Source organism: Necator americanus, chromosome I, assembly GCF_031761385.1.
Source record: "Necator americanus strain Aroian chromosome I, whole genome shotgun sequence".
In the NCBI taxonomy this organism is placed as follows: Eukaryota; Metazoa; Nematoda; class Chromadorea; order Rhabditida; family Ancylostomatidae; genus Necator; species Necator americanus.
In genome coordinates, this window is record NC_087371.1 from 22,858,376 (window position 1) to 22,963,209 (window position 104,834).

General features: G+C 40.1%; 8 protein-coding genes across 11 annotated transcripts; 4 read left to right on the forward strand and 4 right to left on the reverse strand.

The window, feature by feature from the left end:
- Window positions 1-9,179: 9,179 nt before the first annotated feature.
- On the forward strand, window positions 9,180-31,869 carry RB195_006559 (uncharacterized protein; the record flags this gene model as incomplete). 2 transcript variants are annotated; one of them, XM_064179716.1, is made up of 20 exons in its annotated part: window positions 9,180-9,302; window positions 17,490-17,553; window positions 17,620-17,725; window positions 17,804-17,882; window positions 18,209-18,263; window positions 19,464-19,525; window positions 19,593-19,661; window positions 19,750-19,944; window positions 21,567-21,780; window positions 22,304-22,411; window positions 22,629-22,708; window positions 22,836-22,913; window positions 23,511-23,586; window positions 24,227-25,113; window positions 25,173-25,312; window positions 25,501-25,577; window positions 25,658-25,794; window positions 28,492-28,601; window positions 29,460-29,511; window positions 31,825-31,869. In XM_064179716.1, the coding sequence occupies 20 exons, from the start codon at window positions 9,180-9,182 to the stop codon at window positions 31,867-31,869; spliced, it is 2,757 nt and encodes a 918-aa protein (XP_064036651.1). The 2 variants fall into 2 exon arrangements, with proteins under 2 accessions (XP_064036651.1, XP_064036652.1); XM_064179717.1 differs by lacking the exon at window positions 9,180-9,302 and having other exon boundaries at window positions 17,511-17,553.
- Window positions 31,870-34,779: 2,910 nt separating this feature from the next.
- RB195_006560 (uncharacterized protein) lies at window positions 34,780-36,520 on the reverse strand (the record flags this gene model as incomplete). The annotated part of the gene is made up of 2 exons (XM_064179718.1): window positions 34,780-34,934; window positions 36,448-36,520. The coding sequence occupies 2 exons, from the start codon at window positions 36,518-36,520 to the stop codon at window positions 34,780-34,782; spliced, it is 228 nt and encodes a 75-aa protein (XP_064036653.1).
- Window positions 36,521-43,601: 7,081 nt separating this feature from the next.
- On the forward strand, window positions 43,602-48,549 carry RB195_006561 (uncharacterized protein; the record flags this gene model as incomplete). Its single annotated transcript, XM_064179719.1, has 5 exons — window positions 43,602-43,694; window positions 46,836-46,974; window positions 47,059-47,181; window positions 47,472-47,558; window positions 48,392-48,549. The coding sequence occupies 5 exons, from the start codon at window positions 43,602-43,604 to the stop codon at window positions 48,547-48,549; spliced, it is 600 nt and encodes a 199-aa protein (XP_064036654.1).
- Window positions 48,550-52,721: 4,172 nt separating this feature from the next.
- RB195_006562 (uncharacterized protein) lies at window positions 52,722-64,286 on the reverse strand (the record flags this gene model as incomplete). Its single annotated transcript, XM_064179720.1, has 15 exons — window positions 52,722-52,764; window positions 53,086-53,190; window positions 53,366-53,480; window positions 53,663-53,826; window positions 54,703-54,869; window positions 55,417-55,513; window positions 56,311-56,414; window positions 60,008-60,131; window positions 60,714-60,858; window positions 61,697-61,828; window positions 61,904-61,967; window positions 62,071-62,182; window positions 63,767-63,845; window positions 63,926-63,990; window positions 64,186-64,286. The coding sequence occupies 15 exons, from the start codon at window positions 64,284-64,286 to the stop codon at window positions 52,722-52,724; spliced, it is 1,617 nt and encodes a 538-aa protein (XP_064036655.1).
- Window positions 64,287-71,734: 7,448 nt separating this feature from the next.
- RB195_006563 (uncharacterized protein) lies at window positions 71,735-72,206 on the forward strand (the record flags this gene model as incomplete). The annotated part of the gene is made up of 3 exons (XM_064179721.1): window positions 71,735-71,778; window positions 71,842-71,993; window positions 72,055-72,206. The coding sequence occupies 3 exons, from the start codon at window positions 71,735-71,737 to the stop codon at window positions 72,204-72,206; spliced, it is 348 nt and encodes a 115-aa protein (XP_064036656.1).
- A 6,078-nt stretch (window positions 72,207-78,284) lies between these two features.
- On the reverse strand, window positions 78,285-79,377 carry RB195_006564 (uncharacterized protein; the record flags this gene model as incomplete). Its single annotated transcript, XM_064179722.1, has 2 exons — window positions 78,285-78,473; window positions 79,300-79,377. The coding sequence occupies 2 exons, from the start codon at window positions 79,375-79,377 to the stop codon at window positions 78,285-78,287; spliced, it is 267 nt and encodes an 88-aa protein (XP_064036657.1).
- A 2,485-nt stretch (window positions 79,378-81,862) lies between these two features.
- RB195_006565 (uncharacterized protein) lies at window positions 81,863-87,082 on the reverse strand (the record flags this gene model as incomplete). 3 transcript variants are annotated; one of them, XM_064179723.1, is made up of 9 exons in its annotated part: window positions 81,863-82,029; window positions 82,079-82,421; window positions 82,476-82,553; window positions 82,606-82,743; window positions 82,799-82,933; window positions 83,052-83,175; window positions 85,308-85,475; window positions 86,778-86,842; window positions 87,017-87,082. In XM_064179723.1, the coding sequence occupies 9 exons, from the start codon at window positions 87,080-87,082 to the stop codon at window positions 81,863-81,865; spliced, it is 1,284 nt and encodes a 427-aa protein (XP_064036658.1). The 3 variants fall into 3 exon arrangements, with proteins under 3 accessions (XP_064036658.1, XP_064036659.1, XP_064036660.1); XM_064179725.1 differs by lacking the exons at window positions 85,308-85,475; window positions 86,778-86,842; window positions 87,017-87,082 and adding an exon at window positions 84,217-84,312 and having other exon boundaries at window positions 82,799-82,923; window positions 83,052-83,106; XM_064179724.1 differs by lacking the exons at window positions 85,308-85,475; window positions 86,778-86,842; window positions 87,017-87,082 and having other exon boundaries at window positions 83,052-83,165.
- On the forward strand, window positions 83,851-89,707 carry RB195_006566 (uncharacterized protein; the record flags this gene model as incomplete). The annotated part of the gene is made up of 4 exons (XM_064179726.1): window positions 83,851-83,895; window positions 86,766-86,839; window positions 89,507-89,622; window positions 89,676-89,707. The coding sequence occupies 4 exons, from the start codon at window positions 83,851-83,853 to the stop codon at window positions 89,705-89,707; spliced, it is 267 nt and encodes an 88-aa protein (XP_064036661.1).
- Window positions 89,708-104,834: the final 15,127 nt, after the last annotated feature.

Below are 104,834 nucleotides of genomic sequence, written 5' to 3' on the forward strand. Positions count from 1 at the left end.
GCAATGGACATAATCTCACAGGTTCGGAAAAAAGAAAAATTATCTTATGGTACTGTAGCTTTGCTGATATATTTTTTTAAAGTTCAATTCCGCAAAAAAGCTTCGGTAAAAGAACTTTGTTATGAGTTCAAGAAATTCGGAGCCGTCTCTCCAAAAACAAAGTTTACTGTATAATTCCGTTGTATCTGCTCATACTTCTACATTAACAGAGGCTTACTTACAAAAAGTCTTAGCCTAAGTTTTACAGAGAACTGTTTGCGTGCTCTGTTTCTATAAATACATGTAGTTGTTACCGTATACCCACATATCCCCTCTGAACTCCATCGAGAACTGTTCAGTTCACGAATAAGGTCATATATGTTCCGAGAACACTTTTCTCTCACTGATATTTCCGAATTCCCATTTGAAAACGATGACTAATGTTCAGTAGGGTTCAAGGAATTACTTTCCACTTAAGTGCAGTTGAGTACCACTTCAAATAAGAAAAAAGAGAAACGACTAAAGAAACGTTAAGATTTCAGCAGCAGTTAATAGAAAATGAGCTGAGAAATTTTTCGTGTTTTCTTCACACAGAACGGTTTTTGAACGGACTGGATATTCCGAATGCTGTAGGCGATGGGTTCTCGAAATGTCATTGTACTGCGAATTGCCTTCGGGGAAAAAAATTGAATTTAACAGTATAAAGGTAGTGAAGTCCTTTCCAAATTCACTCGGGATATGCAGCCAGGTAGGATTATCTGTCTCTATATTACACAGCATTGTGTCTCCAACGAATCTGCTGTGGGTGTCCACGCAATGGGACCTCGTTCGATGATGGGACCCAGGAGAAGAGTCTGCCTGCTGAGTTCGAGGCGCTAGTAGTAAGGATTCGAGACGTCGTTTCCAAAAAGCGGGAACACCCCCAGAATTCTAGGTCGGCTAACAAGGCTCAGAGGTGTAAGAGACACCAGTTTGCCCAACGAGGCAACTCTTTGCACCAACGTAATTAGCGAAGTGAAGCCGTGTGAAGTGACGTGATCATTTATACGGGTACGAATAACGAGACACACCTCATGAGGTTTTATTTCGCCGATCCGTATGGTGTAAAGATTGTAAAGATTGCCTCGTCGGGGGGAAATGATGCTTCTAATACTCGAAGTAATAGTGTACAGACGTTAATTATTAATGGAAATCATCCGATATCGGAAATTTTTTCAAACGTTGAGTTTCACTCAATTTCAAGGGTAGAAAACCAGTAACTAATGGTTTTACTACGGTACGCTCGCAGTCACCGACGCGGTCATGCTTTGTACGGTAAGGTGACTTCCGAGATGTTGCATTAAAAATTAAATCACCTTCATCCGACTTTTTGAACTCTTCTATGTATAGGATGTAAGTAGTCTCAAATGAAATTCTCTCACTGCGAGTCACTCCTCACTCCTCCATCTCATTCACAAACATTTCCTTAGCATGCCAAAATTTCTGGAACAAAAAAAAAAAAACTCAACCACTCACGCACACATCCCATGTAATCGCTGCTAATTCATTTGTTTTCGTTCAGTCATGAATCCCTGCCTGGTCTCCTTCACTATTTCCCTGACAAACAAAAATACCATTTCTTATTATTTTACATTTTCTATTGTTGTAAATCGGTGGCAGCACTTAGTTCCACTAAAAGATTTCTTTCATTGCTTGTACTTAAACACTGTTTGTTTTTAAGTTTAACAGATGAATCATCCAGAAATGTTTCTCCAAACAGTCCAATGTTTTTAGAAAAGAACATTTTGTCGAGAGAATCAAAAACAAGGAACACAAACATTTGTCCCCCGAGAAAAAACGAAAGAAAAAGAGTGCAATTATGCGTAGATCTCGTTCTGTTCGCATATGGTGTTTTTAAGAGGAAGGTTGAAGTAATTTCTCTCCTAACAATTTACTATTCACTGAATTTCTTTTGGAAGGTGGAATACGAGGAGAACACTGGAATGTGCTCTAAAGTTTGTTTTTATTCGTACAAAAGAGAAATCAAATTAAACTCACAAGTACAGTACACTCGTGTGACATACACGCGCTGTAACATCGGTGGGAGTGTGTCGACCATCATTTCAATTCCAACGCTTCGCTGCATTCCATAGAATCATTCGAAATTGCGGTCACATTTACGCGTTTTCAATTTTCCTAAATGCATTTTCATCAATAATTTGAAATTTGACATTTTTTATTCTGTTTGCTGTCAATATCTTGACGAAGATGGGAGATTTCGTTGATTGAGTGGTCGATGTCCCTTTGGGTGGGCTTTTCTTTTTCTTTCTTCTTGTTTTTCACTACTTTCCATTGCTTCATTCGTATTCGTACTCTTTAGATGATTCCAAGTTAAATCCTCAAAATCCAGAAACGAATCCAACGACTATTTAATGCTGAGACCTTGAAATACGCGAAGGTCACATACCTCTTTTTTATAAATGTTCGGTAGAGTCGTAAGAAAAAGGGCGGGCTCCCACAATACGGGTGAGTAAGCAGGGATAAGGGTGAAAAACTTAAAAATAACGAAAAGTTTACTGAAGTACTGAGGAAAACAAGTAACACTCCGATCATCAATTGTAAGCCTTTGACTCGAAAAGAAAATGTGAAAAACTTCGAATTATCGTTGAATTTTCAGAGTTAGACCTGTTCGTAATGATAGGTCTGCGTCTTTTCGTCTCATCCTTGACCATTTTTTCTTAGCGAATTTCATTTGCAACCCGTCAAATATGAATTCCGAGCTGCCTCATCCTTCTTCTGATGGTTTTATTATATTTCCAGTACAAGTCGTTATTTTTTTATTATTTAGTGTGTTCCATTTCCGCTTTATCTCTGACCCTCTCCTTTGTTTTTCGTCGAAAACTACGCTCAAACATCTTTTATAAATTAACGGTGATTAGATTTTTAGATTTTCAACAAAGTTTATATAAATATGCTGTAAAATTGAGAAGATTATAAGGGTCTTTAATTGTGTGCCCAATTTCTAATGAAATACTTTTTTGAGATATGAGTTAAGAATCAGAATGTTAGGGTCGAAAGTTCAAATTTCACGTAAAATTACACTGGAGGTTCACTCATTAACAATTTTCTACCAAGCTTCATCGACTTCACTCGAGCTGAAGTAAACATCCTTAAAGGTGCTCCACATGCGGTTACCTTTTACGAGGTTACCACTTATGCGATGACGGAAAGAGTGTGAAAAATATTTTTTTTTCTTACTGACATTAATTTTAAGGTTTCAACAGTGATTTCATCTAACGAACCATGGGCTATGACGACGAAGAACTACACCTAACTATTAATTCTCTTTCTTGAACCTTCTCTTTTTTTGGTTATTCATTTATTTGATTAGTTGCTTGAAACAATAACAACAACAAAACGCCCGCCGATTACTGGGGGCATCAAGGAGCAATGCCGATTAACGTACCCCGAAAAGTAACGCATGTAAATTTCATTTTAAGTCAGAGGTCATTTTTCATTGTGATAAGTCTTCACTATTCGAAACAGATCTTTCAGGAAATGAAAATTACCCCATCAGCAGGTGTTCCATTAGTAATAATGGGAACAGCAAGGTGAAAATAACGAAATCAACTTAACATAAATGTTAGGTTATTCTGTTAATTCGGCGCATTCCTTCAACTAATCAAACTTTTTCGTCGAGCATTTTCAAAATTATTGCTTTCTAATCTCTTTCCAGCAATTACCACAACTTTAACTTAACTAACTATTTACTTAACAGCTTTTTTGCTTCTTTCTTCTTTAGTTTTTCGTCCATCGCAGTAGGGTCCCAGGCGCACTCGTATGTCTTAAATTTGTTCATCTTACTATCTTTATCTCAGTTCGATGACAAGTCTAAATTCTATGGAACGAAAGCGCATTCGAAACCTGTTTCGGGGGGAATTCATGGAACTTGCACAAGTAATTTACCTATACTACAATACTAATAACCATCTAGGAGGTCTCGTTCGCCAGAAGAAATCAGATGAAAACCAGTATGTTTCCGGCCAGCTGCTTGTGTCAGTTATTTGAGAATGGCAATTCTTTTTTCGGAATGTATTTCACCAACCTCCCTACTAGAATTTAAATGCGACTCGCTAGAAATGGTGTGAAACAACAACAAATGATCAAAATCGCATTAGGAATGTCCTAATCCAAATTTGGAGCAGGTTTTCGAACTGAGAACTTCCCTAGCCGCTTTTGCGAAAGCTTTATTCACACTGCCAGAGCGTGACTGAAGTTATCGCGTCTTCAAATGATGGTTGTACTATAAACAGGGGAAAGGAGGCTAAAGAATTGCCAATCCTAAGGCCGGTCACGTCCTTCCGATAGAAAATGGAGCTTTCGTTGAATTCGTGATAAGTTCCTGAAAAGAATATTCTCGAATCGACCGCTTGGATGCGCGTAAAACCACAACGCGAAGGATTTCACCTCACATTGGCGTAGTATAAACGCGAATCGCCGACGAACGAGTCGCTAACCGCTTGAGTAGCCATGTAGCAGCAGATACGACGCTATCGCTAGATTACTAGTTAACAACTGGTTCGCCCCCAACGTCTCATTGGCGGCCGCCAATGTTGCCGGCTCCTCCGCCAAACCGTCGTCCCTTCGCTCAACTGAGGTCTGGTTACAGTGTCGCTGTAGTTGTGAACGGCTCAAGCTGACATACTCCTAAGAAAACAACGTGATCTACCTGATCTATCCGCTACTAGCATCATGTAAGTTCTATTGCGAAAAAAAATTGACTGCGAAAATTTTTATTTTGCCTCGGGCGCGGTATTGTTTCTTTTTTTTGGTGCTTTATTGATGTATTTGAGTAAATAAATGGAATAATAACAGCACTACAGTGGTGCTCACATTCTTCGCTCATTTTATTTGCTGAATATTCCTATTCGAATGTTCTTTAATGTTCTCCTCACCTATGCAGCCAGTCCATACATTATACCGTACTGTATTTCCTGCACTCATTGCAAATAATCTAATGTAGACCTACTATTATATTTCTAGGGATTATTTTTTATAACACACGGTTTGAAATGTCTCCTGAAATGACGTATTTTGAATTCACTGGAACTTATTCCTTCGTTTTGATCTACATACCTGCGCATCCGTTTTTATTTTGAATTGTAATCAATGTAATTTATCTAGGGTTTATTTGTAAACTGCATGTAAGATATGTTGATTTAATTATTAAAATCTAGAAAAAAGTGTCCTAAGGAGAGAAATTTCAAAATAAATTAATTTTTGATTATTCAGGGTTTTTATTTCATTATCCAAGCAGACCCAACGAGCCTCTTGCAGATTCCACAAAGCATTTGAGAGATTATTCATGGATGTTAGAGCTTCCAAACTGCCCTGAGTCATACATTTTCTAGATCTCTGGAACACTTTCATCTTACAGGAGGAGGGTAGGGAGCGTAGCGAATTTGCTACACCTTTCCACTCCGTTTTGCTACCAATATTGGAAGCTTCTGGCTACATACAAAAAAATCTGTGAGCAAACGATTCGCTAGAAACTTTCTCGATGAGCACGCCATAACTTTTTTATTCTGCTTTACTGTATTTTTAGTTTTTCTGAACATGACTTTTTTGAATTTTCAAAACAGATCATTTCAAGCTACATGATTTTTTTTCCCACATGGATTTCACTCCCTTTGCCGTTCTTCAATAATCCTCTAAAAATTTTTTCTCAGTTATAAAACTCTCTTTGTAAACGAGATCCAGTTATAGTAAACCACTTGCTTTTTTGTTTTGTTTTTCAGCGACTTGGAACGATTTTTCCTCCAAATTACTGGAACCATGTCCCATAATCGGAGTGATTTGTGGTCTTCTACATCGCTTCAACAGTTCTGGTTTTCTGCGTAGATTCAATTGGATGAAGTTCGCTTTTTCGTCCGAGCGTATTCTGGCAACAGTAGCCGCCGTTTAGATAGCTATCAGATCGTCTCCGATATTGGCGTGGCGCTCGTCCAACGAGATGGCCACGGTGTGTGGCGACGCAAACCTGCCCGCAGTGGATTTGCGGGCTACGAGGGCAGGAAGACTTTCATGGAGTGTCCGAGTTGAGTCCTTCGAGTTAGCCTGAGATATAATGAATCGCTATGCAGCACTCCTATCGAGGTACCGAGGTGAAACTCCACTGAAAATTGCTGCGCAGTCGTTTCTGCTTCCTCAGTGTAGTGAGGTGAGCAATTTACCCATCTACCCACCAGTACACAAAAGGACTGCGCTCGTTTTCGCTGCCACAAAAATTAGATGAGGAAATTTTTTGTTTCTCCGAGTTGACTCGGACAAAATACTGTTTCTTTTTTTTGGTGCACCATCAGTGTACGTAAATAAATAAATAAACAAGTGAATAAATTTCGAGGTAAGCTTTTCTAAAAAAGATTTTAAAAAATTCCTCATTTAATTTATTGGCTTGGTGAATATATAAATAATCGGATAAATAAATTTAAAATACTCTTTTCTTGCGTGGGACACAAATTTGTGCTAGATTGGTCATTTACTGCAGCAATGATTTGTCGGAGGGACGAACACTTAGTTAAAATTGCAAAGAATTCTTTCAAAAAGACACTTGGGATGCCATAATTCCTAGAGGAGGCCACCTCAGCCATTCGCTTGAAGTTCTTCTGAAAACCACACTGTTCGTAGACTCTAGTAGAGTAAATAGCGCGCATAAAGGCTAACAAAGCTCTACAGATAACTTTTGATTTTTAAACGTTCATTTTAAGAATTTAAATATAACTTGCAGAATCGAGAACAATTTGCCTCCTCAGAAGTGAAAAGACGCGGTTTAGTGGTGAACATGTATTTATTTCATAGAGAAATAGAGGTCAATCACTTTCTTTAAAAAAAAAAAACCCTTTGACGCCATGATGTTCAACATCATCAGCATCGGCATCACATTTCGATGTTTTGTAATTCTTCAGAAACTTCTTTTTTTCGGAGATCTCTTATCAAGTTAACGCTTTTTCGTTTATTTTCCTTAAACTTCATGTCATTTCCAATTTTACTGACTTCCTCTGGATGAACGCTGTGAATGTGATGAATTCATAAGTTGGAAGAGGAAAAACGATTTCTGTAGAGATAATTCTGATGTGCACAGCTCTTTAGCAGAGAGTTTTTTTGCTCACGCTGAGGAATAGATGAAGCGAGACATTTACAACCGCTAACGAAAAAAGCGCAGCGTGGGAGGTTGCTGTTTACAGTAATCGGCGTGAAACATTAAGTCGCACAATGCGGAATGGAATTCTGGAACCGGAGTAACCGCTAAGGTTTCACTTAGGGCAATTAATTTACAGATTGTTGTATCAGAATTGTGACCGACCATTCCATCACCGTTTGTGGCGAATTCCACTTCGAACATGCAGATATAATGTGCTTTACTGCACTTAAGGTTCCCCTTTCTCTCTTTTTTCTTTCTTTAAAAGTGGCAAATGGGAGATTTTAAGGTGTTGGACTTACCTTTAATTTCCAACTGCGAAAAAATGAAACGCCTTCTCCACATAAATCCAGAAATCAGTGCTATCATTTCACTCGACGAAACAACTGTTCACTCCAATAGGATCGACATAATGAACTACCATGGAGTGGGTTTTATGAGAAGTGTAAAGAACTGTTCTGTCAACGATTTACACCACCAGTCCACTTAATGTTAGGTTTAATTTGTACGCATCAATTTACCTGACGATGCAGCTCCTTACACCCGTACCTGACACGGAGCCAATCATACGGACGTAAGGAGCTGCATCGTCAGGTGAACTGGTGCGTACAGTGCTTTGGATGCTTCGGATTTCCTGATTTGTAGGAAACGATCCGCCATTTTACTCTGATATTTGCAATTTTCGTTTTGAACCCCGAAAACAACTGCAAAAATCTCTTTCGAGACTTTCCCTAAGTGCTGTTTTTGGGAAGTTTGTAGATCCACAGTGTCACGGTGGAAGAAGTGTCGGATGGGATGGACATCCGTTTTTCTCTTAGTTCGGGTCGATTCCTCCATGCTACCTCAAGATGGTTGAACGCCTTCGCAGTACATTACGTAGGAAATGTGAAAAGCACGTGAATGCCCTTACATGTTCCCAGAGAATGTGCCAGGACCTGTTTGTAGTTATTGTTGGTTTATTTCTGATTGTCGAGACGTACTCTTTTCCCGTTTATATATGGCAACGCTCATCTACATTTATTTTAGAACAAATTTGATTGCTACACATTTTTCAGGCTTCATAATAGCTGTTCTAGATGAGAATCCTTTGGTAACGGTGCCTCAATCATCATCCTCCCCCTGTGCGTGTGCTGTTGTGTTCATTTAGGATTTTGCCGACCTCTGTGGTGCTGGTTCGGGCTGAAATTGTTGAACAGTGCGATGTGTAGGCAAGCATAAGCGCCTGAGTCCATGCTTGTCTTTGTTTAACCTCGGCTTACGACGCCGGAACTCGGCGCACAACCCTCACTTCACACCTTCACGACCCGTCACGGCCTCCAGCTACAATGACGACGATGATCGTGTGCACTTCGTGTGTTCCAGTACTAAACCAGTTCTCGGTTCCTGGAAAGCTTAGACGGCGTAGCAATCTCAGCTTACGTTTTCCGCCTGTTAGTCGACCTCTCGGTCGTCTTTGATGTCTCTTAAGGACATGTTTTAGCTTGAAATTAACGAGGTTTCCTCGGTTTTTTTTAAACTTTAACCGCCTGTTCTCCTCTTTCTTTTTTCCTTTTCTTGGAGAAATTCACCATTTTGTTTGGCTTTACAGTGAGGCAGTTCTACCGTTTGCTATGGAAATCCAATCAAGTGTATCCCGCAAGAAATCAAAGCACGGAGTTTTTCGAAGCGTTCGTCAGGTTTTTGGAGTCCTCAGCTTGGAAATACGTAGAAGCGCTTCGCCATCGCTATAAGCTTCCGCATCCTTCGATTATTCCGGAAAAGGATGATATCGACATTGTGGGGTGCTCAACATTATATGTGACAGCCAAAGCTTATAGCGCCCGAGCGGAACGGGATATGAAGGACGTTGTGACGACGAGTGAGGTTGATGTCGTCCTGTTGCGTGTAATCGCACCCGCAGTTCGTCTCTGTAGCTGTTCGGCGGGATCGTTTCACTGTGGTGGGCCGTCATTACCGTGCAGGAGAAAAGAGGACTACGTGCTAATTACACTCATTTATTCCCTCAAAGATCCTGCATTTTTCGATGTCGGAACAACTTTTGCTGTTTGCCGCATTTTGTGGCTATTCTTCTTACTCCTCTAATTTTTCTCCGATTGCTGGTGATGGCAGAGAACTTATAGTACACGTACGGTACAACGAGGGTACTGTAAGTTAGGCACAAGCAGTACTTTGATAGCGTAACAATTGTAGCAGCCTAATTAAGTTATGGTGTTTTCCACAAATGTGCCAACCTGAGATTCATTTAACGGTTTAAAGGACTGGTTACTGGTTCCACAATGTGTGGTCCAGTATTGCTCCTAATTCTTCAATGATCTTTACTGTGATTCTATTTCGATACTAACCCATCCTCAACCATATTTTTTTCATGCAATGTACGCACAGTTAGCCAATTTAATCGATTTTTTAAATCTGAAATGAAAGAACTGCTTGGATTCTCCTCAGAATAGGCTTTTGCTCGAAACAGCCGAGAACCTGCTGTATTTCGACGCCCAAAAATGAGAAACTTTCTCGGAGACACGGTCACCTCTCCATCGTATTTTTCCACACCTAAAACGATGCTATTTTTTTATGTATATCGATGTAGAATTGAAATTTGCATCAATCTAAAAAATTTTCATCGTTTGTGAAAAAATCGTGGTCATTTTAACAACATTTTTTGAAAAAAAACCTTTAACTAGCGCGAATTTTACGTTATCATTTCCTTCAAAGAAAAAAAAGATCAATTGATTTAAAAATGAGTGCAAGATCAAAGTCATCAGGCTGTTGTTTCCTGAACGATATTCTACAGAAACTCTGGATTTTTATTATCTGATGTGGTGAAGCAACGTCATTTAAAAATGATCAGTCGTCGACATAAAAATGGGAGTTCGAAGGTATAAAAAATTAGAATTAGTAGATTTGATTTTGTTTATAATGCAGTTGTTTCAACGTTAAAAATGAAGAACAGCTTTCAACTAGAGAAAAGTACATTGTTTCCTTAAGAATTTTGGCTGTAGGCAGAATCAGTATTTCCATGAAATTTCGGGAAGATCACCATCAACCGGGATTGAGGGGACAGCGTATTCTAGCGTATTCTTATTGACGTCTTGTATTTAAGTTCCTATTTTTTTTATAGTCGTGAAAAAATCCGGTCTACATATCATCCAGAAAACTTAACTTACAGAAAATTTTTAAATGAAATTTTCAGGTTTTTTCTTCCCTTTTTCCAGATTTTTGTTTTGCGAGTGTGCATTGAATACTCGAATGTGTTTACCGATTATATTGCAATCCTTCCATCTACCGCCGGGAATAGAAATCCGTTTACGTCTTGAGACTTGTGGCCAGTTTCTAACTGCCATTTCCACAGCAGTTTCAAAGGAATGTGACCCCTACCCTTCCAGACACCGGTCTTCCACACAGTTAAACGTTTTTTCTGTCCCATTAGAGTTGCTGAAAGAGATGTTGAAGAGAGTTTATCGCACACAAGCGCACAACCATTGCCAGACTGCGCACAGTTCACACTTACTTGGTTACCTCACCACCGTGAAGTGCTTGACCTTATAAGTGTTCGAAAACGGTCGTAGTAGGTTCATATTCGGATCTTTCCGATGTGTTTTTGGTCTTGGCGATGGTCAATCGGGGAAGGTTAGGAGGCTTTGTAACCCTATCACATTTATACCTCAACTAGTCAAGAGTTGTGCGTTCGAGTCGATCCTATTTCCTCGTCTTCTCTCCTCGCTTCACTTGCTTTGCTTTCAACAATGCGTCGCGCCTTGTGAAGCCGGTATACCACTTAGTTTGACAGAGCGTCATGTAAAATACGCATCAGGTTTTCTCGCCATGTCTTTGCTTTATTTACTTAAACTTTTTCTACTCCTAAGCTCCTCAGATTTTTTAATGGTAAATCAGAGTTCCACCACGTAATATTGTTGTCCTTCCGGCCTTCGCTACGAATATTACATCTCATTTCGCTTCGACTTTTCACAAAACGTCTCCATCACGAGATGTTCGTCCAAATATTTTTCCTCTTGGCCTATGACAATTTTCCGAACTTCTCTGTTGTTCTTTTGTCCTCGTGAATACTCTCAGCATCTATTGTAACGATTTTTCTTCAAGTGTTACTAGTTTCATAGAAATCGCAGAATGAAAAAAGGGGTTTAAAAAGTTGTGGTGATGTAGTAAATGAGTTCGCGTCTTCTTTTTCTAATTATCACACTCCTTGATAAGAGACTCACACGAATCACTGCTCATGTTTAATTTTTCTCTTGAATTTATTTGTTTGCGCTAAATTTTTAAATTAAATTGAACTTTAAATTAATTTAAATTAAAATTTCTTTACTCGAAATCAAAACAACATTTTTTCCTTCCTTTTTTGTGGGAATGGGAAGAAGAGTTAAGTATAACATACTTGCAGTGAGTCAATCAGGTCCTTTTCCTCCTACTGAACCTCAAATGTTCTCTCCTAAGATTCGCTGCCCAGTCCAAGGCGTCCATGTTTGTGTGCTGTGCTTTGAGGTTCTTTTGTAGGAGTTGATCCTGTCCAATCTGAGTTCATCAATTGATTTCTCTGGTTCAAGGTCATCAGGAGGTCATCTCGTCCATACGAGGTTGAACCATAAAAATCTGCTTTTGAAAACTGATAGTTTTTTTCTGATGGATTCGAAATACTGTAGCTAAGGCTGTAAGAGACTAGAGAAAAGATAACAACTATGCAGCAACTTTAATAAGATGGTTATTTGAGATTTGCCGAAATCGCAGTTGTTATGGAAGAAAAGAAAAACCGGAAGTTTCCAGAGCGTTGTGTGTGTGTCGTCCTCACAAAGCATCCATCATCCGTAGACAAGCTCTTAGGCGCATCACTAGCCGTTTTCTGTTCGTTTCTTCGCAACTGGTTCGCATAGTTGACGACCAGCCAGATGCCGCCGGCGGCTGCAAACCACATGGAAAGCAACATTTCTATATCCCAAACGTCTAACTTAGGCAGTCATAGCTTTTCTGATTGGGATGGAGCTGATCGAACGCGGCGAACTCGCAGTTGCGGTTCCGAGGGAGCGAATGTGGAACGGCGCTGGGGCAGTCGGCGAACTTCTCTCTAAACATGACAAACTGGCTTTTTATAAATCATCCTCGATGTCAGCTGATGTCACATGTCAGCCGAACGAGCAACGAAATACGATACTTCCAATAATATAACAAATCAGATCTCGCATAGTTGCAGTGCATTCCTTGACTTCTGTCCGTCTGCATTTACGTGATCCTTTAGGTATACTGCTCTGATAGTGGTTTGGGCTCCATCAAGCCAGCACATTTTCCAGCAGATCCCAGAATCTCTTTCGTTCTCTTCCCTCTCTTGACTCTAACATATGCCACAAGATTTTATCACAAGTTCAAAGTCCAGCTTGGAAGCAAAACGAAGCCATTGCGGATTTTCCGTTTTTCCGGGCGCCATCTTTTCGTTGAAGTACTCCAACATGGTTGTCTCCTCATTTAAAATAAAAGATTTTTTCACAACGGCAGTACCTAGGCGGACCTGAAATAGATGCTCAGGACCAACGCCGGATCTGCTCAGGACCTGTGCTAGTTGCTTTTGTGAAGCATGATCGAGCACGATTTCATGATTGAGATGATTGAATACGAGTGTACCTGAAAATTTCTGCGCAAGGTCCCAAAACTAAACCCGGAAACTCAGCGACTATAGTCGGGTCAAGACGGCATGAAGCTCCGTGCAGTTGCGTAAGCGACTGCGCTCGGAGCGGTGCGGTGGAACTAGCGGTGGGAATCGAGTATGGGACTATTGCGAACTTCAGCGATGTGTGCTAGCAAGCATTTCCTCTCGATCTTAACCGCAAAGTCTCGTGCAGTTGTTATACGATAGTTTGGAATTGTCATTTACGCAAGATAGGATCATGCAGAGATGAGTTGGTTGCTGAATATTAATCGCTCCAGGTTGCAGCGACGTGCTTGACTTGAAATCAGAATTGTAGGGGTACTGAACGCGTGTGCGTCATCGGTATCGGACCGATGGACAACTTGCTCGGTATTGGGATCGGAACCTCCTGTCACTGCACTGCGTTCCTTTCAGCAAAGAGTAGGATCATCATTCGCGGGAACGCTACCTTGAACTTCTTACTCATACCAGCAACGCCCGATGGAACGTTCTGATTTATGGTGTAACATCGATATAAGCGGTTACGGAGAAAGCGACGCGGCTCTCAAGCGCACGCAGTTGGCTACGAATGTGTCATTGTAATTTGATTGGTGGTTGGCGTCAAAACCTTGGAAGGGGTTAGTCGAGGATCCCGTCGCGCAATCGTCGGCTGTAGATCCAACGGGGATGTGGCTGGATGTTACAGGGAGATTGTGTATTTTTGCGTACTCTGTTGCAGCGATACTATTCAGCGGACCTACTCGTTAAGAGAAGCGTCGGCTAATTCGTTTACTGGCACCATGGTGAGCCAGACAGCACCATGAATACAGCACGGCTGTTAACTTGTGCCCAGAATCCGTTCCCACTGGTTGATCCCTGAGGTTTTGAAAGTCCTGTCGTAAGCAGATAAACCGCTAGTTTAAAATATACTTTCATAATTATACGTATTTATGTATATATTATTATATGTATGTTCATTGCGGATTTCTACAGTCGCAGTGAACCTCCTTACGCAGTCAAAATTGACATTCACTTTTTTGAGATCGCACTTGATCTTCAGTTGAACCTTATGTCTGATTTTTTTTTAATATTTATTTATCCACTACCTTCAATCGCATACCAAAAAGTACGAGAAAAATAAAATAAAACAGCGTAGGCAATAGGAATACAGAAGAATACCAAAGGCTACTTTCGATTAAGATTCACAGCTACGATTCCTTCCTCCATTTCGAGAATGTTCTTCAGTTTCTTTTGGAGAATCAAGCAAAATTTTTCCATTTTCACCTATTTTGCCTCAATGTGCACGACTTTTTTAAATTATGTGCTGTCGCTTTGGTGAATTGACACATGCAAGAAGTGCATGAAAGATTACTGTAAATATGTTCTTTTCACTTAACACTGCGCACTTTTTCCCTCCAGGACAACAGTTCTTTGATCCTGTTATTAAAGACGTCGCCTGTCAACTTTTCCCCTCCATAGATGTCTTGGGATGTCTGGCAGATAAAATTTTCAGCGAGAATGGTAGTCTGAAGTCGCGTTGTTTGACTGGATGTTGCTTTTAGTCATCAGGTACAAAAAAAATGAAAAAAAAGAATAAAGGAGTAGACATCGCCTTCACTGAAAGTAAGAAAATGCAAGATTTGTAATAAAAAAAGTTCACCTGTGCCAGAATCTTCATTTATTTCATCTATCAATCTCATTTTTTTATTCACAGTATTTTTTTTGGCATTCGCGTCGAGTACAATATTTGTCCCAACCACTCCAGGTCCCATAGACTATTTATGATTACAATTCACTTATTTATGATGATTAATCATCAGGGAAATTGTTATCACTCACAGAAGGTGGGGATATTAAACTTTTATGCTATAGACTTTTAAAATTAATTTTATTATCTAGCCCATATTATTATATGCTTTTATATTTCATATTATTGCTTTTATAGCTATATAATATAGTTACTAATATATAACTATATTATAGTTATATTTATTATATTAGTAAATTTATTTAGTATATTATTAGTTATTAGTTAGTATTTTATTAATAGTTAATATTATATTTATTTAGTTTATATAATTATATTTATATGTATGTTTAGTATATGTAGGTATTAAAAACATAGAAAAGTTTTTCAGTCATATATTCAGATCTTAGCAGATTTTATAAACAACGGTGGAAATTAGTGCACAAGGCGGGAAAAAGTTTTTGAATGTTGCTCCAGTGGTGAGGTGGCGACCATAGTTTTCCTAGACATTGTGTGAATCTCCTGCTGAGGTTCTTAGCGACACTTCGCGCTACCGCCGACGTACTTCCTCAGTCCTGTACTGCTGGTGGCAGAATCTCGAGAAATCTTCAACTCGAGACGCCCCAAGAAAATAATCACAAGGTGAAGGTGGAATTCGCGTGGTACATGCATGGATTTTCGGCCTTTTTCTAAATCCACAGCGGAACGGTAGAACCTCTCTGTTCAGCAACGATCAACGTTATTGACTTCGAGACGTGGGAATCGTTTACGTCGCTGCCTAATTCCAGAGTACAGACGCCCCAACTATTCTAGTTTTGTTTAAACATTCGGTTTGACTTAACCACTCTATATTTACATAAAAAAACGAACGTGAAAGAGTAAATTATGTTTTTCCAGATTTGCACTGAAAATCATCGCCTTTTTGCGATTTTACTGCCCGAACATGTACATTGACTACAATTGAAATCTGTAATGAATAGGCGCTAGCCCTGACCATCGAGGGGCACCGAAGAGGTTCCGTGGAGTAGCTGTCTTCGTAATACGGGGTTCATGCTGCAGGCCACAGGCCTTGATATCTTTATTGTAAACGATAGCGCCACTGAACTAAAGTTCCCATAACTCTTTTCATTTTTCACGGAACTAAAACTCTATTACGTTTTTACCGACCTACATCTTCCCATGAACAAATCGACTTCACCTTGCTGTCTTCACTTTCTTCAACCTTTCAAACAAAATCGACCATCTATCTTCGACTACTGTAATGTTGTAGAAAATGTGGGTGAGAACTCGTTTTGTATGATAAGAAATAGTTTAGAGAAATGTTCCCTGTGTAATAATCGAGAATTACTGTCCGTTTCTTATAAAGTTCGTTTTCAGCGCCTTCAATATTAAATGATCTTTCCCTGAAGTTTTTCGTGGACTTCTGTAAATAGAGTTCTGTGTAATTAACCTACAAGATCGCCTCTATATTTCTTTAAAGAGGAAACGGAGGAAGAATTTCAATCAAAAGCTACGTGTAGTTAATGTGTAGGACGTTAGCTTCCTTCAGAGCATGTATTATATGTGAAAACACACGACACACATTGCCTTTTTCCTTACTAATGCGACCTCATCTAGACCTCATAGCTTTGTTCATTTTGCACTAGGAAAATTCTAAAGGCGCATAAGCTCTAAGAACCCTAAAAATAGCCGATTTTTCAAAACTATTCTCAAAAAACTCACAAAGATTTTCTGCTATATTGCAATTATTCTGCTAGCAATTACACAGTACATTGAATATGAGAATATTCTGGAGTATGAATTCCACTCGGAAATATAAGGAAAGGAAAAACAAAGGAAATGTATTTCCTGCTATTATTTTGTATGACAGAAATCTAATTATTTTCGTCTAACAACACGTCCGTTTTTGCACAACCTACCGTAATTCTCGACATTCCTTGACCAAAGCGATTATCTGAAGTTGAGTATAATGGTGCAGAGAACTCGCTCAAGATTTCTTTGAAGATAAAATGGAAAAAATGAAAAATTACAAAAGAAAAAATTTATTTTGACCCTTTGGGAAAAATCATTGTCTACAATTAAAGAACTAGAGAATTTCAGCCGATCCTGACTGGAATCTGAGTCAGAACGAGATCAAACTTTAGGGATAATACGAAAGATAAAAATATGAGAATTTGATACCAACACCACTATCATTACTCTAGTAGTCATTACTATAGTAGAAGTAATATTATAAGAAAAAAGTGCAATGTGTTAACTAAAAAAAAGTAAAACAAAAGGTGGCATAAAAGAATGGAATAAAAATATAATAAAATAGCTGACAACCTTGAAAATGCCTTACCGCTAGAAATATAACGTAATATGACTACAGTGGGGGGAGGTGGGGTAGGGGGTGGAGGGTCCCCCCCCCCCCAAAAAAGAGGGGGGGTTCAACCCCCCCCCCCCCCACCAACCCCCCCCCCCCCCCGGGGAAAAAAAAAAAATTTTTGGGAAAAAAAAAAAAAAAAAAAAAAAAAAAAAAAAAACCCAAAAAAAAAAAAAAAAAAAAAAAAAAAAAAAAAAAAAAAAAAAAAAAAAAGGGGGGAATAACAGTAAACACTTCGGAAACGGAGGAGAACACACATTTTTCTGTGGACTTTTTTCGCTTTCTATTTGTGTTTTTTTTTTTTGCAAAATTGCATCTGAGTTTTTCCTATTTGTTTTTGTTCATTTTTATATTCTCATTCGTCATTTTTAGTATTTTTTTCCGTGACAGTCTTCACTCGTTTCTAATTCCTGATTTTCTCCGACGTTCTGAGCTTTGACCTCCACAAAATCTCAGTCTAGGCTATACTTGGATTCAACTTGTTTCTGGACGCCCACATGATGTTCCCATTGATATTTGTTCCATCTACGGTCATTTCTCTGTTATTGATTTGTATTAGATCGTCGAGATGTGACGTTTCAACGGAAATTTTCAGAGGAACCCTGGTGTTCGCACAATGAGATTACTATGCGTTCTTCTCATAGCAGCACATTTTAGAAGTAAGTGCATTTCCGTAAAATATGTCTATTTCCTTCCCTCCCAATTTACCGGTTCTATTATTCCAGTATCACTGTGCCAAGATGAAAATACATCGGACATTTTTGATCGATCACCGGAAGATGTTGTCGGTGCAGGTGATTTCATTGGGCGAACAGATGAAATCAACGAAGGGTACAACTTAGTTACCGTATCCAGCCAATTTTCAGACAAAAGAAAAATAAATAAATTAAAACTATGAATAATTTCTAGATCAGATTCATTTGCGGTCAGTACGGCAATGATAGAACCGATTAATGAAGCCACTACTATGCCTATGCTCAAACAACAGGTGAATAGATGTGTTTCTCGGATCTATAGCTCTTTCTTCTTGCTCTAGGTTAATGACTTCCCTAGGAAACTTCGCATCTATGGGATAATCTGTTAATCTGGTACGGCAAATAAATATTTGTAGAGAAATGAGCTTTTTTCACTCGAAACAAAAATAACGAGTAATGTCACTAGTTCTCTAAGAAGTCCATTTTCATTTTTAGTCCTTTGTAGATGAGGTGCTTGCGAGTTCCAACGAATTAACGAAAATTGTTGTATTTTGTAAAGTTCCCCTTCCCACTTATTCCATATTTTATTTCATATTTTAGGGTCAAATTGTTATTTCAGGAGCACACAGTGGAACCGCTCGAACTCACCACTCGTTTTGACAAAAACCTAAACTGTGAGTTATGAGAAATGATTTCTGAGAAAAGTGCTTTTTTTATTAAGAGTTAAAAATCTAGAAAACTCGTTCCATCACTTTTCGTACGTAATGAGTAAGGCATATTTTGATGCTTGCATATTTGTTTTCAACCATATGTGCGAGAAGCTGCTTCGCTTTGACAAAGCACAGAAAAGATGGCGTGTCCGTCAAGCAGAGAAAAACGGAGTTGCAGCAGGCGCGTCGCGTTCATGTGGTTGAACATATTCAACGCTTACTATAGATCAAGATAGTGCGCAACTTTATTAGCATCCGCTGCGCTTTTGAATCTCCGTTATTGCTACGATCGTGAGTACGTAGATAGAGTAAAACTTGTCAGCAGTTTGTCTTTTCCCATAGCAGTTTTTTTTTGTAACTTGGTCGATCATTGATTAGAAATCGTATTCCGAGTGGCGAATGTTGGGTTCTTTCCACTAGTTGATTTCTTAACCAATAGTTTGCAAGAATCACAACAAAAACGCGAAACACCTTCAAATCCAGAAACCAACCCGTCAAAGGCATCACCCCACGAATCTGGGGTGGTGCGGTATCAGTTGGGTTGTACCTCTGCGGGGTCGTAGATTAAAGGAAGGAGGGTGATTCCTTCCATTTCCTCCTAATTGCCGTAAAAAACGACCGGGAATAACGCGTGCACGAAGCTGGCGCGTTCCAATCGAACTCGTTGTGAATAGCGCCCCGGAACGCTCGAAGCCGCATCTTCCGGGCCGTTTTTTTTACGGCAATTAGGAAGAAATGGATGGAATCACCCACCTTCCTGAAATCCACGACCCCGTATGGGCAAAACTCATCTGAAACCCGCACCACCCCAGATTCATGGTGTGATGCCTTTAAGTAGTACACGATGCATCAATTCATCCAACGAAAGAACTATTTGCACCCACTAAACAGACAGAACGTGGATTTCGTGACTCGTACGGGTATAAAGAGTTGTTTCATCAATGATCCTCCTTATTTCGTACTACATCGTCAGTTGACCGAGTGCAAAGTTGCCTCGTTGGTTATACTGATATTTCCGGGGCTCTGGATCTCTCTCTTATGAGTCTATTGACGTTTCACGTTTTTGTTGTGATATATGCATCTAAAAGAAAGACTAGAAGGGAAAAATCCAAAATGAGAAATTTTATGGCGCATAAATCCGTCAGTGACGATTATTTGATTCAGCTTCTATTCAAGTGCTCAACATTCCTTCCAGTGCTGATGGAACGCGACCGCTGCCGGAAGAGGTGAGAAGATCACTGTTGAACACGCGTCACTTGTTGCGACCTTAGCTCACTGAGCAAAGATTTTTAGGCTATGGCTGCCGATCCGTTCAGTTTGGATGAAGTGACGACTACGGTGAAAACTTCGGAGTCACCCATGGTCAGTGTGTGCAATTTTTTTCTTGTTAATATGAGAAAAACAGATTTTATTCGATTTTTTATCCATGCCTAACCGTTTTCATATTCAGGTAACTCCTGTTGTTCCAATAATTCATGAAGAGGCTTCAACCATGCATGAAGTTCCTCTAACACATAGCATTATGATGGATACCAGAATGATGACATCGATGGAGCCAGCGACGACGACAATGTCGGCTACGACTGAATCTGCGCCTGCTGTCCCAACTCTGGAAGGCAGGGTTCTGAAAGAGAAAGAAGAAGAGGTACGGTAGTCTTTAACAGGGTAAATGGCTATCATAGTCCGTATAAGTAGTTCATTTTTGACTTCACGAGTAGCAGAGAATACTGAGCGTTGAGATCCTGCAGATCCTGTACATATTTGTTATTATTTAACAATGAAGGACCTTTAGAGTCCACTTTCTCGTGGAACAGATTCTTTCTATAGTTCTGCGTTTTTTTTTTGGGTTTCATCGTTAAAATGGGAGGTTTTTCTACGTTACGCACGTTAAAGTTCAGTGCAGTTTTCTAAAATCAAACAGCTCGTAGTTCGAAGCTCTTGCTTAGGATTTTCTTAGGAACTTGCGAATTCGTGTGCGGAATTAGATGTTCGACATCCTCCGCTGCAAATCTCGCTCGCCACTCCCATAAATTGATTGTAATCAGTGTCTTAATGCTCTCTATGGTGGACGTATGTTGGTGATTAACGCGGTGATTAGGGTGACCTCACGATTGCAGCATTAATCTCAAATAAAGCAATCAATTGTCTCTTTAGCTAAGGCTACAAATCGCGTAACAGCGGTCATAATCTTGCGGCGCTTGCTAGCTGCTTCTTACAGCCTATGGGTATAGGAAGGGTACAATAAAAATATATTATAATGAAAACATGAATGAAAAAATAAAAAGATAATTAGTAGTTTAAAAACAAGGGTAAAAAGTCTCTAACTACTCATTTAGATGAAAAATACTTCAAGAATTTTCCTTTTTAGTAAAAAAAAAATCAAAAAGGATGGCATGTTGAGGAACTAAATTTGGAAATATTCTCGAGACATCAAATTTCGGAAGCTTAACGAGTGTCGCGAACCTTCTGCTTATGATCGTGCACTCGGAGTCCGCTTTATTAGAGGATATAATAATATAATAGAATATAATAATTTAATATTAGAATATGATATTATATTATTTATTAAAGTGTCGCCTCTTTGCCAACCTATATAGAGTTGAGATATAATACTAAAAATCAGAATAAAGATAAATTGAAAGCCAATTTTAAATGTTAGACCACATATTATCGATTTTTAGATGGAAAAGAAAGTAGGGAATTTTGAGATTAGGTTTTTTTTTTAAAGATTAGGCAGCTTACCACTAATCTGACGTGATGAGGGAATCCACGGGAGAAGTTAGAGATGGAGTTGTAGGTTGCGGGATCAGGAGTGGTTCCGCTCACCTCTCCCTAATCGTCCTAGAAACGGCGTGGGAACCGCTTGAGTTCTTACGAGGAACGTTAGAACGCTACTCTTTGTGCACGTTCTGGTCCTCTCAGCAACCTATTCATAGTCATATTCATATTTCATATTCATAGTTTCGAGGGGAACTCACTGGCTTTCCACCGCTGCGCAATTGGATGCGGCGCGTGTACAAGGGTGGCGCGTTGCAACTGAAATCGTCCCGAAAAAACGTCTTTCACAAGGGCTTTTTACTGGAGATTATAGAGAGATGAACGGAACCACTCCTGATCCCGCAATCCACGATCCCGTATAGAGTTTGTCCATCGGAAGTCCTTACCACGTCAGATTCGTGGTGTGATGCGTTTAATATAGTCACAGAGAATTGCAGACAACATGATAAGACTATGTATGTGTGGATCCTTCAAAATAATGGATTTCAGCTGACCACTTCAATTCGTGACCCTACAACTGACGTTCACATGGGGACTGAAACAACTGAGACTGCGAGCGTAGAAACTACCGAAAATCAAGAAATAATGGAAACTACCTCAGTGAGTTCGGCGACGGAAACAACACAAAATGGAGGCGAGCCCGAAGAAGCGCACACACACAGAGCGGCAGTTGCCATTGACGCGGAAGTTACCACTGACGCCTGTGAGTACTAAAGCATTTTTTTAAGGTCTTACTTTCTATTATCCTAATATCTCAGCTATGTTTTCTTAGCCTATCCGTCCAGCGCAAGTGTTAGTAATTTTTTTACGTAATCATTCTCCTATTCCTTTGAGGACATGCTTCATTTAAGTGCTAGTGAGAACAAAGTCACGTGCAACAACTACAAATTGTGGATGGAAGTCCAGGAAAAAAAGATTAGTGATGAAAGCAAGGTCCAGTCACTACTCACATCTCTTGCGCAAAGCTTTAGAACTATGTATGCAGAAAGAGAAAGTGGACAGTTAATTGCCAGAAAGAAAAAGAAGAAAAAGAAGCAAACAATGTTTTCCTTTCTTTCCCCTCAATTTCAAAACAAAAATCAGCATGTTGTAATATCGACAGATTTCTTGGTTAACAAATAGGTCTGCTACGATTCTTTTCAAGTTATCGTACCTTCTTTTCTTAACCGTAACGTCAACGGATTCCACGCTCCACAGAATAATTTCACTGCAGTAAATTCTTGCAGCGAACAGCGAGACCACAGCTTTCGACACTGTTGCTTCTTCAACGACGGAACCACCAACAACCACAACCACATTTACGACCACTACCACCACAGCTTTGGATGAAGATGGTGATAGTTCATAGTGATTTCCAAAATCATTTTCTTATTCAAAACTACTACTTTCATACAGTAACTACTGAAGCAACGAGAATGAGCTTACCTGAATGGTTTTTTTCTTAAGAGTAACAAGTCCAATTAGATTAATAATTAATTTAGTAAAGAAAAGCAGAGGTTCAGAATAACCGGGTAAGATTTTCAACACCTGCTAAAACCAATTTCTTTCCAGCGGCACCGTTCGACCAAGACAAACTCTCTGGCTTATTCGAACAGGACGGTTCTTTCATTCCTGAACATCTCGCAAATCCGGTTAGACCTTATCAGACACTATTTCTTCCTGTTGTTTCTTGTAAACTTAGCATTTTCTTGGTGTCTTCAATAACTGGATAGAGCGATTCTCTCTGTGTTTTCAAAGAGGTTTCAAGACTTTTTCCAGACATCGGAGCCAGTTTTCCCGAGAGTCGAGTTACCAGAAGAGAGCACCGAGATCATCAGTGATTTGCGACCAAAACAAGTAAGAAACAGAGCAGACTACTTTTTTGTCCTGGCCACATAACTCACGCTACTGCATCTTTCGTTTTGTCCAGAAAATAAGAAAGAAGAAGGAGAATTAGATGTGACAGTATCGTACGTAAAATTCAAACTACGGAGAAACTTAAGAAGAAATTTTTGATGTTGGATTCTTTGAGCTAGTAGGAAGGGTTCATGGTGTAGTTACGGAGTTCAAAATCCCGAGACGACACTAAATCCAGAAATTAGAAGGAAATTAGGAGCTGTTTACCCAACGAGGCAACTCTTTACAAGCATGGAATTGATAGAATGAAAGAAGGCGAGGTGAACTGCTATTGAATTCACCCGATGAAGCAACTCACAATCGCACCATTGATGGAATCCACTTTGCAAGGTTCGCCCATAACATCACTGATGTAAAGAGTTGCCTCGTTGGCTCAGTTTATCCCTGCCGTCCTCCTATGGTTGTGATTATTCCCGAATTTATAAGAGATATCTAGGATATGATACCTGCGGATTACGTCCGATCCCCATCAACAAATCAAAAGGATCTAGAATCGAACATTTCCCCGAACACTATTTCTAATGACGATCTTTCCAGAACAAATCAACGTCGGACCAATCATCCTTCAGTATCGACTCGCAACCAACGATGATTCAAGTCAATGACACAACTCGTGGGTAAAGTTGTAGATTGGTGAACACGTTCCAAACCGTTGATCTCAGATCCATGACATCAAATTCCTCGTAGAAGTTTCTGAATGATAACGCAATTCACGTAGTTTTTGTAGTTACTGTCGCTTTTACAACAAAAAAACCAAATCTGTTTAAGAAACTGCACTGACTACGCCAGAGGCAAGTTCATTGCCCTCAATTTACGCTCGCTGCTGTACATTCAATCTCAAAAATAGGATGAAACGTCCTTCCTCTTTTTTTGAATGTAAAAGTGCCCTTCTTTTTCTTGAAAGTGTGGAGAACTTCATTTCCCGGTACGTAGGCACGGAGTGCGTTCCTCACCGGACAGCAACTTGTTTTCAGTATTTATTACCTCCGATATCCTAGTATCGGTATTTAACACACTCATATTTAAAGATCGTTATGGTAGAAATCCGAAGAGAATCATTCGAATTTTTCTTTGTCTCTTAACAGTGTTCGCAACTTACGCGTTTTTTTTTTGCGTGAAATAGTAAAATCTTCTACTTCGGCAGACAAAAATCACATCCAAAGGGCTCTTTTTGCAGAAAAATCACTAAGTTTCAATGTCAAGATAGGAACATTGATAGGATGCTTAGGCAAATCAAAGTACCATTGCTTCAGCTGCTCCCACTATTCCTGGACTACACCTCACTGACCAACTTCGGCCGATCGTTATACAACCTATTGTCACAAAAACGACCATCAACGAAGTATTTCACATCGCCCGACGACTGGGTTTGGATTCTGACGACGAACACCGTTCAATCCCTACTCAACAGTCAGGTGCTGAGGGTGCACCCAAGCACGAGGATACTACGACATCCACTACACAGGGAACGACTACGGAACACATCGCAGTGACGACTGCTGAGCCACTGCCTGAAATGACTCCCATGGAAATGGTGACGACTACGGTATCACCAATGGTAGAACCAAAATTCGAAACCGAAGTTGCAATACCAGCTGTACCTGAACCATCTCCCGAACCTCAGCCGGAACCTCAACCTGAATCTCCCCATGAACCACACCCTGAAACTCAACCTCAACCTGAACCGGAGCAGCGAACCCCTGAACCAGAACCTGAACGACAACCTGAACCACAGCCTGTACCACAACCTGAACCACTCCCCGAACCGCGACCTGAACCACAGCCGGAACCTAAACCGGAGCCTCAACCAGATGTTACACCCGAACATGAACCAGTCCCATCAGTTCCGGCACACCGTCCCGAAACTACCTCTGAACCTCATCCAACGTCGGAACCTCAACCAACCCCCGAAGTTATGCTTGCGCCAGAACCATCGGAACCTCATCTCGAACCAACCCCCGAGGCTATGCCCGCACCGGAACCGAAACATCATCCCGAGCAAACTGAACCCGATAACATGCCACAGAATCTTAAGAAGGCCTTCTTCACTATGCGAATCGTTTCCTTGGAATACATGGAAGACTTTGCGGACAAATCAAGTGGAAAATACAAGAAGCTCTGTGACCAAGTTATTCCACAGGTATAATCTAAACATTCACTCTGTTCACTTAGAAGTGCATAATATTTCCATCCATCCAGATTTCGGTTATATTGAAAACGATAATGGGCGACAACTTCGTGAAATTCGACGTTGACTCGCTCATGAAGGGTTCGGTTATCGTCAACGGAGTCATTTTCACGATCGATGATATTGCCGATGCAGAAGACCTGGCTACCAAGTGAGTGCGATGGTGTTTTGATCGACCTGAGCTTTTCAAAAAAAGACATTTCCAAAAAATAAGAAGAGGTCTGTGGCACGACTTATCCCAGTTCGTAAAAAATGCATTGGTGAGATGTGATGAGAGATGGCAGATAAGAGGGGAAGTGTTTTCCTATGTGGCACTAACCCACCTTTTCTGGTTTTCAGAATCGAAACTGCTATCAGCGCCAACGGATCCAATTTAGGCCAAAACGAAATTGATTCGAGGAGTATTACTGTGAACGGTAGCTGATTTTACAAACTTCTATTTAGTTATAACAATACAGAACAAATGTAAATGTGGAAAAAACCCATGACATTGCAGGCATTCCCTCTCGAGCATACATTGAACGAGTTCACTCTTCTTATCCTCAAAGCTCATCTCCGTCACCTCTTCTCATCGGCTCAATTATAGCTGTTGGTGTACTCGTTATACTCATAGTTGCCTTCATAGTGATCGCGGTAAGTTTTATATTGCACAAAAAGATTACCTCGTAGAACATAAATTCGGTCACATTAATGTATAGTTGCTTATTTATTGAACAGTGATTGTTGAAAGCAGCGTATCACGAAAATGACGTGGTACAGAACCTCCAGGAAAAACACACGAGTTCGGGTTGTAGGTTACGGAAACGAGCGTCCTCTCTCCCTGCACCCCCACCACTCCCCACCATCTAAATCCTATTGATCGTGCTGAAAAACGACATAGGAGTTCCACGATCCACGTTAGAACGCTCTTCAATGCACACGCTCCAGTTCCCTCCGTAGCCTACTCTTAGGTCTGACTTGAATAAGCTGCTGAGGAGCCGTTATTGATTTTCGACCGCTCGCTCGTGGACACGGCCTGCGACTGACTTCGCAGGAATGAACGACGACTATGGGAAGATGGGCGGGGCCACACTCCTTTCCGCAACCTACAGCTCGAACACTACGTTTTCAGTGGCATTTTCTTAATACGCTACTTTTTAAACCTGTTCTGTGCATCATTAATTCCAAGAAAATTCATTTTTTCATGCAACACCCCCGCAGAAATCATTCTTCTTTCTTTCACGTTTCAGCAGTAACGGAAGTTTTCATAAGAACACGTTACACTGACTACGTACATACTTAACCGGACTTAAATGATGGGCTTAATTTACAATCTAAGGCGGTACTATAGCATTATATTATATTACTCTTCTTTGGTCACGTAACAAGAGCACAAGCTGTTCTGAGGATGGCACCGGACTCAAATTAAAACAAGCCTGGATGTAAAAGAAAGTTTCGGCGAAGGTGGTAAAAGAGTGAGGAGATTTTGCGCTGACAGGCAGTTCAATTGAGAAGTAACGTTCGGAGATTATGGAACAGTGGCAAGTGGATAGATCCTTCACAAGCTCTAGCTGAAGATAGAACAGGACGGAATCAGGGATCCCCAAAAAAAAACATGGCGGGAAGATGAGGATGGCCGCGTCAGGCATCCGTCCGCCATCAAGGTCAAGAAGTAATATTACTGCCGAACATTCTATTATTGTATTATACGTATTATATTGTTTGAATGAAAGTAACTTCACCGAGAAACTGAGGACACCAGAGGCATTGCGAAAAATGAACTCTGCCGTATCTCGGATCCTTTGCGAGAAGAAGCAGTGGACATCGGTGGCCAGGATGCAGCACCACAACACGACAGCCCTAGTTCCGAGAGACTCCTTCTAAACTTCATTGACTGCCGCTTCATTGACTTTTCAGGTACATACCAACGCATGTACGCAATCCTAGGCTCGACCTATCGCAGCCCTGCTTCGAGGATCTCAAGGCTTGCCCCCTTCCACCGGTTTAAGATATAGTTGGTATGTACAGGCTCCATCGTACTGTGTTGACACACGAATCACCTTCACTTTTCCCGAACGTGGTTAAGCGCTAACACATCACCACAGAGTCTACGACTATATCGGGCCAAAACGACATGAAGCACGGGCAACTGCGAAAACGGCTGCGCTCGAAGCGGTGCGGTGAAGACAGCGGTTGGAGTTGGGGTGGGAACGTGGCGAACTGCTGGGTGGCGGTCGCGGGGATCCTTGCACGATCATCGCTCTACCGCGCCGCTTCGAGCGCAGCAGCTTACGCAACTGTCCGTGCTCCATGTCGTTTTGACTCAACTATACATAGAACTGCTAACACATACTTGTACATACAGTACCGTGGCGAAAAAATGCGTCGAAGGAATAGAAAGGACAGTGCTCCCAGCTCAAACCGACAAAAGCTGCGATAGGATTTGGCTTGCTTCTCCTCCATCCTCTACGTCGTCCAATCAATCGATAAAGTTGGGCGACTGAGAAAACGAGACGGGAACTGAAGCTGCTGGTCATGGTTCCTTTACATACTACTCACTGGCAGGTAAAAAAGGTTGAGACTCGCGATAGGACCTCTCCCCTATGGCGACTGGTTGCGTCCACAAGGTATAACAAGATGCCGATGATGGTTTACTACTGTTTCTGGCTCCAGCAATGCAAGCATTCAAAATTTGATTTTAAAAATTAACAACATCTGTCGTAAAAGAAGCCACAACTCATAGAGAATGAACTCTCCCTTCAGGTAATTCCCTTTCAGATGACCAAAAGTGTTATTTAAGCTCTGCATCTTCCCAAATAAGACACCTCATCCTTCTTTACAGCGCCACAGTAGTAATCCTGAACGATGAAGACACTAAATGGAAACATGAGTGCTAAGTAAACAGGCGGGCCCCTACAGTTTGTACTCTTTTTGTCTGGTTAGCCAACGGGGCTGGAAAAAAAGCTAAAGCTGCTCCCCTATCACGGACCTTGCTGTGGACAAGTAACCGCCTAGATTTTGCCAGATAAGATGCTGTTGATGCGAATTTGCAGAGACCGAATCCAAGCGACGACGATAACCCATTCGTATCAATTTCTGTGGGTAAAAGCATGGCTACATCTTGTTTGTTGTGAAATTTTGTGTTTTTACTTCTGAACTATCGCAAGAAGACAAACTTTCCTACCGTAGTGACCACGCACCTTCGTTTGTAGGATAAAACTGCTCTTTAGTGAGTCTATCGAGTACCTTTCGCAGTCACTGGTGTGAGCACAATCTGCACATTCGTTTCTATCACATTTACCTTTTCATGTAGATGCATACAAGTAAGTTGTAATGTAACCTTGCGTTCAGATAAATAATCGACGAACAAACGGAACGATGAAATTGAAGGACGACGATTTGCCACGGATGGAAACCGGGAAAGGATCATATTCAAGCCCACAAACTGTTTCAGTGAACTTGTAGGTGGATGAGGACTGTAAGAGTCGGTGCCAAATATGCTCAACTAAGTGTGCGTGCAGTAACTTCGATTGGGCCAACACAGAGATAAAAGAGGAAATCTGTGTACAAGTAAAAGAAAACGGATGCGCTCACCCGGTTGAACACATTCGGCGCCGATGTCCCCGCTAAAGATATAGGAGAAAATGTAGTTGGGGTAGGGGGCACTCAGTGGCACCCTTATTTCTCGACACTTCAACTTACCTTCTTCTCTTTCTAACTTTAGCTTACATGTAATTGGTCCTCTAAGATCAAAGCTTTGGTCTTAGGGCCTTGAGTGATTTAAAGGCAGCATACCACGAATCTGGGGTGGTACGGATTTCAGGTGTAGTATCCGTATACGGAGTTGTAGATTATGGACACCGGGGGAAGTTCCGCTCATCTCTCCCTGAATCAGTGCAAACAGCCGGCCCCTGAATCCTGCTTTGTACGACGCCTTCTATTGTAGCGCGCCACCCTTGCACGCGTAGCGTCCCTTACTACCTATCGTGGCAGTCCGAATTGATTTTTGACGAATCGCAAGGCGGAGGCGGCGCAGGGGGTGAAGCGTTGCAATAGATGGCGTCGTACAAAACAACATTCTGAAGGCGGCTGTTTGCAGTGATGCAGGGAGGGATGAGCGGAACTACCCCCGTCTCCATAACCTACAACCTCGTATACGGATGCTCCACTTGAAATCCGCACCACCTCAGATTCGTGGTATGCTGCCTCTAGTTATTTACTTCGAGGAATAAGAGCGCCACTGAGTACCCCCAACTACATTTTACCCAAACTATCATCAATCAACATGAGACCATCGATATTTCCAATATTTTTTTCAGAATGTCATATGGAAATGGTACCACGACGACGCCGCCTAACCAAGGAGCAATGGTAACGATTTCACCATTATACGCTCAACGCGCTCCTCCTTCGTGTCATTTTTGAAAACGCTCCACACATACTTCTAAAGACTTCTCCTCTCCTCTTTCGGTGAGCTCAACTGAATCATCCTCTTCCTCCACCTGACAATTATTAAATTGTTGATGTTCGCTTCTTCCTTTCAAAGAGAATTTGATGTTTTCTGCAATTCAGCAAAATATTGACACAGTAGTCGCCGTACGCGTTGTGTAGGCCTGCCACGTTACGCTGGCGGCGGACGCGAACATCAGCACCTCCTTTCCATCGGACGATAATCGATAAGGCGATTTAGGCGATTAACTCTTTGGGATCCTTTTTTTGTTGCTTTGATTTCTAGCTTGTTCTTTTTCGGCTTAAACTCAACCTTTTCGGGTGGTCGAGGCCATAGTTGGAGCAAGGCGACCTGGATTTGATTAAGTGACTACTCTGAAAATATTTAGAAGCGTGATACTGTTGGGTCAAAACGGCGTGAAATCCGGTGCAGTTGCGTGGGCATCCGGGCTCGAATTGGCGCGGTAGAGCGTTGCGGTTGGGGATTGATGGGGATTCCTGCTAGCGTCACCGATCACTGAAGTCCGAGTGAAACTGGTGGTGGTCCCGCGCCACTTCCAACCGCTAGCTTCACCACGCCACCGCGAGCGCAGCCACTTACGCATCCGTGTCAACCTCCACCCGGGAATTATGGCCGTTTTGACCCGGCCATACTTCGGGGTTGATGTACCTGTAGCAAAGTCCCTTTTTCGTTAGTGTCGGCGCTAATGCCCCATCGATTACTGTCCGATCGATCAGAGGAGCCGGATGCTAGTTCCCGTCCTTACTGAGGCCATAACGCATCAGACCGGCGCAATGCGCTCTGCAGAGGCTAACTGTCCTAGTCGCAACTTCGTTGCCGAGCAGTACCAGCGATTTTCTATAGTGAGGTTAAGACAACATCGAGGACGTACGCAGTTGCGTACGCGGCTTCTCTCGAGACGCTTCGGTGGAGCGTAGCGGCTAGGAGAGTGGTGAAAGCCTTGCTGGCATCACCTATCGCTGCACTTTGCGACGGTCCCACCTCGGCTTACCCTCGGGAACGAATGCTAGTTCTTCTGATGCTATCTTACTCACAAATACTCACAACACTTTCATCATTTTTGCTCAACTCATACTACCCGAAAAATTCCATTCTGTCATACAAATTTGGGAGGAGGATCAGTTGAGCTTGCGGATCTCTGAATAGCCTTATGTTAATGGTTTCCTAAACTATCACTTGTTTTTTTATGACGAAAAAAGGAATAAGTTTGTCTCTTTCATGAAGATTAAAGACATCACCCCCACGAATCAGAGGTGGTGCAGATTTCAGGTGGAGTATTCTTATAAGGGACAGTAGATTATGGAGAGGAGGGTGATTCCGTCCATCTCTTCCTAATTGCCGTAAAAAACGGCCCGGAAGATGCGGCGCCGCACACGGCTGGCGCGCTCCAATCGAACTCCTTGTTGAAAATGGTGCGCCGGAACGCCCGAAGCCGTATCTTTCGGGCCGTTTTTTACGGCAATTAGGAAGAATTGGACGGAATCACTCTCCTCCCCATAATCTACTATCCCGTATACGAATACTCCACCGGAAATCCGTACCACTTCAGATTCGTGGAGTGATGCCTTTAAGTCTCCGAAGACCGCGAAAAGCCGAAAACGTCAGACTGGTATAGATTCTATGCGAAAATCTCTATCTTGTGGGCACACCAATAAAAAACGGAAACAGAAATATACCGTGGTCCCAAGAGGGGGGAGAGCATTTGAACTACATATTATGTGAAGTACCGCAGAATATTTTCTCTTACTCAAAGTTTATCACAGCGTCTTTCGTGCTGTGTAATGTATATAGCTTAGTTTAAAGTTGATTATCTGACTGATTGCAAAAAAAAAACCATCGAATCTGCTAATATCAAAGGATTCGATGTGTCTTTAACTGCAAAAGTACGAGCCCTTCCATTTTCAAAAATCCAATCAGGCATCAATCCATCTAAAAAAAACCTCCCAGGCACACTATTACAAAATATAGGCAGAATATGCCTAGTTTTCAAGACAAGAGAACTTTCGAACCAAAAACCCAATCAGTTATTTTCAATTTTCTAAATCCGTCCTTAATTTGTTAACAGATGTTTAGAAAGTTGGATGCATCTCGATCTCTTCTCTCTCACTCCGTGGGGAAATCCCTTCCACTATCGACTCTTTCTGTGGCAGATTCTTCTTCAAGAGAGATTCACTTTTGTTGCGGAACGCCGGTAATGCAGTGTCACATTTCAGATGACGTCATTGAGTGTGGGCCCGAACGAACGAGAAGTTTGCTAGTGGCGACCGACTGCGACTCCACTCCATGAAATCTCAACTAGACCTCATATCTGCACAGTTTCCTGGTTCCCTCTTCGGTCATGTTGAACAGCGTTGACGTGCGACTCCGTCCCCCCGCCCTCCTCCCCCCTCGTTACTCTGACCGAACGCGCGACCTGCGCTCGCCGCCGCTTTTTGCCATGTGTTTTGCTGTTCTTTCATGCTTTCGTAAGCCGGTTTTATCTATTCCATTCGTTGAATGATCTTCAATTGACGAAGGTATGAAAGCTAAAAGCGGATGTGGTTATAAACCGCTTCTGTACTGTAAATTGCTGATCGTTGAGCTCAATCATAGTTGTTTGTATTGGATAATTATAAAAAATAAAATAAATATAAATGCTATGTTGCGTTGTTGTTTGTCTCTTGTCATTAGATTGACTGTCTGAAAAATAACAAAACACTTCAAATTTCCAAAAAGTGCAGCGCCTCTGCTCATCGATGGGACGATAATCGATAGGACGACGGCGGTGGGGCTAGCAAAAAAGGGGTTTCGCTGCGACTACAGCTGTGCAAAATACGTACAAGACGTACAACCCACAAAAGAAACGAAAACAGAGAACTGGTAAAAGAAACCGAGAAAAAGGAGTTCAAGGGGTTAGTTGGCGATCGATTCTATCGATTATTGCTCTATCGAACAGTGGGTGGGGAGAGGCAGAAGCACATTCCCCTCTTCGCCAAGCAAGCAACGTTCGGTGGCGACTGTGAATGTTTGTGGAGAGCTATTCCCAAGGAATGGCTCTCTAAAATCTGGGATTGCTATGACTTTTGTAATCTCTAGGACGTTCTACCTGCAATAAGCACAGTAGGCCGCGATAGAACAGCAGTCACTCGCGAATGCGTGTGTTCGTGCCGAGACCCATACTAGAAGAAGGCTAAAGCACTCTAAGGGAAGCTTTCGAGCGATATTCCGATGCTCAGTTCTTCCTGTTGGTAGGTGGAATCATACATCATACAATTGTGCAGGTACCACAAAGAAAACGCAAAACGCTACTTAAAAATCCGAGAAGTGTTAGGAACAGCAGATGTCTCAGTTTATCCAACCATACAACTTTTTATACATACAGAAACAACGAAATGGTGTGACGCAAACTGGATTAATGGTGCAATTACACATCGAAACAACCATTCACACTCGTTACGAGTAAAGAAAAATGCGCCTTTTCGGACGCACGTTTTCGGACATAACGAACAGCTGTGAAGTAGTGGTCATACGCCTCACTCACTGTCATGCGATTAAAGGTTAGTAGCAACCATGTATCTCTGAAAAAAAGAACAATTCGATACCTGGTATATGGAGGAAGGAACTCAATCCGAAACTCCTGCATTCGAATTGGCACAAAAATAAAAAAAAAACAACAAGGAAATAAACAGAAAACCAAAAAACCTTTGTTTGAGCGGGGATGGAAATGTATCAGAATGGTTACAATCGACGGCCATCGTGTTAAAAGATCATCTAAAAGTTCCGCAATGATTTTATTAGTTGGGGTTGGCATCAACTAAATTAGTTTGTCCACAACTCTGACTACGTACAGCTGTGAAGTAGTGATCATACGCCACACTGACTGTCATACGATTAAAAGTTAGATTAAATTAATAAATTATAATTAATTAATTGAAGCCTTGGATACTTGAAGTCATGTAATGATTATCATTTTCTAAGCGATGAACTTGTAAGCATTAAAAGATTGGACGATATTGAGCTGCACAGCTCCCACTGGTTTGCACACAAATACGTTAACAACGTTCAGGGAAAATTCGGTTACTTGCCCGTTTTCAGGCTAGACATTTGAAAAAATCAAGTTTTGAAGGTGTATACTGTTCTGTACTATACTTGAATTCACATTCCGGATTAGAGGCTTATGTGTTTTCGATAGGTGTTTTCAAAATCACAGTTCCCGTGCTCTCAAGGATTCGGGCGATTTCTGACGATTTTTCTTATTTATTTATTTGAAAACACCCTTAATTGTGTCACATACAAGAACGAAAAAAGCAGGAGCTCCCAGAATTTCGATTAAACATTAGAGAAAATTTGTCCTCCATTATGCATTCGTGAAAAGGGTTGTCAGGTTATTTTCCTACTACAAAAGGTGAGAAATGTCACTCGACATCTTTTTTTCAATTCTCTCAGATCCAGAACGCCGTGGGAGAGTGCGGTTAATGTGGTTCAAGGGGCCAACTTAAAGCTTCGGGCGTTCCGGCGCGTTATTTTCTACTAGGAGTTCGATTGGAGCCCGCCAGCGTTGTGCACGCGCCGCATCTTCCGGACAGTTTTTAACGGCAATTAGGAAGAAATGGACGGTATCGCCCCCTCTCCATAATCTACGACCCCGTATAGGAACTCTCCACCTGAAATTCGCACCACATCAGATTCGTGTGGTGATGCCTTTAACACCGAACTAACGAAGCCGTCAGATGTCCTGGGGTCTCAGACGGGTTGGGATCTCAGGGCTGTGTTGTAAGCGTGTACTTTATATATATATATATATATATATTGTTTTATTTGTGGTGTCTATATACTTCACGAAGTTATGTGAAAAGAAAATTAAGTAAAAAAATACAGCAACAAGGCTGTTCCTTCCAAGATGAGGTGCTTGAATATCCTCGAATATTATTTCTGATTCATCGTTACGAATGAACACAGCTGTCACTGAAATATTTAGTTTACAACAATTCAAAATAGAAATTTTATGGTTGCTTTATTTTAGCAGCTTTGTGCAGATGTGAGCTACACCCGAAGAGGTTAAAATGAAAGCCATAAATTGGCTCCTTCCATTACAGTTACAGAAAATGCAACTATTTATACTGTTCAAATCATGCCATGTAATATGATGCAGTAGATCTTACAGCTACATGGCCGTATTCTATTTATATTCAGCTGTTTATATTATGGCTATTTATATTCGGAGTACTCCCCATATTCGACTGTCCTTGAATCTTCGCATGTTGAATACGTAGGTCATCCTTTATTTGCTTGAGCTTTAGCCACGATTCGTATTGATCTCTGTTAACAGAGCTAACGTTATCGCCTGAAAAAAAATCAGAGCCTGGAAAAAATCGAAGAAGTCAATGATTCATTCTCTCAGTGATTTATTCTCTTCTATATTCTCATTCCCTTTTTTATTACCTTGCGGAAAGCTTTCAAACGCTAACTTAACTCAAATAGCAACACATCGGCTAATACTTACCTCATTTGCAAGATTTGGTAACGCAAATACAGCAATCTAGCAACTACTGATAGCTTTGATGTTTTCCAGGCTCTAGCGAAGCCACGTGAGCTGTTAACAAAGATCAATATGTACCGATCTTGGCTACAGCTCAAATCAGGAAAAATCTCGGAGTGTCTGTACTTGAAGGTGAACTGATTCTTCAAGAAGATTCGGAATAACCCTCGTAGTTTCGGATCTGATTACGGCCATCCATACATCCATATATCGTGTGAGCTAAGCTGTTTACTCGTGCGATCATCATCACACAATTCGACCCACTGTATTAGTTGCATCACTAGTACGCGCGTGCTTTTGATTACTGCAAGTTCTGTGCGAGCTGTCATCGTCCCGTAAGCAAACAAACGGCCAGGCAACTGTTTTGGTGTTAGTTACTAGGATGCTTAGGATGTTAGACAAACATACAAGTATCTGCGCAAGAAACGATAATAGGCGACCTGAAAACAAACTTAAACCGGAGAATTTACCTAAGGAATGCAGTGGGTAGCATTTTACATTTCCGAACTCTGAGTGCATTCCGCGTGTCGGTTGCTTACACGCTCCCGACCGATCTCTTCAAAAACCAGTTCTACTCTCCCAGAGTCTCTAAGGGTTTAAGGCGGGTCAATATGTATATAATAAGCATGCCCCCCCCCCCTTTAACTTGTGTCCCAAGTTCGTACTGGTAATATAGAATTTGGTTGGTACAGAAGATAGGATCTGTGTGGACTAGTGGGAAACACTCGTTGATTCCGCCTCGAGTTTCTTCTACGTTTATAAACATTCGGTGTACTAAAAAAACAGATAAACAAATAAAATGCAAATAGAACAGAGATACTCAGAAGTTGCGCCGGATCAAAGGACGACGACCGGTCAACATTCCTTACAGGAATTCGATAAAGTCTTATTGTTCAAGAACCCAGAAAATATGTATAGCAATCTTTCACAGCAAGTTAGGGAGATTATTCATGTTTTCTAAGCAAGCTATGCTCAGAACTTCTACCATTTACAATTTTCTGGTGAAGTTAAAAATATGAGAAAACGCTTAGGATCGTCTTCCTACCATTCGTCCCTTCCCACTTCAGCACGAGAGCTTCAACTTTTCCAAACTGCCTCAGTGATCCGTGCCAATGTTCTAATGGCATTGCAACTGAGATGGAATTTGCAGCAAATCTTTAACAACGAAGAAGAAGGATGAATCTTTTCGTAATTCCGGCAACCTTTGACGATTCTCACCTTCTGCGGTCCCATGATCTTCAGATTCACTTCACTAAAAGTTCTTTTCTCTTGTAGTGTTATAACAGCTGTCTTTGTTAAGAATGCGTTAAGGACTTACTTCTTTTGAAATTAATTGTTATAACATAGTGACAAACGCAGCTCTTCTCAAGTTTAAAACTCCGATATTTCATCTATATCGAATGAACTGAAAAATCACTAATTAATTGAATTTAATTGAATACCACAGCTTTCTTAGCCAACAGCAGAATTGGGGACCAAGACGTGCATGTACGTGCTTATAAGCGCAAACAAGTTCCACTTGTTTCACCTCGAACCTCTCAGAGAATCCAGGAAGATTTTTGTATTTCGCCAGCATCGGTAGGTCCGAAAAGCTCTCAGCTCGCTCTCATTATTTGTTAGGTTCTAGTCTCGAGATAGTTGAGAGCAGACCACAGTCTGATCGCCTTCTTAGTGTGCTGGTATACTTTACTTTTTTACACCACAAATTCTCAAGGAAAGTTGAATGCAGTAGTGACTTAGATTATTTAGACTGAGAAATACATTATTTTTATGATTCAAGCACTACTTTTCATCCCATTAGTTAAGTAACCAGTGAGTAAAACATCATTTTTGACTTACCATGATACACCCATTTATTTACACGCTCAAACCTAAATGCTAAACATATGTATACGAATTATTCACACTAAGAACGTTGCGGTTGTGTAGTGTAGCGGTTAGAGTTTCCGCTTCCTGCACAATCGACCGGAGGTTCGAATCCGCCCTAGTGTTCACCAAGCCCTTAATCCCTCCGGGGTCGATAAGTTGGCACCAGACTTATCTGGGAGGATAAAAACACTGACTTGGCACATCGGCTAGCCACCGCTAGTCATTGTATGGGCCCCAACGATTCTGAATTGAAGTGAGTGTGGGGGCGCATCCTAAGCGGATCGATTAACGCCAGAAACTTTATCTTTTACTTTAAGATCTAAGCACACCAGCACAGGAGCACGACTTGGAAGTGCAAAGAGATCTATCTGACTCTATTTTCGTTTGGTTCTTGACAATATTGAAGGAAATTGCAGTTGGAATACTTCGTCCCAGACAATTTAAGGAGGATCTGTTAGTAGTTGCTCATGAGATTGATGTTAGCGGTCTAGAAATGGAAGTCGCGAACATTTCTATGCGTCTAAGCACTTTCTTAGCATCGCACGACTAGTTGCACTTTAAACGAATATCGTAACAACATTTTTTACCCCTCATATGAAACGATTAGTTTCCTAAAAATTGACAACAAAAAAATTCTAGCGAAAGTCGAAAGTGTTTCTTCTTCTCTTTTATCCACAGCAACTTCAGGTGTTTCTGCTTCTCTCGCAGAGCTCTTCGCGATTTTCTGCGCTAGCTATTTACTTCGCAAATTTCTCATTCCTCTGTAGCATAAGGCAGACATTCAGACTAGTTTCAATTGCGGCTTATCGCTTGAGCAGGTGACTTTACAAGCAGCAATCATTTCAGTCCAATTAAGGGAGCCACTGCGGTCTGTCACCAACCTTTTGCAATGGCAACAAAACATTTTCTTTCGTTGTTGTATGCCTTTTTTCTGCGGCGGAAGACTGGTATAAGCGTCTGATCTGCTCACAGTCTCAGACCAATTCATATTAATCAAATTCAAAAATTGCTGTTTTCTTTGCGCAACAGCAAAATTTGAAGTGGAGCTCTCATCGCCCATGTTCGACTGTCTGTGAATCTCGGCGTGTTGAAAAGTAGTTTTTAATTGATTTTCTTGAGCTGTAGCCAGGATCGGTATTGAACGTCGGCAATAATGTCGAAACGTTAGCTGTTGTTTAATAAAGACGATCAATACCATGGCTACATCTTGGCTACAGCTCAAAAAAATCAATTAAAAAGGAACTCTCGTCATTTCCTTCCTGAAGGATTAATGAGTTGAGTAACTTCTTGGAAAAGATTTCGGCGCCTATGTAGGTTCCTTAGAGTGATTGCTCCTCCGTGCACCTAAGTGTTTATAAGCATAAATGACATTTAGCGAGGCCTCTGCAAACCTCTTATAGAATCCAGGAAGATTTCGCCCCTTCTTTTATTTTGTTAACTATTTATCTCCAAGCCTATTGGTTGCTTTAAGATGTATTTACCGTAAGGTGAACACGTTTTCAGAGGCAACTTAGCAATTGTACAGTTTTCTCAAACTTGGAAATATAACTTCTAAGTGAGAGATTCACTTCCAAGATATATATACATACATATAATTTCTGCTCGAACAAAATCAAAGAGAAAGGATCTCATTACTGAGCTTTTTCTAAGAGACAAATATTCTGACAATGCTCTGACAATGACAAAGTGAGAAAAAAATGCATTCGGTGTCCCATTTTCGGGCAACAATGAATACGTACTACAAGAATTTATTGCACCGGGAACTATTTTTAATGTAGAATAATGTTGTCGCATAATCGGCGCACAATACAGCGCGCTATTTGTCTTCGCACTTCTTTGCCTTACGAAATATTTAAGGGCTTAAGGGAGAAGATTTCATTTGTAAGCTGGGAACTCATTTCAATGAGCTACCTCCAAAAATTCTAATTTTTACAGAAGTTGCGACTTTTCAATGAAAAGAGCTGACAGATTTCTAGTATTCGAAGAATTTGTAAGGGTTATAAGGGTGGCTTCCTAGGACTTGCAAGGCCCGACATGCTAGAGGTGACCATGTATATTATAAATTAATATTCAAGCAAATAAATTAACCAATGTTGCTCTACAGCGATGCTACACGCTTGATAATTGTTGTGCATCCACGAAAAGTATAATGGATTCCTTTCTGGGGAACAGAAATAGCTATTTTGTATTCTCGGCCAGTGGTTGTTCTCTGTAACCACCTGAGCGGTTTGTTGAAAGCCTCTTCCGTGGCGTCGACTCGAATACATTTGTGTTTCTTCCAATTTTTCTTTCTTTGTTTACAAATCTATTTATCTACTGCTAATATGCTGGCAACATTCCATATAAGAAATGCTCTCTCCCCTCGGTTATTAGAAGAAAATCCATCCCATCTCGAAGGGATTATGAATTATCCTCCAAAGAGACTCTGATAACGTTCAATGCAAGAAACGTTCCTGCCCCTCTCACTTCCCTCTTCCCCTCAAAAATATTGGGAGAATATCCTCGTCTTGCCTGCGGCATTGTGAACTATTCATCCAAGAATTAAGAAGAGCAGATGAGACCTGTTACTCATCTTATTGCTAGCAAGTTGTTGCTCACTTCCGGCACAGTGAGCCGTGTTCTCTCTCATTTACGATTAGATACTAAAGTACTGTTGGTGAGGTAATTTTCTCCGAGTCAAAGCGTGCCGAGCCAGTGGATACGGCCTCTGGCAAATGGCGGTCAACTGTAGTAAATCACTTCAGTTGTATCATCCAATAGGTTTACAAGACGCTTCATCGGACAGATACTTCTTTTTCTTCTTTCCTTCCCTTCTTATTTCCTCCATTTTTTAGTTCGGATCTTCTCGGATATGGTTTCTGTAGGAGACCAACGTTTTCAATGTGTTTATTGCCTTGGGCCCATCGAAGCCCGTGCTGCTCATCAGTGCTCGTCAGCACATTTCTCATGGATTTCCTTTCAAAATCAGAGGGATGGGAAAATTAGCTGAAAAAACTTTGTGTTCTTAATCTGTGGTGCTCTCTTCCTTCACGACAATTTATTAATTTCTCCCGGATCGAACCTCACAGGTGGGATTCTTCCCGAATGAACGAGCGGACTAAACTTCTTTTTCAGCGAAGAACGATATCAAGGTTCACAGTCAGCCTGAGTGAGCTCAATCCCTCTGTTTTATTTTCCATGTTGATCACGTTGCTGCGCAGCCACTCAGTTCACACCTGGGAAATTCGCAAACCCGTCACAGTACCGTAAAGCATTGGTGTGGTGTCTCATATGTGGGTGCGTGGTCATAAATTCGCTTTCGTTTTTCCAGCTTCTTTGTTCGCCCTCAAATGATTTGTCCGGCCGGGTCACTTTGCCAGCTACTCGGTGTTTTTTTTTTATTTGAACGGACATTTTGAAACGATCCACAACACCGAAGCTGAATTAAATGTTCGGTTCTGTCTGCGTTTTTTTATGGATGTGTTTCTTCTCTTTTCGGATTTGTTCTTCCTTTTTTCGTTCTCTGCGTCTTTCTCTTAGCAGAAGAACTCCCAAGAGATAGTCTCGTACTCCATTTGCTTCCGATTCTCACAGTCCTCATTTTTAAACGATTTCTCCTCTTCATTGAAAAATTCGGATGTGATCCTCATTTTTTGAAGTTTTTTTCATGGATGAAGCAAACCCGAATTAAAGAGTTCCTTTAATGGAACTTAAGGAAACTGCGCCTCCTTCTGCTTTACTTCTGTTCATCATGGTTAAGTTCAGTTTAACTCACATAATTTATTTAAATCCACCTATCAACCTCAAACTTTGGGATTTTAATCCCAGGCAGAATCAACCCAAGCCAGTTTTAAATTATTCTTATACTATCTTGGGCAAACGTCCAATTAATTCGATTCAGCTTTCGATACACATTCTTTTTTTCTCATTTTTTTGCATTTTTCCTTAGCATACAGTGCCTCTAAAGTCGATACCGCAGATTCTCAATGGAACATAAGGAATGGTTTTGTTAGGATATCTCCACATATTCCCTCAAACATTTCGGAAGCCCTCTCGTGCACGGATCTTCTTGGAACACTTGCTGCACTTAGGACGAGGTTTTGCAGTGTTTCACCGCGGTGGCGCCCCATTTCCGAGCTGAATTCCGGCTATAAACTTAAGGCACGCACGTGCCCCGAACCGCTCTCTTACACGCGCGTCCGATCATATAATGGGAAAGGCGCTCATAATTAAGTCAGTATTCGCTTTAAGATCCTCTCGTAGTTCGAACTTGCTAATTGGACGGATAAGAATTAGAATTTAAAACGAATTTGAGAGAGCTCGCAGCTTATTCACTGTTTGGATTGAGTTGCTAGGTTATAAGCTTACATAGATTAGTAGATATACTTTTTTCCTGACACACAGACACAGAACAAATGTCAAAAGCCGGAAAAACGCAGACCTGAGGCAGTATTGTTGAAGAGTAGAACAGTGCAGGTACAGATGCACGGGTTCACACATTTGTACGGATCCTTACATCTCCACATCTTAGCGCTTAATAATACTCGTAGTTAATACCGTTTCACTGTTGCCTTAAGTCAACTCATTAAAGCCGAATGAGTTCATCCGCCACTTCCAAGCTGAGTTCATCTGTCACTTCCATTGCAACATTACAGGAACAATATCAGTATCAGTATTATAATATCTGCAGCCTGGACATTCAGAAACTTCCAGAAAGACTAACATCTAGCTACTGGGGTGGTTAGCTAGCTTCTTTCAGTGGAAGTTGATACAGGTCTCATTCAATTCTCCAGGATGAAAAATCTATTATGCACTTCTTCTGACCCTAAAATCCTCATGAGGTTGGGCATCAGGCCCCACAAGTTATGTAGTTTGCGAATGGAACGCAGAATCCAAGGTTTGGAAACTATGACCACGGATCGAACTTTACCATGGCCAGTTCGGTAAGAATCGGTATAAAACTTGTAAATTTGTTAGATTTTGTGAATCGCTTAAGATTTTCCGACACCAATTTTTCGGAAGGTTTTCTTTCGAAAACGACACTTTTAAACTGCCTCGTCTCTAATTCGCAATCTGTTGACGATTTAAGAAAGCATTTGCTGAAAAGAGTCACTGCTACAACTTTGTATTTACTGCTTATTTTTACATATTTGCCTTTTCATTTCTTCTTTTACTTTTTCTTTCATTTCTTTCTGTACTCCTGAAAGCAGGAATGAGCGGGGATGCCAGACTGGCGCAGTACGTGTGAAAGAATTCTAAACCATCAGTGAAGTGATAAAAGTACGGAATAGTCGCATGCACTAACTACTGGTCCCAAACAGATTCGTTAGCAGTCTGTCACGATGTGGAACAGCACGACAGCTCGTAACTACCGTAACTTCAGCACATCACACATCTGTCAGTTACACATCCCATAGAGCTGATCTCGACTCGTTGTTTTGCACCAATAACGGCAGCAAACATGTGTGGATGTCGCCACAATTGTGTCGTTAGCCGCGAATGCGGCCTGCTAATGTGTTGAGGATTTGTCGCCACGCCCATCTCGTGGAGCTCTGCGCGTGCGATTACTGTAACGGTGGGTTGTAAAATCTCAATCGTGCTCAACACTGTTTAGTGCAAGTCTCGGTCGCTTCACCGGCGAGGTGAGTTGCCGGCCAACCTGCTCGCCTATACGGTACTTCTGCTGTTGTGCTGCTGTTGATCCAACAGCAGTTGCTGGATGATTTGTGGTCAACATTTAGGGCTTATTTCCCATATAGGTCGTACTCTACACCGCTTTCATTCCATCCAGGACTCTTTTCGTTTTGGAACCTGCGCTTCATCCTGAAATAGCTTGAAAATCTCCCGTGACTTTAAGGTCTCTCGTGATTGTCGTACTTTTTAAGAAGAAACATCATCTTCGAAATATCTGCTCACTTCAAAAAAAAAGTTTGCGAAAATTCGAATCCGAATAGAGAGTCCTCTATTTGATCTACGAAATGGAGAATCCATGGCAGATCAACGTATTTTCAAACGTGCTCACTCAGCCCATCGATTTCTACGCCTGATATGTGTAGTTCTGGTTTTCACTCCATTCTTACCAATATTTCGTCGATATCCCTTGGAATTCTTTTTAAACTAACAATTCAATTTCAAATTCCTGTTCATTGTGCTGTTCCGTAGAAATAAACTGTCTTCAAAGGAATTTTAGGTCAAAATTATCACTTATTGGCTCATTTTTCTAATTTTTTCCCTTTGGAGCACTACATTTTCGTTCTCTTTCCGTCATCATCGCCGTTTTTTAGTTCTGACTAGTCCTCAGGATTTCTATTCCGGTGAAGTCATGGAAATAGCAAATTTCCATTCTCTCCTACTCTATTTCTGACAGCCTTACATGCTCCACTCTGCTGTCTTCATGGACCATGACCAGCATCAGGATGTACCTCCAGAACCGTCACCAACCATCTCTTCCATCTTATAAATTCCTCACCACAAATAAACTTAGAAGGTCATAATGGCTCTGTGCCTATTTCGTCTCGCATTTCTTCCTACAGTTCAATACTTCTCTTGCGGATTTCATCATCGATATAATCGATTAATATGTGGATATAATCCCAAACAACGACTTAGTTGCAGAAACTCACAATGGAATCGGGTGATTGTCGCATTCCACCTTTTCCGCTTCTCTGGAGTCCACTTCTACTACCCTACTCAACAGCATTGATAGCTAAACTACAAGTGAGTGAAACTGTTAAATCACTAAAAAGTTCTGCCTTCAATCCCGAATAATTTACAACTGAATATTGATCGGATTGTTATAACGAACAAAATCGAATATGTACAGTAGCATCGCTAATTCCTCGTGATCAAATTGAGGTGTGTCATAAAAAAGACGGAAAAGACCCGGATCCGTCTTTTTTTTCATGACACACCTCAATTTGATCTCTATTATAAAGTCTATACATCAATAGAATTAGCAAAGCTGAGTCCGAGATAATTGCGCCCCAAGGATATATGATTTTTGGCATAGATATATTTCTCGTAACAGTAGAATGATAGTTAATATTCGAAATCTACATACTTTTGCGAACAATTTGATAACTCTCACAGCTGTAATATCATAACTTTAAGGATGTTGAAAAGTTGACTAAAGTAACACCTCTTGATTTGATTTGATATCTCACAGGTGTCTTCCGCCTGCACCACACAATATAGAACAATTTTTGTGCTATGAATTGTTCGGATTTCTTTTTTAATATGTCTCAGCTGTGGTCAATTCTGAAACTGTAAAGATGCAAACTTTCCGTGTGATTTTACAAATACATAGCTCATTTTTCTGCGATTTATTAGAAACTTCTTCGGATATCTAACGGATATATTTATTTCCGGAGGAGAAAATTTACCGAATGATGTTGATTTCAAAAAATTTTTACCATTCCAATTTTCATCACAAACTCCTCCGCCCGGAAGGTTATTGTCATCTAGGGACGCTGATGCACCGGATACTTTAGGACACATACCGAGCTACGGCTGTGCTACCGCGATGATTACTACATTTGAAAAGAATAGAATAATTACAGAGAAGAATGTTTTGTTACAAAACGAAACTCTTGGAGATAGCCTGCTTCGTCGTTCGAAAGCCAACAGTCTACTCAAATTTGTACTTCAGTGTTACTTCATTTTTCTACGTCATTTGTTTGCTCCATTCTAGAGATTCTAAGAATATTTGTTTAATCGTTTCTTTCTTCTTGATTTCTTTGACTTGATGACTTCACCTTAATTTCGAAGAGCGAAGACTGCAGTTATAACCAAAAAATAAAGGAAATGAAAAAGAAAATAAAACAGAAAATTCTGAAGAATATTGCTCTGCAGATATTCCGTTCTTCTTTGTAGTTATTCTATTCTTTTCAAATGTAGTAATCAAAGGAATAACACAACAGTAGCTCGATTTATGTCCCAAGGTATCCGGTGGGTCAGCGTCCCTAGATAACAATAACCTTCTGTAGAGGCTGTAAGAGTTTGTGATGAGGATTTGAATGATGCAAACTTGAATGATGCAAATTTTTTGAAATCAACACCATTCGATAGATCTTTTCCTCCTGAAATAAATATATCCATTAGATATTTGAAGAAATTTCTGACAAATCGCAGAAAAATGAGCTATTTGTAAAATCAGACGAAAAGTTTGCATCTTTACAGTTTCAGAAATGACCAGAACTGAGACATATTAAAGAAAAAATCCCAACAATTCATAGGGCAAAAATTGTTCTCTATTGTGTGATGCAGGCAGAAGACAGCTATGAGATATCAAATTCAAAAATCAAATCAAAAACGCATTACTTTATTCAATTTTCCAACATCTTTAAAGTTATGATATTACAGCTGTGAGAGTTACCAAATTGTTCGCAAAAGTATGTAGATTTCGAATATCATTTCGCTTTTCGAAAAATATAGAATAATATTGTAGCTACAGGTATTTTTTTCGAAAGGTATTTTAGTGGTAAGTTCTAAGGGTTCTATTTATAACCGATCGATAGAGATCGCACACACGAATCTACCGATGTATAGATTTTATAATAGAGATCAAATTGAGGTGTGTCATGAAAAAAGATGGATCCGCGTCTTTCTCGTCTTCTGTCGAGGAATTAGCGATTCCGCTGCACCTGGAGTCAGTTCACGTAATTGCGAGGAAAACTTGTGTACTGCCTGCTAACAATAGCCTACATATTAGCTGATAAATCTGCAACTTGCATTAAACCCCATCTATATAACCGCGCCACGTACTAATAAAGTGCACTTTTATTGTAAAAAAGCAGACTAGAAGCAGAAAAAGACACTGCCGAAGAAAAAAACGTTGCAGAACAGAAAAAGCGAGAAACAGGGAGTTCTAGAAGTTTCTGGCAACGCGCGTGCAAATCAAAATGCGATCAGCTTAGATCCGCTGTAGGTGGAGCAATATGACCATGAAATTTCGCAGTTGATTTGAATTGATTGGTGCTGAAGTCATTAGTGGAAAGTGTATGGGAAATCTTCTCTTCAGAATAAGACAAAAGTTGAGACACAGCTTGCATGTTCACAATGAAAACGAGGAACACCATCCTTTAGTTCCAGGAGTTATCCATTAACTTTGTTAGCACCCAAAGCCTCTGACACCGATCATACCCAACGAGGAACTCTTTTCATCTAGGACTAATAATTAACGATTGACCAAATAAAATAAATAAAATGAATTCTATTATTTGGGAACAAAAAATTCTTTTACGGGTAACTTTATTACCAATACGTTTTATGAAATTCATTCCGTCGACATTATGAATGGTAGGAATTCCCTCAGCAGGGAAACAGTGTCCGGTGCACCGCCACTTGACTTCTGATGGTGGTTCCAATAGCGGAAACTCTTGAGAATACCGTCTATGAAATCGACCCTCGCAAGTTTCACGAGGATTTTCGAATTTCGAGTAATGAGTAATGAGTGAAGTAATGATGAGTAATTTCACGAGTAATGAGGTTTACGGTTCTCCTGAAAACTGAGCATATTGCGGAAGGTTGGCTATTACAAAATAGTTATAGCCCAACTTCCACTGAGCTCTTTCCCGTAATCTTTCCTAGTTTACTGTGGACTTCATATAATTCCAGTTCTTAGGAGAACCATAATCCTGGTTCCCGCGTGGCACTTAGCGTTCAAATTTCTCTTGGAAATTCTGTGTTGGCGTTAAATGAGGTCTTTTTTTTTGCTGAACAAAAATACCGTGCCACATTCAGAGAACAACTGAGTTTTGAGGGATGTAAAATTACTACTTAAATACTAACTACTAAGTACTTAAATAAATGTTTAGATTATTGTAAAAAGTTGTCCATATCCACCAATGTCTAATTCAGAAGAAATACGCCGTTTCTTGCACATCCGTGATGATACCGTATCCACCACCGTTATTCGCGTCGTCGCTCACATCGGCTCATGTTACCCCGTTGAGTCCGCAATCACCGTCGTCCAGCATTGTTACTGGCAGCGAAGGCAGTGCGTCTTTTTTTTTGCGGATTTTTCAGATTGAGAAAAAATTAGTCTGGTAAAAATAGAGAACTATTGGTGAATTTTTCCAAGGTTCTCCTTCCACACCATCTCCGCCAGCCTCAAAAGTGAAGAAGGATCGTGAATGTCAATGTGAGATTTGCGGAAAGACCTTTGGACGTCATTGGCTGCTACAAGGACACCTACGTACTCATAGTATGTGCTTCTCTCTCTTCTTAGTAGAAAAATTTATCTATTACTACGTATCACTCATTTATTAATTTTAAAACTAGAATTTTCAAATTTATTGAAAAAAGTTCTTCGCATTACTTCTTCGTGGCTAGGTTAATTTTAATTCCTCCTCCTTTTTATGTTAAATTTCACAGAAGAACACTCTGAACTACTTTTTTTTCAAAAGATTTCTGAGTGTTAGTTTATTATTATTATTATTTATTATTTTCTGTCATTATTTTTATTTGTTATATTTTTAATGTTTTATTTTTCAGCTGGTGAAAAACCATTCACGTGCAACGTTTGCGGCAAAGCATTTGCTGATAAAAGCAATCTACGTGCGCATGTTCAGACACATAGCAGTAAGTTGTATTAAGAAATAAAAATTCACTTCAAAAAATATTTGACAATTTTGCGACTCAGAAAATTCTACGAAACTTTCCTCGAATCCTATTCAAAGCTGAAAAATCTGTTTGTTATTTTGTTTATGTGTTTGATTCCTGTGTGCAAAAAATCCACTGTCATTACGTCCTCCTTAAGCATCTCTAATATTCTCGTTGAAATAAATATCAAGAAGAAAGAAATCCTCAAAAATATTTTTACCGTCTTCTGTGGCTTTAGTAGAGGTTGTTTGGAACTCTGGAGTTCTAAACTCATGTTTGTTCTGTCAGAGGCCTAATACTTGCGGTAGGTGCTTGGATAACGTTCAAGGAACCGAAAAGGGAAGAGATTCACATTGAACCGGCCTAATGTAGCATTGTTTTGTTTATTCTGTTTTTGTTGTTTTTCCACCAAGCGTTAGATGTGTTGCTACCCCGCAGTAGTCGGTTAGTTTGAAACCTCCGTCATATCGCTTGAAAACCCGAAATTCAAGACTGAATGCTCAAGGTTCCCGCAAACGGTACGCATGATCGTATTTTTGGGACGGTATACCGCAACAGTAACATCTTACAAAAATACCAGTACATCTGTGCAGTCGATGGTTCAAAATCGCCCTAGAGCCAACCATACTCCTCATTCCTTCGGGGTCAACAGAATTGTTATCAGATTTGCCTGGAAGGGTAAAGACACTGACTTGATACGATGCGAAACCTTTAACAATTCTAGAAGTCTGAGGCGTCTTAAAAGGATTAATCCACACCATTCGCTTGATCTTTTTTTTTTATTTTTCAAATAAACATCCTTCTGTTTTCAGACGAGAAACCACACCACTGCTCTCGCTGCGGGAAACGATTCGCGCTCAAATCATACCTCAGCAAGCACGAGGAGTCGGCGTGCTATCGCTCCAGCTCCTCCGCGATTTCCGCCGAGAAACCAACACGTTCATCACTATCTGCGTCGTCGTTACTGTAGGAACTGTACAATTTCAAGACTCAAAATCCAGGAAAAACTCGAATTTTTCTTCTGGAGCTCGCTTGCAAGTTTCTAGGTTTGGAAGGGATTTTTTCTCGAATTTTTCGCTCACTCGCGTAGTCTCACGGTCTGTTCTGCGCTCTTTCTTCTCCAACTGTACAATTCGCTTCGTCCTTTAATAACACGTAGTGTCTTCCGCTGAGTGCCGTGCACTCCAACCATTTCTCCGTGAACCCACGAATCCGCCCGTCTATGAGCAGATGTCTATCTTAGATATAGTTATAGCATATATTTGCATGTATTTTATGAATTATGTATCTATCGAGCTTCTTTCTTGCGACCGTAGTCGCACCGTCAAATGCGTGTGAAGTATTTTTGTGCCTTTTCATTTTCGCTTTCCTTTTTTTTAATAACGATAATAAGCAACTCTTTTTCTCATCTAACTACTACACTACTTTTGCTTCTATTCAATTCTTTGCATAACACTCATCCTATGTATTATTTATGTTCACAAAATGAACTTTAACTAACAATGTTGAATGCAGGAGACCGCCCAGAATAAGATTAAATTCAAACACAACTCTTTTTTCCATCTATTTCTTAGATTAATTCTTTCGTTGGGATCTTTCTTCCTCACGTTGAAGTCGTATCCAACTAGACTTTTTGAGTTTTATCAGCTCTACTTGTCTTTCTTTAATTAACAAAGTGGAATTTCTAGCTGCGAAATACTTCAGATAAATCCAGGTTCCTTTCATTAACGAACATTTCCGGACTGACTGAGATGATCGAGATGATTTTATGGACCTGGTGGGGTTGAATAAAGGATAAAAGATAAAGTCCTGGGCGTATCGTATCCAGTTGGGATCCGGCAATGCGTTTTCCTGCAGTTCGTAGTCGTTGAGATTTCGAAACGCGTGTTGGCCGCGTTTTCGAATGCCTATCCAGCATCCAGTAACCCAGAAGAAAAAAGTACCCCTCATTTGTTTGTTTGAGCGTTGTACCCGCAGGAGCGGGTGTGGTGAAGCGGTTAGAGGTTCCGCTTCCTGCACGATTGATCAGAGGTTCGAATCCGCCCTAGTGCTCACCAAGCCTTTCATCCCTCAGGGGTAGATAAATTGGCACCAGACTTGTCTGGAAGGATAAAAGCACTGACTTGACACATCGGCTAGCCACCGCAAGTCATTGTATAGGCCAGATACACGTTCGTAAACCTCAAACGATTCTGAATTGAAGTGAACGTGGGGGCGCATCCCAAGCGGATTGATTAACGCCAGAAACTTTAACTTTAAACTTTAACTTTACTCGCAAAATCAAAGAGCATACTGTTATTAGAAGATTATCGGACGAAGTAATGTTTTAAACAAGAAATTCCAGAATAACGGATTCGCATACTTAATGCGATGGTTTTCCACAGATCGATTATTTTGACATGCTCTCAAGATATTGCGAAGAAGGAAGGGATTGATCTGCCCATCGTTACTCCGTGAGATTCAATCACTCATTTATTTTTCCACGTATTTGAGGTGATCCACGTATAAAAAAAGAGTCAAAACAATAAGAGATAGAGCTGAGAGGTTGGGGAAATATTCCGGAGAGAAGAAAAAAAAACAGAGTTTCAGCATGTTTTGTTTTCTGTTCTAATTCTACACGTGTGAAATGTGAATAGGTTATTCTAACTCGTCATCAGGCACATCCTTTGGCTCCGAGATATGAACAGCATACAAAAAAATATGCTAGCTGCTGCATTTTCACCTTATTCCTAGGAGAGGGGATAGCAGTACCGAATTTCTGGATATTTTCTATATGACATATCAATCCGACAAAGCCAGTAACCTCTTTGTTTAGCTTGTACGAGTAGTCGTTGGCTTTCGACTTTCCTGTAGTGATCAGTTGGCGGTGCTGCAACAGAAATGGTTGCGATATTTTAGTGGCTTCTCGACAAGGGCACCGCTGCTTTATGAGCGATTTACAGTGCTCAACACGCGACTCATCGTAAACGCTCCGCCAGAGGCTTCCAGGCAGGCGGTGGCGCCTATGCCGGTTGGCGCCTTTACGGTCTGCACACAGGGCAACTGGACCGTGCCAGTGGCACATCGATGTAGGACTTCTTTTTGAATCTTCCGAATGTTCATCACAAGGGGTCACTCTGCCCTTCGGTTCAGTTGCGAGAATTAGGGAAAAAGTCTAGATTCACGAGCATTCTGGCTTCGAACTCATAAATTTCCAGAACTCAAGATTTCTAATTTAATCCAGAGATTGCGTCGTAACAAAAAACTTCTGTATTCATAGGAAACTATGAAGGATAAAATTACTTTGATGTGCACTATTCTCTCAAAAAAAAACCACTCATAAAAATGTAAAAAAAAACGTTAGAAATTGTGGCTCTGAAACCATGCCTGTCATGCTGTTAGATGTTACTTTTTTATTCTATTCTATTCTTTTTCAGTTTCTTCTTTCATCACAGTGCACATCGATCCATGCGAGTTCCACTAGTACCCAGGGAACGGAAGGTCTTACATAGTGCTGCCAAAAAACCGCGATGAAATAGGGCCATAATAAAGCTGCTTTTTATAGCATAATAGAGATTTTCATTCATAAAATAATCTTAAAAAATGATACCGAAAACACGGAAAAGAAACTAAAGTCGAGAGTGAACATTTTATCCGATGATGCGACACTTCACACCTTCACGGGTGATAAAATGAAAGCGCATAAAGCAATCATAGTGCTTGTTAGAGGTTTTGTTGTTCGTGGGCCATTCCGATTCTCACATTCCGTAACACTTGCCATCTACATTCTAGGTCCGTATCCGTTATTATTTCCCCAAATCGATAGACGAGGTTCATTGGACGCGGGGGCCTAGCTTGGACATACCGCTATTCAATAAATAAATTGTCCACGGAAAAAAGCATCAGGCAGCAGTAGAAATACCCACTCCTCCGTCTCGCCACTGGGAAAGTTTATCCGAGGAACGCTGAGATTCCGCAGTGAAGTGTCACTGCATCCTGAGTATGCGCCAGCAAGTCAACCAAACAATATTGTACGAATGGTAAATACTAAAGTAAATAGTACGAATTGGAAAAAGAAGGCGCCGATAGTTTTATTTCCATCGGCGCGTTGAATAGTCTAAATGTATGTGTATATTGCTGAGCAAGTCAAAGAGGAGGTCTAAAAAAAGAACTTTGACACACACATATGGGCTGCGCTCACGTACTGGTTTGCTCAACGAACTGTACTGCACGTTTTTAAACAAAGTAACAACGTGAACAACTGCACTTCTCTCCCATCTTCAATCGCGTGCGAGAGTCGCCCAATGGTTCTTCCTTCCGCATCAAATACGAAGAGCATCAAATTTTTCTTGAAAGACATCACCCCCCGAATATGAGGTGGTACGGATTTCAGGTGGAGTATTCTTATACGGAATAGTAGATTATGGAGTGAGGGGGGAGGGGGGCTCAGCAGCCTATTCAGGTAAGACCAATGAATAAGCTTCTGCAGGGATCTGTACAATCGTCCTATCTTACCTCGTAGGAACGAACGCCGTTTTAAGGACGATTAGAGGGAACTGAGCGGGGCCGCGCCTATGTTTGTAATCTACTATTGTCCCCGTACTCCGTGTTCTCCGCCCGCTACCTCAATTTCGCGCCCTTAATCTATTGTTTGTGAAAAAGTCGGCCCGTCAAGTCGACGGTCTTCTGCGTGCGTTGCGTTTAACATCACGTGGAGCGCAGCGCAGTCACTCACGCCAATGGTCCAACGGGTGTAATTGAAACCCACCACTTGTCCAGCCCACCTTGTTTTGCTTTGCTTGGAAAATGGAGGGAACTGATCTTTGATCACAGACGTAGGACTGAACTTCAAATCTCCCCCCTCGCCCGAAAAATGGAAATTTGAAATCATACGCAAGACACATTAATAAGAAAATTTTATTATTTGAATAAAATAAAACATCTCCAGACTAGATTTTCAGACCCATACATTCGAATCATCTGAGCACGCTTGCTTGCTATTATTATCTTTCCTAATACAAAATCTATTTAACTACAACCCAGCGTGAAAAATTGAGATGGTCCCGTGACGACAGAGCCAAAGTATCCCGAGCTACAATGGTATAACGTCAGAACGGGAAGGAGGTAATGCAGCGTATGGATACGGTCGTTGTACGGAGATTCTCACTGCACGTCCCCCATCAGATCTACCAGTGATGTGGGTACGCTGAAATAGGCATTTTTGTCTTCCTAATCGCTCCGCCGTCAATTTCCTAAGGAAATAATATAAAGAAGATATATGTTTGTAATAAAGTTTTCTTGTGCCTCAGGGGTTATTGCGGTGTAGATTTTTTGTTATGCGATCTGAAATTTCTTCTCTTATGCAGAAAAAGAAATTGAATAAATTTGGACCTCGTGCGCTAAAAATCCAGATAGGCCTAATAAATGAATCTATCACCGTAATAACCTTTAATGCAAGGTATCCTCAATTAAGAAGAGATGATGTCCGGATGTAAAGGTTGAAGAACATAAAATTTGTTTCACTTACAAAAGTTTGAAGCCTGTAGAGCTACCGTTCCGACGTAGCACGTTCTTCTCATCAGAATGGAGATCCGGCAGCGAATCCTCTTCTGACAACCGCGACGATGACGGTCTTGAATGGATATTTGTAAGATTGTATTGATTCATTTATCATTACTGTGAGGCCCCAAATTTTACGCTGCTTTCAATTTCAGGAAGTAAAATTTAAAAAAATCCAGGAATGTCAATAGTTCGGACCCACATCCAGGCTACATTGAAGAGTTTTGTGTCAAACAAGTCTTGTTTACCTCTTCGGTATCAACGCTTGCGATGAGTCGGACGTGGTCAGGAACGTGGCGCTTACGCCTGGTTTTAGGTCAGGAAGACAGTCGAAAATCACGCTGCATACCAAAGTCGTCCACTCTGCAATGAATCTTTTTGCTTAAAGAATTTATAATTCTTCAGTTTTTGCGCTAGTTACGCAAGGTGACGTTTCATTTGTATCTGTTCTGTTCCTCTTTTTTTTCTTTTTTTATGTCAGTCAATTTCGGATGAATATGTGCTAACGCAATAAATGAATGAGAAATATCGATGTTGTTTCTCACCATTGAGTGCGTACATCCATAGCGGGAGCCTTTTGGGGTACACAAACACAAAATACATCAGAAAGCCAACAAGACAAATCCCAACGGCCAGGGCGGTCACAGAGAACTCTTGGAAAATTGGTATCACGACCAGCGCGATGGTGATCGCCAGAAAAGCGTAGATACTGAAACACGGGAGAATTTAAGTGCTCTACTTCCTGTAATTCTATCCAAACCAGGTAATTGTATTCTAAAAACACACATTCAGTAAATTCCCTTCCGCAGTATCTGCGCATATTTTAATGTCATGAATTAAAGGCAACACCCCACGAGGTAGTGCAGATTTCAGGTGGAGTATTCGTATACGGGATCGTAAGTTATGGAAGGGGGGGGGGGGGTGATTCCTTTCATTTCTTCCTAATTGCCCTAAAAAACGGCCCGGAAGATACGGCTTCGAGTGTTCGAGCGCTATTTTCCACAAGAAGTCCGATTGGAGCGCGCCAGCCGTGTGCACGCGCCGCATCTTCCGGATCGTTTTTTACAGCAGTTAGGACGGAATCACACCTCTCTCCATAATCTACTATCCCGTGTACAAATACTCCACCTGAAATCCGTACCACCTCAGATTCGTGGGGTAATGCCTTCAAAGGAGGCACCTAATGAGGTCTCCTTGCTCCTCTTTTACTTATGAACAAAAGTAATTTCAAGATAGCTTTGTAAGTATAACTTTTACCAATGTGGGTCCCATACTGTCCCATACTAATATGTATAACATCGATATTAGTAGTAATAGTATCAAAACATTAGAACTTGGTACATTACTGATATTCATCTGGGTTTAATTGTAGTACTTGTTTCTACAATTAATGTATTACATCACAAGGCGTTACTGATTTAAGCACTCTTCTGATTTGATCGAAATGAAAACGATAGATCAAATGCTATCGACCGATCTAATAGCAACTGTTTACTCGGTGTTATTTTCCTGAGACATTGTCATTTTTTAGCGTTTTCTGTTTGTTGTTTAAATACTATATCTATTGCAATTCAAGTGAACTCACCACCAAAGCGGAACTCGTACGGCTTCTGGATGCACAGGTATCCGATTGTGTCGAATAATCAGCAGAGCCACTAGCGTGAAGATTCGTTGCGCCCAGAATCCGAACATCACGTAACCGATCAACGCGTCCAGATCACCGACGAAAGAAATTGCCATCGCCAACATGGACTAAATCATACTCTCTAAAATCGGAACAACCATTCTATTTCGTTTTTCAAATTTTGACGTCTTCGATTCAAAAAGGACGACAAAATGACAACGAGATGAGGAACAAAATGTCTGGTGAAATGCAGATCCGCTGGGGATGCGCCAAAGCGTATTAGTTGAATTAAGTGCAGTCTGCCACGAAATATTTGGATCCTTCCCCGAAAAATAGTGCTAGAGGTGTATGGCCGCCACTATTCGCAATCTTTCTTAGTTGTTCTGAGAACGGCGTTGGGAACGGGCTCGTTGAGTTTTGGTTGGTCTGGGGCGGTCTTGAACCATCAACCGTGCAGTCGGAGCCTAATCTCTCATTTTTTACACGTGGTCCCCAAGTTGTTAAATCAGGCCGATACGTAGTGTATAGTTGCCACTGAAGGTGTTCAACTGTAGGTTAGCGTGACCGCGGCAGTGCATAGAGAGGAGTGTGTGTGTTGACGAGAGGAAGAGGATGCGTTGCGGAACACGCGCCGCGCTCTTTCGGTCGAACGTACTCGGCGACGACTATACGTACCTGAGCGAGAATTGCAACTCGTGGGGACTCGGTGTCAGCGTTCACACAACTGAAACATGCCGGAAGATGTCCTTGACGAGAGGCTGCGAACATGTACCTTGAAAAGAGATATTACTTTAATAATAAATATAATACTAGAAATTCAGATGCGTAGTCTGCTCTCGTAATTAATTTCGAAGTTTATAAACAACGAAAAATTAAAGACGACATTCTGAAAGCTCCAAAATCTAGCTTATCGAAGCGATGAAATCACTACTCCCTGGACCACCGGGATCAAAAACAAACAAAAAAAAACATTTTTCTAAACCTATGTTATGTAGAAGTATGTGATTTTCCACTTGCTTAACAGTTCATTTGAAATCTTTCACTGAAAACAGCCGTCCCCTCATCAGCAATTACATTGCACTATCACATTGTAACTTATGGCTATAGATCAAACAGCACGAAGTGACAGAAATGAAGCGCAGTTGAAGTGAGCCAATGAAACTAGAAGCTCCGATCAAGAACACTTCAAAAAAATAAAGACGTAGTAAGCTGTAGTTGGGTCGAAACGACCCAATACTAGGTGCAGTTGCGTAGGCGGCTGCACCTAGAGTCGAACCGGCGCGATGGAGCTAGGAACGAGGTGAGACCGTCGCTAGGTTCACTCGGACTGCAGCGATGAATGCTGCTAGTGAGGGTCCGCCTTCTCTCTGCCCTGCGTCCTTCAAGCGCAGTCACTTACGGAACTGCACCGAGTTGCAGGTGGTTCTGACTCTACTGGAGCAAAGTCTTTTCCGCATACCGAGCTCCTACCTGTTTAGGTAATCTTGCCCTCTGCTCTTAGCAGCAACACTAATGGATTAAAGTAGTGTTTACGTCGGATATGTCCAAACTCAGAATCCAAATCCTCACCTGCTACCGGAAAAGAGATTGCTGTTCAGTGACCCAATAAGAAGTACGCCGATGAGAAAAGGAATCAGATTGGCGAACGAACCCATCGTTGCTTGACTGAATAACTGAAATAACGGGTAATCACTGGTTTTCGTGGAAGAGCGATGTCCTATCGTTTAATGCTTAATGCGGTGTATCACAAAATTGCTGGTGTTGAGATCTACAAGCGAGTAGAAAGAGTATAGGGTGTAGATCACAACTACTAGCATTATCACGCTCAATTCCTTCTACTGATCCAGAAAAAAAGCGAGTGAAACAGCCTTCTATCTCCCTACGATTCAATTTATTGCGCAACGGAACGCGAGAAAACCACGACAGCTTATTTGACTTATATTAGTTGGATTGCGGATGCTGGACGACACGAGTGTTGCCCGCATTCTATCGCGTAATAAGTTGCATCGTTGAAGAGACGGGATCACAGAAGGCTGTTTCTTATGCATTTTTACTGGCTAAGTAGAAGATATTCAGCATGATCACTCCCATACTCGTAAACTACACCGTCTATTCGTGGGGAGATGCCAACATTTCCTGATGCCTTCAAAAATTTTCAGTAGAAGTCGTAAGCCATAGATTTCATGCTCCCTTAAAGGCATCACCCCACGAATCTGGGGTATTATGGATCTCCGATGGCCAAAGACTATACGGGGGCGTAGATTGCAGAAACGGATGGGACCCTGCGCCCCAAGAACTCGTCATAGAAAACATCGTCCCGGAACGCTCGAAGTTCTATTGGAGGGCGCCAGGCGTCGCATCCTCCGGGCCGCTTTTTACAGCAATTAGGAAGAAATGGATGGAGTCACCCTGTTTCCCACAATCTTCGACCTTGTATGTATAGTCATTGGCCATCGAAAATCCATACCACCCCAGATTCGTGGGGTGATGCTTTTAAATAACGCACCTACTTCTCAATGTACCAAATCTTTTAGGTGTAACTACAAGTGTGTTTATGTTTCCCTAGTTCCCACTATATTCTAGAGCCAGAATAAGGTTTTATAAGATGGATCAATGAAGGAGTGTGAGTGGATAGAAGATTAGATTGTACTTCTTCAAAATAACTTAATTCATTCCTTGATTTCATTACGTATTATCTGCAAAAGATTAATTCAGAACTTTTTCCAAACAAAAATATGCGACGTCTATGTAAATGTTGCCTTTCCAACATTGTAGTTGCCAATGGTGCAATAAGCCAGCCTTGGTTGAGGTGCGAAAATAGCCGGGCCGCGGAGTCAGATAGAAAAAAAATCTCGAATAGCTTTGGAAACGATATCATTCAACTCGAAATGCTGTGGCGAACTCAATTTTTTGTAAATCAAGGGGCGTAGTATTGAAATAATTGCATAAAACTTAATACTAAGCTTCATGCTCTTCCTTTCTATGGAATGTTATGAAAAGAAGGTGTTATAACAGAACGAGAAAATCTATTCAGAGGAAAACAAACCTTACAAACTAATGTACATTATCTGTTTTAAGCGTTCTGCTTAGGTTCTTTCGATTTGACCTCTGTTCTGGTGATTAACGGAGGTGTAAAGTAGAGATGAAATGAAAGGAAAACGACGAAAAGTGGGATTTTCAAACTTTGCGATAGTCTAGTGTACGAGCGGAGTCCGTCTGTCTGTATACAATACAAATCTCACAAAATTCAGGAATAGTTGCGCTCAACCGCGATTTTATAGGCTGTTTTGACAGCTTCTTCCCTTGCAACAAAAGTTCAAAGTAAGGACGAACCGCTATTTTATGCAACAATTAAAATGACTAAAAATGACGCACAAATGACTAAAAAATAACAAATCAACAATTTCAAGTACTCGCCTACAACTATTTCTTGCTGTTCTGACCAAATGCGAAAGTTTGAGTCTCTGAACACTTTTTCAACCATAACCTTAGGCTATGTTAGGTCCCAATTATTGCTTTTTTGCGCATATTTGGCGTTATTTTGCTCCTTTCTCAACAATATGTCGGTTTTTGTATATATCTCAAAGAGAGTAATCTAATGATATATAAGTTGTCCTGAAGTTTCCATTTTATGAGCAGTTATGAGCAAGCGACGGTGGCCGACGGTGCCGCACCGTCACTCACCGTCGGTTTTTCAATGTTCATGCAGAGTATTGTACTTCCACACCTTCGCAATCGCGCCGCTGGCATTTGCGGCGGCTATAGCTCCATAGGAGGGGCAGATGTTCTTGGGATTTGCACTAATTCTCAAAATTAACGAAGGTTGGGGAAGACTCGCTTGTTTTCGGGACAAACATTTGTCAAAACTAAATCCCTGAAGTAAATTTGAAATCAGCGGTTCATTTGTTTTCGAACAGCATTTTCAAAATTTAGTTTTGCCTAGTTCCAAAAATTCCGGCGGTTTGCGAAGAATTAATCCGTTGGCGAGTGATTTTGGTACAGAACTTAGCAGCGGTGTTGTATTTAAGTTGTTCAGTCCAGAAGATGTTTGTGCGTCTGAATGTGCAGTATTTAAATATTTTATATATTTGTGTGCTTTGTATGATAGACTTCATAGTTTTTAAATACGCATTTGAACTCCTTCATCTCTATATCTGGTTCTTCGAATTCCCTCATAATGTTCGCATTGCGCCTTGTCAACCCAATCACATTGCATCCTCGCATGTAAATGAAATTTCCTGGAAATTTATTTAGTTCCTGTCACTTTCGCAGTTTTTCTTTAGCACATGGAGAGACCATGTTTTTGCATGTACTCACCAGATAATGTAATGATTTAGTTCTTTTCCAGGAAAAGTTCACGTAAAACTCTGAATTATCACTAAGTGAAGTCAGATGGCATGAGTGCAAAAGAGTGAGCCAATAGAAATTGTTGTATTTAACTGACGCATTTCCACAGATGAAGTTATTGAGCACAAATCTTTCGAAAGCGAAAAATATCTGCAGCTGGACTATGATCCATTGTTGAAGCTTGTTCCCTGAGGATTTTGTACCTCCTTTAGGTCTTCTCGTATCTCTTACTTGATCTACATGTTGAGTGACCTTTCCCGTAAAAGATCTTTCATGGGATTGCTAGAACTCCAGTGCTTTCGTTCAGAAAAATTTCAGAATCAACGAAAAGACAACAAAAAATAATTTAGGTCCATCAAAAACCCTCGTACTAAGCTACGGAATAACATGTGCAGCTAGGACCACCTTAGGGATTTTTGTGTCACAAGATTTTGTGGGACACATTTCGTCATTTTGTGTTTTAATTAGGCGATTATCCAGAGGAGGAATGAACGCTGTGTTGAGAAGAGGAAAGTAGAGAACAGTGAGGAATAAACTTCATTTCTGTGATACGCTACTTCAAATAAGGGAGATATCATGACTGTTAGAATCTTTTTGCGATTTTCAACATATATACTGGCTACTGGCAAATGACAACAATATTACAAGTTTTCTCAAGAAAGTATTTTTTCTCATAAGTTCAAAAGTGGTTCATCCCTCAAAACACCTGTCCTTCTCTGCTCAATTTTAAAAACGTTCCATTTTTCAGGAAAAAAACAACGAAAACGACTTTCTTCTCTGGGTTTTTAAAACGGCAGCTTTGTAGTTTTAGTGCTTAAAATTAGCACTATGAAGAATATGGTTCAGTAGGTCACGAATTGCAAACAAGAAAATATTGGAGAAAAAAGTGAAAAAGTGCAAAATAGTGTGAATAACTCACAGCAGCTACGGCATTCGACGATTTTACCGTCTCCACATCGAGCGCCACGAAGTAGGCTACGTTGATGGAAACGTAGACGGCGGTCACGACAAGGATTCCAGAAAGCAGTGCTAGCGGTACATTTCTGTAATAGTATAACAACATTTTGCAATGGTGGCCATTCTTTTCTATCTACGTGAAATATTGTTCTTCTGCGTTTTTTTTTTGTTGACTTGCTGAGAAGAAAAAATCGGTAGAGCAGCTATGGTCGAGTCAAAACGACCTGAAGCCCGGTGCGGTTGCGTAAGCGAGTGCGCTCGAAGTGGGGTGGTGGAGCTAGTGACTGCGATCGAGGTGGGACCACTCAGCACAACTGCAGCGAGAAAAGGTCCCACGTAGCTACTGATGCAACTACGCCATGCTTCAGGTCGTTTCGACCCGACTACAGGATGTAATAACACGTATGTAGCATGTTTAAAGTGAAAAATATCTCAACAGAAAGCAGCCTAAGGAAATTTTTGTTGCTTTCCTTGGATTTTCTAAGAGGGCGTGGAGAAAACGAGGAAGCAAAGCGGTAGACAAGACTATAGAAATGTAGTTTTTCGTACTTCGACAATGTTGACTTTACTTCCAGCTAAGGTTCTAGACTAACAAAGTTTGCAGTATGGTTCTACCCAACTATCTTAAAGGACTGAGAGAAGACGAGGATAAAGAACAGCAGTCTCACCTTCTTGGCTTTGCTATCTCTCCTGTACTGTAGTTGAGCACATCCCAACCGGAATACGCCCATAGACCACCGTAAAAGCCTAGAATCAAGTCGCCAATCTTGTAGTTCGATCCCTTCATTGGATCGCGTAGATTGTACCTCCATCCTGAAATTTGCGGAAATAGCAGAAGTGCGTACAACTAATTCCGAATGGAAGCCCCCTCTCGATATCAGAAAACGGCCATCCGAAGAGTAAAAACTGTCCACTCCATCCAGATACGTGCGACAATTCTCCGGAGTTTGAGCTACGCGCAGAGGTGAAAACAGAGTACTCGAGAGTTTTGGGGTCACCTCGAAAGCTTCCGAATGATAACCCGGCAATGATTTCTCGTATTTTCAGGCGATTAGGCGTAGACAGAGTTTTTCCGCCTTCGCCAGCTGCGTTACCACACGCGTCTTCAGCTGGCAGCTCACAAGTGACTTCTAGTCTTTGAGATGCGCCACAAAAACCACAAAGTGTAAAGGCCGGATACTCAAGAACAGTCCGTTCTTCTAAGAAGGTCTTCTTGAAAGCCAGCCCCGTTTTTTTCGATAATTTAATTCCGCGCGAGGCGTGACTACGAGAAAAGTGTAAATATCCGTTCTTTGCTCTGCCCTGCACTTAAGTCAAAGGGATCAAAATTTTCAGGAATGAAGAAAAATCCGATTTAAAAACAAAAAATTCTTTTCCATTTCCATTCCTATAGTCGATTCTGTCAAAATGGTCTTGAAGGGAAATGTAGATGACAACATGGACCTCCCTTCTTTAAAACTGAATTATTTCCAATCAACACACCGCGTTTTCTTCGCAAATCAAACCCATGCCCTGTTTTGGATGGCTGAATTGGATTAACAACTAGGACTTGGACTAAGATTAAGATTTGGACCTTAAAGGAATCGTGGGTTGGTTCCTATTAATGTCCTTAAAAATGAATATTTGGATAGATATCTGGATGAAAACACACCTTTCACGTAGTAGTAGTAAAGACCAGTAGCGATGATCAGGAAACAAGAAATAAGTTTCGCCGCCGTTGCGATTATTTGAAATCTTGCCGCAAATTTGTTTAGGCTGAAGAAATTCATCCATGTGACGAGCACTGAAAAAAAATTGCACTTATCTTTCAGGATAAAACAGCTGCCAGATATTCCGTGTGGTAAGGAGAAAAACTCACTCAATAAGCTAAATCCAAAGAGTTTCTGTGCTAACGGAGCCCATTCGTCGTCAATTTCGTATACCTTAAAGAAAAATTTCTTCTTGGACATTTTTGCGATTGAATTTGAGCTATGGAGCTCTAATAAGAGAGGATCGAGTCGAACCAAGTGAGTTACCAGGTCTTACTTGCTTCAATCCCTCAATAAGGTACTGGCCAAACGTCTCCGCTATAATTGCTATCGTAGCCGGGTACGTCATCAGCACCGAAACGAACATGAACGCAAATGCAATGGAATACCTGGAAGAGGAGGTCACCGTCACTCATTCGCTTACTTATTATACTGTTTATTATGTTTTTGTTTACTTATTTACCTATTCACATACACTGAGGAAGAAGAAAGCAGTACTGTATCAGACCCAGCACAGAATTTTTGTATTTTAATTTTTTAGAGACTGAAAAGCAGTTCTATGAAGATCTTCCCCGTGAATGTATCAGATTTTGTCCATGGTGTAGTAATTCAAAAATCCTCTCATGAAACCTCTTCCTAACTCCAGAACTATTTTTGTGAGTCATTTTCAACTACGGCATCAAGGTTCAACTTAACCCTTTTCGAAATGGGCTGTCCTCTCTGTTTGAATCACTCACACGAATATTTGTGAAGTCAAATGGTCGTGTGAGTGATTCGAACAGAGAGGACAGCCCATTTCGTAGTCATTTTGTCTGCCAATATTCGAGTCAAACTCAGGCGTAATTCTTCACTCAATCGTTCTTCTTTTGTTTCCTTTTGTGAATGTTTTTGTTTCTTTCTGTTTTCTTCAACGTTTCTCTTGATTCTCCCTTTTTTCTCCGCACATATTTTAGTTTTTTTCTATCTCCTTCCAATATATATTTTGATCTAAGGTAGTTCTCCTCTAACAGTACAAACTCATAGAAAATTTGATGATGGAACGATCTGAGGTGAACGATGATGTATGAACAATTTATCCATACTATGAGTTTTCCATAACATTTTTTCCAGTTTCATTTTCGTCTCCGTGGTTCGTTCTGATTTTCCTTCGATAGATTGCTGGAACATTCTCATACACCAATTTATGAATCCTCCAAATTCCTCGGTGAATAACCACTTTTTTGTCCCAAAGGTATGCGGTTTTCTCTTAGCAATTTCTTACTACGTCTTCGTAATTTAAAAAATTTCAAAAATTAAAGCGTCTTCTTAAAAAAACGAAAATCGTCGTAACATAATTGAGCTGACTTCAAGCTGTCCAGATTGGTTCGAAGCAACACGAGAATGTGAAGAAACTAGGAATTCTCCTCTGCTGAGCTTTCAGCTTAAGTTTTATTTCACTGAAAATATGAGCAGAATTCGACAATGCGATTTAATGAAGGTCATAGGATGGATGAATAAGAATTGATTTTCTGGTTCCTAATGTTCTACACTTTTTTCTAGTTTCACTCGGGTTTTTTTGGAATCGAGTCCGATTTCCTCCAGAAATCACTCACTAACCGACGAGGAAAATACCCAGGGAGTTCCCCGTCCGTCTGGCTGTTGTTTCATAGTTCGCTCTCGGCCATGCAATAAATAAATGATCGTCGAAAACACCTCGTGAATAGCTGGCACAAGCTTGTTGTCATGAAATTAAACGCACAACAATGCTCTACGATTCGATTCTCGATTCTCGAATTCGATTCTCGAATTCTTGCAGTTCGAATTCGAATCGTTGAGGGACTGTAGATGTAGATGTGCATCATCTTTTTTGTGTAGTACCGTTAAAGATTTGAAGAGGATGTCTCAATGCATAAGGAATAACAGGAATTAGAAAAGAAAACAGAAATTAATGGGAAAAAGAAGAAAAATGAGAAAAAGTAGAGTTTGCTACGTACCATTTCACATAGCAAATGTAAGCAAAATCGCAGCCGGCCTCTCGTATCGAGGTGCCCAATTCGATGTACACCAAAGCACCTTCAAAACATATACGAATCATTTAGACATTTTTTTTGACTTTTTCTTTTCCTGTAGCGAGAATTTTGATTAGAACTCACCCAAAATTGCTATAATAGCACAAGCTACCCATACAACTAAAGACAGACCAACACTGTCGGTGCACCTGAAATCAAATACTTGTCCCAATCAAAAAATACCATCAATGCGAGTCACAAGTCACTGTTTTTTTTGTCAAATCCAATATGAAATACGTTTTGAAAAAAACGTCATTGAGAAAAACATGACTACCTTCGGCAAATGGTTTTAAAAACTTTTTCTTTTACGTTTTTTTTCGAAGAGAAAAGGATCTCTGAAACACCTGAGAATTGAAGCAGGTGTAATGAATATACCCGATCCGATGATGTTGCCGATTACGTACGATGTAGCACCAAGGAAACCCAATTTGTGAGTGTCATCCATCTCTGGAATCAAATCAATGGAATTAAAATTCTTCCACATTCAAAAACATCAAGCAGTCGATTCAACGATGACAAATGTTCATCAGTTCATTTTCTACAGTAAATAAAACAGTGGAGCTAGTGATAGCGAGCGTACATAGTCGCAACCGAATGTGTTCAACCGGCTGACTGCGTCTAGTACGCAGCACTGCGTGATACACGTACTCCCTCTTCCGTTTTCTCTTCTCTAAACCAAGACGCATTGCCGTTCATCCGGCGTTGAACATATTCGACACCGAATATGGAAATATTTGAGAAGTTTTGAAAGTATAGGACCAAATAAAATTTAGATCTGATAGCAATCTTTGGAAGAGCGGTACGATAAGGAAGCTGTGAAGGAAGTGGTAGGCGTTGTTGAAGAGATGAAGATTCTCTCGCCTTTTAAATTAAACCCTGTTCAAAGGCCTGTAATGCTATGCTGGATCGCAGCAGAAAAGGTCTCTGGGAAATAAAACATGAAGCAGATGAAGTTTAGTCCCATTATTTTAATTTTACAGAATAATACAGAATAAAATGCACGGAACTGACCAATCCTTAAGAAGCCTCTACGCGTTCGACTCCAGTTCAGATCCATTTGAGGTCCATGAACGCAGCCCTGCGATGATTTACGGCGGCTAGGCGGGGTAATCAAGTCAGTGTTTTTTATACTCTTGGGCGAACCTAGTACCAATTTATCGACTTCGTAGAAGTGAATAGTTCAACTGGTGTCGAACCATGGATTGTCCAAACACAACTGAAACTCTTACCGGCTACGCTGCATCCACAAAGGGGAAATATTACAATTTGCAAAAATAAAAAGAAATTCGCATTTTTCGCACTAGAATGCTACCAAAATCTAAAACCCGGCTAATGGCACATAATACAGGGGAAATCACAAGAGAAGCGGTCACACCACTGATGTCCAGTTTCTCGTCCATGTCTCGAGTGTCAATGTATGTAAGAAGTAAACTTTTTGAGAGATAAAGATGAAGAACGATTGATTGAGGCTAAGATGGATATGTTGAAGACGTCAGCATTGTGGAGTGGTGAGTTTTTTCCTAAGAAAGAGATTGTGCGTCAATCATGTCGCAGAGATAGGTGGCACAATGGTGGTCCAGTTGTCGATACCACAATGGAGGAGCTGCAACCGACAAGGCAGCGAAAAATGGGGAACAGCCATGAGAATGAGGATTTATCTGCAACGAGACAACCTTGGTTCTCTGGTTCACACCAACGCGGACGCTTCCGTGTTTATGGAAGATACTGAGTGGCAGTTGTCGGCGCCCTCTGATTGATGTCTGCTAAAAAATTGATGTGTTGAAGCCTGAGGCTGGCAAGCAACACCATATTAGAAAGAACAGCCGACCAAAAAGAAATTATGAGAACATGATGAAATATCCCACCACAAATCCAGGGACCATAGATTTCAGTTTGTCTGCCGAAGCTACTTTTTACACTCGTACTAAGGATGAAATAAAACAAGAGTAAAGTGAATTTATCACTCATTGAAAGCTGGTTCAGTGATTTTATCACTGATCTGCTCGCGAGTTTTCATTTTATTGCTCCCGAGGGTGTAAAGAATTGCATCGTCGGACAACCCGAGTGATGTGAGCCTTCAAAGACTGCTAATTTCTGACCATACAGGGGTTTTAAAGCGTTTCTTTTGCCATTCCTGAGAACGACCTTCCAGATCCTACCTACTAGGTTAAAGAACTCATCGTAGAGAATCTTTGTGTATCGTGTATACTGCTCCTATACGCAAATTATGACCACTAAATCTAAAATCAATGGACCCGCTAATTCCTTAGATTGAACGGATAAGCACATGCTGAGCTAACACATAGTGGAGTCAGAGCCATCGGACAACCAGTGCGCTACCTCACGGTAATTCACAGTATCTCATAGTAAGTAAAAGAGTAAAAAGGTAAGATAATGAGTTCGAGACACTCTGACCAGCTGAAGGTAAAAAAAACTCTGCGGAAATGTTCGCATGGATTTATGAGGGTTTAATTTGATCAACAGAGCGGGCAGCAAATTCTTCGAGTTTATTTCGTGAAGAAATGTTGAAGTTGAAAAAACCTCTATACAAAGATGTGTATATGAGAAGAAGATATGAGAAACAAAGATTCCCGTAACAATTTTCAATATAGATTAATAACTTATTCGTTTATTTGGAAGAATAAATTTCATTCTTTCCTCTGAAAATTAAATTTCGAACAATCACGATATACAGACAATTCCTGGATGGATTTTTGTTTCTCTTAGGCAGAGTTCGGAAGAGAGTTACAGACAAACATGTGCTTTAGAAATCTTATAGAATTTTTTAGTGCTCACCAAGCGTCATGTTCTCCTTTTTTTCGTATCCCTGGAGCCTGAGTCCAGACAAATTCTCGGTACAGAAAACAATTTGACAATGGTGATCAATCATTATGTATGCGTGAAAAGTCTCTTGGAGGAATGTGAAGTGTGTCGCAAATTCATAAACAAAAGGAGCCTGAGGCAATGAATGACATGCAGTAATGCGTTCAGTGCTCATGTGTGGTTCCAGGCGAGAGCTGAAAAATTCGAAAGGAAAAGAAAGTTCCAGGTGAATTGAAAGTAATCAAGGCAGCGTTTGTTACAAAAAAGAGTTGTTTCTAGAGAGACAATGAATGATGTGAGAGAATTTAAATGAATTTTCTATTGATACGAGCAGGTTTCATGTCAGAGTAAGAAAATTTTCAGCGGAAGCACGGAAGCGTTCAATAGACTTTATGTTTATGACACAGTTGAATGCCTAAAACTTCGACCACCACCAAAAAACCTAACATCGACAATTCACCATAGTGCTATAAAATACAGAGTTAACGTAGATACGAAAAGTGAAACGCAGTCGGTAAGAGTTTCAACAGCTACTGAACGATCGATCGATGGTTCGAGATCGTCCAAGTGTCAACCAAGCCCCTCGTCCTCCCGAGTCAATAAATTGGTACCAAACTTATCTGGGAGGATGAAGACACTGAATTGACGCATTGGCTGACCCTAGCAAGTTACTCAATTTACCGCAGGCGGATTTATCTGCCAGAAACTTTGTCCTTTTTATTCTTTCAACCTAGATACTAATTCTACATTTTGAAAAAATTGTGCACCAGAACAATGACACTCGAAAAGCCGCGAATAAGCCTGGTATGAGTGAAGAATTGAGTCCCGATGAAGAAATAATGGAAAGGATTCAGTCGTTATCTCTAAACTTTTACAATGGATTAAATAACATGGATTTGAAGAGCATCAGCACTGGACACTTTTGCGGTGATAACTCGATCCTAGAGCTGTGAAATTTAGACGTTTCGTGCGCATGGATACGTGGATTGAACGAGTGGTGGCGTTCTTCATTTTATTTTCATATGCTTGGGGTCCTCAGCACGAGGAGAAAAGCGAAACTTTTGATCTTTAGTAATCACAGCGTCTCAATGGTAGGTGTTAGTTCAAATGATGCGGCTAAAAACACCCAATATACACCATAAATTCATTTAAAAAAAGTTCAACCCCTATCAATAAATCCTGAGAAGGAAACAACAAGAAACCGCGCTGCATACTACATGGATGCATTTTTAAACTTTCAATAACTGCAGTTAGACAATAAAAAAGCATGAATTAAAAACAATTAAATAACACTGTAAAAAAATCCTTGAAATTTCCAAAGATGAAAAGCCAACCTTTCCAAGGTCCTTCGCAGAGCTGTGCGCAACCCATGCGAAGATTTTTGGATCGAAGGAGAAGGTTGAAGCGTATGAAGTTTGAACATACAACAACATGCAGAATCCAGCGTTCTACGACTTTTTTCTGAGAGCAAATGCGTTTGAGGAAGAAAAGATCAGCAGGGAACGAGCATATCGTATTCCTCCAACAGTTTTAGAGAACATCCCAATCTTTGCACGAAATAAATCGGAGACCTGAACGGGTTGACTTTCGACCTACGGAACAAAAACTATGCGTTAGCTACGTGCGCCGTCTCGGATGGGCCTCATGCAAGCGGGGAACGTGAGTTTTTTGAAGGATCTCGGAGAGATTATATAATTTTGCGATCGCCGTTGACGTACGATTGCGAAGAGGTTCGGCAAACAGCTTCCGCCAGAAATCGAGCAAATTTTCACGCTCATTTTCTTGAGAGACCAGGCTCCGATTACAGCAGCATATCGCATGAAGCAAACATAACGGCGCATGCATATGAAATTAATCTTAGTCTATTATTTTTCGAATTTTTCATTCTCACCATTCAACCACGAAGAAAGGAAAAAGAGGCAGAAAGTTTGCTGCTGATTTTTTACGAAAACGCGAAACATTTACCAAAAAAATCTACCTGACTACAGTAGGCGAACACAAACACCAAACACTAACACAAGCAAGGATAAAATCAGCAAAAAAATAGGAGTTGGACAATTTATCGTTAATAAGCATTATTGTTTTCTCGGTAGTTACACTCCTTTGTTTTTTCTTCCGTATTATCTTTATTATTATATTCTTTCATTATTATCAATTCCTTTATTCAATTTCATTTATTTGCTGTTATGTTTTGATGCCCTGACGAAATTTTGCTAATTTTCCAAATTAATTCTTACGTTGCTCTATAGCATTAATTGCATTGCAGGCTCAGTAAGCACATTCCCCGGATTTCGATCAGGTTGATCCTGCTGAGCTAATTCCGGTAATGGATAGTGAGGCTGCTCCAGAGAGATTTAGGGGCCAAGGAATAGTATGGAAGGTGGATAAGGAGCTCCAAAGCTGTACGCAGTGGAAACGACTGCATCGTCCAGACTTCCACGGACGCCAATTCAGCGATTGTCGATTCGTTCAAACGAACAGAAATAACTGAATTTCCTTAGTCAAAAAATCATTTAAAAAAGGTGAACCCTTCCTAAATTTGAATTATTTCAAGACTAAGTAGTGCTGAAACCTGCTGAAAGTTCCCCACCAGACCTAATATAAGCATATTTTTGATTACAAAATAAATAATATGACATATACACAACAATATATGGCAGGAAATAATTAAAAATGGTCAAGTTGGGGGTCAATTAAGTTCGGATTTAAAAATATTGCAACAAAATATTGCAAACAAGCTAAATATGAATGGTGGAATAGAAAAATAAAGAAATGTAATTTAATGAAATGCTTTTCTTTATAAAAACATGGGAAGTAAAGCGGAGAGATCTTTGGAAATTACAATTGCTCCAAAAAGGATGGTCGCTGGGGAGATACAAGGAAGATCCAATAAGAAGATGTCTAAATTGACTGACGTAAACATGGAAACCTTTAGAAAAGAGAAGACAAACATTTTTCATGAACAAAATCGATTGTTCACGAATAATCGAACATCGAGTGCTTTACATTAAAAACTTCCGTTACCCACATATTTACTTATTTTTATTTGCTTACAACTTGTTTAAATATGCGTTTAATGTGACCAACCAACAAAAAAAAACAACAAAGCTCAAAAAATGTGATGTTGGGAGAAAGCTATTTAATGTTCAGTGCTGGGAGTCCTGAACAGGATACTGCATAGGAATCAAAAAATGTACAGCATTTATCTAGAAATTTACAAAAATTAGATCAGCGTTAAAAACCAAAATGACTGCCTACATAGTAGAAAAGGAATGCTCTTTCCAGTGACTTGGTATACTCATTTTTTTTTCTAGGCGTGAATTTAAATTTAAAAAAGCCATTATTTATGCACCAACCCAATAAGAAACGGTGAAAAAAGAAGCAAGAATTATTTTTAAAACTAACTGAAAGTCTTGACTCAACAGAAACTGAAAGAGCAGCGGACACATGATCCCATGATAGTTATCCAAAATGTGACAAAATGAACGACCTACGACCCAAAAGCCACCACTATGTAGAACTAACTAGAAGTAAGGAAATAAATATTTATTTGTTTAGTATTGTCCAGAAAACTCTGCTTAATCATCGATTCAATTGATTGGGATCAATTTTAGATTTCGGTGTTGAGATATGTAAATATCACGCCCTGAATCTTTTCTGTCAGGCACAGCGCCGATTAATCCCAGAAAACTCCGAACCTAGGGACTTGAGTTTATGAGTCGAGAAGATTTTTTTGGGAAAAAACCCTGGAATTCAAGTAAACGCCTCAGATAAACGAGAGTGTGTTCCGAATGATCCTGCTTCATCATGCACCCTTCGACAGCCCTCATTAGTTAGGTTCTACTTGAGGTTTTCTTAGCCTGGGTATCGAAAGGTAACAGTTGTTTGAGGACAAAAGAGCAAATTTGTAAAAAGATGATTAGAACAGTTGTTGTTATGTAAAACTACTAAGCACAGAAGTTGCGGAAAGTGTTCTTTGCAGTTCCGCATTTTTTTTCAAAATGTCCTTTCCGGAGGCACGTTATCGACGGAAGAGAAGTAATGTGTTTACTCCTGCAAATGTGCCAGGATGAGCAAGAAGTTGTTCCGTTGGAAAAAATTTGAAAAACCGTCCTTGATTGATGGGCGAGACGAGAGCCGAAAAGTCCGGCTGCAGGCTCTTAAGGGTGAGAGTCTGCAGTGGAAGGTGTCCCATAATAGCTTCCGTCCATTAGGGAAGGTTAATTTTTTAGAAGTCAGGCTACTAAGTGAGCTTAGGTTTTGTCCCAACACATTAAGTGATAAGTCGCAAGACTCTTTCCTTCTCGTACTTCATAGGAAGAAAACCATAGACCTCTTCGGCTGAATACCAAAAATATTTCGTGCACAAAGGGTGAAAAAGACAAATGACGATGAAAACCAAACATATTTGTAGAAATTAAGAACACTATAGTAATAAACAAATAGTATGTGGCCTATAAATAGTGTGAATATAAAATGTAAGGATCAATAATTGAAAATAATTAACATATATGTATATATCAGCAATATATGTCTGAAGTGAATAAAGTATATTAAATAGCACAGCGAATAAAAACAAATAAATACATTTCGATTTATTATTTTAATTCTTCGATGTTTATTTAGCAATAATTCACTTTGTTTACTCTACGACACTGACGAACCTACTTAATTGGCACTCGAAGTCATTTTATGCAGCCTACAGGTTGAAACGTTCGCGGACCTCTTTCCTTTGACACCGAGCGGCCTCCGTTTGTCCTCCTCCTCCACTACGAGGCGAGTGCGATTATCGCGCTACTCATCTCATCAATGCTCATATAAATACATCAGTTCGCCCTCGTTTCACAGCTAGCCGATGATAAACAGAAAAAGTGAATGAAGAATGATTGTGGGTCTCGCGACGCCCATTCCCTTTTGCCAGCTCAAGTGTTCTCTGCCCGGAAACCGCGACGATGTTCTTTTTTTCAATTCGCTGAGCAGTTCGTAATTTCTTTCTGAACAAATCGTGTTTGTATTTTTCGTCAATGAGTAACCTCTTCCCTCTTCTCGGTGCATCGTAAAAGCGAACTCATGCGATCATCGCAGCTGCGATTTGCCGGCGAGCAGCGATTAGAGTATCGCTGCGCTCTCAATTGATATTCATACTATTTCCAATTGTTTAATTACCCAAGTTTGAGACGAATCGAGTCATTCCGAAACGCGCTATGCCTGAAGGAGGTGAGAAGAAGAAGGGCAGCAGGCGTCGTTGGAAGCAAACACGACCACGATCCCACGAAGGCAAAGAAAGCGTTTGATCCGAAGAAATTCGCCATCGACTTGCTCACTGGTGGTACCGCAGCAGCTATATCGAAAACGTCGCTCCGATCGAAAGAATGAAGCTTCTGCTGCAGGTACAAGACGCTTCGAAAACAATTTCGGCAGACAAAAAATACAAAGGAATCATCGACGTGTTAGTGCGTGCACCAAAAGAACAGGGCTTTTTCTCACTATGGAGAGGAAATTCAGCAAATGTAATCAGATACTTCCCAACCCAAGCACTTAACTTTGCATTTCCAATTGTGTTAACATCGACAAACGTTGGTTATTTGATGATTGTCGATTTAGTAATGAAAATAATTGGTTGTTACTAGAAGTAATAGACTCTAATTAATAAAATTTGCAAAAAAAAAACATATTCGTAACAATACATAGACGCGGAAGATTCAAAGCTGACGCTGATCTTCATTTCAAAGAGAACGAAAAATCAGCAATACTCCAAGATTTGCCTCGGCGATTTTTTGCTTTTCTCCATTTCCCATACGTATTTATGAGGAAGCATTCAATGATCTTGAGATCAACAATTTTTTTTTGACTTCTAAGGCATCGTGACCCTTAGCACCTACCAGCACTCGCAAACACTCATAAATATTAGGAGGAAGACAGCTTTAAAGTTACAGGTGTCACTGTCACAATTGAAAAAACAACGCCATTAGTGGTTCTCGATGAAAAAAACGGAAGACGTTGAGTGAATGACAAGCGGTTGACGAAAGCTCCAAAAAACACGAAGATGGTATCCACAGAAAATTCCATCATCATCAGTGTAGTGTAATAAAATGTTCGAGCACGACAGACACATGCAAGTCATGCATCCGCCGTTTTACACGCACTGCAACAGACAATTTTTCAGGAAAATTGGTTTCTTCCATGGGAAATTGTAAAGAAATGATCGTTCGCCTGGACATTGAGACAGTCAAGCTCATTTCGAGGACATTGATCAATGAAGGGACGAGAACTATAAGACGGGAAAATTGTTGAGGTTTTCTCATTATGAGACATACCTCTCAAAGACACAGAATGCAATAATGAAATGCAATAATAATAATAACAGCGGATTTATATTGCAAAGTAAAAATCCAATTTCCAATTCCAACCAGGACTTTTTTCATTTTCTCACAACCTTAATATCTAATAATAATAGTGATAACAGAGCTACATAAATAAAAAACAATGAAAAGTTAAAAATATAAGATAAGAAAGTTGTAAGCAAAAGGAGAATCCTGGCTAGAATTTGTACTTTTGCATCCACTAGATCCACATATAAATCCACTAGATAAAAGAACATCACTCCTTGCAGATCCGACGCAGAAACCAAAGTGTTCAGAAATTAGATGAAAAACACGTTGTCCGACAGGGGCAACGACAATTCACTTTGGAAAATTAAATAGGTTTTAGAAAACAGCGAAACTATAGTATGGCACTTGTACACATCGTAAATTATTCGCAATTACAGAAAACGTACTGCATGGAAAACAGAACGAAGAAAAAATCATGAAAAGTGTGGAAATTAGGTGAATTTAATTACCAGAATTTCACTCCACAGACAGAAGTTCTGCTCACGTAGTTCTTCTAGTAAGCAAAAATTGGCAACGTTTGAATCGCGTAGCTAAGATTTTGTATTTGTATTGGACCCAGTGAATAAATACCACGAAAACAACGACAAGCTAGCGTTTCTCTTTTCTTTGGCAATCATTTCTCGTATTCTTCTTTTCTTCTTTCGTGGCATCTTTTTTCTGTACTCAAGGGAGTGGAATGTTCGATAATCACGCAAGAAACGCTTGTCCTGATATTCTCACAAGCAAATTAAGAGGGCAATTAGAATTCAGACATAACTGGCAATAAAAAAAAGCTTAACAAGTAAACGACTGGGACGAGAAAAAATTGAGCACTTGTGATGACATTTTTGAAAACAAAAATGTGAGCGGTGAGTTCAACAGAGTTGTAAAAGTGGGCGAGCCGGAGCTCTTCACAAGGTAGGGTTCGCGATAGCAGTTAGAGATGTAATAAAAGTGTGAGAGAGACGGAGAGAGCGTCAGATTCTGTTTTATTCAAAATTTGCTGCGGGGAAACATAGCTAAAATGTTTCTCGGAACAGTGAGAACTAATTAAAGTTCTTTTCCTGAAAAAAAAAAAAACTTTGATAAATTTTGTTATGAGGAAATTATTAGGAGAGAGTTCCCTGGAAAGAACACTGTTTTTACAAAATCACATGTTTTAGAAACTTTGCATTTCTTGCAACATGCAAAGTTCTTCGTAAGTGGGGTAAATATATTCCTGTTAGTAATTTTCGTAGTTTCTGAGTTTTCCTTTTCTGATGGTATTGCTTGGAAATTATAAAAGAACTCATTGAGAGATCGAAAATCTACGATTCCTTATTCTTTCGCATCAGATAAAACGAAATCTAGAAGTGAAGAAAAAAATCTCCAATTTTTAATGCAAATATTGATAAACATACATTTTTCGAGGATTTTTATTGAGGCACCAAAGGCAGAATTAAGATTTCCGAAATAACATGCGTTAATGAACAAAGTAAGCACAAATAATTGCGAAAATTAGGTTTTCCTCATTTCGTCACCTATATTTATTCATTACACTCAAAATGGAAAGCCTGTAGTATCCCTAGAACCGTGAGAAATGTGCAGTAGAAGCAAATATTGAATTCGTAATAAAATTTGAAGACTACCAGGTAATTTGAAGCTGGTAGTGGAGTGTTCGCAAGACTGGTGTGTGGTTAGCGTTTCATGAATGCCAGAACACGCTTCATTAAATTCCCAGCGGAAAACACGCTCCACATCTCAAAAATCCCCTGCCTAGGTGGATAATTATCTTTGAAGGGAATTTTGAAGCGAAGCGGATTTTTAAACTATAGCCAGTCTACTATGCAAATTAAGGGGTCGAGAACAAGAAATCCCATAAATCCCATTGTGAACATAAAATTTGCAGAGATATTCGGTGAAATTGTAGCTGCCTTCACTACAATTCCAAATCCTAAACAAAAAGTCGAAGTGAAATGAATTTTTCAATCGGTAGAGGGACAGAAAAATTCTGAGTTTCGAGTTCGACGTAATCAAAACAAAAATTCTGCCCTGATCTCCTTCTAGTACCACGCTGTTCACTCCAAAATCAAAGCAAGGCGAGTAGCTCTCAAAAAATGTCTGCGTATCCGTTTGTCCGAAACATGCGAGCGGGCGCCTCGGGCAAAACTCAGCCGGAGAGAAAACACGTGAGAGAAAATGTGACTGGGGTCGTCAATATGATGTAGCGATGCGAGTGCTGCTGAAACGTCTCATCCGGGAGGCTGACGGAATCTGAGAGAGCCGCGGCAGTGGGCGTGTCGTGGATGGCGAGCTCACAAAAGTTGCATCAAAAGAAATTAATCCCGCATGTGCTCTCGGGTCCCGGATGGAAGACATCGAAGAAGAGACCTCGCAGTCAATGAACTACTTGATTGCGGAGTGGTTTTTTTCTTGTTAGGTGGGTTTTGGGTGGGCGAGTTTTGGAGGCAAATAAAGTACATGAACTCGTAATACTTAATACTTAATAATACTTAGTATTACCTAGTACTAGTAATATAAGATCTAATTTGAATAAGAGATTGCAAACGTGATTCTAATCGAATTTCTTTTAATTTTAATTTCAGCTTGTCAGTTCCTCCGCTTTTTTCCAAGTGTAATTTCCGTCAATTTAGCACAGGATCTCCTTCACTTCTCAAACAATTGGGATGGGAAAATGTAGTCAGGAGTCTACGACGAGAAAAAACTTATTAATGACATGCATGTCTAGGCCATTGTATCGCCCCATTATATCGCTTTTTTAAAAATTTCTCCAAAGTGTTGGAGCAAAAAGGAATTTCCTATGTTTGTGCTACTGAAGGCGTGTTCCGTGAGGATTCCAAGCATTTTCTGGCCAAAAACCATTCAACGTCAATTTAGAACAAATAAAAAGACTCAGAAAAGGTTCAGACGTCACTGTTTTAGTGGACGAGTTTACAACACCACTTCGTCACTTCTTGTTCTCGCCAATACGTGAGCTGTCGAGAGAATACATACAACGTGAAGCTGTAAGCTGCCAAAAACTCGAACATTTTTTAGACTTAACGTGCATTTCTCCAGGAAATTAGGCAACCTCGAAGGAACTTGGTGCGATGTCAACATTATTCTCTCATCTGAAAACTCCTACGAGGTCCTAGTAATGCGAATTTGAACATTTCCATAGTGACGATGATTTTAGGATGCTTCATGATTTCAAGACATCGATGACAAGTCGTGTTAAATGTAGTCGTCAGTACGTAATTACGTACGTGTGAATACAATATCGCATGGGAAAATGATGAAAAACTACCGACAACAAGAAAAAAGAGCTTGTGCAGAAATATTGTCATTCCACACAATGCTAATTACGGGGAGTAGTACCCACAAGATCAAAACTAACGAACTGGTCCCATGTGTCCTACGAAAATAAAAGGCGTGCTACCGTCATTCTGCTAAAGAACGTACGCGGATTCTTGTGATGAACCCGGAAAACCTACAAATCAAGTGGAAAACTTCAATGAAACGAGAAGAAATTTTTGCGTGCTCACTTATCTCTATAGTCTGCGCCGCACATGTTGATCGGCGCGAACGCGACGCTTCTGTTGCAGTGCGCGCTCTTCCGTTGTCCCACACATACTCATCCTTTCGTTTCCTTTGTGTAATTGAAGGCTCATCATCTTCGACCAGTACGATATGATGCTTTCGGCGGTGGCTATCTAGGCTGCCTGCGGACATTTATACGTACCGTAATTCAAAATCATTTAATTTCGTATTAATTCTTCTTAATTTTATTTCAACCCCATATTCTTTAACATCGTCATGGACTACGTTACTGAACCATCAAAATTCTTACGCGAGTACAACACTCATAATCCACCCATAGATCAAAGATCCAGAAGCTTCAACAAGTGTTGAGCATGAACAGGAGTTGAACTAAAATGTAGTTTTGCGCGCCATCATTAGCCATACAAATCGGTACAAATTTACCGTTATGTTGGCCGTGGAACCACTCGCTTATTACTTCATTTTTCTCTTTTGGTTTTCCATTGTGGTATATTTAAATTTTCTCAGAATAATTGTTTGCGTAGCAAAACGGTCACGGCCAAAACTTTCCGCACTTTTTGATCTTTTTTTGCTTCCAAATTTTTCAACTTAGGGGTGACTGTAGGCGGAATTTTTGGGAATTCTAAGAAAAATATGAGCAACTCAATTTTTGAATGCACGTAACAAAATATTAGAAAAATTATTTAGTGTTGATAAAATAAATACATTGATTACGACATATTAGTGAACACGTGTCAAGCTGAGAAGCAGCTTGTAGCAATTGCAGCATTACGTCCACCGAGTTGAACACATCTCACGCCGACTATAAACGTTCAGATCTCTTCTTGGCTATACCTCATAATGTTGATGACTTTTAGGCAGTCAGAAGTTAAAAGATTTCAGGAATAAGGTTGCAATCCCAACATTTGTTCGTTATAAATAATTACAATATTGTATAGGAAAAGAGGAAAGGAAAGGCTTAGTGAAATGTGTCATAGAATTTTACAAAATGTAATATCTCTACCAATACAGTCAAAAATTCGTCTAACATTTTTATTTCGATGTGAGTCACAAAACTGTTATTTTTCTGTGTTATCTTCTAAAAAAATGTCTCGAAGGAATAAAATTGTTCAATAAAATCAATCCAATAATTCAAATGAAAAATGCCTAAAATGCTGAAGGCAAACATAAGAAGATAGAAGGATAAAAGGATAAACTCTCTGGTGTTCTTCAATCCTCGTGGGACACTTAATGCTTTCGACTTCAATTCCGATTTGATCCGTTCTCAGACATGTATAGTACCGTATGGTATAGTTTATTGATCGCAAAGGGATGCAAGGCTTGGTTGGCTCTGGGCTGGTTTCGTACCATCGACCGTTCAGCCCCAGCCGAACTTCTTATCAACTGCTCCAAAATCGAGGGTAATACAGGTAGTCTGACGGTGTGAAGTCAGCACATACGGGTGCTTATATCCACTACTCTTGAATAAATTCAGACGATAATTTCCATATTTTTAAACCTTTTCAGGCTACTACTGTTAGGGAAAATGTTGATTGTAGATAGCAGACACAGAAGAAAACGAATTAACTTCAAAAGATACGAGCTGCGCAGAGAAAATGAGAAAAATTCAGATGTGGAGAAATGAGTGTAGATCATTTCTAGTGATGCTCCAACGTAAGCTATAAGAAAACTGTCAATAATAACCTTGAGAAGACAAATCTAACCCTTCTTTAATATTGTGAGGTACTGATAGTAAATAATAATAATAATAATAATAATAATAATAATAATAATAATAATAATAATAATAATAATAATAATAATAATAATAATAATAATAATAATAATAATAATAATAATAATAATAATAATAATAATAATAATAATAATAATAATAATAATAATAATAATAATATGCACTTCAAGCCATTACACTTGATTCAGGGTTTGACTGTTGCTGTTTGTCGGCTGATTATTTGATTTCCTAGGCGTAAACGTAGGATAAACTAGGAAAAAGAAAAACGCTCTCATAAAACAAAATTTTTTTTTAACGAAGGGCATACATCTCCCTCGGATATCCCACAACATTGCAGAATGTAGTAGCCGCGTAGGATACGATTATTCGATTAGACAGAGGCAGGTTTTCGCATCTGAGTGTGCCATGAAAAAAAGCCACACACTCCCGACTCGTGTATTCCGCAACCAGTTACGGACGTAGTAAGCGAATAAGCCCCGGTTATTTAGTCAAGAAAAGCACAGAAAGTCATTTAGGATTATGACGTTAAACGGGTGATCCGAATGGAGGCAACGTCCAAACGACTATCATAGGCAAACCACCATCAACGTAATGTGAACGGCTTTGTAACTCTTTGATTCGGTTCTTAGTCTACTCTCTTGTTGAGTTCATTCTTTTGCTTGGCTGTAAAACGTTTCTGAGGATTCATTGCTTATATTTTCAGTCTTTTTCAGGCTCTGAAATACAAGCGACAGCGGCTTCTCGTTAGTAGGAATAAAGTGCAGTCAACAATTTTGCTTGTGTACCACACTAAGAACCAAAAGATATTTGATTACTTGGAGGTTTTGAGTTACAGTTACAGAAGTTCCTTTTCTAAAAAGTGTTGTTTCAGGTAGCTGCGACTGCACACAACGTCGATCGAGGAAGAATCAGGATCTGCACCGAAGTTTGACCGAATAAGGGATGATTCCATATGTTCATAACAAGACCTTAGGTTGCCATCGTCATACTATGCTGTTGTTGGCGATAACGACGAACAAGAAAATGCAGAGTTCTCCTGCCGAGGGACATTGAGAACGATCAACCATGGCCTAAATAATATTAGGTTTTGTAAAAAGTTACTGGCACTTTTATACTATAATTTTTTATAATACACTTCCCAGCAAAATTCTGTTACATCGCTGTAAATTCACATGTCATTTCAATTTATGTCATTCATGTTTTCATGTCATTTACAAGCCGTTTGTTTCTCCCTTTATGCATCTATCGCAATAATTTTTTTATATTTTACAATATTTCAACCAAAAAACATAAGTGTACAAGTATGAGATCTACGGCAAACTAACAGTAGCTACGAACATCTAATTCTGAAGGACTCAACACGATTTTAATGAAAAACGTGATTGCAAGCAGTGATTACGGTAAGCCTTTCGAAACATGACATCGGAAAGCTTGGGTGTCCTGCTTACAAAAGTCATTCTATGGGACCCATCACCACTCTCCAGGACTGGGCTTAAGAGTAAAGAGTAAGTAGACACTAAAATATAATTAACAGTTATGAACTTGTTGATTTATGGATTTTCACTGACGTCATAAAGAGATGTGAACTAAGTGGAATTATAGAAAAAACAACAAAGAGAAGGCTTTTTGACATTCTCTCTCTCCATTCCAAAAGTCGTACAAAACAACGAAAAAAATCCCAGAGCAACCATCGGCTATTTCCTGGTAAAACAAGCAAGGAAACTAAAGATTAATCGTGATCGGAGAGGAAAGTGCGGCTGTTTCGCGTTTGGCGCGAACGAGGAGCGGAAGTCGTCGTCGAGCGACAGGCGTACGTCACGTAGCTGTGTAACCCTCGCAACGAGGAAAAGCGCTGAAAAACAGAGCCGTGTAAGATGTTTCACGCCAATCCATGAAGATCAACGTCATCGATCTTGAATTCATAAATGTTGATTCGGCCCGTTGGACTCAAGAGTTCTATATGATAGAAGAAATGAAGTGACAATGATAACTGCTCAACATTCAAGAAAAAAAGTGGATCCAAGTTTTGGTCTCTCTTTTCCTTCATAACTCGCATCATTTTGGCCCTCTACCAGTCTGAACGTCGGGCTAAAGCCGCACTTCACATTTTTTGTGGTCCTCACTTCGCGTCTTTTTTTTAGAGCTTTAGGCATAGATGGAAAGTTTCATAGTTTTCTTCATAAACGAGTCAGTTCCGTTCAGTTCAAGTTAGTCTGGAGAACATTCGAACTTGATTTTAGGCATAAACTTAAGCTGAACCCTTAAGATGGGATAATTTGTCGCGCTCCTCTCGAATACGACCTGCTTGCTCCCACTCCTTTTTTTCTTCTTCTCCTTTTCTTCTTCCAATACTGATATTGAAATATTTTAATTTTTATTCCATTTTTTTATTCTAAAATTTTTTAAAATGAAATTTCTTTAAGTGGTGATCAAACACATAATACGACAAAAAAAGAGAAGAGCCAGGTGCGTAGGTCGAATTAGAGAAGAACGACGAAGAAAGCGAAAAGAAGTCAACATTTCTCTTTTTCTTACAATATGACAAAGGGACGGCCCTGGTTCAACACCTCGCTGAGTCGAATTTTTGCAAAAGAAATCTCCATGCATGACTTTCAAAAAAACTCGGCAAGGCGATTTCTCAGTATTTTGTCCCTTTGATTGAGCCGGGCATGAGGTTGTTACTATCCTTTATTCTCGGCTAACGTTTCGGCAATATCGCCTTCTTCAAAGTCTGAAAGGCTGAAGTCGAACGTGATTTATCCGCCCAGCAAGGAAAGTCCTAAGTTAACTGTAACTGTTACATTAGATAAATTACAGTCATAGTGAGTTGTAGCCAAAATCCCGATTTCTGCTCGCTCGCCTAAAAGCGTGTGATTTTGATCATTTTTCTCTTCCTTGTCCCATCAAAAATTTGGAAAAACGGCGGAGTCCTAGAAATTACCGTCTTACTCTACCGTCTGATAGAGGAAATCCTCAGCTACAACAAATTGGAAGATGGTATGTATATTGGATGAATGGATATTGAAGCCTTTATGTCCATCTGAAAATGTTGGACCGCTTATAACGAACAGGCTTGAATTGATTTTGAAACATTTTATATGACTATTTTCATGATGCGCGTAGAGCCGAAGCTAGACACTATGCAGGATGATAGCAAACCTTCTGGAGCTAAACTGCATACTACAAATGTTGGAACGGAAGATCATCTTTAATCCAACTGATCTCTCTCACATTTGATTCCTACTGATCCAATGATTGATCTATTTCAATGCCAGGTACCAGGTTTTGATCCTCTTTCCTAACTTTGATGTTTGAGACCAGGTTTTCTCTTTAGAGACCGGTTCAGACATATTTACATTCTTTTATTTGCATTCTATAGATAGAAAGAGCAAAGTTTTGCGCAAATCGTCGATTTTCAGGTAAAGAAGTCCCCTTGTTTGTAGTTGGTATACTCATTTGAATCACAAACATAAATATTTATTAATGGTTCTGATTTGCGGTCAATTGTTTATGTGCAAAAATCATGAGATTTACTACGTTTGTATTCAACCTTTACGCCTCAGTTGATGTAGTAGTCGCGTTTCTCCGTTTTTTCCGTTTTTTAATGCGTGGTTTTTTTCTTTCCATTATTATAGCAATGCTGTCGTATGCAGCAACAATCGCGAAAAATGCGAAGAACACAGTACTGGTGATCAGCATCCAAATAAGGGCGTTTTTGTCTGCAACAAACGCATCAGTTTGCTCCGCGATGCCTCATAGCAACCTCACCTTCTTTTTCTCGTCTTTGCTGCTCTATTGTCTCATTAAAAGACAACTCAAGCCATTCGAGCATTGCATCCGATTCAAAATTATACGCAGCAGCAGTTGAGTGCTCGGCAAGGGTGGTGGGGGTGGCGGTGTCGGTAGCGGTGTCGGTGTCGGTGGTAAGAGAAGTGGTGGTTGCCGCTGTCGTTGTCGTTGTTGTCGTGGTTGTTGTTGTTGTTGTTGTTGTTGTTGTTGTTGTTGTTGTTGTTGTTGTTGTCAGAAAAGGGACCATAATCTTTCTTAAACAGACATAAGCAGCACACGTAAGAAGCTTTGGATCGACGTGGAGCGACGTCCTGATTGCGAACTTAAAGTAATTTATTGTCAATGGAAAACCTTTGGCCAGCTACGCCGTGCTCACTTCCAACCAGTCATCGTCCCTACGACCTTTAGTGCAAACAACGTCTTCTGTAAACAACCATTTCCCACATCTTGCCACCTAAGAGACTCAACTATTCCAGTGATGTAGATATCAAGTCACTCTCGCTCACCTCCACTTGGAATATTTCTCCCTGAATATATTCTACATTTATCGATTTTCGACTACATCTTCTACTGTTCTGTTGTCCAGGTCTCCAGCTTATTATTGCTATCACAGATCGTGGAAAATAACTTTCTGGACGACATTCCTAGGTGGAAACATAACGCTCCATAAAATGTAATTTGGAGAAGTAGAATTCTTGCCGGTTCTGGTTTCTGGTTTCTTTCTTCGACATAACCCTGGGAGAGACGCATGCCTTGTGAGGCGACGAGTGCCACAGTCAACCAGCTGCACATCAGAAAATCGGTGAATGCCGAATGGTATACCTCTAACACATGCTAAATATGATAAGTAAGCTATAAAAGAAACATGTTTTTCATAAACAAGTGAAAAGAAAGAAGAAACGATTGAGATTCGTTCTTTGAAGGATTTTAACGCTTTCTTCAAAATATCTACCGATGTTTCGAAGACTGCTGTCGGAGTCGTCGCCGCCGAACCATTTTCGACCGTGCTAACGCGACGCGACTGGAGGGCAGCGGCCACAGCTGCTCTGTGAATCCTCATGAACATCCTCAGCTTTCTGGAATAAAATATGCGTGGGAAAACATGGAAAAAGTTTAAATATAGTTAGAATGTTCTTTTGTCTTGAAACCTCGGCACATTCTGTCTGTTTTGTTATAGTGTGCCTGCGAGGTTTTTAGATGGGACCTTTATTTGCCTGACGTTTCGGCTTTTTCGCCGTCTTCAGAGGCCTAAATAGAGGATGACTGGAACAATGCTACGTTTATCCCGTCAAGTGCCACACCACCCTGGGTCAGTGTTTCGATAATCGTTCAGGGTAGTGAAAACAGAAACCTATCTACATTGAAAATGGTCTTACGTTTTGCTCCACCGGATGTGGCGCGGCTGATTGCACGCACTTGTCACTTAGTGTACCAGCGAATGGGTATTCCTGCGTGTAGATCACCAGCGACGATATAGATGATTTGATCTACACACAGAATATCAAGCGGTTATAGGTCGCAGAGCGGTACAAGTGGCAAGAACTCATTCGTTATCGACAAGTGTTCATTCCTCTTATTCATTGAAGGGTTTCTTTTAAGAATAAAAAACGCCTCCAACGTCTTCCTCAGCGATATTTCTGTTTCATGAGCCAGTATAACGCATTTCACATCGTAATCGTTTCCGTTTTGGGCCTCATGTCTGTGCCTTCCTAATGGTGATAATAATTCCTTTTTCGTCATTTTCCGGCCATATGTTCATTAATCCTCACTCCAAGATTCCTACCGGTCTCTCCAACGTAAGTTGCATTGCATATCAAGCACTCAATCTCATATATTACCCCCATTTTTGCGCAGTCGCCTGTTTTTGCGTAAGGACAAATAACACATCTTTCACAGATGCAGTATCTATCATATAGTCTGCTTCTAACAAGCTGGCTTTTGATGTTTGCATTTGGGATATTTACCAAGATCACGTCATTTTGTAGTTGTGCTTGGATAATGCTGCGCTGAACAGCGGCACTGACACTGTCAGAGATAAAAGGAAGACAAAGATAAATTTTGTTTTCGCGCGGAACATTGCTATTTACAGTGCGGGTTCTTGGGTAATGCGGACGTACTGTATGGCCATTAGCACATGCGATTTTCAAAGCTAGTCTTCGTGATTCGTGTCGTTCTTGGTTGCCAGTGCATACTTCACTAGCGGTTTTGAACATATTACGAATCACTGCGCGTTTTACTGCAGTCAGAATTGCAGATCTGGCGTGCAATATGATGTTCTTGCAACTTTCTTTGCGATACCACTTTACTCTAATAATGCCGTTTGAAGTACTTATTTGTGTGTTGGGGTAAGAAAGCCATCCTTCTTTTGGGGTTTCTTGTGTGAGTCTTATATATTGCGATTGTTGGTTGAGCATTCGGAAACACTCGTCCATTTCGGACTGTGTTGATGTTATGATGCAACAGTTGTCATCTGCAATACATTATTGGTCTACGCGAAAGCACTGGTTCTTCGATTCTGCACATGAAGTAGATCGCCAGTACTGGTGCTAATCGTTGACCCATTGCTAGCCTTCTCAGTTGCGCGAAATAATTTCCTGACCACCTGAAGATATTACAATTCAGGTATTCCTTGATAAGCGTTATTATGCGAGATTTACTTAGTCCATATGTTTCCAAGTTGTTACCAATAAATGTTTGTTTCCAAGTTGTATCCATAAATCTATCATCTCAGAGAGAGCTTGCAGCGCCTCACTGCTTTTTTTACATTCGTGTAGAGTGAAGTTACATCAAAGGACTCTATTACGCAGTTGCCCTCAACTCTCCCATTGCGTAATCGCTCAAGGAAATGGTGCGTGTTCGACAAATGAGATGGTATTTTAAGCAAAATTTGACTCACGATCTTATTAAGGAACCACGAAATGCGATCCGTTGGTCCTCCCACACAACTTATTATTGGTCGGATTTTGAATGTGGCCGCTGATGTTGAGTTGACCTCATTGGGTTTCAGTTTATGCGTTTTGATGAGGCTGTAGAACACAGGCAGGTCGGTTTGTCAAGCCTTAGGCGGCTTACAAATCGTTCGTCAAGACCAGCAGATTTTCCCATAGTCATCCATACATGATTCAAGTGTTTGCACTGCGCAAGGAGTTCTTCCTCTGTTACGAGGCGATAGATCATTTCATCTTGCAAGTGAAGATTTGTTATTTACCGATCAAGAGCCTGTGACATGACTACGAATTCCCCACCCTTATCGCTTACTGAAAGGCGTATGTCCCCTCTTGTAGTCATTCCGCGGATTTCCTTGAAACCCTGCCATTGCTCGCGTGTAAGATTGTTAAGGGTGAGTCGTCTATGATGGTTATAAGCGGACAACACCCTAGATAGTAGAATTCTAAATTTTGTATCTGTTTCGCGAGCTGGTTGGTTATAGAAGTTGCGCGGAAATGGTGTTGAGGGTAACGCTCTTCTGCTTATAGGTGCAGCGTCCTGATGGTTACTTTCATTCCTAGCTCTGATTCGAAGCTGCTTGTGGAGGGCTACTGTGACTTGTGCTTGTGGAGGCCTACTGTGACTTTACGGAATGTTGACTCATCGATTCGATGTGAAATTGAAAATGATGGTCCAAGGCTCAGAAAGTCAACAGCATTATCGGACAAATGAATGTTGTCGAGTACTGTTACTCTTGCCCCTTGATTATTAACAGCATTTGGAGCTGTTGTGTTAGTTGCTCGGTGGAGTCTACGTAGACTACTTTCATTGTTGGGATAGTTTCCACTCTCCATACCCAAAAGTATATCGTACTTTACGCGCAGAGTCGAGCTGACGCTACACCGAATAGAATCGCAGATCGCTCTGGATCCACTTTCAATCCTCCTCCATACTTGTTCAGGTAGAAGACGACGACAGGCCTGTTCTTTCGAAATACATTTCAACAATGACTAGTACAATACATGCTGTTTTTCCTTAATTACAATTCCTAATTACGATGTGAAATGTGTTATACTGGCTCATGAAACAGAAATATCGGCGAGGAAGACGTTGGAGGCGTCTTTTTATTCTTAAAAGAAACCCTTCAATGAATAATAGGAATGAACACTTGTCGATAACGAATGAGTTCTTGCCACTTGTACCGCTCTGTGACCTATAACCGCCTGATATTCTGTGTGTAGATCAAATCATCTATATCGTCGCTGGTGATCTACACGCAGTAATACTCATTCGCTGATATACTGAGTGACAAGTGCGTGCAACCAGCCGCGCCACATCCGGTGGAGCAAAACGTAAGACCATTTTCAATGTAGATAGGTTTCTGTTTTCACTACCCTGAACGATTATCGAAACACTGACCCAGGGTGGTGTGGCACTTGACGGGATAAACGTAGCATTGTTCCAGTCATCCTCTATTTAGGCCTCTGAAGACGGCGAAAAAGCCGAAACGTCAGGCAAATAAAGGTTCCATCTAAAAACCTCGCAGGCACACTATAACAAAACACAGTTTAAGTGTAGTTCTTGCAAATCGCCTACATTAAAAAAAAATTAGTTTGCATAAATATTGGACAGGAATTCAAGAGGTCCACGCCGTCCAGAACTCGGGGAAGTTCTGCTTAGGACCTGCAGCACAAGCACTTTCGAAAAACATGATCTTATTGCCTGATGCCTGTTATAGAGCTCCACGTACCGGACCAACGACGATGTTCGAGTGTCTCTGGGAGCCTCCTTCTCCGCTGCCGTCTTCCCGAGGTTCTATATTCAGTTTTTATTTTTCAGTTTCTAATCCATTGACTGCGAAACTGCGAGCGAATTATCTCGTGACGCCGTCTCTAACGCCGCTTTTTTGCGACGATTAGGGCAGGATGAGTGGAGCAATGCTCGTTTGCGTGATCTACAACTCGAACTCTATGTTTCCCCTGAGATTACCATATCAATTTCGTGATACGCTGTCTCTAGGTTCTTGCAGCTGAAAACAGGTACAGCTAGACGCATTAAAGTCGTGAACCTTGTTTTTAAGTTCTATATGCTTCAATACCGCGACTTATTCTACATTAGAGGCAGGATACCACAAATCTGACCTGTATGGTCGCGAAATTCACGGTAAAAGCTGGAGATGGAGTTGTAGACTGTAGAATCAGGGGAGGTTCCGCTCACCACTCCCTAATCGTCCTAAAAAACGGCGTCAGAATCGCTTTAGTTCCTACGAGGGACGTTAGAACGCTCCCCTATGCACATCACAATTTGATGCGACGCGTGCACGAGGATGGTGCGTTGCAACTGAAATCGTCCTAAAAACGTCGTCTTCCACGCCGTTTCTTACGACGATCAGGGAAAGATAAGCGGAACCACCCGTGATCCCGCAGTCGCGGCCTCATCTCTCCATCCAGTACTGACCGAAAATGTTCTGGTCAGAAGATTTCAGAAAGTGAAATAGTTCTCAGGATGCTTTTTGAAGACGACACGGCGACATCTTTTTGCCTGACGCTAACGTTTTGCAATTATTGACTCAAGCACGCTCAGATAGGGATCAGCATCGAGAAACTTGAAATTTTGAAATTCAGTTCAATAAAAACTTGAACTTCACTGTAATCCGCCTCTGCAGAGCGCCTTTCAAGTAATTGATATTTAACAATAGTTATTTATAGAAGCAATAGCAACTTAATGGGAACAGAACTCACCACTGAGCAATCGCCGATTCTGGATAGCTGATTCTGGTAATTCCGCCAATATGGCACTAGTACTCTGAATACACACAGTACCTTATCCGTAGGGCTCCCTTCTGTTCACCTCCCTCCTTACTCCGTTATTAAGGAAAACCGAACCATTACTGTTTTAGTTTCTTATAGTAATGACTAGAGTCCAACGATTAGGAGCTCCCTCATATTTTGCAATTATTTTCTTTCTTTCAGTGGTGTTCCGTTATAATTGTGTAGTAATGACTGTTTTACAATTTCCCCACTCGCTTTTCTAGAAATTCGGTTCAATTGATAATGAAACAAATAGCAATATTTAAACGGTGAAGTGAAATTAGATGGCAAAAGAAGAGAAGTAGAAGAATTTTTTTTCTAACAAACTCCATAGCTGACATTACGCGCTTTTGATTGTTAGAAACTAATGATTTGAAAGAGTAGTTCCTGACTTCTGGGACAACAGCTAGTTACAGTCTTATGTAAGTCCGGGCTAGAAATGTAGAAAGGGATACGGAATAGCTGCCAAAAAAAGGATATGTCACTATTAGAGGTCCGTTGTAGCCACAAGGTCGAGGGTTCGAAACCACCCTAATGCAAACCGAGCCTTCCATCCCTCCGTGGTTGATAAATCGGTACCAGACGTGTCTGGGAGGATGAAAACACTGAATTGATCATCCGTAATTTATTGCATAGGCCAATACGCGTTCCAAAACCTCAACGGTTACGAATTGCAGTAAAACGCGTTGGCACATCCCGAGTGGATTGATACGCCAGTGACTTTATCCCTTTTTTTAGTCTGGAGTTGAAAACACATAAAATATTCTAGAATGTCAAAATATTTCATTTCGAATGCAGATATTGGATATATAGACGAGATTTTCATCCTTGAAATCCTGACTGGTCCAGAAAATAGAGCTACTCTCTCGATATATCGAGGAGCTCCCCCTCATCTTCTATGATTCACTTTTTCCACCCGCTCATCCCCGTTTAATAACTAGCGGTTTTCCTCCGGTTGTCCTTGACTCGTACAGTTTTATGTCATCGGCGTGGATCGAGCGTGCGGTGCGTTTGATGTGGTAACGGGCGTCAAACACGTGCCGCCGCCATCGACAGAACCACGCGCCATCATAAATGTACATATCAGAAGCGGTAGATTAACTGCTGTCAGAGGGCAATAAAATGCGACATCATTACGAGATATTCGATCTGATAAGCAAAGGACAGCTAAGGTTACCGGCAACCGTTAATTGCTATTGATTCATTAAAACCAGCAACATTTCAAAGACTACGGATGACCTCTCGAATGCGGAGTCCTATCGAGAAAGGTTTCCTTAGAATCGCCTGTTTTCGTGGTAGGATTTGAATCAACACCCAGGAAACCGTTGTTGAGAAGGTTCCCTGCGGATTTTCCAAGACCAGCGGAAACTGGAAGTGTCATTCTGAAGCTTGGGTAATTAATAAAGTCAAAATATGAAAATAATGCAGAAATCAACAAAAAACCAATCCCAACTAGAATGGAGCGCGAAATTGGATTGGAGCTCAACTACAGTGCCCGGTAGAACATGGAACGTTGGCTTCTTTCAATTATTGTACCAATTGTACAAGGCTTACAGGGTTCAACCACAGCCATGGATTATGTCCAGATTCCTAGAGAATCATCAAGTAATAGCGTCACGGATAGGATATACTCAAATCCGATCGACGTGACAAATTTGTGGGTTTTTAGTGAATTCCATCTCCTCTATGAGAAAAAAAAACTATCCATACCGACGGGTTTGCCCGTCGTACGCCACAGTCGCCCTCTGACGCAACTTCGCGCCCTTTCGAACGGTGGTTCAAACGGTTTGTCTGTTAATCTCCTAATTTTCCGGCCGATTTCACTGAAAATATTTCAGATTCAAACTTCATTAAGGAAAGGCTGCCTTAGAGCGGCTTCATTGTGTGCTGCTTCGCCAGAATTTGCAGGAACGAGTGGCCTCATCTGGTATATGTTTGTGGCTGCACAAAACCGTCAGTGATTTGCCTTTTAAGATGAAGTAAATCCTTATTTCTTCCTTGAAATCAGAACGAAGCGATGCTGGGTAACATACAAGAATTACGTGTTTAGCAACTTACTAACTAGGACGATGGGAATGTTTACCAAAACAGCACTTCCTTTTTCTAATTCCAGAGAATGTAGAAAGGTTTATAGATCAAGCTTGGATCAATAGAGGTGCAAATTAGATGCATTTTTTTCTTATCTCTAGGACCCTAATCATATATAAACTTGCCACAAAAAACATAAAAAAGCACACTAGTGTTTACTACATGCATATAAACATACAAGCTACATACAATTGTCCAGAGTGCCGATAGCCAGTTACTGCTGTGACGTTACAGCTAAGACTATCTTCCCCTTAATGGCTATTCTATGTAGATGATGACCGGATGATGTTCTAATATACTGTAGTTACAGTTATATTTGAGTAGTTTACGGTATATGTAGAACAGGGAATTATCCAATTCGAAGAACTCTCCATCGCCTTTGACTCTGACTTTGGGCAGCAAATAAGGATTTAGTTTCAAAATTCGCATGCCAAAGGATGCTGTGATATCCACAATCAGCGAGGTTCAACATCCTCTCTTTACTGTGTTGAATTTAGATGAATAATATTGAGAACAAAAAACGAAAAAATTTCCGATGAATTTCGTGTATTGAACGGTTTCCTCAGCTTTCCAAGACGATTTTATTACCGCAAAACAATCCCGGTAAGATCCGGAGATTTATCGAATTATCTAGCCGATTTCCCTTCAAAATAATATAAAGTAAGTGCTATATATATTGAAGATTAAAAATATAAGATTTAAAATAAAATAAAAATAAGTGCTATATAAGCATACACAAGCATGTATATACATGTATGAATATGTGTATGCATCTAAATAAATAAACAAATAGCCAGCTGAGGTTTAGACCGGGTGTTAACCTACACAATGACTTAGGAACTATACTGTTAAATTGTAAAACAATCGACAATTCCAAAACCTTTTCAAATTACAATTTAGATACGAACATTCGAATCACTTACATATGTATACTCATTCACTCATTCACAAATGGATCGCAGCGGTGAGGACGCATATTTACAAACAAAAAGAATCAACATACTATGGACGTTATGTAAAAAAAGTCTGCATAGATGTTTGGGGGAGGAGAACGCGCCGCAGAAATCGAATAGAATAGAAATTTCTAGACTCTTCTGCCACAATACACGTAATACTACTACACTTCGCTCTATTTGAAACGTAACAATGTGAATAATAATAATACCCCGCACGTAATACAATAGAAACCCCCAAAGTCGGTGTCTCCGATGTTTTCGTCCACCATCTGTCGCGAATTGCTACGACACGGATGTTGAAAATTGGCGGTGTGCACCTTTCAATCACCTGGACGGGTTCATGTTGCGACTTCCTGATAATCAAAGGTTACCGTGTGGGGTACCGTATGCCCGAATGCAGGTGCTTTGTGCGCACGACATGTGTAGGGGGTGTGCGCGAAAAAACCACCTAAATGACTATAATTATTTGACAAATGTGGAATGGAACATGAAGTCGATTTGCTATAATTATGCTGATTTCGAGTGATGAGGCAGCTGTGTTTGGAACAAAAGTCATTAGTTCAGGATTAATGTACATGTTTGTATATTATCCAGGATAATATTATTCCATATCTATATGTACTATATTTATATTTATAGGCATTGTTTATGTCTGTGTATATATTCAGAAGCGTAAAAATTAGCCTTACCTTGAATCTTGGCACCATCATCCTTGCAACTTGTCGCTCATAAATGTGCAGCAATAATCAAAATTGTTAACACTCCTTCACAATAGAAATATTATTCAGGATTAGATCACTCTACACTTATATTATTGTATTATTTCTGCTTTGTATGTATCACTATTAGACATGCGGTTATACATATAGATATGCAGGATTTAGGATTATTTTATTATTATTATTATTATTATTATTATTATTATTATTATTATTATTATTATTATTATTATTATTATTGTTATTATTATTACTGCAGGACCATAGACTGTAAAAATAGTTCAAAAATACTAAAATAAACTATGAAAAAGAGTATTTCTAGTGACGAAAGGTGTTGGAGGATAAGGAAGACCAAAATTTCCGAGAATTTCATGCAGAGCTAACTGAACGAGAAAGTTTTACCGTATTCCGTGACCGTGTCTGTCACATGTGTAATATGTCTATTTACTTATTTATTTAATTCTTTTGATTCGTTCTTAAATTTCTTAACACACGGTGTACGGATGTTAACACACGGATGGAACTGTGCTGTTATTATTACACCACTGTCACTTTTACAACTATTACTACTATGATGATTGTTGGAAGCACTGAATTTAATGGATCAAAATGGATCAAAAGCTTATTGTTAGTGTTTTCTAGAAAAAGACCGTGGAAGATACCGGGAAACCGTGCCCGAGGAAGTCCCTCGTTCTTCTCCGAACGTTCCGTGTTCTTGCCACCCTGCGTATGGCCGCTGATTGAGCACCTTCCATTTGCACAAGTGAACAAAGAGAGTAAATATGCTAATCGACGTCGGATACGGTATTAAATGAGATACGATGAGTCCAACAGTGGCGGCGGTAAACGCAAAACACATGCAGCGGACACTAACAATTAATTCGGCCTCTCAACAGACGTTTGGCGGATACATTATGATAATTTCATGGATGTCAGACCATTGCGAAATGAACGCGGCGAAAAGACAAGTGCCGTTTCCAACATCCGCCGAAGTCCGCTTACAGTATCCTAGCTCCATCAGCACGCACGTTGTTTGGATACTTAGCAATGTTAAAAGGGCTGGAATAATGTGTCACCCCCCAGCGTATAAAGACTTTTATCCTTTTTTTAGCGCTAGTGGAGTGAATATCTGGATGCAAGCATGACATAGGATGAAGTTCGTAGGTGAGGAAAAGCAAACTGAACTGAAATACTCGGAACGTTTATGATCTCTGGAGTCATCAAGGGAAAATTGATTGGGAACAAGATGAATGTCTAACTGAAGTTTTTTTCCTACAAAAAAAAATTCTAGCTAAAAAGAGGAAGTGAAAATTAACTCCATCAACTTCAAATGATGAATAGGTAGGGAAAAAATCCTACCTCAAGAATTCTCAGTTCAGAGACTACGTTATCTTCGAGAATCTTCTGCAAGACCTCTTTTCCTGTAAATTTTCATTGCTTTGATGCAACATAGTTCGTAAATCCGTCACTCCAAATAATAGAGGATTAAAAAGCTGGCCTGCAACCGAAGTCAACGTTAAATCAAAAAAATCTTCATGATATGTCCAAAAAAGACTCATTCTTGGAAAAGCTCCTCTAACTCTGCAAAATAATGGCTGAGATGGCTGAGTAACCAGAGGGTTTCTGCGGGGGTATGAAGTTTTATCAACCCGCGAATCCAGATTCAAAAAAATCTAGTGGTATCCGGTTATTCGGAATGAGCGTATCTTCCTAGCACACACCATACTGTGTCAATGCGTCTATCCAATGTTTGCTAAACTGGCTAGCTGGACTGCGCTCCGACCAACACATGAAAACACAGGATTTTTATTTTCTGAGCAAAATTCGTAACCACTCTGAGAAAATGAGTAAAACTTTGCATACCTAGAACAACGATTAGTTTTTTAAACGGATCACTCGATCGATTACGATATTTAGACATTTATTTAATTATTTATGATTGTTATTTATTGTTTAGGGCAATTGTTTCCTTATTTTTATTATACATTTATTAGATAGTTTTTATTTAAGAGAGGTAGCGAACAAATGTAGATGAGAGTGATGATGGAGTGAGAGTGATACTGAATTCTTTTCATTCTTTGCATTATTATTCTTTTTATTTTATGCTTTATTGTTTTTCTTTTTTTGTATGATACGACATTTTATTAATATTTTGTGTTTTCTGTTGCTTTACACTTCACATTTACGATTCTCATGATAATGCTATTATTTTCTAATACTGAAGTCTGTACACCCTTTTCTTACGGTATATGGGCCCTCATTTGTACTTCTATTCATTGACAACTGCTCCTGAAAAACGAATATACGTACGGCTTCATGATTTTATCATAATTACGCGGATCCATTGGCGTTATCGTTGTGCACCTTATGCGATCGTCAAAGTCTTTCATACAGTGAACCTTAGCAACCCTAACACGGAAGTGGTTCATGGTAAAGAGACACTACAAATGGTTTAAAGGCGTCACCCCAGGAATCTGGGGTGGTGCGGGTCTCAGGTGGGTTATACCTAGAGAAGGAAAGATAAGGAAGATACGGCCTCAAGCGTTCCGGCGCGCTATTTTCTACAACGGGTTCGATTGGAGCGCGCCAGCTTCGTGCACGCGTCGCATCTTCCGGGCCGTTTTTTTACGGAGATTAGGAAGAAATGGACGGAATCACCCTCCTCAACATAATCTGCGACCCCGTATACGCAAAACCCACCTGAAACTCACACCATCTCAGATTCGTGGGGTGATGCCTTTAAATTACCCGAGTAAGAGTATAGAAAACTAATGTCTTTTATCTTACACAAAGCATGAAGCCACATTCTTCGTTTGTTACGTTGTTCATGGAAAACGTAACAAGCACTGAATTATAAAAAGAAGTAATTGATAGAGACAGAGGTGAATCAATAAATATTCCCTTTTTTAATTCAACAAACTACTATTCAACAACTGTTTTGCATAGAATTTGATAGTGATGTTGCCGATCTCTGTTATTTGCAAAGCAGTTTTGTTGCTTGGAATTGACATCGTACGAGTTGTGGATTGCGATCGACAAATATTTCATTTTGGCTCCGCATTTTTCACCTTTTCTGTCGCCAGCTCCCCCGCTGCGGAGAGATTCATCAAATCACGAGGTGCGCCACGAGTTTCCCAGCACTTACGGGCAAAACGTTTCACTCAAACGTGAACGGTTGAAAAAAAACCTCATTCACTAGCTTCCGAGCACGTTACAGTAAATTTTTGAAGTAGCAGCTGTGTTCTACAGCTACTATTGGTCGGTTGAAGCGTTATATTACTATTCTTATTTTCCGTATTAGTATTCTTATCTTCTACATTATTAGATTTTTTTGAATCCTTTTCCTTTTGTCTTTCAAAGCAACATAAGTCGCATTCTTTATATGCAGTTTAATATTATTATTTTACAAGAGTTATGATTAGAAATCGATTCCTCGGCTGTAGAAAAGAAATTTTAATATGTTTAGAAATGAAAAATCTCATTCTTTTAAAGAACGAGCAATCATGTTGGATCATCATCACCCAAGTAGTGCGCTTTTCTGAATGCTCTTCTTTTATATTTTATATGTAAGATGAACTAAACTTTGTGAATCCTCAGTACATAGATTCTCCTTTATTTTCCGCAAATCCTTAAAACATCTTTTTAGCAGACTTTCAATGTCCCCATCCGAAATTCACCATGCGCATCGAAGAATACTTGTGCAAGAAAAATTAAACGAAAAAAATAATAGTGAAGTATGAAATAACATAAAAAATACCTTCAACTGCATAAAGACATGGAATTTCTTCATGGAATGACTCAGAATTTAATCACCATGTCTTTTTTAAATTAGAGGAGGTTGCACATGCTAATTCATACTTAACATTTTGCGAAAATGCACAAATACGATGTACCTATTTGTAGAAGATCATATCGATAAAAGTTTGCAGTATTCTCTAAAAGCACTTATATTTCTCCTCTGCAGTGCTTCACTTTTTTACGAGAAGACTGACTCTGCTGTCCGTTGTTCTTTTCAAGGGAAAAAATCAGAAAACAAGATATACAAGAACAAATAAGTGTCCTTTTCTGTTAGCCAGCGTTTGATAAAACACCGATGGCGCTGTGGCTCTCAGGGCTTTATTCAAGTCCACCTTTACATGTGCTATTAATATTAAGTCAAACGCAACTCAAACCAGATATGTTTGAATTAGGCTAAACTAGGGTCTGTTCAGTAATGAGGGGAACTCTTTTTTATTTCATGGAGCCGCTTTTTTCTCAAATTACGTCAATCAAGCCCGAGAGAGTGATGTTTTGTGGGTTCACATCTGTAGCTTCGCAAGGCCTAAAGTACTTAGCTTTTATATCAAATTCTAGAGTTTTTTCTTGAAAATAAAGATTTGTGGATCAATTCAGTGAATGCTAACAAGTGATTGATAAATATTGAAAAAGGTAATGTGTGAAGATGCACTTTTAGTGGAGAACGGGTCCACACCGTAAAGATTTGCTCAACGCCAGCTGCTAACTACAATTTGAGTTCGGCTTACGGTGAAACACAGCAACGTCGTCGGACGTTTCCTGCCCTAATCGGTTGGATGATGACCGTCTCTGGTCATCTCTTGTCATCAATCTCTCTTCTCATTTTCGTAAACGTTTCTCAGTATAGCATTTCCAAATTTGAAGCCTATATTTGTTCCATTGACAGCTGTGTTGATCAGCGCTTCTGTATGGCTGAGCCGACAGAAAAATCCGGCATCGAATTCATTGAGTGAGTGTGTCCGCTGTGCCACATGTAACGTTGCGCATGTTTCTAATTTTAGCTCCGCTATTGGTTGCTCATTTGTCCACTATACTGTCCATTATCCTTGTTTCTGCGAATGAACTGAATCAAGTTTTAACGGATATTTTCAGGGAATTATTTTTGAAGAAAATGGGATTTTTCAGATGCAATGTGTTTTTTACAACCTGGATTTCCTTATTTTTTATCTCCTTTTACGTACATGTTTGCCAAAAACTTTCGCGGCTCTGTTTAACCCGAATGACGTTCGTTTGTGCAGCTCGATGGCATTTGATTCCGCTTGTAAACAAACTGGGATCTAGACAAACTTCACAAAAGCCTAACGTCTAACTTTCAAGAACTCTCACTTCTCGGTTCAAAAAATATGTATAGACTGCCCTGCCTTTTAGTTCGCATTGAATTGAAATATAAGCGATTTTAATCTATCAAGTTGCAGTTCAACTCAGTTAGAGGAACCGTATTGCTATAAAAATCTATGATAGTGCAATATTTGAAATTGCCAAACTAAAAATTAGTTCACATCAACAATTTTGAATCGTCGACATTTCTAAATAAATTAAATAAATAGTAACAAGGTAAAGTAAATTTCATTAGTGTAAATTAGTTCAAGTTTCAGGGAATGTGGATTTGATTTCAAAGAAAAGCGTTTCAAAAGTACTGCAATGTCTCGCGGAAAATTCAAGCTTCTTCGACAGGAAGAAAGTTTGTGGAGCTTAGTGTCTTCCGGATGCACATGGACGAAACATGGAAGAAAATATATTCGAATGAGCGACAAATTGCCAGTTCTCCCCTCTCCACACATGTTAAGAATAACTTCCTTATTCCCGAAATTCGCCAAGTATTTAAATTTTTTCAAGCTCATCTCATCAAAATCGTCCCATATCTTAAATGAAGATTCATTGAAGACGGTAGTCCGCTGAACCCCACGTGAATCTTCCTATCATTCCACTATCACATTCAGTGTAAGATAGCAGTGTTCCACTACCTACCACAATTTTGATTTGTTAGCTGAGTTGGAGCCTGATTTTTCCGATAATCCATCCAACACCATGGCAAAACACATTACATCCTATTTCAATTAGTTCCATGAGTTTTTTGTCAGCGTTTCTCCCCCGCATTTGTCACATTAATGTCATGTTAATGCCGTCCAGTACAGTCAATAGTACTAACAGTACTTTGCTCTCTAGAAAAATATTGTGTGGCCAGAATGCCTCCAATTGAAATCTTTTTTCAGACCATTTCTAACGTAAATTGGATTTGTGACCTTTTTAAACCTATCAGTCATCTCTTTCCTAGGATACCCTCCATTTATGTTTGCAAAAAATTATGATCACGAGCTAAAGGACGGATACTTCTTTGCTCTACTTCAAGGTATGGAGCACTATAAACTCTGTGGCCGGGAACAACAGCGTCGCGTCTGCTGCAATGTCAAGCGTCGAATTATGCGCTGGAAAATCGTGATTCTTCCGGATAATCGTGATAGAATGTCGCAAGCGAATCGAAGAAGGTCTAGATGGAATGACGTCTATCGCAACGATATGCAGTAGATTTGTTTTTTCAGTAAGAAAAAGTAAGGACTAAACAGCAAAGTCAAAAAAACCCTAAAAAAATTTTGGCGTGCCTTGTGATTCACCTCGGCTTGGTTGATCAGCGGCAGCACTTTATCCTCCTATGGATCCACTTCAGGATCCGAACATGGAGCACCTAATCCTATTTTGAATGATAAAATCCGACTGCCAATCCTACGTAGCGAGAGCAGAAAAGAGACTCAAAGAAAACATTTAAGCACCTAAACGTTTCACAATTAATGAAATATTCTTTAAGTCATTTCATGGTGTTGTTCCGCAAAATTCTCTCGAGCGTCATACTTACTTTTATATCCTGCACTACACTGAAGGCCACCCACATCTTCATCGATGTCTTCTATTTTTATTTCGTCAAATTCAAATTCGAGCACGACAAATCTCCCTAGCAATTTGATCGATTAAGCAATTTTCATAAAGCACACATCCTTTGTCGCCTTCCAGCCGACAGATCTGTTCTGAGCACTTCAATCTCTTTCTGTTCCGAATTTCCGCTGCAGAAAACCTCTAATGAAGACCAGCTCTCTAATATTTTTCTTTTTTTGAGAAATAACTTCAGATTTCATGCAGAAATCCTACTGTTAATATGGTGCATAATTGAACCTACTATCAAAGTGAATCAGATTTCTGAATTTTCGAAATATGCGTTGATGCGATATCCACTGCTTGAAAGATATGGACAATAACCATGTTTTGAGAATTTGCACATGCAGGATTCACGATCTGTTTTAATTACTCTGCTCAGTTTAGCTTAGGCCCTCCATGGAATGGGATATTTTGAGAAACGTACTGTATTTTAACTCCCTGGATCTCAACAAAAGTGGCGAGTGATTAACTTTTCAACTCCACCAGACGTTTTTTTGTCAATTTTTCCCCTAAGTTCTGGGAAAAATCCTTAGAGATGACGTGTGAATTCGGATGTTTTTTTTTCGAATCGAAATAACAGGCTTCGCTCTTTACGAATAGAATCTCTTTACGAACTTCAATAGGTGTGTGATACTGTAAGAGCACAAGAGGATCCACTCAAGAAATTATCCTCTTCAATCGCCTTTCTGATCTACATTTATAGTAAAAGTACCTTCAATCTAAAGTGATGCTACCAGCAACTGACAACATCAACGTTTTCTTGGGATTTTTGTAACCCTTCGATTTTTCACTTATGTATCTCCAGAGCGATTTAAATCTATTCTTCAAATTCTTTTCACCAACCATTGAGTAATATGGCCGCATAGGGAGTTTCGATTTTTCAATATGTTTTTTGTTTCCCACTTGGTTACTTATGTTCCTTGCAAGCAACCATTCTACTAACAGCACTATTATTTTTCGATAACCTTCTTGAAAGGATTGTACAAGTGATTTTAACTCCAAATATATGTAAACATTTTTGTTTGTGTCTATCTGGTTACTGTTTCCGTATCGAATCAGAAAACATAACCAGTGTAGAGATATGTACCGGATGCCAGAATATAATAGCTGCTACAACACTCTAATCAATAGGATCTCCTCTAAACTTTTTTTTTGAAAATTTTTGTATGTTCAGCCGTAGATCTTCACAGACGTTGAGTCTACACGACAGTACATTTTTCCATAGAGTCCTTCATTTTCGCAAATATTTTCTCGTCTATGTTATAATTGCTGTCGAATGATATTAGACCAACATGACCCAAATACGAAGTACAACCTATTTGGACTGTACGTAATCTTACGCAACACTCATTAGACACAATTGCTGCGACCTGACTGCACTTGGACGATGATGAGACCAGCGCCGTGAGTCCCGCCGTTGAGTTTGTGCTCATCCGTCAGCTGAAGTTCCATAAACCGATGAATAGACTGTTTTTGGAGACCACCCCACTCAGAGGAATCAGAGGAAAGGAATGATTTTAAGTCAGGGTTCTTCGGAATTTTTTTCTCAAAAAGGGTGGCCTTTTCTATTAGGTTTCAACAAATAACCAGTGCTCCCTTTCGTTTTTTTTTCCTTCAATTCTCCTGAAGCCTATTGGGAAAAGAATAATTTTTTCTTTGGAAATTGTCATTTGTTGAAAAAAAGTTTAGATTTTTTCTCTAACTTGAAAGGCTTATAAATTGACTGGATTTTATGAACAATTCCTACTTATCATAATGAATTAAATAATTTTTCAGGAATAGTCTCCGAAGCCCCTCCTAAAAGTCTAGTTGCACGGAATTTTTTCCCAAATAATGGGAGCTGGACGTTCGCAGCGACCCTCTTACGAGTAATTAAACATCGGGGAGTATTTTGAGAAAAACTGGACGAATCTAGGCCACATGCTACGGTAGACGAATTGCATCTTAACGAATACTGTAACACTGCGGAAACGCTGCTAGAAGCAGAAGCAACAACTGTGAAATGAGTGCCGTCCAAGATAAGAAGCGATAACAGTGACCCTACCACGGCATTTTTTTTCTTCCGTTGTCGGTGCACCTTGGATACAAGAACAAGTAAACAAGAAAATAAACATAGAAATAGTGTTTCTTAGGAGAAAAAACCGCCCATTTTCGTGGTTTGGTCAGAGAATTTTTCTCTTGACAAATTTAACGCAGTCGTAAAGTAACGTCACTTACAGAACCAAGAGAAACATTTGCTATATGATGGGAGCAGATCAATGGTGGGTGTAGCGCAATCAGTAAGGGGTTCTACTGCAACATCATGGTCGATGGATCGAAACCGCATTAGAGCCAACCACGCCTTTCATCACTCCGGAGTTGAGAAATTTGTACCAGACGTGTCTGGGAGAATATTTTGACGCATCGGCTGGCCTCCTCAGGTTATTGTGAGGTTGTGCACGCGCTCATAAACCTCAAATGATTTTAAGGTAAAGTCGAGCGCGTGGGCGCATTCCCTGTGAGATTGATCAACGCCGTACATATTATCCCCTTCTAGTGATACATCAAAATCCCGGAGCTGGAAGGATTTCAGAGGAATAGTACACTGGCTGATAAAGTGTGTTGGGACAGCAAAGGTGGTTCTAGCGGTTAGCTATGAGATCCAGGGCCGAGCCAGCATGGGAAACGTCCCTGTTTACAGTCAGCGTTAGTGCTAATGCCCTTTAAAAGTGCAACCGCTGCGTAGCATTTAATCAATTAAGCGTTGTTCTGTGAAAGGATCATGTGTCCCGGGAGAATTATAGCATTTCTACCAGTTTGAACAGAGCACGTCAGTGCTACATAGATCACTGATCAGGTGTGAATCCAAAAATCCTTCTTCAAGTTCAGCGTTTTCTTTTACTTCTTGCTCGGACTACGTTGTAATACATAGATTTTTTTTGTTTGTTGGAGAACTGAACCATAAGCAATCACAGTCACAGTACTTGTACATAGGAATTATACTTGTCAAGGATAAATTTTTAAGGTTAAATTTTAAAACTAAAGCAGATTAAGGAGAACCTAACACCTAACATAGAAATAGAATGTCATGGAGAAATACATTTCATCACTGCTTACTTGCTTACTGTTTGACCTTTTAATAACCAGTTAATAATAATTAATATATTGTAATATGTTACTGTTTTCCTCCTTTTCACGGATTTTTTAATGTATGTAAACAAAAAAAATTGTTACGTATCGTTTACCAGAGCACGCGATGAAATGCTTGAAAAAAAATCTAAAAGGATTTAAGATTTGAATATAACCTCTTCAAATTATTCTTCATATTATGGCTATAATTACTTAAAAATCCTCAAAATTAATACTTGACACAATTCCAATAAGCAATTTTTTGGACGCAATAACACAAACAATAGAAAGATCTTGCCCGCCTTCCAGTGTATCCAATGGCAGATAGTGAGATTTGAAATTTCTGAAATTTTAACTTCAATTTTAATTAGTTAACTTCAACTTTGTGAGAATCTATTTATTTCCGTGGTCTTGTGCTCCCACGTCTGAAACCCATTACAAACTTCTCATTTCGAAACCGCTCCGACTATAAAATCAAGACTTATTTTATTCTATTTATTTAGCATGTAGATTTGTTATCGAATTTTAAACGAAGTATTTGCTCAGAGGGGTGAATAGAAACAACTGCTACATGTAGAGTTCCACTGCCGTCGCTGCCCTCATGGAACCTTTTGAAAATTGTTCAAAGTTTGACGTTACTGTAACTTATATTTTCGTCACGTTTTAGTTATTTTTAGCACACTTTTAATTGTCGTTTGAGATATTGCAAATATTGGGAAATATATCTGTTGTTGATTTTCAACCTGGCAGCGTGTATTATCCTCGTAAATAAGAAATATCCATGTGAACACCCAAAAAATGTACTCCTTTGCATCCTGTGTCTGGCAGAGGACAGAAGTCACGATCCTCGCGACAGTTCCTCAGCTTTCGCTCCCATTTGTGCTCTCGGTCGGTGGACGTCGGCGTGACCGCTCTCGCTGAGCGCGCGATTTGTGTTGGTGCTGTTTGTATGCTAACACAGACACCACCACCATCCTACGCCATGTGTCAATTAGACCGCTCTGTCCATCCAGACGACGATTTCTCTCTATATTTCGTCTCACGCCTCATCCTATGTCATCCATAGAGATTCTGTAAACAAATGTTTCGTCTGTTTACCCGACAACTTTCCCCTCTGGACCCCATTCAAATAAGAATTTCCGAATCACGTACGGGATAAAAATTACCTTCTCTATTTTGCCAGTTAATTTCACCTCCGCATCCACGATGCTGAAAGAACCGCCTGACCTTTCGCCTTCTGGATGTCCTTTAATGTCCCATTCACAGTAATGAATAGACTTTTTTTACTTCACAGTAAAAGATCCCAGCTTAGCAACATACTGCAACGTCAACTGTATACACAGTAATTCGTACCTTCGTATCATCGCCTGATAAGATAAACATAGAATAGTGTGCTAAGCAAAGAGAACGCAGGCGTTAAACCGACGCGCACGACAAGCGAGAGCGCGAAGAAAATTTTCGGGTAAAAATATTTCGATCGTAAATCTCGCTGAGAGCATGGTGAGAAACTCTTCCTTTTATTATATCAAAATTTCTATATTTGCCCCTTTGTCGATGGCGCTGCTCACCGTTGTTCCAACGGTTATTTCTTATGATTTCCTACATAATTTTTTTTAATTATTTGCAATTAATGAATTTATCATTATTTATTATTAGTTCCTCGTTCAAATATAGCTCGTGAAAGTCGATTGGGGTCAGATATGCAAAAAAAGGGCAGTAGTGAATAGGTAAAGAAATAACCAGATTAGGGGTTACGGTAAATAACCACATCCTAAGGTAGTAGTCCTTCAGCGTACGGCCATTTCCGAGTTTCTGCCACCGCTGCTTATGCCCAGTCATAAAAACGTTCACGTGAAGTGCGGCTTAAAAACCGGGCACCGCAGCACTGCGCACAGCAACAGCAGCTGCATCCAAGGACGGACGATCCGGGCGCACGGCGCAGCGCAGCGTTGACGAACATCTGCGCGCATGCCGACGATGTTGCGATGGCGCGTTGATAGTCGACGCAATAATGATTTATGTTCGCCTCAATTATATCAGCTCGTTTTTTTTCCTTCACTTCAGAGCGGATTACGGCAGGAAATGTGTGAGAATTTTGAATTTTTCTAGAATGTTCTGCGTAGACGTACGTAATTTTTTGTTTTTGTTTCCAAAGGGAGAGCTCACTAAAGCATCGTGGTAGAAAAATATTTAGCACTACATATGTATTTGATGATAAAGTGAATAATGCGGTATTCTACACTACTACTCCATACTTGTTTTTATTTCAAACTCAATATTTTTATTCTAAAATGGACAATACTTTTTTTGGAGTTCAAATATACTCTCCTTCATTTTCTACAGTCCTATAACCATCTTTCCGATGGACTTCAAATCCCAATCTTGAAAAGATTTTCCTTCAAAGTTTAATTTCTGTACAATTGATAAAGCCAGATTATTTATGGAATAACCCAACAGCTGCTCTTTTTCCGTAACTTCTGCGAAAATTCGATAATCGCATCGATATTTCTCCTATTTACCTAAATTTTATGTTTTTTCCAATAGGAACCAATTTTAAATAGATAAATAAAGGGTGATATCACTAAATCAACTTCTTTGAAGCGATAGACCAACAACTGTTCGAATATTTGGAAAATCTCCGCTGAATTTCCTTTTTTTTCAATTTCTCATTGTATGTTTGCTATTGCAAATGCTTTCAATGATTTGATCATATTCATTGTGCGCTAAAAAAAAATGTAGTGATAGGATCTGCACAGTTCCTTTCATTGAAAGAAATAACTTTTTTTTCTACTTGGCTGAAAAAAAAACTTTTTTCCCACTCTCATACTATACTAAATCTTCTTTGATCTACCACACCTGATCACTTCACCAAGATTCGAATTCGGTCATTGTGCCATTTCTAGCCACGATACACTGCAAATAACACTTTTTTGTTTGAGTAACACAGCTGTACCCTTGTGTATCTTAATCATTCGATGAATTTTGAAATTTGTATACTAGTATATCTACCTTGAGAATATTAAGGAGGCTATGATTTTGGTATTATCTCTTCAAATTGTTGAGAGCCGTGATTTTGCGAAAGTTGGATGTATCCGAAGGTAGTAATACCTCTTGGAACGGTTTGTCTCTCGTTGTTGTTGAGGTGCCAGGAACTTGCCTTCATCCGAAATCCTCTCAGTTAAAAAAGCTTCTATGCACCTGAACCTAACGAACCAAAAGTGGCCAATTCCCACTTCGCACAGTTAAAGTTGCTGTATTCTCGGTTCCCAAGGTAAATAAAGGCAAAGAAACTCTTCGTAAAGATTTTAACAGTGTGATTTATAAAACAGTAGGACTTCTAGAAGCCGCTCGTGGTTGAGAAAAGTGGCATAGAAATTTTTGAGCAATTGAAAATCCTAGTGGA